At 33.2% G+C, this 141,090-nt stretch overlaps 19 protein-coding genes, 1 long non-coding RNA gene, 3 other non-coding genes and 4 pseudogenes across 32 annotated transcripts in view; 16 read left to right on the top strand and 11 right to left on the bottom strand.

Moving 5' to 3' along the window:
* The window catches only part of LOC147921543 (uncharacterized), a 3,384-nt gene extending 2,076 nt beyond the window's left edge, over positions 1 to 1,308 (bottom strand). Inside the window, exon 1 of the mRNA XM_087497448.1 lies at positions 1 to 1,308. This exon is cut by the window's left edge and continues 764 nt beyond it. The gene's annotated coding sequence lies outside the window, so the exon portion shown is untranslated.
* A 2,135-nt stretch (positions 1,309 to 3,443) lies between these two features.
* On the top strand, positions 3,444 to 5,641 carry LOC104760616 (putative inorganic phosphate transporter 1-3). Its single transcript, XM_010483567.2, has 3 exons — positions 3,444 to 3,554; positions 3,764 to 4,184; positions 4,304 to 5,641. The coding sequence occupies exons 2-3, from the start codon at positions 3,784 to 3,786 to the stop codon at positions 5,454 to 5,456; spliced, it is 1,554 nt and encodes a 517-aa protein (XP_010481869.1). The 5' UTR covers positions 3,444 to 3,554; positions 3,764 to 3,783; the 3' UTR covers positions 5,457 to 5,641.
* Positions 5,642 to 7,496: 1,855 nt separating this feature from the next.
* On the top strand, positions 7,497 to 9,677 carry LOC104763153 (uncharacterized). Its single transcript, XM_010486561.2, has 9 exons — positions 7,497 to 7,676; positions 7,905 to 8,028; positions 8,098 to 8,209; positions 8,297 to 8,421; positions 8,515 to 8,596; positions 8,691 to 8,811; positions 8,900 to 9,057; positions 9,158 to 9,278; positions 9,372 to 9,677. Exons 1-9 carry the CDS (start codon positions 7,497 to 7,499, stop codon positions 9,675 to 9,677), a joined length of 1,329 nt encoding a protein of 442 aa, XP_010484863.2.
* A 1,423-nt stretch (positions 9,678 to 11,100) lies between these two features.
* Positions 11,101 to 12,640, top strand: LOC147921542 (uncharacterized; annotated as a pseudogene).
* Positions 12,641 to 18,187: 5,547 nt separating this feature from the next.
* On the bottom strand, positions 18,188 to 20,135 carry LOC104760615 (putative inorganic phosphate transporter 1-3; annotated as a pseudogene).
* Positions 20,136 to 23,941: 3,806 nt separating this feature from the next.
* On the bottom strand, positions 23,942 to 25,913 carry LOC104760613 (serine/threonine-protein phosphatase PP1 isozyme 7). Of its 3 annotated transcripts, none has more exons than XR_762975.2 (5): positions 25,577 to 25,913; positions 24,931 to 25,490; positions 24,629 to 24,850; positions 24,311 to 24,401; positions 23,942 to 24,217 (listed from the first exon to the last, which is right to left on the bottom strand). XR_762975.2 is itself a non-coding variant. In XM_010483564.3 (5 exons), the coding sequence occupies exons 1-4, from the start codon at positions 25,749 to 25,751 to the stop codon at positions 24,347 to 24,349; spliced, it is 1,026 nt and encodes a 341-aa protein (XP_010481866.2). In that variant the 5' UTR covers positions 25,752 to 25,913; the 3' UTR covers positions 23,942 to 24,217; positions 24,311 to 24,346. The 3 variants fall into 3 exon arrangements, 2 of the variants coding, with proteins under 2 accessions (XP_010481866.2, XP_010481867.2); XM_010483564.3 differs by having other exon boundaries at positions 24,311 to 24,415; XM_010483565.2 differs by lacking the exon at positions 24,311 to 24,401.
* Positions 25,914 to 26,219: 306 nt separating this feature from the next.
* LOC104760612 (uncharacterized) lies at positions 26,220 to 28,693 on the bottom strand. Its single transcript, XM_010483563.3, has one exon. The coding sequence runs from the start codon at positions 28,483 to 28,485 to the stop codon at positions 26,587 to 26,589; it is 1,899 nt and encodes a 632-aa protein (XP_010481865.2). The 5' UTR covers positions 28,486 to 28,693; the 3' UTR covers positions 26,220 to 26,586.
* A 10,590-nt stretch (positions 28,694 to 39,283) lies between these two features.
* LOC104760610 (uncharacterized) lies at positions 39,284 to 41,574 on the top strand. The gene has a single exon (XM_010483562.3). The coding sequence runs from the start codon at positions 39,443 to 39,445 to the stop codon at positions 41,414 to 41,416; it is 1,974 nt and encodes a 657-aa protein (XP_010481864.2). The 5' UTR covers positions 39,284 to 39,442; the 3' UTR covers positions 41,417 to 41,574.
* Positions 41,575 to 46,712: 5,138 nt separating this feature from the next.
* LOC104760609 (ethylene-responsive transcription factor ERF096 pseudogene) lies at positions 46,713 to 47,313 on the bottom strand (annotated as a pseudogene).
* Positions 47,314 to 61,699: 14,386 nt separating this feature from the next.
* On the top strand, positions 61,700 to 63,137 carry LOC104760608 (RING-H2 finger protein ATL16). Its single transcript, XM_010483560.3, has one exon. The coding sequence runs from the start codon at positions 61,929 to 61,931 to the stop codon at positions 63,039 to 63,041; it is 1,113 nt and encodes a 370-aa protein (XP_010481862.2). The 5' UTR covers positions 61,700 to 61,928; the 3' UTR covers positions 63,042 to 63,137.
* Positions 63,138 to 77,274: 14,137 nt separating this feature from the next.
* Positions 77,275 to 79,272, top strand: LOC104760607 (electron transfer flavoprotein subunit beta, mitochondrial-like). 2 transcript variants are annotated; one of them, XM_010483558.2, is made up of 5 exons: positions 77,275 to 77,731; positions 77,812 to 78,096; positions 78,322 to 78,402; positions 78,500 to 78,594; positions 78,854 to 79,272. In XM_010483558.2, exons 1-5 carry the CDS (start codon positions 77,549 to 77,551, stop codon positions 79,077 to 79,079), a joined length of 870 nt encoding a protein of 289 aa, XP_010481860.1. In that variant the 5' UTR covers positions 77,275 to 77,548; the 3' UTR covers positions 79,080 to 79,272. The 2 variants fall into 2 exon arrangements, 1 of the variants encoding a protein (XP_010481860.1); XR_015588864.1 differs by having other exon boundaries at positions 77,305 to 77,731; positions 78,497 to 78,594.
* Positions 79,273 to 79,716: 444 nt separating this feature from the next.
* Positions 79,717 to 81,504, bottom strand: LOC104760606 (1-aminocyclopropane-1-carboxylate oxidase homolog 10). The gene is made up of 3 exons (XM_087499214.1): positions 80,747 to 81,504; positions 80,177 to 80,498; positions 79,717 to 80,098 (listed from the first exon to the last, which is right to left on the bottom strand). The coding sequence occupies exons 1-3, from the start codon at positions 81,259 to 81,261 to the stop codon at positions 79,847 to 79,849; spliced, it is 1,089 nt and encodes a 362-aa protein (XP_087355340.1). The 5' UTR covers positions 81,262 to 81,504; the 3' UTR covers positions 79,717 to 79,846.
* A 219-nt stretch (positions 81,505 to 81,723) lies between these two features.
* Positions 81,724 to 81,796, bottom strand: TRNAA-AGC (transfer RNA alanine (anticodon AGC)). Its single transcript has one exon. It is a non-coding gene; the product is annotated as a tRNA-Ala (tRNA).
* A 1,489-nt stretch (positions 81,797 to 83,285) lies between these two features.
* Positions 83,286 to 83,706, top strand: LOC147921541 (uncharacterized). The gene is made up of 3 exons (XR_015589072.1): positions 83,286 to 83,416; positions 83,489 to 83,535; positions 83,622 to 83,706. It is a non-coding gene; the product is annotated as an uncharacterized LOC147921541 (long non-coding RNA).
* Positions 83,707 to 87,827: 4,121 nt separating this feature from the next.
* On the top strand, positions 87,828 to 89,813 carry LOC104760604 (uncharacterized). Its single transcript, XM_010483555.3, has 5 exons — positions 87,828 to 88,154; positions 88,823 to 88,937; positions 89,027 to 89,116; positions 89,216 to 89,314; positions 89,518 to 89,813. Exons 1-5 carry the CDS (start codon positions 88,087 to 88,089, stop codon positions 89,617 to 89,619), a joined length of 474 nt encoding a protein of 157 aa, XP_010481857.1. The 5' UTR covers positions 87,828 to 88,086; the 3' UTR covers positions 89,620 to 89,813.
* Positions 89,814 to 98,616: 8,803 nt separating this feature from the next.
* Positions 98,617 to 102,578, top strand: LOC104760603 (actin-related protein 9). 5 transcript variants are annotated; one of them, XM_010483553.3, is made up of 18 exons: positions 98,617 to 98,873; positions 99,013 to 99,138; positions 99,234 to 99,337; positions 99,436 to 99,495; positions 99,576 to 99,638; positions 99,787 to 99,892; positions 100,097 to 100,305; positions 100,388 to 100,508; positions 100,612 to 100,766; positions 100,850 to 100,900; positions 100,988 to 101,119; positions 101,196 to 101,285; positions 101,363 to 101,433; positions 101,518 to 101,687; positions 101,777 to 101,820; positions 101,940 to 101,989; positions 102,122 to 102,218; positions 102,294 to 102,578. In XM_010483553.3, the coding sequence occupies exons 2-18, from the start codon at positions 99,027 to 99,029 to the stop codon at positions 102,435 to 102,437; spliced, it is 1,779 nt and encodes a 592-aa protein (XP_010481855.2). In that variant the 5' UTR covers positions 98,617 to 98,873; positions 99,013 to 99,026; the 3' UTR covers positions 102,438 to 102,578. The 5 variants fall into 5 exon arrangements, with proteins under 5 accessions (XP_010481855.2, XP_087355406.1, XP_010481854.2 ...); XM_087499280.1 differs by having other exon boundaries at positions 98,641 to 98,983; positions 99,066 to 99,138; XM_010483552.3 differs by having other exon boundaries at positions 98,745 to 98,873; positions 99,778 to 99,892.
* A 309-nt stretch (positions 102,579 to 102,887) lies between these two features.
* On the top strand, positions 102,888 to 103,023 carry LOC147921540 (U11 spliceosomal RNA). The gene has a single exon (XR_015589953.1). It is a non-coding gene; the product is annotated as a U11 spliceosomal RNA (small nuclear RNA).
* Positions 103,024 to 104,960: 1,937 nt separating this feature from the next.
* On the bottom strand, positions 104,961 to 105,978 carry LOC104760602 (protein VACUOLELESS GAMETOPHYTES pseudogene; annotated as a pseudogene). Its single transcript, XR_015589379.1, has one exon. The product of XR_015589379.1 is annotated as a protein VACUOLELESS GAMETOPHYTES pseudogene (transcript).
* Positions 105,979 to 108,994: 3,016 nt separating this feature from the next.
* LOC147921539 (uncharacterized) lies at positions 108,995 to 109,399 on the bottom strand. Its single transcript, XM_087497731.1, has one exon. The coding sequence runs from the start codon at positions 109,397 to 109,399 to the stop codon at positions 108,995 to 108,997; it is 405 nt and encodes a 134-aa protein (XP_087353857.1).
* Positions 109,400 to 110,234: 835 nt separating this feature from the next.
* Positions 110,235 to 115,968, top strand: LOC104760601 (DNA repair protein RAD5B). Of its 2 annotated transcripts, XM_087498144.1 has the most exons (18): positions 110,235 to 111,585; positions 111,847 to 111,980; positions 112,066 to 112,201; positions 112,298 to 112,351; positions 112,475 to 112,625; positions 112,707 to 112,858; positions 112,947 to 113,031; positions 113,141 to 113,359; positions 113,440 to 113,583; positions 113,670 to 113,822; positions 113,902 to 113,969; positions 114,066 to 114,188; positions 114,291 to 114,390; positions 114,512 to 114,624; positions 114,702 to 115,272; positions 115,365 to 115,436; positions 115,527 to 115,625; positions 115,712 to 115,968. In XM_087498144.1, exons 5-18 carry the CDS (start codon positions 112,584 to 112,586, stop codon positions 115,832 to 115,834), a joined length of 2,064 nt encoding a protein of 687 aa, XP_087354270.1. In that variant the 5' UTR covers positions 110,235 to 111,585; positions 111,847 to 111,980; positions 112,066 to 112,201; positions 112,298 to 112,351; positions 112,475 to 112,583; the 3' UTR covers positions 115,835 to 115,968. The 2 variants fall into 2 exon arrangements, with proteins under 2 accessions (XP_087354270.1, XP_087354269.1); XM_087498143.1 differs by lacking the exons at positions 110,235 to 111,585; positions 111,847 to 111,980; positions 112,066 to 112,201; positions 112,298 to 112,351; positions 112,475 to 112,625.
* Positions 110,316 to 112,561, top strand: LOC147921538 (DNA repair protein RAD5B-like). The gene is made up of 6 exons (XM_087497729.1): positions 110,316 to 110,742; positions 110,813 to 111,585; positions 111,847 to 111,980; positions 112,066 to 112,201; positions 112,298 to 112,351; positions 112,475 to 112,561. Exons 1-6 carry the CDS (start codon positions 110,316 to 110,318, stop codon positions 112,559 to 112,561), a joined length of 1,611 nt encoding a protein of 536 aa, XP_087353855.1.
* Positions 115,969 to 116,374: 406 nt separating the features above from the next.
* Positions 116,375 to 116,445, bottom strand: TRNAG-GCC (transfer RNA glycine (anticodon GCC)). Its single transcript has one exon. It is a non-coding gene; the product is annotated as a tRNA-Gly (tRNA).
* Positions 116,446 to 118,305: 1,860 nt separating this feature from the next.
* Positions 118,306 to 119,051, top strand: LOC104760600 (zinc finger protein JAGGED-like). Its single transcript, XM_010483549.2, has one exon. The coding sequence runs from the start codon at positions 118,427 to 118,429 to the stop codon at positions 118,838 to 118,840; it is 414 nt and encodes a 137-aa protein (XP_010481851.1). The 5' UTR covers positions 118,306 to 118,426; the 3' UTR covers positions 118,841 to 119,051.
* A 1,353-nt stretch (positions 119,052 to 120,404) lies between these two features.
* LOC147921537 (uncharacterized) lies at positions 120,405 to 121,794 on the top strand. The gene is made up of 2 exons (XM_087497728.1): positions 120,405 to 121,425; positions 121,505 to 121,794. Exons 1-2 carry the CDS (start codon positions 120,405 to 120,407, stop codon positions 121,792 to 121,794), a joined length of 1,311 nt encoding a protein of 436 aa, XP_087353854.1.
* A 749-nt stretch (positions 121,795 to 122,543) lies between these two features.
* On the top strand, positions 122,544 to 124,782 carry LOC147921536 (uncharacterized). Its single transcript, XM_087497727.1, has 5 exons — positions 122,544 to 122,654; positions 122,733 to 122,909; positions 122,975 to 123,574; positions 123,686 to 124,249; positions 124,303 to 124,782. Exons 1-5 carry the CDS (start codon positions 122,544 to 122,546, stop codon positions 124,780 to 124,782), a joined length of 1,932 nt encoding a protein of 643 aa, XP_087353853.1.
* Positions 124,783 to 134,497: 9,715 nt separating this feature from the next.
* Positions 134,498 to 135,103, bottom strand: LOC147921535 (inhibitor of trypsin and hageman factor-like). The gene is made up of 2 exons (XM_087498155.1): positions 134,969 to 135,103; positions 134,498 to 134,873 (listed from the first exon to the last, which is right to left on the bottom strand). The coding sequence occupies exons 1-2, from the start codon at positions 134,985 to 134,987 to the stop codon at positions 134,674 to 134,676; spliced, it is 219 nt and encodes a 72-aa protein (XP_087354281.1). The 5' UTR covers positions 134,988 to 135,103; the 3' UTR covers positions 134,498 to 134,673.
* Positions 135,104 to 139,883: 4,780 nt separating this feature from the next.
* On the top strand, positions 139,884 to 140,712 carry LOC104760597 (proteinase inhibitor-like). Its single transcript, XM_010483548.3, has 2 exons — positions 139,884 to 139,980; positions 140,353 to 140,712. Exons 1-2 carry the CDS (start codon positions 139,962 to 139,964, stop codon positions 140,562 to 140,564), a joined length of 231 nt encoding a protein of 76 aa, XP_010481850.2. The 5' UTR covers positions 139,884 to 139,961; the 3' UTR covers positions 140,565 to 140,712.
* Positions 140,713 to 141,090: the final 378 nt, after the last annotated feature.

Here is a 141,090-nt window from a genome sequence, read left to right as displayed (position 1 = left end):
CTGACTATTCTTCATGTCAAAGGGATTAAACTCATCTGTGGATTAAACCCATTTGTGGATTAAACCCATCTGTGGATACTGACTATTCTTCATGTCAAAAGACCTAAAAACTTCTTTACATCATACAATGATGTATGCAACACATTGCCATCTGGTAACATCTCTGACAGTGTCCCAAGTAGATCATTGAAGCTCTTATCAGAACAGCCATTATTTGTCTTGAGTCGAAATAATGAAACAATAGATGATAACTTGCTATAGTTTGCACAGTTTGGATACAAAGGGGTTTCGGCATCTGCTAACTTTTTCATGAAAGCATCTTCTCTACTGTCTTCTACCTCTTCAGTTTCATAAAAGTCATCTCCATTATCAAACTCGTCATCTTCGTACCCAACAGCTCTATATAACCCAACAATCTCTTCATTAAACTGAGTTACTTTCCTTGCAGCTTCTAAAACTGAGTTGCATTCTCCATGATGGTACCAGTCATTACGCAGTTTGTAAACCTCATCCATACCTCGTGTTACAAGATGAGCAACTACCTCGCCGCATGAATGACGAGCTAAATTGCGACAATCTATACAAGGGCATATTATCAACTGATTGTCTACTTGATTTGCAGAGACATTCTGAACAAATTTCCATGCACCTATCGCATGATCAGGATCAAGCCTGCAAAGATGTACCCATGCTTTGTCCAACATTTATGATCTTACCTTCATTAAAAGGTAAGATCAACAATGCATATTAACTAATCATCAAATCACTAGTACTAAGCATAAACAGACTATAAAAGCCACATCAAGAGCAATGCCCAACGACACAATGAAACACAATGAACTGAGATTGTTAAAGAAAAAAGCTAAAAACAGCAATTTTTACAAAACACTGAAACAACACCAAAGAAACACAATTAAATGAGATTACAATTACTTATACACGAAAATCAAATGACCAAATGTAAACAATTTAAGCTTCTTTCAAATTCACATGTAAATGCTCAATAACTCCAAAATCCGACGTAATAACAGCTCAATAAACTACAAATCTAACTTTTAACTCATGAAATTTCAATTTCTATGAACTCACCTGAGGAAATCTCAGATTGAAATCAGGAGAGCTGTGAGAGATTGAATGGAGATGGCGAGCACTGAGATTCGGCGGAGATAGCAAGAGATGGCAAGCAGAAATCAACGTCGGCGGATATGGCAATAGAGATCTCGTCGGCGTAGATAGCAAGAGATTTGGGTTTTTTTTTTCTTCTTTATTTTTGTCTTTTTTTCCCTACACTGCTATTGTTTTAATCATAAACCGCGAAAATCCTTTTTTCTAAGTCTTGGCACTTCTCGTAAAATTAAGGCGGACTCTTGTGTTTTTAGTTGCCGCTTATTGATTTTTTGGGCATAGCATTAATTTAACGCTATGAGTGTTTTCTAAAAACTCTAATTTCACATTAATAGCAGTTACAGAACTAGTGCTATCTTAATGTGCTATCAATGACCATATTTGTTGTAGTGTGTATTTGGGCTTTGTCCCTTCACTATATATATGTATGATTATCGAACATAATGAATAAGAATAAGAAGAGAAAACCTCATTAGAATTTCTCTAGTTTACAATAAAGTATATATATATATATATATATATAAGTATTTACTTGAATTTACATACAAAAAAATAAAAGTCTCTTCTTTTCGGTCAATTGCATCAAGTCAATTATCTAATTCACTTCTATTTGTTTGTACACTTGAGTTATAGCATTTAAAAGTACTGCTGGATGTTGTTGAAATCTGATTTGGATTTATAATCTTGAAGGAATTGTTTTCGATTAAAAACAAAAAAAAATAAAAGCTCTTGCAAAAATATTGTGATGAGTTTTACAAGACCTTAGTTTTTATGTATTCCAAAAAGAATAATTCTTGGGTTCACTCCTAATATGAACTCTTTGGTTCACTTCTCCTTATTTTAACCAATGAAAATATGACATCTCATAATACATTTAAGAACCTATTTATTCACCTCTTTATAAAATAAGAAAACAAAATCTGTATACATTATTATAAAATTAAAAACTTAAACCTCTTATTTATAAACCCAAACCAATATATAATTTCATTCTAATTGTAAAATCTAAACCCTAATCATCTCATTTGTAAACCCAAACCGACATATATAATGTCCTTCTAATTGTAAAATCTAAACCCTAACCATCTCATTTGTAAACCCAAACCGATATATTTGTTCTAATTGTAAAATCTAAACCCTAACCATCTCATTTGTAAACCCAAACCGACATATAATTTTGTTTTAATTGTAATATCTAAACCCTAACCACTTCATTTGTAAACCCATACCGACATATAATTTTGTTTTAATTGTAAAATCTAAACCCTAACCACTACATTTGTAAACCCAAACCGACATATAATTTTGTTTGAATTGTAAAATATAAACCTTAATCACCTTATTTGTAAACCTAAACCGATACATCATTTCATTCTAATTGTAAAATCTAAACCAAGCCAATATTTAACTTTCCTTAAAAAAATTATACAAAATTTGTTTCCTTAATATGTATTGCTTTTTAATTTATTTTTTTAAACAAAATAACATATAAAAGATTCTGAAATAACTATTTCAAGTATCATCAAGTAACAAGGCTCCAACGAACAACGGAACAATAGTCTTAGGCCCTGCTCGTTTTCAAGTCTCTGAATGAGCGACTGCAACAGAAAAATAGGCAAAAACAGCTCAAACTAATGAGAAGAGGAGTCGCTGCTGGTGTGAAGAAGAGTCGCTGCACTGTTCAGATTAGCTGCCGCAAGGGTCGCTAGAAAATCCGGCGACTTCTCTCTCCCCCCTGCGACACTTTGTCTCACTCTAATAGACACGTCCGCATCTTTCTCTTACCTCATTCAGCGACTTGAAAACAAACATGGCCAAAGGCACTACTATCTAGTGGTAATTTCAAATTCTAACGACACATGGACAAGGAGAATTTATTAATTACCGTTGAACACCTGTAAAATATTGCCGGTTAAGTAAAATTTTGAAAGATATTTTTATTTAAAAAAAAAATCGAAAAAAGTAACATTACTAATCGATGTATATATTGAGTTTTAATAATAATTCTAACTCATATATACTTTTACGGGTACGTACGTACTTATTACCTGAACTTATCCCCTTCAGAGAACAGCTAATTGCCTATTAGTCAAAAGCAAGAATTGATTAAATAAGTCATCTACACTAATAATAGATTATTAAAAAGAAGATACACTATGTGCAGACCATACAATAACGCAGAAGAGCAAGACAGATAAGTGACGAAGGTGCTGGCAAAACAAACATTAAATTGAATTAAAATGTGGATATACCCTTAAGATACCAGAGACTATGCTTCACCGATCTTCTCTATAAATGTCGACCGTCTCAGCCACCACAATGTCACAACCCTCACCATCTCTCTCTCTCTCTCTCTCTCTCTCTCTCTTTCGATCTCGATAGCTCTCTCTCTTGCCTCGTCCTTCAACACCAATTAACACAACGTGAGGGTAAGAATGCGTACAAGTTTATAATATGATTTCAAATATATAGTAGTACTTGCTTAAATAATTTGATTATTATATGTATATTAATTAGCTTAACTTCAAAAGTTCTTCTCTTAATTGGATAAGTATTTAGTCTGAAAAAAAAACTTGTAGTACAAATTTACAAAAAGAAATTTAATACGAAATTTTTTATTTTTACTGCATGAAAACAGGAGAGACAAAAGAGACTCAGATGGCCGACCAGCAACTAGGAGTGCTAAAAGCACTCGATGTTGCGAAGACGCAACTTTATCATTTCACGGCGATTGTCATTGCCGGTATGGGTTTCTTTACGGATGCCTATGATCTTTTTTGTGTGTCCTTGGTGACGAAGCTCCTAGGACGCCTCTACTACTTCAATCCGGAGTCAGCAAAGCCTGGCTCCCTTCCCCCTCATGTTGCGGCAGCAGTCAATGGTGTTGCCCTCTGTGGGACTCTTGCTGGTCAGCTCTTCTTCGGATGGCTTGGTGACAAGCTAGGAAGGAAAAAAGTCTACGGTCTGACTTTGATCATGATGATCGTGTGTTCTATTGCTTCGGGTCTCTCCTTTGGAAACCAAGCCAAGGGTGTCATGACCACTCTTTGCTTTTTCAGGTACAATTATCACGGTCAAAACTGTTTTATCTATGAACATGAGATCATCCACATGATAGTTACAACCTCCAAAAACAAATGAAACAAAAAAATATTAATATTTGAACGGTTATGTATAGGTTTTGGCTCGGGTTTGGCATTGGAGGTGACTACCCTCTTTCAGCCACCATCATGTCTGAATATGCTAACAAGAAGACTCGTGGGGCTTTCATCGCTGCCGTCTTTGCTATGCAAGGTGTCGGTATCTTGGCTGGTGGTTTTGTGGCTCTTGCAGTCTCTTCCATTTTCGACAAACAGTTTCCATCGCCGACCTATGACCAAGACAGGGTTCTCTCAACGCCTCCGGAAGCTGATTACATTTGGCGTATCATTGTCATGTTTGGCGCTATACCTGCGGCCATGACCTTCTATTGGCGTATGAAGATGCCTGAAACCGCTCGTTACACGGCTTTAGTTGCCAAGGACATTAAACAAGCAACAAAAGACATGTCCAAAGTCTTACAAGTAGAGCTTGAAGTTGAAGAAAGGGCGGAGGACCCAAAACTGAACTATGGATTGTTCTCCAAGGAATTCCTTAGGCGCCACGGGCTTCCACTCCTTGGGTGTACCTCAACTTGGTTCTTGCTTGACATTGCTTTCTACAGCCAAAATTTGTTCCAAAAGGATATTTTTTCGGCCATTGGATGGATTCCAAAGGCAGGCACCATGAATGCTGTTCATGAGGTTTTCAAGATCGCTAGGGCTCAGACTCTCATCGCGCTTTGCAGTACTGTCCCAGGGTACTGGTTCACCGTGGCTTTTATTGATATCATGGGAAGGTTTGCAATCCAGCTAATGGGATTCTTCTTCATGACGGTATTTATGTTTGCCATTGCCTTCCCTTACAACCACTGGATCAAACCAGACAACCGTATTGGATTCGTGATTATGTACTCCCTCACCTTTTTCTTCGCTAACTTTGGACCAAATGCAACCACTTTCATTGTCCCTGCTGAGATCTTCCCAGCTAGATTAAGGTCCACATGCCACGGAATATCAGCTGCGACAGGTAAGGCTGGAGCCATTGTTGGAGCCTTCGGGTTCCTATATGCGGCTCAATCACAGGATCCAGCCAAGACAGACGCAGGATACCCACCGGGTATTGGAGTCAAGAACTCATTGATCATGCTTGGTGTTATCAACTTTATTGGTATGCTCTTCACATTCCTTGTCCCTGAGCCAAAGGGCAAGTCCCTTGAAGAACTCTCCGGTGAAGCTGAGGTTGAGAAATGATAAATGTAACGTTCCTTTGTGGTTTGTTTGATTTTTTTTCTTTTCAATACTTTGTATTTCCCTTCGCGTGATGCACTAAGGAAGAAAGTTTTTGATGTGGAATACTTCAATCTTACTGCCTGAGTGCAAATCTTGTAATTCATGCTTTGTACTCTAATCTTTATAAAGTTTCATTTTTTGTACCATTTATATGTTTCATTAAAGCTAATTAATTTAACCTAATTTTGTAAAAGAGGGTAAAAATAAAAATATTCAAAAAGAGGTATTTTTGAAAAAGATATCCAAAAAAGATATTTCTAACAAACTCTCAATTTGTTTTAGTGATTAATTTCATCTGCATTAATTACTTATTTTATTTTATTTACAACTCAGTTTCTTGATTAATATTTCGTTAATATGCTAAAGTCGGGAAAAAAAACCAATTTAATGTCAAGTGAACATAAGAATATTACTCTATTGATTAAGTCCACGGTTGTGACCCACTGGTTCGTAATCATTCGATATTAAAACCTCCATAAATTAATAAAGTTAGGAAAATGAAATTCTATTAATTTATAAAAATTTTAATTTCTCGATAAATTAATAAAATATTAATTTATGAAGAGATTTTTTGTTTTTATAGTTTTAATAATTTGCCTTAAAAAAAATATTGAAAAAGATTAGAATCAAGTTGAGCTCCAATAATAAAATTTCTTTGTATTAATATAAAGAGTAATTTATGGAAAATTTGATGTATTTCTACTCTCGTGTTTTCAAATATGTAAAATGATTTTAAAAGAAAAATAAAAGCTATAACCTTCTTAAGGCATCCACCTAAGCTTTAAAACAACCAATAGGGATTAGCCATATCATTAATTAACACCTTTAAAACAACCAATAGAGATTCGGGAATTAAAACCACCAATAGGAATTAGCCATCTCACTAATTAACATTTTTAAAAATTTCCAAAATTTTCTAGGATTTAAAACCACCAATACGAATTAGCCATTTCAATAATTAACATTTTTAATTTTCAGAATCTATTAGTCATCTCACTAATTAACATTTTTAATTTTCAGAATCTACTAATTAACATTTTTCTATATTATTAAGTTTTGGTCGAGATTTCCAGAAAGTTTTTTTCCATATATTATTAATCTATGGAAATAAAATCTATATAATAAAATATTTGTAAAAGATATGATATAAAATTAAGCAAAATTAAAACATTAGAAATTTCAAATTATTTTAAAATGTTAAATTAGTAAACGAAATTATACTAAAAACATCAAGGCCCTGGGTTTCTTAAAATTTAAGCCACTTTCAAATGGGCTTCAAGAAGGCCCAATACAAAAATTAAGTCTCCTCTCTCTCTCCGATCTGAATAGATCGCTCGACTTGATGAGCTTCGGGACCTCCTCCTGTGTTCTTCTTTTTAATGTTAAAAAGATCTGGGATCGAAAGTGTAGCTGTGTTTTTTATTTCTGACAACTGGATTTAAACACCACTTAGTTTCCGGAGTTCAGGACTAAAATGATGTCGCCGAAGCAAATCTCCGACAATCGAGAATCTCCACATTTCAAGTATCTTCATACCCAAAATTTCGATAATAACTTTCTAAATAAATGATATAAAACTAATCAAAAATAGAGATTAAATTTAATTTGATTAAAAATGTTAAATTGATAAATGAAAATAAAATAAAATATTTGTAAATTTAAGATTTTGTAAATTTAAGTTTGAAAAACGTTTAATCTATGGAAATAAAATAAATATAAGAAAATATTTACAAAATTTAAGTTTTTCTTAGTTTAATCTATGGAAATGAAAATTTCCAAATTTATAAAAACTCTTCTTAGCTTAAAACAAAAATGGAAAAAATCTACTTAGCAGCAAAAAGAAAGAAAGGAAAGCTTACAAATTCTAAATTAGGTGTATTTGTATAAATAGGCATATAAAACAGATCATAGAACAAGCTCAATATAATTGAAAACTTATTCCATCGTCGAGCATAAGAAAAAATAATCAATCATCGTCCTCTTCAAGCTCATTGCATTACAATGGCATCTGCAACTTCTCCTCCTTCAGCTCCATTACTTCCTTCCTTGGTTCTTGATGAGTTATCAAAAGGTTACACTAACAAAGAAATTGTTGTTAGGATCATCCACATCTGGGAAGCACGCAATCCAAAAAAAGATGGCTTACTTATGGGACTCGAACTGCTGCTCATAGACCAGAAGGTACTTGAATTACTTTTTAAAAATAGTTTCATTATTCTCATAAGTAAACACTCTCAAATTTGAAAATTTATTATACAGTAAACTTTGATCCAAGCATTCATTATGGCAAACCGAATATCCTACTACGAGGGAAATCTCAAACCTGGAGTTGTCTACACAATTAAAAATTTCTTGGTCGCTAACAACAAAACAAGCTACAGGGTGTGTCCACACAAGTTTCTGATCCAGTTTACCCAACATACAAGTTTGAATGAGGTTGTTGATGCTGCCGAACTGATTGAAAGACAAAAGTTTAGGATTCGTTCTTTTGCAGAATTTGAAGAAGCTGTTGACATGAACAAAGACCTATTTGGTAAATATATGTTGCTTATATATTTGTAATAATATCACCATGTTTTTACTCTAAATTTGATCCACCTAGATGCTATTGGAAAACTGGTCCTCATCAATGATCACAGCTTCAGCAACATAACTGATGAGCAACCAAGCGGTGTGATTAAAGGCAAAATAGAAGTTCACCTACAACTAAGGGAGTAAGCAGATTCTTCCCTAAACTCTAGCAACTGAAAATCTTTCTCTGTTACTCTAACTACCCTATATCTTTCTATGATTTTAAACAGTGGACCAGTAGTTCGTCTCACCCTTTGGGACAATGTCGCCTTGAATTTCCGGAAAAGATTGACAAAACATGTCAGTAAACCTGTGGTGCTCATTGCTACTACTGTGAACCCAAGGAAAATTAAAGGTTTGTAATCTCAGTCCTATAACTACCATTGCTTATTCTGCTATCTATTTGTCCAAGTTCATTCTTGCTTTATGAACATATTATATGATGCAGATATGTTTTGTCTCTCCTCCACCTCTTCCACAAGGATTTTTCTCGACAATGATGTTGATCCAACTACTGAATACTTGACATGGTATGTACGCTCACTCACATACTTATAATGTGTTCAAGTTGTATAATATACAATATACATATCTTTATTAAGAAGCATGTATTTATTTTCCTAGGTTGGGGGAGGATACAAAAAACGCATCTATTGTCGTCAACAACTTCACCTCAGAGGTTGTAAAGCCTGAACCAGTCACCATTAGCGGACTCTACCAATTTCTGAAAAACGACACTCCACAGGTATTTCCATTCTTAATTTTACTGATTAGTTTAATGTTTTCTTCTTAATTTTGAAGAATTAGTCTCTTACATATATACCATATAGCAGAAAGCCCTTTTTTCCTGCATTGCTACGATTGTATCAATATCACCTCAATATGGCTGGTTCTACATTGCATGTACTAAATGTGCATGTAAACTTGAGCGAGGAGACACGACCTTGGAATGTAAGACGTGCAACAACAAAAACGCTGTTGGTGTTGTCAGGTTTGCAAATTTCTTTATGCTATGCTTTTTATTAATGCACAAAAATAAGCAAATAAAAATAAATAACACCTAACATAAACAATAAATGGTTTAACAACAGGTATCGAGTCGAGCTATCTGTCTATGACAATGACAATGTTGCAACTTTTGTGCTTTTCGACCGTGAAGCATATAAACTAACTGGTATGAGAGCTGCAGATATATTGGAAGCCTTTATGCAGGTAGCCTTTACTCATCAAATATTTATCTTTCTCCACCAAATAATTTCCAACTACATTCCTTTATACAATATTTAATCATTGTTTTCTTTGTAGGGTGATGATAATGGTGTCATAGGCAATCATACTTCAATACCACAATGTCTATTAGATGTTGTAGGCCACACTTATAAATTTCAAGTAACACTTACGCCCTATAACTACATTGCTACCCGCCAAACTATCACAGTTTCACGCATCTTTGAGAAAGTTACTGGTGGTGACGAGAAAACTCCTCAAGACAAAACAGCCGATGATGATGATGATAATGATGACGATGACGACACGGTTGGCAGCAAGCACAAAAAGAAACGTATGCGTCAGGCAGGACTTAGATTCACAACAACATCCTCAATATATTAATTAGCATTGCTTTCTAAATTTTCTTGCATCGAAAACTTTAATAGTTAGTTTTAATCTTGGTTTTTCCGATTCTTTAATTGTTCTTGGGATTTCAATATAATAAGCTTCTACTTCTGCATTTTTAATTAATGCCGAATTCTATTCCTGAATATTTATTTGCTCTTGCGATTTCAAAATAATAGTATCCAACTTTTTTTTTACATCCATGTTTTAGTATCCATCCTTTGTTTTTAATCAAAATTGTCTAATTAAAAATATGCATGAACCATGTTTTAGCTTCAACGTTGTCCAAAGCTCATGACATGCAGTTCACCACAATTGGTGTATGTAAGCTAAGAATAAAGAATTATTAATGCCTTATAAAGCTAAAAAATAATTAGAATCAAAATTGTCTAATTAAAAATATGCACGAACCATATTGATTGAAACAAAGAGAGTGTTTTTATGTTTTAATCAGTAAATATTCTATATTTATCAGAAATAGAAATATTTGTTAATTTCCATAACCAAAAATCTAAAATGCTTTAACCTCTCTAATGGAAACATTCTATATTTATCAAAAATAGAAATATTTGTAAATTTCCAAAACTAAACCGACAGACACCCACGCCACATCTATATATTCGAAAAACCATCTCCACTAAATCACAGAAACATTGTTTCAGAATTACATCTAGAAAGAAAAGCTTTTAAAATAAACTACACCATACGATGATGGTATCTCAACAACATGGGAGGAAGAAACGAACTGATGCGGCTGCCTGGGTCAAAATCATCTATTATAACTGTGAGTTGCCAATAACTTATGTTTGTCTTTAAAAACTCAAACACTCCATATGAGAAAAATTCAAAAAGTTAAAAGTTGTTTTTCCCCCTTTTGTCAAATAGGTGGATGTGATGTTTGCTTCAAATATGGTAAAAGGAATTCCCAATGAAGGAAGAAAAAAAATATTTCCATCAAAATAACATATTTTCTAAATAGTTTATGCAATACATCTTTACCTTATTTTTTCCTAATCAAAGTTGGCCAAAAAAACACTCGAGCAATGCGAAGAGCCATTCTGAAAACCAAAAGAGCGTTTAGTAAAAACAATGGTACGCTCAAACTCATAATCACTAGCAATTATGTCTTCACCATATTAATATTACACAGAGAACTCAATACAATAAATATAATTTGAAACAGGGATTCAACCTTGAATTGTGTCAACATCGCAGCCCCCTGGAAGAAGAAGAACACAACAAAGTAAGTAAATAAGCAAATTGCATATTGTAAACAACTTAATTTCATCAATCAATAGATGTATGATGTATCTAACTGAAATTGACATTCTTGCTTGCACACAACTTTGGCTCCCCTGAAGAACCGGGTGATATTCTCCGTTGCCCCTACTGCAATGCTTTAGTCTGGCATTCAGAAAAAATGGGGGTAGATCCAGATAGTGGGAACCCGTTATACACAATTTGTTGTCAACAAGGCCGTGTAAAACTGCCACCAGTAAGACCACCACCGCATGTGCTTGACGAACTTCTAGAAAAGAACACCACTTTCCGGAATAATATAAGAGTATACAATGCTATCTTGGCGTTCACATCAATCGGAGCAAATATAGATCACACAGTTTCATCTGGAAATGGTCCCCATACGTTTAGAATACAAGGGCAAAATTATCATCGCATTGGTTCTCTTCTTCCTATGCCAGACAATCCGGCTAGGTTTCTCCAGTTGTACATTGTCGACACAGCAAACGAAGTTTCAAACCGCATCAAGTCTTTACCGCGAACTCCCTCAGGTGTCGAAGAAAACGTTGTCAAGCAATTGATTGACATGTTAGATTCAAACAACCATCTTTGCCAAATTTTTCGCAGAGCTCGAGATCGATACGAGTCAAACAGTGCAGAAGAGTTTAAAATAAGACTAATAGCACATCAAGGGAAAGAGAGACAATATGATTTGCCAGACACCAACGAGGTTGCTGGTTTAATAGTCGGTGATATGTCAACAACTACCGGTCACAGAGATGTGATATTACAATTTCAGTCTAACCATTTGCAACAAATAAATGACGAACATCCTTTGTACATGTCCTTGCAGTATCCATTGCTTTTCCCTTACGGCGAGATTGGTTTCCACACTGAGATACCTTATGTTGTAGCTGAAGCTAGACAACGGAAAAAGTCATTCATAAGCATAAGAGAGTTTTACACTTATTAGATCCAAACCCGGCTAACAGAAGGGAAGACGATTATAAAAGCAGGTCGTTTATTACATCAATACGTTGTAGATGCATACACAGCTATTGAGGCAGAAAGGTTGAGGTGGAACAGAAACAACCAAGAGACTCTAAGAGCAGATTTGTACAACAACGTATACGACGCAGTTGGTAAAAGAGATACTGATGCGAGAATACATGGAAAAAGAGTGATCTTACCTTCAAGCTTTACTGGAGGCCCGCGATATATGATAGAAAAATATCATGATGCCATGGCTATATGTCGAACATATGGAAATCCAGATTTGTTCATAACTATGACTGCCAATCCAAACTGGCAAGAGATAAACGAGCATTTAGAAGCATGTGGTGGTGGTTCAGGAAATGATAGACCTGATATTGAATGTCTGAGTTTTCAAAATGAAATTAGAGCAACTGCTAGCAGATTTCAAGAAAGGAACATTCTTCAAACCGAACATTGCAGGTATGTATGAGTAATCTTGCCTTTTTGTTAGCATAAGAATTCATAAATTTGTCATTCTTCATATCTTTATAATAGTCTCACGTTTAAGATGTAGGAATAATCTCAATTTTATCTTACATTGACTCATAACATATTTTTAATCTACAGTGATCCACACAATAGAATTCCAAAAGCGCGGGTTGCCACATGCACACATACTTCTTTGGCTGGATGGAGCAACAAGAATCCCAACAATCAATGAAGTTGGATGCAATAATCTCCGCTGAATTGCCACAAAAAAATAACGACCCAGAAGGGTTTGAGCTTGTGGAAAGACAAATGATGCACGGTCCTTGTGGATTGGATAGACCAAAATCACCCTGCATGAAGAACAAGGAATGTTCAAAAAAATATCCAAGAAAATTTACAGAGCATACATCGATTGACAAATCTGGTTACATAATATATCGTCGGCGTCAGGATGAAAATAAATTTGTTATCAAGGGAGGAACAAGATTGGATAATCGCTTTGTTATTCCACACAACGTGGCTATTCTCAAAAAATACCAAGCTCATATAAATGTGGAGTGGTGCAACAGAAGAAATGTTGTTAAATATCTTTTCAAATACATTACAAAGGGTGTTGATAAAGCAACTATTGTGATAGAAAAAGGTCCCAATGCCTCAGGAAACACTCAAGATAATGGACCAACAAAGAGACCAAGAGACGAGATAAAAGAATACCTTGACTGTCGATACTTATCTGCTTGTGAAGCAATGTGGTGAACGTTTGGATACCACATACACCAACGGAAACCTGCAGTTCAGAAACTTATAATCCATCTACCTGGACAACAAAGCCTAACTTTTAAAGCTACAGCTGATCTCAGTCAAGTCCTGTCTAGAGAAAATATTGGGAGAACAATGTTTACAGCGTGGATGGAAAAAAGCGAAGAATGTGAAGAGGCTCGGGAGTTAACTTATTTGGAATTTCCTACAAGATTTACTTGGGACGACGACAAAAAAGTCTGGATGGAACGACAACGGATAGGGATTTCAACAATAGGAAGAATAGTCAACATTCACCCAGCATCTGGGCAATTATACTATCTAAGGATACTAATCAATAACATAAGAGGACCAAGAAGTTTTGACGAAATACTAACAGTCGATGGCCAAAGATATGAAGATTTTAAATCAGCATGCTATGCTCGCGGTTTACTAGACTTTGACTCTGAATGGCATGATGCAATGGATGAAGCTATACAATGGGCTACACCTTATCAACTACGACAACTATTTGTTTTATTATTGATATATTGCGAAGTGGGCAGTCCACTAAAATTATGGGAACGCTGTTGGAAATCACTCGGTGAAGACATGCCTTACAAACAACGCAAGATTTTCAACTTTCAAAGGCTACACCTAGAAGAGTCTGATATTCAAAAGTATACTTTGATTGAGATAGAGAAGATAATGCACCAGTATGAGCACTCACTAACTGAGTTCGAAGATATGCCACAACTAGAAGTCGACGTTTTAAAGGATCTAGGTAACAGCTTGTTAAATGAAGAATCAAGATACAATGTACAAAAGGAGAAAAAAGATCACAACAAACTTCTAAGCAGTCTAAATGTTCAGCAAAAGCAGGTTTATGATGCAGTTATGGAGTCAGTTGAAAATGGTTTGGGAAAATTATTCTTCTTATATGGTCCTGGTGGAACAGGGAAAACGTACCTTTATTCAACCATCATTTCTGAGTTGAGATCAGAAAGAAAAAATTTTCTCCCTGTTGCTTCATCAGGCATCGCAGCATTGCTTCTACCTGCAGGAAGAACGGCACATTCACGCTTTAAAATTCCGATGGATCTCAATGAAGATTCATTATGTCATATAAAGCCAGGAACGATATTAGCAGAACTAATAGAGAAAACTGATCTTATCATATGGGATGAGGCGCCCATGGCACATCGGTACGCATTTGAGGCGGTTGACAGAACATTACGAGACTTGATGTCCATGAAAAAATCAAAAGCTAAAGACCAACCTTTTGGAGGCAAGACTGTAATACTAGGTGGGGACTTCAGACAAACACTACTAGTTATTCCACAAGGTTCTCGAGCTGATACAGTATTAGCATCAATTAAACAATCATACTTGTGGGACTCTTGCAAAGTTTTCTCCCTAAAAAAGAACATGAGACTTCAAGAATCACAAGAAAACTTCGCTGCATGGCTACTAAGTGTTGGAGATGGAACTGCACCTACAAATGAGCCAAAAGATGTCAACGAAGATGATGGTCAGATGGTAGTCGTTGATCCTAAATTCATAATGCAATCAACTGGAGATCATTTACAAGATATTTTTAAAGCCACAAATGCAGAGAACAAGTTATCAAAAAGCACATATGCAAGCGTTACAGAGAGAGCAATCCTAACTCCACGAAATGAGACAGTTGATGAGATTAATACATACATGTTAGAACATCTACCAGGAACATCGAAGGAGTATCTCAGCTTAGACAGTATGGGCAAGGGTGACACAGTAAATACTGCCTATGAGTCTCTATATATTGTTGAGTATTTCAACTCACTAGAGTTCCCAGGACTACCAAAACATCAGTTGGCTTTGAAAGTAGGAGCTCCAATAATGCTGATTCGCAACATTAACCAAAAAGAAGGTCTATGCAATGGCACAAGATTAATTGTAACACGTTTGGGAAAAAGACTGATTGAGGGCGAAAGAGTCACGGGCACACACGCTGGTCAAAAAGTGATTTTGCCACGGATAATCTTATCGCCACCTGACTCAAAGCATCCTTTCACACTTCGAAGACGTCAATTCCCAGTCAGAGTATGCTATGCAATGACAGTTAACAAAACCCAAGGACAAAGCTTAAAATCAGTTCTTCTCTTTTGCCTCAACCAGTTTTCAGTCATGGTCAGTTGTATGTGGCGCTCTCACGTGTAACATCTCATACAGGTTTAAGCATTCTAAAACCCCATAATGATGCAGAGAACACAGTAAAAAATATTGTCTACAAGGAAATATACAACGGGCTACCTAGAAATTAAGGCCAAATTCGATATTCCATTCTATATGTTTTTAGAGAAATCAACTTCAGTTTTGGTTTGGATTAATGTATTTCTTTCTATAAAGAGTTATGGACTAATTCCTCATAAAAACAAGTAATAAAAACCAAAGACACAGAACCTCTGAACCAATCTTAAGTCAAAAGGAAGAGCAAATATATATGACAAATGATGGCTAGATTTTGTGTCGGTGGTTGAACGTAAAGCAAGATTCGGGCGTTAATAAGAAAGAAGCATAGATGGATGAACAACTAACTTAACCAAAAGACATAACCAATACTATCAAATTCTCCAACAGACAGTAATCAGATTAATCTCTAATTCATTTAATTAAAAGGGAAGAAGAAGACGAAGATTGAATAAGAAGCTTATAGTGCTGTCAAACGAATTCCCAATTCCCAATTGATATGATGATTTATCTAATCCTCGCCCTTCTTGGTAGTCTCGGCAGCCAACCTCATCCATTTCCATAATGTGTCCTTAATCGAACCAATCGTATTTGCCACCAAAACAATATTAATAATAGGATTAGGATGCGAATATCAGATAGAGAATAAAAGAAGAAGACAGGGGCAGGAGAAACGTAAGGATTCAACTCAGTCAATTTCGATTTTGAAATCTAATAACCAAAAAAAACAAAGGAATCATTACCGGAGATGTTTTTTCACCGGATCTGATATGAATAGATGCTTCGGCGGAAACCTTAGGGTTCTTGAAGTTTCGTACATCAGGTGGGAGGGTACAGGGAAGGAGATGCGATTGGAGGCGATCCTCCAGCTTCGACATGAGACCAACCATAAGCTGCCTGCGCGTGGGTGACACGTACGGGAAATCCATGAATTTCCGGTGGAGATTATCGTCCATTGACTGGGATTGAGCTCGAACTCTGAGTTTGTTTGAGAACCGCGATGTGTTTGTTCGAGTTGGAGTTAACGGCGAGAGAGAAGAAGAGTAGAGAGTGTTGCAAAATATTCTCGACATCGTTTATATGTGGCTATATGATTAAATCACATGACTTCTTCTTTTATACTACTACACTAAAGTTTCTTTAAAAATTTACATTTAACACACGTGTACTTCTATTGGTAGTTTTGTATTTTTTTTTTTTTGGTATAAACTATAGTACTTATTTCTAATGTTTTGTAAACATATTTTTATAACTGCTTTACTAATAGGCCAATAAGAAAATGTAACATTTTTAAATTTGATATTTCTAATAGTTAGCAAGAGAAATTGACAAATCATATTTCTATAAAAAAATTTCTATACTTCTACTATTAATAAATTTTATATTCATATTAAATTTTTAAATAAAAATTAGAAATTTTTTTCTATACTTCTATATCTATATTTTAAAATATTATAAATATTTAAACTCTATTAAAATTTTAAATATTATAAAATATTATATATTTGATTTTTTTAATATCTTGAAAATATCTTATTTATCTCTCTTTGTGTTTTATATATTTTATGAGCTGTAAAACATGTTTTTGTGTATGATTTTATAAGTAATTTAATAGTATTTCAGTAAAAAAAAATCTTTTTGGGTCTAAGAAAAAATGATTGACGTCGCAAGACCTTGGTTTGATGTTGTTTGAGTTAATTTTTGAGCTTTAAAGAAAAAAGATCAACGACAAGCAAACATGTTTTATTAGCTATACATGTGTTCATATTACTTTCTCCGCAAGTAATTTGCAATTTTGTAGTATTAAAGATTTTGGTTTGGAAGTTTCATATGTGTGGATCTAAAACGGAGTAAGTATACGAGTGAAAGTATCAATAAATTAAGTGTATGTGGTGACTATGTTGATCCATGAATTGCACAAAATTTACGAGAAAATAGGAAATGATTTTGGTTTTGGAGTTTGATGGGTTAACAAGTTGTGTGATAGTCTAAAAATATGTTTTAAATGATTATTCAGTAAAATAATGTGAGAAAGCTGAGGAGAAAGAAGAAGAAGAGTATAACGAAGAACCGGACAGTAAAAGTAATGATGATAATTATCATGAAAATTTAACGATGAAAATGACGAGAAATAATATGAATAGTAAGAAAACAGTGGAAAAAACATGAAGACATAGATAGTGGCGGTCAAATAAATATGAGAAAACGAGATTAAGTCATGATTTTAAAAAATGTTTCATTTGTATGCTGGTCAAAGAAATTGTTTAGTATATGCAAGGTACCAGTTTGATCTACCTCACCTGGACGTCCAGTTAAATTTATGGTTCTTTAGATCAAATTTGATTTTTTAACACAACTGATTTTTATATATTTTGTTTTAATTGTGTATCTGAAATAATTTTTTTACTTTAATAGTAATTTAAATTTTTCTCTAAAATAATATTTTATAACTATTATCAATTATATATAATTTTCACTAAAATATATAAATTAAACTCACGCGTATCGTAAATTCAAAACCTAGTAAATATAAAATTGTTAGGCCCTGTGAACAATTGGCTTAACGATATCCCCAGTTTATGTATATAATTTATTGATTGATTGATTCTTGTTAAACTCAAATTTAGTATTTTCTTAAAATATAAGAGCACCAACTTGAGAAATTATTTCACGTGAGAATTTGAATTTTTATTTCCAAAAACGCAATAGAGAGGAAAATAAACCAACATTTTAATACATTATATGGTTTGTCCACAGCTGAATATAAACAACAATTATTACAAAATATTGGATGGACGATATAACTACATATAATCTATAGAGTTCTGGTAAAGGCAAAAGTTTAGTTTCTTCCAGATGTAGCGATCGCGGACGGGGCCGTATCATCACACACATTCTCGCCTGAAAGCTCCTCAAGTGACTTCCCTTTAGATTCAGGCACTAAAAACGTCATGATCATACCAACAAAGTTGATAACACCAAGCATGATCAACGAGTTCTTGACACCAATACCCGGTGGATATCCTGCGTCAGTCTTGGTTTTATCCTTTGACTGAGCTGCGTATAAGAATCCAAACGCACCCACGATGGCACCCGCCTTTCCTGCCGCGGCTGATATTCCATGACAAGTGGATCTTAGCCTGGCCGGGAAGATCTCGGCAGGAACCACAAATGTAGTTGCATTTGGACCAAAGTTTGCAAAGAAGAAAGTTAGGGAATATATAATGACGAAACCGATACGGTTGTCTGGTTTAATCCAGTGATCGTAAGGGAAGGCTATAGCAAACATAAAGACTGTCATGAAGAAGAATCCCATTAGCTGGATTGCAAATCTTCCCATAGTATCAATAAAGGCAACTGTGAACCAGTAACCTGGAACCGTACTGCAGAGCGCGATGAGAGTCTGAGCCCTACCAATCTTGTAAACCTCATGGATGGCATTCATTGTAGCCGCACGTGGGATCCATCCGATTGCGGAAAAGATATCTTTTTGAAATAAGTTTTGGCTGTAAAACGCGATGTCAAGCAAAAACCAAGTAGAGGTAGTTCCGAGGAGAGGGAAGTCCATGGCGTTTAAGGAACTCCCTCGAGAACAATCCGTAGTTGAGTTTAGGATCTCTTACAATTTTTTCAGCACTTTCTTCCTCAGCTTCAAGATCCACTTGCAAGACTTTAGACATGTCTTGCGTGGCTTGTTTAAGGTTTTTGGCGACTAAAGCTGTGTAACGAGCCGTTCCGGGCATTTTCATACGCCAATAATATGTCATAGCGGCTGGGAGAGCACCCACCATAAGGATGATACGCCACAAGTAATCAGCTTGAGGTACAGTCGAGGCAACGGGGTCTACAGTATAGATCGGTGATGGAAATTGGTGATCGAAAATACTTGAAAATATGAGCGCAACAATACCCCCAGCCATGATCCCAAACCCTTGCATAGCGAACACAGCTGCGATGAAGGCACCACGTGTTTTCTTGTTTGCATACTCCGACATGATCGTCGCTGACAGTGGGTAGTCACCACCAAAAATATATAATTGAAATCGATTAACAAATGACTTATATATATATATATATATTTAAATAACTAAATATTCCTTTTCGTATTAGAGTCGCTAATCTTCTTTATTTACAACTATAAATATATTTTTCTATATAATTTGTACGTCTTAATAAATTATGATAATAATTAATATATCCATTTATTCATTCAATATCATTCAGTATTATTAATATATTTATTTTATAAAAGTAATATCAATATTTATTCGTGTATCAAAATAAAATCCAAAAAACTCGGCTGTGTGTGATATATAATTGTAAAAATAAAGTGGATTCTTTGGTTATAAAAACAAAGTTTATGTGATAAAAGTACCTGAAGAAACAAAGAGTGGTCATGACTCCTTTTGGACTGTTCCCAAAGGAGAGACCGGAGGCCACGGAACAGAGAACCATCATGATCAAAGTGATCCCATACAACTTTTTCCGGCCTAGTTTGTCTCCAAGCCACCCAAAGAAGAGCTGACCGGCAAGTGTCCCACAAAGAGCGACACCATTGACTGCGGCCGCTACTTCTGGAGGGAGTGTTCCGGGCTTTTCTGCACCAGCCTTGTGGTAGTAGATGCGGCCTAGGAGCTTTGTGACCAATGAGATACAAAAAAGATCGTAGGCATCAGTGAAGAAACCCATTCCGGCGATAACAATCGCTGTGAAATGGTAAAGTTGTGTTTTGGCCACATCTAATGCTTTGAGCAGTACTCCTAACTGTTGACCTTCCGCCATTGCTACAAAGACAATAACCAATAAATTAGGACTGGATTTTTTTTGCTATTTACTACAATTCTATTTTCATCATTTCATTATTTCATGTTTCTTTAGAAGACAAAGGATTAAGCATTCTTTGCATAAGAATCCACAGTAATTTAGATGGATTGTCGTAGTTAGAAACGTAAACTAAATATTAACGTAGATTCAAAAAAGACCAACAATGAACTCAACTAAGTTAACTAACCTTTAAGCTTATACTGAAGCTTTTTGATTGTTGGAATCCAAGATATAAATAAAGTTAAACGACTGAAGAAAGTTATGTGTTAAACTTTGATATTTATGACTGAAGATATCTCAAAAGTTAGAAATGTATGTGCTACTTATAGACCAAAGTTATAATTCAATGTCAACGTAAGTAACTCTATAAATCGGAATCTAAAAGAGCATATGCTCTCATCTTGGTTGTGTTTTATAAATTGTATTATAAGAAGAACCTCAATAATACGTAATGATAATGAAACTACATAGTATGATGCATATAAATTCAATTTATTCGCGCTTCAGTCGTTTACTACGACCAGTGAATACATAATCTTTTTATTATATGTTTAAAATACATACTCTTAATATATAGAAATATATAAAATTTGTTTTGCTTGCTTTAATTGTATATTTGTAAGTTGGGTGATACAATCTTCTTGAAGTTCTGTTTGAACAAAAACAAAATAATTACAAAAACATAAATGTTATATACATAACGAAATGGATACGATTCGTCTCCAAGCCACTTGCAAATGTTAGAATGTCTAAACTAAACATAATTTCATGAAACGTATTTTTTTATATGATCATTTATAAGACTTACCTAAACAATTCAATCTTCTACAGGAAAATTGTGAAAATAAATTAATGTTCTTAATTATTACTACTAGCTTCGATTGAGATAAGAAATTAAAACTCTCTATCTCCCAATAGATAAATCCACGTTTTCTGTTGAACAAACATATTTATATGTTTAATTTGTTAAACAAGACGGTCACAAATTTCAACTCTGTATGTTCATATTACTATTTAATATGTTTATTTTTCAATGGATGTATTTTATGGATTTTGCATAAATTAAGACAATAATATACTACTAACTAAAAATACATTATGTCCACCAACAGCTAACTCCAGCAGTTAAACATCCCCAAACTGCAAGCAAGAGGAATGTGACAATAATGAATTAATGATCCACTAATTAAAATTATTTTCTCCTAGAAAAAGGAGAAAACAGCTAACACCAACCAATTTATCTCGTTCTGGTTGCGTTCGCGGTTAAATATAATATTGTGGTTATATATGCGATTGCGGTTAAATATAATATTGTTTTAGATTGTTTGATATAACAGTGGGTTGTTATAACCGGTTAAGATTCGGTTTAGATTATTCATGTATATAAACACAAATTGTATACTTTTACTAATTAATGAGAATAATACTTTTATTTTGTTATCGCTAACCTAATCTTGATATGGTATTAGTGCACAAAAACGAAGAAAACTTCTGCCATGGATTCTTATTCTTTTGTCTACGACCAAGTCTGCGTCCACGACCATGTCCACGTCCTGCAACAGCACCACCTCTAACCATCTGCACTACCATAAACATAAGGCTAAGCAAACAATCTAAACCATACACAAAACACAACTTACCGTGGAATCACATTGAAGCTCGAAAAGGATGTTTTAGGACTTCCATGCCACACACAATTGACTAACTCACATAATCAGTCAAAGCTTGTAATCTCAAACATCAACAACAGAAACCTAGTGAACCGGTACCTAGAACCATAAGGGCTCTCGTACCAAATTGAAACAATCCGACCCCTTTTTTAAAATATATTATTAAACTAGTGATCCCATACTCACTAACATCCTAACTTCAATCAACATACAGCCATAAAATATGAAACAAAGGAATCTCAGGCTTAGATCAGCCATGGTCATGCACTCACCTTTCTAACAGAAGATTATGACCAAAACTTGACGAAAGCACACTCCTAGCAAGCTCCTAAGATCATCTTCATCGGGAGGGTCTGCATAAATATCTAAATAATAAACAAAGCAAACAATCTAAACCATACACAAAGCACAACTTACTGTGGAATCACATTGAAGGCTCGAAGAGGATATTTTAAGACACCATGCCACACACAATTGACTAACTCACATAATCAATCAAACCTTGTAATCATAAACATCAACAACAAAAACCTAGTGAACTCGTACCTAGAACCTTAAGGGCTCTGATACCAAATTGAAACGACCCGACCTATTTTTTTAATATATTATTATACTAGTGATCCCATTCTCACTAACATCCTAACCCCAATCAACATACAACCATAAAATAGGATAACAAAGGAATCTCAGGCTTAGATCACCCATGGTCATGCACTCACCTTTCTAACGGAAAATTCTGACCAAAACTTGACGAAAGCACAATCCTAGCAAGCAAGCTCCTAAGACCATCTCCATCGGGAGGGTCTGCATAAATATCTAAATCAAACAAAATTAATAAACAACGAAAAATTAGGAAGGAAACAAAAAAGTGGGTCTACTCTAAGACAGACACGGGATGAGAAAAAAAATTAACACATGTCCTTCTATTAGTGGTTCAACTGTATTAAAAAATTTACTATGTCTGCCAATTGTGTGGGTTCAATGGCCAGTGCGGTTGTGGCCATGATTGACGTCTGCGTCCCCTACCCAAACCGCCACGTCCGCATCTGCGGCCCCTATTGTTGTTGTTGTCACGGTAGCCAGAGTTGTCGCGGTAGCCAGAGTAGTCTCAAAAAACTAGAGTTGTTGCGGTTGCGGTGGTTGTTGTCGCGAGACCCGGAGTGTTGATGACGATGGGAGGATAGATAGAGAATGCTTGGAGAGTGGTTGAGCCATTGTAAAGATGTCAAAGAAGAGGGAGAAAAACAGATGAGTGAATGGAAGAGAGAGGAACGAGAGAGAAAGAAGAAGAGGAACAAGAGAGAGATCGGGAATAAGACTTTGGAGAAGAGGCGGCTCTTTTGTGTTTTTAGGGTGTTTTTTATTTAGAATAATGGCTATGATACTATGTTACTCAATAATGTGAATTACCTTTGTATTTATTGGTTGTACGATATATATACAAGTATAGGAGAGTGTTCTCCAAGTATTAGCTTTACATAGATCGGAAGTGAATATTACATATTCCCTTATCTATCAATTAGAATATAATTAAACAATTAAAAAGAAAATTTTGTTTTAAAGACATTTTAATGGATGCCACCGATAATGATACTCTAACACGTAGACATTTTAATGGATGCCACAACTTCAGATCTCCACCCACAGAGGCAAATCACACCAAGAACAGGTAGAAATCTCAAGAACACTCAAACAAACTTCTCTTTTTCTCTGTTTTCTCTTTGGAACGGCAAACAACACTAAACCCCATGACCTAGGTCGACTTTCCGCTTAAATAAACCGGTTATAAGGTTTCACTTAAACCAAACCGAACTAAATCGGCGATTTAAGACAATTCGGTCAAACCGAAAATTAGTGGTGTCGATCGACACTCCCTCAAAATCACATAACTTGGTTTGCGAATGTTACATTAACTACATTGTTATACACTAAAATTACTAAATGTTTTACTATATTCTCGATACATATTCTCGATACATATTTTTAATATTGTATAATTTGTTATATGTCTCCAAAATAGATTTTTAGTGAGTTTTTACTAACTTAATAAAATTAATAAACTCTATATGAATAGAATGATACTTGTCAAAAAAATTATGAAAAACATACTTTATTATATAAAGATTTCATAAACCAACGCTTGAAGTTACAATCCAAATTTACAAACAATAGAGAAAAAAAACACACACACACGTAGCCACACAACGGTAAAAAAAAAAAAAAAAACAGCTTCAAAAAAAATTACGAAATTCAAAATCCGCTTGCTCCCTTATCATTGAATAACGTTGGCATAGTTGCTAAACAGTTATTATGCGGACTGTTATGGAGTCATTAGTTGTAGCCTTTCGAACTCTGTGAACTCAGAATCGACTGCACAAACACATGTTTGGATCAAACGGTTAGAGATTTCGAGCTTGTTTTGTAAACAATGATAATAACAGCTAATGTATGACTATAACTTACTAGTAAGTGAGCGCAACAAAAGGTGTTCAAACCGATCTAAAGTTTTTTTCTTTTTTTTCTATTGGGTTGAAAGCAGATCCAAAACTTAGACCTGTTTAAATCATCCTAAACATATTTTAATAGAAATATAACATTTTTAAACAAAATAAAAATAAAAACTCCAAGTTACGCAACCAAAAAACCTCTAAATTAATATTGACTTGGCCGAATAAAGTTAACACCCACCATACCATAGTGTTACGTTTCGCTTAAGTTAGGTTTAATTCGGCGAAGACAACACACTAATCCAATGTTTTGATTAATGTGATAAATGTATACCTTGACTTTAGGATAAGGGAAGCTAGTTTTAACACCACCTCTGCTTCCAAAACTGAACTTTGATTTTTTGTCATTAGGTTTTAAGATCTGAAATGAGCAGGTCAAATCATCATCCACACTCATCATCGCACCTGCATTGTCGAACTCCCCACAGTAATTCGGCGCAGAGAATATCGTCACAAGCTGCTTATTCGCAAAGAACTCGAATCCGTCTTCAACAACCTGTCACAAAATCCTTACTTGAGTCAAAAGGAAACACATAGAGAGAGTGTTTCTTTGGGCACAAGGAACTCTAAACAAACCTGGTGAGCTCTACAAATTAGGTCAAGGTCGAGTCTTTTCAGAAACCCCGAAACTGTATCCGATCCAAAAGTGTAAGAGACTCCGCGATCATTAGGCCCCCAACCTCTGACATCTTTGTCAGGATCAGACCACAACAGATCACAAAGTAAACCGCGATCAGGAATGTCCGTGGGACGACGAAGATCCCTAATCTGTCTCAAGCTAAGAAGCTCCGGGGAGAGCCCGCCGTGCATACAGAGAATCCGGTCATCGATGATTGCAGCGACCGGAAGACAGTTGAAGCAATCGGTGAAGATTCGCCAAATCTTGACACTGAATCTGCGTTTACACTCGTCGTAAAAGCCGTAAATGCGATTGATTGAGGCACTTTCATGGTTTCCTCTAAGAAGGAAGAAGTTTTCAGGGAATTTGATCTTGTAAGCGAGTAAAAGACAAATCGTTTCCAGGCTTTGCTTGCCGCGGTCTACGTAATCTCCAAGAAACAAGTAGTTTGAACGAGGAGGGTATCCTCCGTATTCGAATAGTCTCAAGAGATCCGGATATTGTCCATGAATGTCCCCTGTTTTGTTTTTGTTTAACCAAAAGATAACATAAGAACAGAGCAATCTCAGAGAAGAAACCCGAGAGAAACAAAGAGAAGCCTACCGCAGATTTTGACAGGAGCTTCGAGTTCCAAGAGATTTGGCTGTCTCATAAAGATATCTCTAGAGACAAAACAGAGCTGTTTAATCTCTGTTTCAGACAACTGAACAGTCTTTCCTGGTTTCTCTCTAGCTTCAAGCAATCTATTGATCACCGAGTTTAAAGTACCAGCATCCATTGATAAACCCTCAAGAAACAGATTAACAATGAGAGGAAACAACAACGACGAGAGAGTCTCTGTAAGGTTTATATTAAACTGAAGCTATTAACAATATGAAATAAATTAAAATAAGTTTGGAGCTTTTTATGTTCTTTTATGCTCTTTGAGAAAAAGAACGGTGATTGTCAAATTGAAGAAGGGGCTTTATAAATCCGCGTTCAAGAATATATTCTTCATACCTTTTTAGCAACAGACATGTGTTCAGACTTACCTACATTGTCCTAACTTCAACTACATCATGTAATAATCAGATGCTAACTAATTTAGAAACATTTTTTTCATGTCTTTTGTTAACCTTTACATGCTTTTAATCCATTCAACTACGTTATGGTTTGAAGTCAAGATCTTTCGACGGGTAACTCAGAGTGCGGAAAACGATTCTTTCTTCGTCAGAGTATCAATGTTTTTGGATTTGCTCGCATAATATCATCAAAGCAACTTGACTAATGTACAAGAACATATTCGTTATGAAACCACAGGATGTGAGAGGACACCACAAGGAATAACGAGGAAAGAGAAAGATTGGAGAATATTAGTTTTGCTTTTGCCCATTACTTCTATTAGAAACCAAAAAAGGAGAAAAGAAAGATTCCAAAGTTAGGAAGAAACAAAGAGTGATGCTTCCTCTAACTACTTCTAGATCGTTTCGTTTTCTTAGCTGTATTTTAGACATAGTAATTCGAAAATAAAAGTAGAACAAGATTCATTCATGGACTCACATGACTCCATAAAAAATTAAGAAAAAAAAAAAATCTTCTTAGTTATAAGCATTTAAAACTTGTGCATGTTTATCTCAGTCATAAACAGCAAGCTTCTTATACTCTTCACCTTTAATGGCTAACCACATGACATCTTCAGGATTCATGATCCCACCTTCTTCAAGAAACAGAGTCAGTAGATTTTTCGAAAACCCGCTAACCATAGCCACTCCTTTCTGCTTAGCCACCACATGTGTAGCCGACGAGTCTCTTAAGTTCCAAAATACAATTTCCGGAACATTCTGAAAACCGTTCTCCTTATACTTCCTCTGAACCACCTCATAATCTGTCTCCCATTTCTCCTTGGACTGTTTCTTCAAATGTCTGTTTCCTGTTGCTTCATCAAACTCCATGTCACTGAACACAAACAACCGCTTAATCATCTGATCATCAGTTATGTTATTCTTGACTGCAACCTTAAGAATCTGATCAAACACCTTTTGGAAATCTGTGTTTACTCCCCAATCCATTTCTCTAACAAACTCACTCTTTTCCATCAGACTCGAACCCGTTATAATATGAAGCTGCGGCTTTTTGCTAAAGGTAATAACTTTCCCTTTCCAGGGCTCTTCATTAAGTTCCGAAACCAATAGCCCGAGCGCCACACAAACCTCCATAGGTGTACCAGTCATGCTTCCCGAGACATCGCAAACCGCTAGTGAACTCTTCAGCTTCCCTTTCTTGGCAAGATCATCCACCATCCTCTTCCATTGAAGCTCTGCAACTTCTGCGCCAACTTCACTATCCTCCAGCTGCTTTATTATCTGATGAGGAAGCAACGCACCAGCCGCAATCTTCTCCTTCCCGGATTTCACATCCTCCAGAAACTTACTAAACCTCTCACTATCATGTTCCACAGAGAGCCTCTTGTAATTCTTCATAGCCACAGAAGCAACTCTCTTATACTTCAACAAATCCCATCCGTTTGCACTCATAGACAACTCAGGCAACTCGAGCGCTTTATGCAATGGCACAAGAACCTCTTTCCTCAACCGATCCCTAATCCTATAAGCATAATGTGCTTCTTCGATTCCTTCATACTCATCTCTAGAAAACAACCTTCTAGCAATTGCCTCACATATTAAAGTAGTCTTATCATACGAAGAATCAACCGAAGGACACCACTTCGAAGCTAAACCAATCTTATTCAGCTCATTCGAATTCAAATACTTCAAATCCGATTTTAACAAATCCGCAAACAAATCAGCAATTCCATCAAAGAGTAATCTGTAGTTAGCATCAGAGTTATACCTCTCTAAAGCTTTCTTTGCCTTCTCAAACTCTCTCTGTTTCTTTAAAGCCCTAGCCTTGACAGGACCACTAATCTCCTCTGCAGTTTCCAAAACACGATCTTCCAGTTCACTGCAAATCTCTGAGCGTATCTTGTTCCGCTTGAATGGCTTCTGGACCGTCTTCCTCCAAATCCGACTGTGTCCTCTGTCTATCTGCTGACCTTCCAAGATCGGATACAGAATCTCAGGCAAATCTTTGAAATACCCAAAACCAACAAGAGCAGGGAGATTCAAAGCTAGGGTTTTGGGGTGATTCTTGTAAAGCCAAAACGCAGCTGTGTAAAAACCTTCTTTATCTGATTTCCCAGTTCCTCTAACTCCTCTGAGATTGCAGACGAGCTTCAACGTAGTCAAAGGATCGTGAGACCAAGAAACTGCAAGCCTTTGGACTAGATCTTCTGGAGAAGTGTTGGGAACTACGTGGAAGAAGAAATCGAGACATGGGTTCCCGGAGGAGAGAAACGTGGGCGAGAAGTTTTCTGTTAAACCCTTTGGTGGTTCTTCGAGGTTTAGAGTAGCGGTCAAGTCGTAGTCATCGGAAACAGGGTTTTTTGGTGAATTGATTGTAGCTGGTTTGTGGGTTGGTGTCTCGACGTTGGCGACGGAAGGTGGGCCAAGAAGGGTCGCAGTGGAAGAAGTCATTGAAAGAGAGAGAGAATTGGTTATTGTTTCGGACGCTTTCACAAGGGTTTCTCAAGGGATTTGTGTCGCTTTCACTAGGGTTTCTCAATGGTAAATGTATTTATAGGTAGAAGAGAAACCCTAAAACTGAAAAATTGTTCAGCTTGGAGAACAAGTAACTTCGAAAATTTGGATGCACCTTAATATTTAATATTTGGGAAAATTACAGATTAAACTTTCAAAGTGTCACTGAGTAGCACTCTAAACCTTGAGATATTTTCACTAACACTATAAACATTTAAAATGATTTCACTAACACTTTAAACCTTAAAACTAAATTTCATGTTTGTACCGCCACCAAAAATAACGGAACAGTAATATCCGTCAACGTGAAATAGTTAAACTATGTTGGTTCGATTTAAATACTTATTTATTTATTTAATTTAATTTAATTATTTATGACGATTGATAAAAAAAAATTAAATACATCAAAGCAAAACAAAAATGAAGAATCATAGGTAAGGTTAAAACATTTGACAAATGTAAAATTGATGACGACAATATATTTAGAAGATTCATTGGTTTCCAATGAGAAATCAATCGATTTGAATCAAAATCCAGTGGACATGTATTTATTAAAAGGATTAGTAATGTGAAGAATAACATCGTAATTTTTTTTGTTTACAATGAAGATAAACACTAATCTATTTTTTTATATTTTTATTTATTTTAAAAAAATAAAACTAATTATAATTTAAATTAAGCCAACAAAGTTAAACTATTTTGCGTTGACGGATATTATTATTCTATTATTTTTTATGGCGGTACGAAAATCATTTTAAAGGTTTATAGTGTTAGTAGAATCATTTTAAAGGTTTAAAGTTTTAATAGATACATGAAAAAGTTTTAATATTTTAATAAATACATGAAAAAGAAAACTCGGAAAATTATAAGTATGTATATCAATCATAACTTCGAAGCTTAGGCATGAAAAAGAAAACTCGGAAAATTATAAGTATGTATATCAATCATAACTTCGAAGCTTAGGCATGTCGTTTTTACAACTAAATAGATTTTTTTTTTAATATACAGTAATATCATTTGAAGGGTGATAAGATCTCGATGGTAACTTTTCTTTAGTTTTGGCCCTTTTGGGGGAAAAGAGAAATATTAATAATTTGAAAATTATATTTTTAAATTAAAAAAAATACAATGGTAATGAAAATGAAATATTCATCATATATATATATATATATATTCAGTCAAACTAAAATTAATGCCACATCACTTATAAACTAATAATTAATAGAAATGAGTTAGGGTAGAATTAGAATTTTAATGTTCTTAAGAAACCGTGAGTATGAAAATAACAATTTTTAATTCTTAGATATTAAATTACATATTTTTATTACTTAGTATATTATTCTTCCAACCAAAAATAACCGGAGTATAATTTTTCCAAATAAAAAATAGATAGATTATTTTTTGAAATTGTTTTTTTTTTTCTTTTTTTATTAGATATTCAAAGTTCTACATTATTAATTTATATGATAACTATAACTATATTAATAATATTCCTCATAAAGATATTAAATGCCCAACTAAAATAGTAGCTAATAATTTTGATGATGTATGCTTTACGTTGGTCTAAAACCGCATGAACCGAAGGATTGTTCCATCTAGGAAACAGATGTTTCTGGTGAAATGGTGGGTGATTGGTTTGACGAGCGGAGTGTTTCCGGCTACGGAAGGTGGACCCAAAAGGGTCGGAGTCGAAGAAGCCATTGAATCCATACACCATTTGAATTGCTTCTTATGATGCCAACTTGTTGCCAACAACTCCAATTTTGCAATCATTATGTGTAGTACATTCTCCAAACCGATTTTTCTTTCGATATTCCATACAAAATCAATTGAAACTTGAAGAAATCCCGATTTTCTGAAATCTACCAAGTTCGGGGTGCTATTAGAACCATTATTAGTCTTGCTGCTTAAAACCAATACTGGCTCACCAAATAATTTAAAATTTGACCATTCTCAAGAAAGTAGGTTGATGAGAAGTATGAGTATAAGGGGTTGAGATTACACAATCTGTAATGGCATTATGAGTGAAATGACATACATTCTTGGGATTTATTGTTTATCCGTTTTTTGATACATCTGATTTCTCGCAATATGTAACGCTAATTGATTATCACAATATAAATTACTCCACGTATTTGAGTAAGACAAAAGGAAATGAGAATATGTTTACTAATTATACCGAAAAATTTATGTTGATAATTTTATTTATCAAAAACAACCAAATGATACAGAATGCCTAAGAAGACTATATTACTACTAATAAAAGGGACAATTTGAGCTCTTTTAGAGTGTCCACCTTATCAAAATTAAAAACTCTTAGGATAAGCCACATCAGCTAAACTAAAATTTAATAGGAAAATATTTGTCATTACTACAATTTTTTTAAGAAAAATAATAATAATATTATTATTACAAATCTTCAAAAACAAAATTTACCGAATCGACAAAGTTTCAAATCTTAAAAAAAAATATGAATCGACAAACTTAAGTTTCAACCTTAAATACCCATCTACTCCCACAATGCCATGATCTCTCCGTTTTAAAGCTTCATCACATAATTTATAAATTCACTTACAATTCAGTTCCATCACCTATGATTTCAAGCTGTTCTCATCTTATTGTTTCACAAATCCATGAGAAGTTCGGCTTTAATAAGTATACAATTCCAAAATCCATGATGCCTACTTCACAAAAAAACCGACGACTCTAGGTAAGATTTCACCCTTCTTTTCTCTTTTTATTATAGATGGGTTTCAAAATTAGCGTCTGATCAATATATTGATATCAAGTGGTTTCGCTTATGTAGAGATAGTGAATTTTCAAACTTGGGTTCTGATCCACATATCGAATTCATGTGGTTTTGTTCATATAGATGCATACCGAGAAACATGAATGAGATAACTGGTCGTATGTTTAGAAACGAGTATTTAGTCTATCTTCATCCTTGATTTTCCCCTTTTCCACGAAAGGCCCCAACGGCGATGGGTACAAATGTCCTCCAAGATCACAAAGGTAGAGTCAGTCCAAACTGGGATAAAATAAGCATCCAAACCATTATAAATCTGACTCTTGCTTTCAATTATACTCAGGCCCTTTAACTTCTTAACAACGTTCTTTAATTATTCAAACCTGTGGTTAATACAAAAGAAAGAAGAAGATAGAGACATGGTTAATCAACTTAGCAGCGCTCCAATTGTTCTCTTTAGCATTTGCATATACTGTATCATTTCAAGTATCACTTAGGTTAATATGATTTTTTGTATATTTTTCAAGCCATATAGTAACTCACTGCAAAGCCAATGTTTTCAGCATCAAATTTATGTGGAAGCTTCAACACGCGCCATGGAATTGGTCAGTTTACGTACTCACGAACAAGTGCCTAATATATTTCTAACCGCCACTTCTAACCACATACAGTAGCAAAGGCGGGAAAAACTACTCCTTAATGTTTTGGTCTCTCATAAATCCAAATTCGTGCAGCCATGAGTCCTGGAATTTTCAGGAGATGATCCAGCTCCCTTATTCTTTTCACTTAGGTACATGTATTCTCTTCTTTAGTCTTACACTTCAAGAGACCATATGGTGTTTAAGTTCGTTATTAGTTTGTAATTTAATTTGGAATCACAAGCTTACAACTTTGCAAGTTTAATTGAACAGGTTTTTAGGTTCATACACAAACGCCCAGGAAGAAGTGAATACTTTATCAAAGTTTTGTGTAATGTCAATAGGTAACATTCTTCCAGTAAATATGTTTTAGTGTTTTACCAAGACAATAAAAAAATCACTTTAGAAAGAGACTGTCATGTACGTACGGCAGGCTCAGATCCTCGGCGCCAGTCACAACTAAGCTACTAAAGGCTGCTACCCACTCGGGGGTTTACTCCTTGCTCTCTGCATCTGTACATCTCCCCCAAAATACTTTATTTGGCCACGAAAGACTGCATTGCTTGACATTTCAGGTAACTCTCACAGTTTAAACTTTAGTAAAAAATTATCATGTCAACTAAGCTTCATAACCTTTTTGAATGATCTGTCATTTTGTTTGATTCATGTGTTAGCCGATCAATAATATACAAGTAGATGAGTAAAGAAAATATATGGCCATACAAAGAGAGTTACTGATCGTTTCTTACTTTTGGTTTAGTTCCATAAATGTCGTTCACGGGAAACTATGGGATGTCGGATAACAAAGATTGGTATATATGAAGTATCTCAGGAGAAAGATTGATAAATAAATGAAGTAAGAGATACAAAAGAGAGCAGTGTATTTGGTCAATAAGCACTGCCAGTGTTTTGGTTCACATAGAATGGTAGTAGAGACATAACTAAGATGGTAAACAAACAAATAAGCTAAGTGATGAGGATGTTTTACAGTACTTTTGCCTTCGTCTTTAATTTTGAATGACTCACTAATGAATGAAGTAAGAAAGGTACAGAACATTCTAAAAAAAATTTGATATCTAACAATTTGTTAATAAATAAAAATGTTTATTAAAATGTTATCACTCATTGTTACCAAAACATCCCAAGTCCTAAACATTCAAATTTTACATTATGGAATTATATACTTCAGCAGTAATATTAAATCGGAGGTATATATATCAGGACTTCATATACATCAAAAGCCGGATTATGACTTCATTTCATTGTATTTTTCGTTTTTACCATTTCTACCACATAACTTCCGATTTTCCGGAAAGAAGCAATAAAACAAGGTGTTTTCTTTCGAGAAATAAAGAAAATATTTTACAAACTAATATATTTTGATGAGTATATATAACATGCAAAAAATTATATTCAGAATATGAAAAATATATGGTGATACATTAGCTAAATGATAACTAAAAAAAATGCCGTGAAAAATTATAATATATATTTATGTTAAATATATAGTCACGTGAAAAAATTGTTTCTAAAACTAAAACAAACAAGGATATTAAGTTAAAAAGATCTTCTTTTCTGAAGTCAAATATTAAGTTAAAAACATCAGTTTATCATTTGTCAATTTTAAAATTTCATGATTGTGTGTGTGCTTTTGGATCTACAAAAATACAAACAATTTTGTGATAGTATATACCTTCTTCATATCAAAATAGTGAATAAATCTAATATACTCGCCATCCCGGACGTAGCCCGGTATAATCCACTAGTATAAATAAAAGCTTAAAACCGTAAAACCTTACACTCTACAATATTATTAATTAATTAAATAAAACAAAATAATAATGATATTTGAAAATATTCCAAATATTTAGCTTCATCAATTTCTAATAGAATATAAGAAAAACATAATAGTACAATTAAAGAATAAGTTATATTTTAGCATAGAAAGCATATATAGACAAATCTGTTAAAAAAGCATTTTCTATTTTGTCATTTGAAATAAAATCATCTCAAATTTCATAAAGAGATTATTAATTCAAATCTAAAACAGAAGATTTTGAAATCCTCACAATAATACAGAATGCCTAAGAAGACTATATATAATAAAAGCTTAAAACCCTAAAACCTTATACTCTACAATATTATTAATTAATTAAATAAAACATAATAGTAATGATATTTGTGTAACGCCCGCGAACTAAAACTCTGCGTTTTGGGGTTGGTGTCGATCGACACCCATGTTGGTGTCGGTCGACACCACTTATTTCTGGTTCGACCAGATTGTTTTAATTATTGATTTGGACCGGTTTGGTTTAAGGAAACTATTGGACCAAGGTTTAAAAAGGAGAAAACGACCTAGGGTTGTGTTTTTGTTGTCTCATGCCGCTTTGAGAGAAAAGAAAAGAGAGAACATTTTTCTTGAGGTTCTAGAGGGAGATTGTGAGATTTAAAGGCTTTGTGGGTGAGATCTTGTTGTGGGAGTGAGGATTCAAGGCTAGGAACGTGTGGGAAGCTTGCTGAGAGTGTGGATTCGTTCATTGTTAGTCAGAAACTTCCTGCAAAGAGGTGAGTGCATGACCATGGCTAATATAAGCCTTTGATTTCCTTGTTCTTGCTTGTTTGTTGTTGTTTTGTGTGTTTTCTTGCTGGGGATTGGATTATACAGGTTCCTAATAATGTTTCCGGCATGGGTTTTGAGTATTGGATGATTTGGAGGAGATTGGGAAGCGAGATCCGACTCTCGGCTTCGTGCGGGTCGTAGTTGCAGGTGGGTGTCGATCGACACCACTTAGTGTCGTTCGACACCAGCAAGAATGGGCATCGATCGACACTGTGGGGTAGTGTCGGTCGACACCAATGCCAGTGTCGGTCGACACTAGGCTGGTGTCGGTCGACACCTCCCTTCCAGCGAGACGATGTTCGTTTCCTGGTTTGTATGTTTTGTTTGTTGTTTGTTTGGAACATTGGAATCGCTGTTGCTTGTGTGTATAGCCCAGTAGATGGGAGGATTGCCTCACTGAATGTTTATCAAATACTCATGCATCTCAATTTGTGTTTGTGGTGCAGGTAAAGGCAAAGTGTGATCGTGGAATCAAGGCAATGAAGAGGAGGATGTTCTAGAGACTCGATTGGTTGTTGTCTGACATTGTTAGGTTGCTAGAGTTGGGTCTTTAGAACTTGCTAGGTTGCCGGTTCCTTGTCCCTTGTTGTTTGATATTAGAATGGTTATGTCTGGATATTGGTTATTCATTAATATTGGATATTTATTGGATATTGATTTTTGTTATTCCGCTATTGGTTGTGATTGTGGTTAGGTGGCTAGTGTGTATGGGACCACTAGCTGTAGTTTATTATTATTTATTATTATTCTTATTATTTATTATTTATTATTTATTAAAAAAAAACTGGTCAGGTCATTTCAATTTGAAAATATTCCAAATATCTAGCTGCATCAATTTCTAAATAGAATATAAAAACATAAGAGTACAGTTAAAGAATAAATTTTATTTTAGCATAGAAAGCATATATAGACAAATCTGTTTGAAAAACACTTTCTATTTCCAATTTTCTATTTTTTTCATTTGAAATAAAATCATCTAAAATTTCATAAATAGGTTATTAATTCAAACCTAAAACAATTTTTTAAAACTTAAAAATTAAAATAAATGTCTATCTATTTATTAAATAACTAAATCAAAATCTAAAATATACAGTAAAGAATTTGAAATCCACAAAAATGTTTTAAAAACAATAATAATAAATTTAAGTTCAATATAATTAAGTATTAATTACTCACTCTGTTTCATAATATAGGATGTTTTAGAGGAGATTTTTTGTTTTATAATATAGAATATTTTCAAGTTTATATGCAACTTTTAGATTAATTGAATATTTTATAATATTATGTATTATCTCCTATATATTAATAGAGAAGCATTCTCAAGAAAATGCTGATGTGTCGTCGCTAGAGAGCTCGAGACACCAATGAATTTATTACTCTTATTCTTATGGATATTTACACATAATTGCTATTGAATGATAAGGAATATTCCTTTTCAATTAATTAAATAAATCAATTAAGATCTATTCAACATTATTAGATCTATAACATTTTCAAAACCCGAATTTTTTCACCTATTAAAAAAAACTGATTACTATTCACATACTTAAAATTTTCAAAATAAAATTATCACAATAATCATTATTATAGGCAATTGACTTATTTAATACTCAAGGGTGAATATATTCTTACACAAAAAAAAATTAAACAAAATAAAAAATCTTGCATAGATTGAAGAAAGAGCAGATTATATATTTAGTTGATACATAGTAGTTTGATCTAAACATATTCTCACAGGTTATATATTTGGTTTTTACACAAACAAATTTTAAAGAGAAATTCATTTAAATACCACTAAAAAAGTTTTTTTTTTCAAAAAAACCACATGTTAGTTTTTTATCCAGAAATACCACAAACAATTTTTTTCCAAAATTACCACAAACACAAAAGATAGATTTTTAAGGATGTAGAATTTTTTTTTAGGTTTGAGTTGACACATTTAGTTTTAGGGTATAGTTTTTAGGGGTAGGGTTTAGTATTTAGAATTTAGGAATTAATTTTTATTATTAGAACTTTAGTTCAATTATATAGTATTTTTGGAAAAAGTACATTTTAGTGGTATTTTTGGGAAAAAAAATCTAAATTGTGGTATTTTTTGGAATAAAAACTTATTTTAGTGGTATTTATGACAATTGCCCAATTTTAAATCCTCAAAAATAACTTTACTCATAACACTAATTTTATCTTCATATATTTATTTCGCATATAGTGCGTGTTGTTACCTAGTTATTTCTTATTTGTTGAACTTTTTAAAAGTAAACACTTCTTTTAATTAAAACATCTTGTATTTTGAAATGTATGGAGTATATATATTAACATTTTTGGAAGTATAGTTTGTGTTCTATCCTTAAGTTATACTTATTTACACATTTATTTACAAAGTTGATCAATAAAAAATTGCACAACTAATAACTAAAATATGGCAATTCAAAATCGAGTACTCAATTAATATGTCTATAAAATTGCTAAACCAATCTGATTCCTAAAATATCTCTTCTAACTTAATTTCTACTTTCCTAATTCAACTTTTGTTTTTTTTTTGGTGTGAATTCAAGTTTTGTTTATAATTATACAATCTTTACATATAACATCATATTCTTATATTGATATCTTGAATCGGGTATTATCCTTATAATATCTCCATTTCATTTATATTTTCCTTTATCAATTAAAATTTGACAATCATACTTATAAATAGTTTCAATTACTATATAATGTGAATTATATGACGGGATGGGTTATAGACTTGGCGGGTTTGAATTAACATTAGTATAAATTTAAAATATTATTAACTCAATGTTCAAATTTGAGTTAAATCCTCATTTAACTATTTGGTCAATACTAAAATATTGGGGGATTTTCAAAAATACCTTTTTTCTACGTCACTTTTTTAAAATACCATTTCATGTTGTCAAATTTTTTAAGATAGTCATTTTCTATGTATAAAACAACTAAATTCTAAACTCTAAACTCCAAATACTATACCCTAACCCCTCATAACTATATCATCAGTGTAAAATAGAGAATCCAAACCTAAAACAAAATTTTCAAAATTAATTAAACATATTATAATTATATAAAAGAGGGAAAAATGAAAATGCTCCAAAAAGAAAGTATTTTTTAAAAATGATATCCCTAAAGGAGTATTTCTAACAAATTCTCAAAAATATTAGACATATTAAATCAAAGTAATTTAACAAAATTCTGTAAAACAATTAAATCATTAGTAAAATTGTGTCTTAATCAAATAATATGTAATAAATTACTTATTATATGTATTTTATTATTTATAATAATAATGAACAATCCAAATACTACTTAATTAATTAAAATTATCATGCTGTGTACCACAAATTCAAATCTAGGCCATGAATGTTTAGAAGATTTTAAGAGGGTTTTAGATTATAGATTATAGCTTTTTGTTTTTGGTTTTTAGATTTTGTAAAATAAAAAAAATAAAGGAAAATTGAAAAAAAAAGTTTTCGTAGAGGAAATTCTCAAAAACCCATCAAAATAAGATTTTGAATTTTGTGAAGAAATTAGTAAAAACTCTTAGAATCAGGATTCTCTATTTTTTAGGGAATCAACTTTTTTTCAAAATCTTGAATGGTTAAAAAATGGATTTTTGGAAAAACTCAAGCCAAAAACTAGTTGAAAAACCATAACCATTCAATGCCCTAGTTAAATACAGGTTTTGATTTTGTTTATCTCCATATTTCCCCTTTACCTTTTGACATAATTGAATGGTAATCTCTGTAATTATAAACAACATTTAGGACATTTTTACAAAACATACTCTTCTTTTTATTCCGAGAAAAAAGTTACAACAAAGAGAGAAGTCGCGCGCGTGGATCACACTCGCGGCGATTTCTCTCTCAAAAAAAACTCTCTCTTCTGATTACAACCTCGTGCTCCGTTGGAGGGGTTTTCCGTTGATTCTGGCGACGAAGAGCACCCTGTGGCTCATGGTGCTTCATCCGTAAACCGCTGCATCAGCTACGCAAAGATATCAGATCAAAGTCAAGGGAGAAGTGGAGGGGAGAAGTCTCTGCGAGACACTGACGGTGAAAGCTCCATTGCCGGTGTAGCGACGCAGAACAGAAGAAGGAGATTCACGGCGAGGAACGAGTGAAGATGGTGGTTAGATCTGAAGACTGAAGATTCTGGAGGTTTCGTTGCGCCGTTGTTCGATGGGGGAGGTCGTCTGCGGCAAGGCGGAGCTAAGCCACTGTTGAAGGTTTGCAGATCTACTCCCTACCGCTATTCCTCTCTCACGACTAAGCTTGGATCTCCTCGACAAAGGTAAGCTCAGTTATCTTCTTCCTTCTCAACCACGGCTCTACGGTGGCGGGATGGCAACGGATCCTGAATCACCATCTCCGTTCGATTCACTGCGTTCAGGCACATTGGAGGTCCTGTTCCGGTGTGTATCCGCAATTCTTGAACGGCGGCTGCGAATGAGTTTTTCCTTTACAGATTAGGGTTTTCTGAACCGGTTAAAGAAACCGAATCGGTTTTGTTTTTGTGATTTTGTTTGGTTTGTTGTATTCGGTTTAGACACTAAAAGGATTGTAATTGGCCTAAATTCATAAATAGTCCATTGAACTCTATTATTTATATAAATTGAATATCCTCTAACAAAAGAAAAAACATACTATTCTTTTAATTATACAGAGAACTTTAAATCCATTACTATTAAATATCAATTATTAAATAACACTCCATGATCACACAGAACTGGAGAAATCACATGGGCACATTAATTAGAAGAGGCCACGTTTCTTCCATGCTTTGAAGACAAATCCTTATTATAAGTCAAAAAAAGTCAAAAACAATTCGATAAGGACTTGAAAAAAAAGTCCGAGATCATCACAAGTTACAACAGATTCAATGGCTTCTTGGACTCCGACCCTTTTGGGTCCACCTTCCGTCGCCGGAAACACCCCGCTCGTCAAACCACTCACCACCATTTCACCAGAAACCTCTGTTTCCGATGATCAAACTTTGATCTCCCAAACCGCCACACTAACCCTCCAAGAACCTCCACCAATGGGTCTAACCGAGAACTTCTCGCCGACGTTTCTCTCCTCCGGGAACCCATTTCTAGATTTCTTCTTCCACATCGTCCCCGACACGCGTCCCGATGATCTGATCCAAAGGCTTGCGATTTCTTGGTCTCATGATCCTTTGACTACGTTGAAGCTCGTCTGCAATCTCAGAGGAGTTAGAGGAACTGGGAAATCAGATAGAGAAGGGTTTTACACAGCTGCGTTTTGGCTTTACAAGAATCACCCAAAGACCCTAGCTTTGAATCTCCCTGCTCTTGTTGATTTTGGGTATTTCAAAGACTTGCCTGAGATTCTGTTTCGGATCTTAGAAGGTCAGCAGATTGAGAGAGGGAAGAGTCGGGTTTGGAGGAAGAAGATTCAGAGGAAGTTCAAAGGGAAGAGTGAGAAAAGGTCTGAGCTTTCCGGTGAAATGGAAGATCGGATACTGGAGAACGCGGAGGAGATTAGTGGTCCTGTTGATAAGATAAAGGCTAGGGCTTTACGGAAACAGAGAGAGTTCGAAAAGGCGAAGAAAGCTTTAGAGAGGTATAACTCTGATGCTAATTACAAATTACTCTTTGATAGAATTGCTGATTTGTTTGCTGGTTTGTTGAAATCGGATTTGAAGTGTTTGAGTTCGAATGACCTGAATAAGATTAGTTTAGCTTCGAAATGGTGTCCTTCCGTTGATTCTTCGTATGATAAGACTACTTTGATATGTGAGGCAATTGCTAGAAGGTTGTTTTCTAGAGATGAGTATGAAGGAATCGAAGAAGCACATTATGCTTATAGGATTAGGGATCGGTTGAGGAAAGAGGTTCTTGTGCCATTGCATAAAGCGCTTGAATTGCCTGAGTTGTCTATGAGTGCAAAGGAATGGGATTTGTTGAAGTACAATCGAGTTGCTTCTGTGGCTATGAAGAATTACAAGAAGCTCTTTGCGGAACATGATGGTGAGAGGTTTAGTAAGTTTTTGGAGGATGTGAAATCAGGGAAGAAGAAGATTGCTGCTGGTGCGTTGCTTCCTCACGAGATAATAAACCAGCTGGAGTGTAATGATGAGAGTGATGTTGGCTCTGAAGTTGCAGAGCTTCAGTGGGCGAGAATGGTGGATGATCTTGCCAAGAAAGGGAAGATGAAGAGTTCACTGGCGGTTTGCGATGTCTCGGGAAGCATGTCAGGTACACCTATGGAGGTTTGTGTAGCGCTTGGGCTACTGGTTTCAGAACTTAATGAAGAGCCTTGGAAAGGGAAAGTTATTACCTTTAGCGAAAACCCGCAGCTTCATATTATTAAGGGTTCGAGTCTGATGGAAAAGACTGAGTTTGTTAGACAAATGGATTGGGGAATGAACACGGATTTCCAGAAGGTGTTTGATCGGATTCTGGAGGTTGCAGTCGAGAATAAACTAACCAATGACCAGATGGTCAAGCGGTTGTTTGTGTTCAGTGACATGGAGTTCGATGATGCAATGGCAGACAGACATTCAGAGGTGAATTACTCGTTGAGTGTGGAGGAACGGTTGAAGATATCAAAGCAACAGTCCAAGGAGAAATGGGAGACAGATTATGAGGTGGTTCAGAGGAAGTATAAGGAGAACGGTTTTCAGAATGTTCCGGAAATGGTATTTTGGAACTTGAGAGACTCGTCGGCTACACCCGTGGTGGCTAACCAGAAAGGAGTAGCTATGGTTAGCGGGTTTTCGAAGAATCTACTAACTCTGTTTCTTGAAGAAGGTGGGATCGTGAATCCTGAAGATGTCATGTGGTTAGCCATCAAAGGTGAGGAGTATAAGAAGCTGACTGTTTATGACTGAGAAACACATACATAAGCTTTAATGCGTAAACCCTAGCACCATCATTTCTATCAATTTCTTTTGAGTTTTATATATACCGCAAAAACTAAGAATGTTATTTTCGTTTGTTTTGGATTTGTGGAGTTATGTGAGGGTATGAATGAATCTTGTTTTGACTTTTTGTTTTAACTATACGAAATCCTGTGAGGCATCGCTCTTTACTAAACGAAGTAAGAAAAGAGCAAAAGCCTTGGAAAGATCTTGAATGTTGAATGTTGAACGTAAAACACGATAATATGATGTACGGGATTTGACACGTTACAGACAAATTAATAAAAAAAATTAAACTCTACTACATGTATGTCCATATTTAGAAAGTGATTTAATTTCAATAAACAGTAGTAGCATTGAAAATGTATTATAACACCTTTTGTAAAACAAATACTGTATAAAACTTTAAACAGTAGCAATGGACAGATTTGCTAATGTAACACTCAAAAAAATTATTCAATGAACGTTTTCTACAATGGATAGAACAAATAGTTTATCAAGTTCACCATGTAACGCCTGAAAATATGAGAAATATCGGTGCGTCGATCCTTATTAACGTTGTTGGAGCTGGGAGTTATGTTAGTACCGGAAGTATCTCAGTCGTTTACACAATAGATGGTCAAAATAATCATATAATCTATCCAAACTAACATATTAAAATGAAAACTAATTTCTTGCTAAGAAGCTAAACAGAGGCTAAAATTGAAGTCTTTAGTTTGACTAAGCTTAAACTACGGATTTGGAGAACTTAACTAAGTTTGTAAGACACTCAACCAACTCAAAACGCAACAGAACCAAGAAAATAGAACAAAATAGAGCATACCAAACAAATGTTTACCCAGTTCACTTCCATTAACGACGAAACTACGTCTGGGCCGGGATTTGTCTCCTAGAATCCACTAATCACATAGTTTTAACACAAAGAAATCTCTCACCGACTGAACCCCTTACAAGCTCACTCGATTCAATCTCTCTTGTCTCTCTCTGTTTCCCGAAGAACACAAAACACAAGTTACTCTTTGTTTTTGTTCTCACTACTTAACTTTATTCTCTCTCTGATACATACACTTCCTTTAAATAGTTGCTTGCTCAATAACTCTAGTTCACCTTCTAGCCGCTTCTACAACATTGCCTCTCCTCAGCGTTATTGTAGTGACATCACTAGGTCTTTTTGCAGGGGGCAAATAAGATGAATTCCCCTTTTGCTTTTGCGTTTATTGCTCGACGACAAAAACGGATTTCTACAGCTTGTGGTCCTGAATTTGATTCATCACCTGAGCTGGCACTACTTGTCCTCCACGCTTCTTTTGAATTTTGTCTCATTCTTTGTTCACTAATTCCTAACACTTGTATAGTGATTATAAAATTACAGACAAAACTTATAAATAACTAAATCTATTGTTAGAAATATATAACTTTGGATGGTTTCGAGTATTTACTCGGATGTTCAGATATACCTAATTGGGTTCGGATACCCAATTCATTTACTAAAAGTATCCAATCGGATATTTTTAAGTTTGGGTTTGGATCAACTATTTTAAATCGAATTCGGATTAGATTTCGGGTTCAGATATTTTGCCCAACTCTATTATCAGAGATGTTGCTGGCTTTCCCGTCGGTGCGTATTCATCAATCTTCCGGGGAACAACCTTGGAAAGGCAGATACATAACCCAATCTTACCTCCGCATACATCAACTCCACATCAAACTGCACTCTTGCGGCTCTTATTTTTGTCATAGCCGCCACCTTTTTGACCTCCTTGCGGAATAAGAGGATTCTGAGCTTTTTGCGCCTTCTTAGCCAGGTCCACTCTGGCTATGACCAATGGAAGGATACTAGCTCTCCTCTCCATAGCTTTTTTTGTTTTTTGGATTGTATGAATAAAGGATTACAATCATTTTAGTCATTATTCGATGTTCCCCTTATTGACATATTTTTGACAATAAGAGTAGGTTGGTGTAAATGAGTTTTTTATTATTATTATAAGAGTACGGTAGTTTGGTAACAATGCCACAATATGTATTAAGCATGCACAACACATTAATTTGATAACTACGCTCATAGTTTTTATACCATTATGAAAAAAAATATTGCTAGCTACATGAAGTATGAGAGAAAGGATGGTCACACATATCAAATATAATATCATATCTTTAACTACACGAAATATATGTATTATATTATTACATGTATGAACTATATGACGTCATTTGGTTAACACCATAAACATACAATTCTAGTATACTGGTCGACTGACTCGAGCATTGACCAAAATTTTTTTAAAAGTTTTTTTATGTATACTATTAAAAACCAAAAATAATAAATTGCTACATGAAATAGTTTATAGTTGTTGAAATTAAGACATGTTTAATATTATATAACTGAATTTTGTATACATCTTTTGAATACATATATATATATATATTATTTTTGCTACAGTTAAATATATTGTTTTGCAAAATCAATTTTTTGGATCTTCTATCTTCTATATATTAAAAATAAATATTGTGTGCTTTTGTTTTTGACATTCAAATATATTGCTTTTATTAAATAACAAAAAAAAAGTTTTATTTAAATAAATCAAATAATAAATTGATGTTTTTAATTGTTAATGTAAACATAAGCAATTCCCTTACTAATTGATTATAATTTCCAGTTTTAATTTCAATTTTTATATCTTGAAAATAATAATTATTGATTTTAATTTTACTATTAGTTTTGCTTTAAATTGAAAATAACTAATTATTATAAGAATGAATACATTACAAAACCATAAACGATTTATTATTATTATCTTTTTTAGTAGTATGAATAAAAATAGAAAAAAAATAAAAATAATAATTTGAAATATATTTTTGGTCAACACCAGTCTTTGCCAGATTCAGTCAACCAGTGTATCAAAATTATATGTATATGGTGTTGAGCATTTGATATCATATAGTTCATGCATGTGGCCATGTAATACATATATTTTGTGCAGTTGAGTGTACAATAGTATATTTGGCATGTGTGGCTATGCATTCTCCCATTATTCATATAGCTAGCAATCTTTTTTCCTACCATTAACTAGCTACGAAGGGATATCATAATTTTTGAAACAATTTTATAATACAATAATAGTTTAATAAAAAACTTTTATGGAAATAAAACTATAATTATAACCCATATACCTTTGAGAAATACTCTCAAATAACACATATATAAGTTTTTCTTCGCACAAACTAATATATTCGAAAAGTAGCATTATTGAATTAATATAATTATAATATACAAAAACAAAATTAATTATAATATTTTAGATAATCTCCCAATTCTCGTCAACACTACGTATCTGTCTCCAAAGGAACAACAAAGTGCAGCAATTACAGGTGGTTTGAGAAGCTTTTGATCTCCGGCAAAGTTCTTCAAGTTCTATAGTCCGATCCATTTGAACTGGCGGTGAAGCTTCCGGCGAAGCTTGTTCTTCTTTGTTTATACCAATTCCATTCAATCTCAGATTTTGAGATTCTCAACGAAATTGTGATTTTGATGGCTTTTAATTGAAAAATTAGGTGAATTTATAATATCATGACTTATAAATACAACTAATTGTTTCATCACCAACCGAATTATGTGTTGTTTTCTTATCAGATGTCATCGGATGAGATTCTATGGTATAGATTTATGGATGGATAAAGGAGGTGGATTAGTAATCAGTACAATATCAATGGTTCCAAATGCTACTTAGGTTCAGCTAATGAATTCTGGGAAACTTATACTACAAGATGATGGAAACAATGGTGGGATTATGTGGGAGTGTTTTAAGCATTCTTATGATTCTTTTGAGAAAATGCGTAAGCTGTTTAGGAGTGGGTGATTCTGGTAAAGTAGCTCACGTGAGTACAACTACTAGTCATGATGATCTTCTCAACTGGGTCAAAAATGAGAAAAGAAGAATGCTTCTTGTTTTGTATCTTGTTCAATTGGAGAAAATGAATCGAACATGGAGACTACTTGGGTTTCACAACCTCTAGTTGTAACTGAAGTTTTGAGTTAAGTCTTTGATGAATCACATGCTCAAATTGTGGATGTATGTTGTGTGAAGTCCGCATATGTCATCACCAAAGGTGTTGCATAATAAATGTTCGATATAATGACATTGAGAACAAATGAGTTGGTAGAGTAAGAAATTTCGTCACTGTCGTTGATTTCATTGTCTTTGACTTGTAGTTTGTCGGTTATGGAGTAGGGTAATAGTGTTGATGACTCTGAGAGAGTGGGGAGAATTTTTGGTACTATTTTTGGGATTTCTGAATATTTAGGAAAACGTTCATAAATTTCATAGATGTTTTCCTAACATTATGAAATCCTTCCTAAACCTACTGAAATGTGTTTTTGAATCTTTTAATTATTGTTTTGCAGTGTATCATAAATTATTCTATTTAGTAGGGATATTTGATTTTATCATAATATTTTGCTGACCATTTGTTGACCATTTGTTTATCCTGACCATTTGTTTTTTTTTTTTTCATTTTCTCATCTGTTTTCTATTAAATTATCCATATTATTCTTTATGGAGCGTTACATGAAGGAACATTAACAAAGAAATAGAACTTAAAATTTCAATCGAAAGGAAGAGGTTATTTAGCTAATCTATCTACACCGTAATTGTTGTTATGTAAAAAATTTCATAACGAATACAATTCATCATCTCGACATTTATCAATTCATATCGACGTATTATCGTCTTCAAAAGTTATGAAACTTCAGTCGGTGGATGATCATATCAAAAATAACAAAAATAATATGTGTATCATATGATCATATCAAATCTCTATATTATATCAAATTAAAACATATTTTTTTTTAAAAGTAACAAAACATAATTAGTACCAAATAATTCATATTTTTTTTGAAAACCAACATTGTTTTAAATAAATAAATTTATGTTTCGTACTCATAAGTAATTATTTTACCTAATTTCAAACTATTTATAAATTATTTAAAATAGTTAATAATTTTAAATAATAAAAAATGATTGGTCATATTCTCTCGGAACAAGTAAGAAATTTAAATAATAAATTCTATTTTCTTATTGATCATCACGATCTGAAACGTATCAGATCATATAAGGTGCATATTAGAGGATGCTCTTATATAATGACTATAATCTCATTTTTTTTGCTAAAGACTATATAATCTCATTACTTTCAAATATATTCTCAATAAATAATATTACGACCATCAAACGATGGATTTCATTCCAAAATATAGATTGTTGCTCGAATCATGATCATAATAAGATCATTGCACTAACTATTTTGTAATCTTAATTTGTTACTTTCATTAGAAATGATAATGAATTATATCTCACTCACTTCTTCTTTGCCTTGTTAGTATTCTCTCCCTGCTCAAGAAGCTCCTCCAAAACACTATCGTCCAAATACTCAAATTCAAAAACTTGCCTAGAAGAAGAAGAAGAAGAAGCGCCCGAGGCGGAAGAAGAGGAAGATCCAGCCATGGCAGAGGAAGAAGAGCCGCCACTTCCCATGTTATACTCATGAGGGAAGTTCAGAATCGCGGCTTGGCCTCTCATTGAGTAGGCGGCTTGGTCATATGCTCTAGCCGCTTCCTCTGCAGTATCGAAAGTACCAAGCCATATACGTTCACCGTGCTTTCTTGAATCTCGTATCTCAGCCGCGTATTTTCCCCAAGGCCGTCTCCGAACTCCCCGAAACTTTCCATGCTCAGCTCCTCGGCGACCACGACCTCCTTGATCCATATGTTAGAAGGATACAAAGATTGTTCTATTTTAACCCGAGAAAGAAAAAAACAAGAAAAGAAAGAAAAAGATTGTTCTTGCGGTTTGGGTTCTCTCGTAGACGTGTTTATGTTTTTTCTGTTGCATGTGTTTGACGGGATTTGAATCTGTAAATTAATAGGCCGGGGGGAAAGGAAATATGTGGGTCCTAATTCCTAATATTCGGCCCTCGACATATACATAACGAAAGAATATATATAACTCCGTTGAGATTAACTATTTTCTTACGCAGTTGAAAATTCATCATTTTTAAATAGTATTCTAATTTTTTTTTATAAATCTATTTAAATATGTATATCTAAGATGTCTACAGAAAAACCAAATTTGGTTTACTTTGTTGGTAATTATTTGACAATTATATATATATATATATATATATATATATTTATTGGATTCGAACCAGGCAAGTTTAATTAAGAGAATAACATAAGCTCGGGTTGGAATCACGGGAAAGTCAGAAGCAAGAGATCTAGAAATAGTATCTCTCGTTCTTTATTTGGTAAATGAATGAAAAAGAATTGTATAAACCCAAATGGAACTGATAACCCATTATTTTGAAGTTACAGATCAGTAAATTTGGAAAAAAAATAATGAAAATAAAGAGAAGTTCTTCTAACAAAATATTGATGTGTTTTGTTAAAACGTTTTTTTTGTTGTTTAGTTAAGAACGTTTCTAGGGGAAAAAATTATAACCTATCCTCAACTTATACATATGAAATAGAAATATCTTTATTAAATTTCTAAATCATGTATTTATACTTTTCTACAAATTTTCATTTTTTTATTATGAAACCACTTTTTTAATTAGTCTTTTTTTTTTTTGTGCACACATCTTGAAACAATAGTCAATCTATAAACATTTTTTTTACTTGTAAATTAGATAAGTTTTTTTTTCTTTTTTTATTTCACTAAAATGAAAATTTCCTACCGGCTAAAATTTATGTTTCAGGTGAAAGAGAAAACTACACAGGTGGTGGGCTCACAGCCACAGGCAAGGCAATGTTGGCGAATATACATATTTGACTTGATTGTACGCACGTGTGTTGACCAAAATATGGACTTTCATGTTTTTTCCCTTGGACCAGAATAATAATTTTCCTATAAACGTGTTCCCCAATCCCCAAATCGAACTTTATAAACTCTGGTTGTGTATAACAAGTAAAACACATAATTAAACTTTAAAAGTAAACAAACACTAACATGTATGCACCTAATAAAAGAAAGAAAAAAATGGACCCATAACGTGTAAGACTCATTGTCTCATACTTTCAGAAAATGAAATTAAATTTTGCCTTTTATTGGCTGCTACGGCGTCCGAGTCGTGGAGGAGGATGTCTTGTCCCGTACTCATGCAACATGCTTATTTCCTTTTGTTTGGTCCATATTGCAGAGAAAAACAAATCTCTGTGTTCCTTTCAGTTTTGTTACAACTTGTTGATACTCCGTGCTACAACATCGGATGACACATATTATAATTAAGTTATATCTATTTTGAATGCATAAAATGTTTTGGTTTATATGTTTTTTATAATTTTAAAATTTTAAATAATGTTGAACAGTATATTTGGTTTACTTGCATGATAAATGTTAAAACATATTTAGATAAATATGTTGTTTAGACATCGTTAATCATTTGTACAGTAACAAATATACAATGATTGTTTTACTCTTTTTAAGTGATAACTGTATGGTTTTAGATTTAACTCAGATTTTAATTTGGTTTTAATTTGCACTATTACACGTATATAACCTACACGCAACTATGTTGTAATGACAAATACATCTCGTCCTATCCCGTCATGTTTCTGTTTTAATAGTATATATAAAACTTTTAAATATAACTTTAACAGTAACTTCTGCTTTAACTTTTAAATAAAACTTTGCTGTTACTATTTGGATAGTATATATACAAAATTAACTTTTAAATAAAACTTTTCTGTTACTGCTTGGCTTAGTATAAATTTTAGTTAAAACAGTCTTATATTATCAAAAAAAAAAGGAGGCTTTTTTCTCTTTTACTCACCGTATCGAATTCTTAAGTCATTGTACATGTAAACTTGCTCATATTGTTTGGCTCGAGATTTGCTATCGAATTGTTGGGTCTTTGAAAATGTCGGCTACGATATTGGCTGATCAACAATATTAAGAACCATTAAGCTGCTTTTCACCGTGAAGCAAAGAAAGGCTAATATGGTGTTAGTACACAAATAATATTTTGAGTTGATTTTTGCCTTTTTTCCTACACAAATATAATTATATAGAGTTTTTTACATTGATACTTTAATTTAACCCAAAAATAAATTATCATTTAAAACTTTTTTCTTATCAAAAGAAAATTAATAGCAAGGTAATCCAATGATGTGTCTGTATTTTATAGGTTTTAACCATAGTTTTTAGGTTTGTTTTGAGTCTTTTATTGAGTTAATGTGTGCTTTTAGAGTCTTTTTAGTCTTTTATGAGTTTGTACAGGTTCTAGGTTGCTTTTGAAAGAAACTGAATGTTTTGGGGATGAAAACAAGCATCTGGTGAAGACTGATCGGACTAGCAAGCAGATGGAGCAAACACAGGAAAAAAGGCATCCTGGATTGGCTGATCCACATTCGGATCGACCAGTCCCGAACCCGAAACAACTTTTCCTTTTTCGTTTTAAACCGAATTTTAGGGTTTTTTTTACTATTTAAGCACGAGGCTCGACCTTTAGAAAGATACCCTTTATTCTACGCAGCTTTTGAGTACTTGTAAGCTTGGGAGAAGATCTCTAATCCTTTTTACTTTTTTTGTAGAAGATTTCTGAACCTTTTATACTTCTCTTTGCAATTCAATTATGTTTTCTTCATCTTTGATTTGTGGTTCTTTTACTTCCATGTCTAAGTATTTTACTATTGAGTTTCGGGTTTCAAAAAGGGGTTTATGATTCTCTAAACTTAGGTTGTTAGATTTGGGATCGATTTTATTGTTCTTCATCTATTGTTGTTCTTAGTGCTTAAGCTAGACTGATCCCCTAGATTAAGATCTTAGGTTCAATTCATCGTGGCACCGAAAGTGTTGTTGAGTTACTTGAAAGAAACATAGGTGAGCAAGGTGGACCTTAGCCAACGGAAGTTGAAGTTGAGGCACCTTGTTAACAAAATCAAACTTGAACTTTAATGCTTGCTTGTTTAGCTAGATTCAAACGGAAGTTTAGGTTCTAGTTATTTCTTTGCATAGTTAGCTATCATTGCGGAAGTATGTTAGCTTTATAATTGTGATTTGAGATTAAGAACGATGTTTAATGCTTTCCCAATCTATCATCTAAATTTGTGGTTGTATCCCCTAACTATAACTCCTTAAAACTATATCTTAAATATAAAATAAAGAACCCGAACCTAAAAAAAATTTTAAAAGTTAATTTAGCATACTGTAATTCTGTAAAAAAAGGTAAAAATAAAAATATAAAAAAGTTATTTTAAAAAGGGATATCTCAAAAGATTATTTTTAACTTATTCTCTTAATTTTTAGATATTGAAAAGATAAACGAAAAAGATGGAAGATGGCCTTTGAAAATTTATGTTTTTATTTTTGTTTACATAAAAATTACAAAAATAGACAAGAAAAGTTCTTAAGAAACATTTAATAAAAATAAATCGAAGTGGATGTAACTGACGTTATTATTATTTTGACATCACTTAACGTTAGTACTAGTAGTTGTTATTTGATTATTTGATTACCAAATTATTTGATTATTCTAGGTATATAGTGAAATGACAGAATGCCGCTTCTCATGCATCATAAGGGGAGATGTATCTATAAAGCCAAAAGAACCAAAAAACAAAAAAACATACATTTGTTAGGAAACTAATAATAAAAACATTATGTGGATGAGATTGAACAAGAATCAGAATCTGTTTTGGTGAGTGTGTGTGACTGCGAGTGCTATCTTGAGATTTGGGGTCACCAACATACACTGCAACTCTTACATTCACGAACCAAACGAGAATCTAGCAAATGCATAGCCGACGTGGGCCATCATCGCATAGGACGCTAATGATGAAGTTTGAACTAAAATCAACTAACTAAACCTTTCAATTTTTTTTTTTTCGTTTTTTTAACTAAAACGTTCATACATGGTTGCCGCCTAAATACTTTAGAAAATTCTTCCACTATAGTAGAACTTCTTAATTTATCTAAAGTATATTAAATGGCATGTAATGGTAAAGAGAAATACACGATTTGAAGAACTTTCTTTAGCGCATTTCAATCTACAGTAAAACTTCTATAAATTAATAACATTGTGACCATGAAAATCTATTAATTTATATAAATGTTTTAATTTTTCGATAAATCAATAATTATTTTCCTAATTTGGTAAAAAAAATTAAAAAATAAAATTTCATTGTTATAACTTATATTTTTATAAAATCAATTACAAAGAAAAAAAAATTATCATGTTTTAAATATATATAACACTCAAAAAAATTTATATAGTAAATATATTAAAAATGAACTCTAATAAAAAGTGATGTATATATATATACATATATTTAGATTATTTTATATAATTATTAATTTATATTATTGATGGGACCATATATTTACAAAGGATTTTCAAAAAAAATATTATCTTATTATATTATCGAATTGTGTCCAAAATTACTCTAGTCCCATCTTGGCACCGAAATTTTTTATTAATTTACAGAGATTATTAATTTACCGAGTATTAATTTATAGAGGTTCTACTGTATTATTTATCTCATTATAAGATTGTTAGGACTAGCATCAATTATCCAGAGCCTTACTTTCTAATTATATTTTATCTTCTTTTTCACAAAAAAAAAAAAAAATCAAAGGTGAATTTATGTTCTCTCTTTCATTAGTGTTCTAATGATTGTTTTTGTTCACCTTATAGATCCTCTTCTCACAGGAATTTTGTGCTCCCAACTTCCCTTTTCAAGACCTCGGCGTTCGGATATCAGATGGTATTCGGTTAGGATTTTTTGGATATTGACTCTAACATCCATTCGAGTATTTAAAATTTTTGAATCAGTTTCGCACGGTTCGTATAATTCGGATTTCGGATCAGTTCAGATATGATTGTCGGTAATCAAAATTAATCAAATATTATTGGATAAGTTTTTATTTGAATACTTTTAATCTTATTGTATCCAAATAACCAAACTAACAAAGTATTTTTTTAAAAAGATAGAAATAAAACAAATGACAAACTTCTCATAGAACCATACAAATACATATAAGATATGCGGCATATCTATTAGAATATCAAAATATTTCTTATATGTTCGGTTATATTCAGATATCTATTAGATATTGGTTCGGATTGGATAATATCCTATATCCAAAATAATGGAAACCAAAAACCGATTGTTTATTTTCTTAATTTCGATTTGATTTTAATCTCCTTATTTCGGTTTGGATATTATTCGGATTTTCGGATTCGGATTTTATGTCCAAGCGGAGCCTATCAAAGAATAACAAATTTTACTATTGCATGAGAAAAATATCAACTGATATGTTCATATATTATTATTTCTATGTATATTCAACAAAATTATACATTTTCCAAAAATGTATCGAAGTTGTGTCCAACAATATCTTCCCAAATCTTCCAAAAGCGAGACATACAATATCAACATCATGTGTAGTCATGTTTTCATCCAAAACTGTTTTTTATTGTTTTCTTTTCCTATTCTGTTAAAAAAAAAAAAAATCGTCTTTAACTTAAGCCCATCAGTCTACCATTATATGGTCAACATTTTGTAGAATTTGACTAGATCGAATCCATAATTTTTTTTTTATTATTCAACTTTCCATTTTTTTTTTTGTTAAAGCTTTTTTAATTTGCGGCAAGAGGTACTTTCCATTATATATAATAGAAAATTTATAATCTTTATGCGAAAATTAGAACAACTAAATTTACAAATGCCTTTATATATAATTTTTTTTCTTTTTATAATGGATAAGCAACTTCTTTTTAATGCCATACTTAAAAATATTTTTCTGATTTCAGGGTTATTGCATTTGTCCTAAGTTTTGCATAACAATATGAAAAAAAAAATACGAGTATCGCATTCAAAAGAAGTTGCTTATCCATGGAAAGGGAAGTTGTTTTTTTTTTTTTTTTTGTAACTTCCTTTTTAGTGTAATGTAATGTTGCGTTGATTAAAAAGTGATAAGCCTTTCGGCCCAAATTATTAAACATAAGTAAGTTAAGCTCTACTGTTAATGTTAGTATGTTACCCCTCGGACCGTAACGTTCAATACAGATTCTGGAACGCTTACCTTTGTTGTTAATGGTTATGAAGAAAAACTAAACTTTCGGCCCATAACGCATGTGGGTCTGATGACTACAAGTCTACAAACAGTACATACGGAAAAGCCTTTTACAATTGATTACTTAAAAATGTTATTAGAACGCAATTATCCCGTTTACAGAATTTTTACTTTTTGGTATAAACTAGGTTACTTTATGGCATTTGTACCCAGAATTTTTATGTGTGTCTATTTCCTTATTAACAACAATAAAATTTGAATATCATACAAAACTATATAAATTCGGTTTAAAACCACAAATCAATAAACAGTGTTACTGTTCTATTAACATATCCTGACTAGGATGCGTTGTTTATATAGATTAAGCCGCCTGATGACTGGGAATCAGTTTTTTTGTTCTATCAATAATGTATACTGATTTTTTTGCAGTCGACAGGCGATGAATTGCACTCCTTTGAACACAAGCACATTGTCCGTGTGCATGTGGCTTCTTAGAGGTATGCCTAGTTTCTTATACAACAAAGAGTTTGTTAATCACTTTTGCCAAATTTTCTAAATTACCCTATGTAAGATATGGGACATAAGAAGTGATAAGATTGTTCAAACATTAGAAACAAAGTTCCCAGTTACTAGTGCTGAAGTAAGTCAGGATAAGCGATATTTAACTACTGATGATTGATCTAGTGTTAAATATTGGGATGTTAATAAGTAAGTTTTCGATGTATATAATGCACCCTTTGTTACGGTTTTATTGTTTTTTCATTGTCTCCTTGATGCTAGAGGCTTTTCTCCTGCTCTCCTAGTTTTGGATTGCTAAAGAGTTATGACATTCCTTGCAACGTTGAATCGGCATCCTTGGAACCAAAACACGGCAACACTTTCATTGCTGGAGGAGAAGATATGTGGGTGCATAGGTTTGATTTCCAGACTGGAGTAAAGATTGGTAAGTTTTTAGAGTGATTAATTGAGATTTATTTTTAGGAATCCGTTTGTATCATTTAAAACCAATGCGGTGAATGCAGAGTGTAACAAGGGTTACCATGGACTAGTCCACTGCATGAGGTATACGTTAGAACGGTAGTCACACGGATCAGTGCAATGCATGAGATATGAACTTTTAAATTAAATTTAAAAAAAAAAAAAAAAAAAAAATAAAGATTCTAATTAGAGTTGTACCATTAGAGGGGATAATTTTAATTAATCTTTTATAAAAGTTCTTATTTTTTAAAAAATACACAATATATTGTTAAAAAAGTATAAGAGTCAAAATTATATACTCTCGTTGGAATTGCTCTAAGATATATTTCTACAAAATCCTTGACTAGTGTGAAACGAACAAATGGATGCCAAATTTATCTTACAAGACAAAGATTAAAACTTTTCTTTCTGTAATAATTTATTTAAAAGTAGTGGTAGGCCTTTTTTTTATGTGTGTTTAAAAAGAGATTTAATAATATAAATACACAAACGCGACACTATTGTGTGCCAAACTCGTCAACATACACACACACGATAGGCTACGGAAGCAGTGTCGGTCCATTATATTCACTTTGTTATTATTATTACGTTTCTAGTGAATTTAATAAAAATGAATATCGGATTCGTGCGTGGGATTTTGACTTTTCTTCGGGATTTTTCCCTTAAGAATTAGGCAATTTTTTTGTCTTTCCTTTTTCTACCCCACCATGAAAGTTACTTGAATGTTTTCATCCATAGTTTTTCATATGTTTGATTCTTTAAATTCAATAGCATCCAATGTTTAGGTTATTTGTTCTAATATGATATTTACAAAACTGACTTCTAACTTTTAAACCCCAAAGATAATAATTTTGTACCTCAATTACTAATAACATCTACATGCAGAAAGATGTTGTTATCAACCAATTCACATACATCTTTTTTGCTAAAAACTGTTCACCTACCTAATCTATACTAATAAAAAGTATGAGCTATAAGTTTCTAAAGACGTCCACATAGGATTTTAAACCTCTAATTGTGATTAAACACTTCACTAATTAACATTTTTTAAAATCTTCATAATTTTCTATATTAAGTATTATTTTAAATGTCATCCATTAACATTTTTTAAATTTCCAGAATGTTTAAGAAAAAGAAAAATTTTAAATTGATGAAAATAAAAGAACTATGCACAAAATCCCACATCGGCTATAAAATTTTTAGACAATGGTTCAGAACCAATATAAATAAGATTAATATGCTTCCAACAACGAATGATCAGGAAAGCTTGATTTATCAGGCGTCTAAGTTTAAAAGTATATTCGGTTTGATCCGGTTTTTTATCTGATCAAATTAAAACTTTAAAAAATTTGAAAAAAATAAATTATAATATTTAAAATTTTTAAAAGTTTTAATAGTATAAATATTGAAACTTTTAAAAGTTCTTAGCTTTTAAAATTGTTTTAAATATTATAATTTTAAAAGTTTAAAATATTATAAATATTGAAGCTTTTAAAAGTTCTTAGCTTTTAAAAAGTTTTTAAATATTATAATTTTTAAATTTTAAAAGTTTAAAATATTATAAATATTGAAACTTTTTAAAAGGTTCAAAATTTATATTTCGAAACTTTTTAAAAGTTTAAAATATTATAAATATTTATGTAAAACATAAATTATCTTATTTATCTACGTTTGTGCTTTTTATTTCTTATGAGCTGTAAAACATATTTTTGTGTATGATTTTATAGATAAGTTGATATTTTTTCATTAAATTTTTATTTTTTATTTTTATGAGAAAAGAAATGATTTTGTTCTTAGAGTTTGATGGATTAACAAGTTGTGTGGTAGTCTTAGAAAAATGTTTTTTAGTGGAAGAAAGTGAAGAAGTTGATGAGGATGAAGAAGAAAAAGAGTATAACGAAGAACCACACGGTAAAAGTAATGATGACGATTACCAAAAAATTTGACAATAAAAATGACAAGAAAGAATATGAATAAAAAGAAAACATTGAATAAAAACACGAAAACATAGGTGGTAGCGATCAATTAAATATGAAAACGAGTTAAATTCATGATGATAATTTTTTTTTGTTTTTCTGGTGGTTAAAGAAATGGTTTAGGATATGTGAGGTCATCCGTTTAATTCGCCTCGCCTGGATGTCGAGTTAAATTCATGATTTTTTTTATTAGATTTGATTTTATAACACAACTGATTTTTCTATTTCAAAAAATTGTGTATCTGAAATTTAACTTTTTCCTTAATACTAATTTAAATTTTTTATAAGATAATATTTTACTACCGTCATCAATCATATATAGTTTTCATCAAAAAATATCAAATATACCCACGCGTAACGTGGGTTCAAAACCTAGTAATATTATTAAAAAAAGAGACAATTTTCATAAATATCACTAAAATGATTTTTTCCCAAAAAATACCATTTTTACTTTTATTTTTTAAAACTAAACTTTCAGGATTCGAACAATAAACCTTAAATACTAAACACTACATCGTAAAAACTAAACCTTAATCTAAAATAATCAACCTAAATAATAAAAAAAAAAATTCTACATCCCTTAAAATCATTTTTTATATTTGTGGTATTTTTGAGAAAAACAAATTTGTGGTATTTTTGGACAAGAAACTTTAAAATGTAGTATTTGAAGGTATTTCTTTTAATAAAATTACATTCAAATTATAACATTGTAATTGCACTAGTGCAAAGCAATAATAACAATATACCATCATCAAGATTCGGTTATTCGGCTAGATACGTATAGATTAATTACGAAACAAATGTCAGTTCTAATTCTAATTAATGGTCTAGGACTTATATGGACAATGGAAAGTTAATTTTAAAACATTGGCTTTCAAGATTGTCATCTCTAAGGTAAAGAGAGGTGTGTTGGATACATCAAGATTTCAATCAAGTTGAGATATCAACCATATAATAGAGTTCTTTGGTTGAAAGATATCTCAAATATTAGAGTCTGGCCTTTGGTTGTAGGACATCTCAACTCAAACCATGATGTAGATGTCAAGAATTGCTAATTCATGATTGCTGATTCATTAGCTAAAGTTTCCTTTGGTGCTTGAGTAGTATATCATTATGTGTGTATACCAAATGGTCATGTACCAGGATTTGAACGGATAAGCCGCCTGAAAAATTCGGTGATCAATGTTGACTTTTTAAATGTGCCATCTCATTTGATATATATATATATATATATATATATATGTGCTACTACGTGAATATACATATACGTATGGTGGAATGCATGTGCGCCAGTTTACTTTTTGTATTTTCTTCTTTTATTGAATTTGTAAATTAGCAATGATGATTCAGTGTTGACTAGAAAATAGAAATAGACGTGTTGTAAAAGTCATACTACCCTTTTTTTATTTTAAACGTTTCCAATCATTAATCTATACCTTAAATCCGTTTATATTATTAAATTTTTAAAATCCTAGTGTTACTCTACTAAATCTCCTCAAGCTATCTTTATCACATTAACCTTTTTATTCGTCCTGTTATAAAACATAACGCAAATATATATAATATTATCTATTATTAAATATATGTATATGTGTATATGTATGTATGACTGTATACACTTAATTAATAAAAGGAGAGAGATATCGAGAGTAGAGGGAGAGTAGAAGGAGAGATATCAACAATGAGACTCCTTTATTACTCTTCACTCTTTCTTACTTCTCTTACTTCTTCTCACTTACAACAACATATATATAGGGGAAAGCTGGAAATGGATAAGCATTGGTTTACTTGGGGAGAAAGATTCTTAGGGATGAAGTAAATTGATGATAACCATCACAAATAGATAATCATTAACATTGGATCATTATCCAATTCAAAACACATCGTACCACTATTTACAGTTTTTATTAATAAAATTTCACTGAATAAATAACCATTTTTGATATATCATGGTTTTTATAGTTTTTAACTATGATATAAATATGTTTTTTTTGAGTTTTTTTCATTTGTTTTTTAGATTATTTTAGAGTCTTTATAGGTTTTCTAGGATTTTGGCACAGATAGAGCGAAATGGAGCAATTTGGATCGTTTTGGAGCATTTAACCGAAGGAAATCAACTTGAAATCATACCAGAGTGATGGTGTCGATCGACACCTCTGTAGCATCGATCGACACCCCTATTTATCCGACGAGAGAACAAGTTTTGGAAGTTTTACAATTTTGCCCGAAGTTTTCTACAATTGCAACATAAGTCTCTGACGTGTTTTAGGACATATACAATAAAAGCTTTATAAATTAATAAAGTCGGGACCATAAAATTTTATTAATTTATAGAGGTTTTAATTAAGCTACTACTATCTTGCATGGTAATGATGAAGTCGAATAAGATATTGCGATACCTTTAGAACCAGTTACTAAAAAAACAATTATCGCATCTAGGACTCTCCACAATTTTTGGATGCGATTTGAGAAGATAACAAGGAAAAAGATTGAAGATGAGTTCCAACAAGAATGCAAATTCAAAAATATGAAAACAACAATAGAGTTATATTTCACTAGATTTTCCTAGGTATAGGTAAACAACAATAGAGTCATATCTCACTAGGTTTTCTTAGATATATATGTATATATATATATATATATTTAGTTTATTTGATTATTAATTTATGATATTGATGGGACCATATTTTTACATAAGATTTCTAAAAAATTATTATCTTACTATTTTATCGAAATGTGTCATTTTTTACACCGGCCCAACTCGGGACCGGAAAAATTTATTAATTTATAGCGAGTATTAATTTAAAGAGTATTAATTTATAGAGGTTCTAGTGTATATAGTTTTTAGGTTTTAGAAACCCTGAAGTTTTGATTCTAGCAAATTTTATTTTTCCCTGCAACTTTTGAGAGAGAAACCGTGAGAGATTTTTAGAGAGATTTTGGAGAGAAGAATCAAGACTCCTTCAGAGAAGATTCAGAACTCATTTTCTTCTTCTTTAATCTCTTAATACTATCTATTTTATTCATGATTTGTGTTCTTACAATTACGTATGAGTAGATCTGCTTGTTAGGTTTAGGGTTTCTCATTAGGGATTTCGTAGATTATTAGATTAATTGATTGTTTAGATTCATTATCTTTCTGGTTCTTCACCATAGGTTGTTCTTAACGCTAGATCTTTGATTAGTCATCTGGATTTAGATCTTAAGATTATTAATTGATATGAGAATATAATTGATTTTCCTGACAAAAACCTTTGGTGAGCAAAATTACTTTTTGCAAAGAGATTTGAATTAATGATTTTGTGAACTTATCTAAACTTGATTTTATTGCTGGTTTTTAACTTGAGTTTTGCAAAGAGATTTGAAATTTCGGGTTTCAAAACTTAGATAATATTTGGAGTGAGAACTGATTTATTTTACAATTGTGTTTAGAGTTCAAAAATGGTGCTTAACTGTTGAATCCTGCTTGCTTAATTAATTGATCTGATTTTCCATGATTTCCTGAGAATTTCTCTAGGCCTAGCGTTTAATCCTTCTGAATTTTACGACTCTTTCATTTTCTGTTTTATTTTGCAATTGATTACAATATTTCTGTTTAGAATAATTAAATAATTATTAAATCTATTGTGTGAATCTAGAGTCTTTGTGGATTTGATCCTAAGTACTACAATGATCTCTTAATTTGAGAGAATAGCTCTAGGGTAAATTTGAGCATATCAATTCTCTTACGTTGTCAGAAATAAGAAAAAAACTAACCATTCTCGCCATTTAAGTTTTCATTTTTCAAAATTTTAATATTCTTGATAATATTCTTGAATCCTATATGGGATGAGAAGTGAAAACCAGTTAATAAAGGAAAAGTTATATTGTACTATTATAAGTTCCGTATTTCAATGAATGGTAATCACTTAGGGCATTCCCATCGGTCATAGGGTATATGAGTATCTAAAAACAATAATTTTATAATTTTATAATAAATAAATTATTTGTTTAAATTTCATGGTAATGACATCTGGTCCATTACCATAGTATCCTAAATTATCTGGGCAAAGACCCAATCTAACTTTTTATTATTTTTTATTTTTTTAATATACTGATACTCAATCAAAGATATGGGATGAAAATGCTCTTATATATTAAAAGAGAAGCATTCTCACACAAAATGCTGATATGTCGCATTCACAGAGCTCCGGACACTATTTCCTTTATTTGTCATCAATTTTTTATAATATTTACATTTATATCCCATTGTATTTTTCCAAAAATACAATTAACACCTAAAATTAAATTTTAATATTCTCTTTCTAACTTAATTATATCCTTTAATTATATTACATAAAATCTTTCAAATAAATTTTAAAAACTCTTTGTTCATGATAATACAAGATTGATATTACAATAATTCTCACGGGTCAAATTTTAACTATTATACAAAAATTATATATAATTTTAATATATACTACACAATTGAATTTTAGATTTCAATTATCAATAAATATAATAGATTTTGTGAATAAAAATTACATAAAAACATTTAATAATTATTCTATACTGTACTATATGCGGGTTGTTACATAGTATAAATTTATAATCCTTAACATATTTTCAAAGTTACGTGTTTAGTCAAAGCTCACATTATCATATAACAAGATATCATATGCAGTAGAAAAACAATTTGAAATGAATCATTTATATATAATGGGTTTGATTGATGAGAAAAGCATAATAGCATATAGAATAATTCTATAAATATTTTTTTTAAACAGGAAAAAAAAAATATTACAACAAAGTGTACGCAGGATTCGTCTGAAACTTGAAAGATTCTATATAATTAAGAACCTCACTAGTCAGTAGTCACTACTACAAAAAAGTCTACAACTAGTTATTAAAAAGCTACCGACAATCATGGTTAGATCATAAATCATATCCATAAAGAATATAACATCATTACATCGCGTAAATTAAAGATTAACAATACTCAGACGAACTTTCACTATCAGAATATCAATTCAATACAAACAATAAATAATTAACAAAAGCAACATCACTCCAATACCAAAAGGTCCAAAAGGTAGATAAAATTATATAATCATAACAGTTAATGCAAACAAAATTATAAAATCATAGTTAATGCGAATATATGTCAGGTTTTTTTTTTCCTCTTAAATAAAAAAAGTCCCCACCACTAGTACATAAAAAACAAACAAACTTTCAATTTTCCGACCAATCAAAATTAACTGTTATATTAAATAACAGTTAATTTTTATATTTTTTATAATACTAATCTTAGAGTAAACGAGTCACACCGATCAAGAAACATATTAATATAATCATATAAAGACCCCAAGAAATCTCACCGAACTTTCATTTTACTCCAATCTCTCTCTCTCTCTTCAAGATCTTTCAAAGTTTACTCTTTTATTCTCCATTAGAGGATGAGCTTGTTCGTATAGTAAGTTAATGGATCTATCAAACCGTAGCAACCTCCTCCGGGATCTGAGCTTCTCACCTCCGCCGCCGCCGCCTGTCTTCCACCGTGCGAGCTCGACAGGGACGAGTTTCCCTATCTTAGCCGTTGCGGTGATCGGAATCTTAGCCACAGCATTCTTACTGGTAAGCTATTATGTTTTCGTTATCAAATGTTGTCTCAACTGGCACCAAATCGACATTCTTCGTCGGTTCTCCTTATCTCGAAGGCGACACAACAACCAAGATCCTTTAATGGTTTACTCTCCAGAGTTCAGAACCCGTGGTCTTGATGAATCTGTCATTAGAGCAATCCCAATCTTTAAATTCAAGAAGAGAGACGATCAAAACGACGGCGTTTTTACAGGAGAAGAAGAGAAGAGTTTTCAAGAATGCTCTGTTTGTTTGAATGAGTTTGAAGATGAGGAGAAGTTGAGGATTATCCCAAATTGTTGTCATTTGTTTCATATTGACTGTATCGATGTATGGCTTCAGAACAATGCCAATTGCCCTTTGTGTAGAGCTAGGGTTTCTTCTGACACAAGTTACCCTCCGGATCGGGTTTCTGCTCCGAGCACTTCTCCCGAGAATCAGGTCGTGTTAAGAGGTGAGAACGAGTATGTGATCATTGAGCTAGGGCATAGCATTGGTAGTAACAGAGATAGTCCGAGAAACGGAAGGTTACTTATGGAACAAGAAAGGTCAAACTCAGGTCACCTAATGAGCGAAGACACTCTCAATTCGATCAGTCCATCTCCAAAGAAGCTTGACCGTGGAGGGCTTCCAAGGAAATGGAGAAAGCTTCAGAAGGTCACGAGTATGGGGGACGAATGCATCGACATAAGAAGAGGTGAAGACGAGCAATTTAGCAGTATTCAGCCCATTAGAAGATCAATCTCAATGGATTCATCGGCGGATCGACAGCTTTACCTGGCGGTTCAAGAAGCGATTCGGAAGAACCGAGAAGCTCAGGTGGTCGGAGACGGAGGAGGATGTAGCAGTAGTGGCAATGTTAGTAATTACAAAGTGAGGAGATCTTTCTTCTCTTTTGGGAGCAATCGTCGTTCTAGAAGTTCCTCCATATTGCCTCTTTATTTTGAACCCTAATGGGCCGCTCTGCTTACCTGTCTAGTTTTCTTGTTTCTTTCTACATTTGTTTTTGTTATTTCATTTTCAATATTTTTGAGATAGATTTTATTATTATTTGGTCGGTGAGAGGTAGGCGAGAAAGGTATGTTTAGATTTTGATGTCAAAATGTTGTTCAAAAAAAAATATATATATATATTTAGATGTCAAAAAAAGGTCGATGAGTTTTATGTGAGAGAGAAGATATTATTTGACTATCTAAGTTTGAAAAACTCAAAAACTTGCTTTACACAAACAAACAAAAAAACTCATGGAGGGATTCACACTTCTACATCAAAATCTGATATCCCAACAGTAAATGCATAACATACCATTCGTCGTGATGTTCACCATCGTGCAGCACAATACCATTCGTCGTGATGTTCACCATCGTGCAGTACACACTTTGTTAAACATACTTTAACATGAACCCCAAGATCTTAAACATCTATATTAATCACATAATAGAATCATAAAGAGGATTAAAGTAATACCTCCACTCATTGTAGAAATGATGCTTTTTTGAATTATTTCTTCTTCTTCAATGGCTTGAAGGCTTGAAAAGAAACTCTTAGATGATCTTTAGGTGGAAGATAAGATTTTTCTCCCTTTTCCTATAAACTCTTTTATTTATGTGTTGTTTTGTTCTTGTGATGATTTGTGATGGAGCAAACCATCTATTTATAGGAGGGAAGATGACCTTACTCCTCATAAGGGTTCTTTAATATGAACCCCAAGATCTTAAACATCTATATTAATCACATAATAGAATCATAAAGAGGATTAAAGTAATACCTCCACTCATTGTAGAAATGATGCTTCCTTGAATGGTTTCTTCTTCTTCAATGACTTGAAGGCTTGAAAAGAAACTCTTAGATGATCTTTAGGTGGAAGATAAGGTTTCTCTCCCCTTTCCTATAAACTCTTTTCTTTATGTGTTGTTTTGTTCTTGTGATGATTTGTGATGGACCAAACCATCTATTTATAGGAGGGAAGAGGACTTTACTCCTCATAAGAGTTTTGTCTTCTAATTTAATCTCAACCATCCATCATAGTAGAGATGAAGACAATTGTGACAAGTGTGAGAACAAGTGTCTAACATTGCTTCAAACACAACATGCAACTTCACACTTTTTCTCTTATAAGCTTTAGCATGACATGTAGCTTAGCACTTGTCCTTATAAGTATAAACATGACACTTAGCTTAACACCTGTCATTTTGGTTCCCCAATGATGAAAAACAAAATATAACAAACTCAATTAAATAACCTACTAACTATAAGACCACATACATGGGTAAAGAAAATAATTATTTTCTTACATTCTCCCACTTGGTCGTTAGTATAATGGTTTTATTCGGGAATCATAAGGCCGACATAATATGTTATATTTTTCATTTGGTCTTTCATAAGTGTCTTAGCTAATTTTGTAACCAGTAAGAGTCATGGCGGTCACACATCATTTTGCAACATGATTCCTTCCATATAATACTACATTGACTACTTTTCATAGCTAGACCATAAACATTATTCCATAAGTAGGAGTTATCTTTAATGGTCTCTTTGATGTCTTTTAAGACGTATTCTGTTATCAATAATTCCAACAAAAAATAATGTGTGCGCACGTTGGAAACAAAATAGAAGATGTAAAAGTCATATGAGAGCTCTTATAAATGTCAAACATAGGCTAAAACATTATCAGACAACATAATTAAGTGCTATCCTCCAGACCCATACTTTCTGCATGCTTCATAAATGTCTTTGGAGGTAATGCTTTCGTAAATATGTATGCAACCATTAGCTCAGTGCCTATGTGTTCAATGACAAACTTTTCTCTTTTAACATCTAGCTTTAATGATAGATATTTGAGTTCCATATGCTTGGCTCCTTTAGATATCCTATCATGCTTAGAGAAGAAGATTGCGGCTTGATTGTCACAGTAAAGAGTTAGAGGTTTGTCAACAAAATTCAAAACCCCAAACTCTGACATGAAATTCCGCAACCATGTTCCTTGAATAGAAGCCTCATAACATGCTACATATTCAGCCTCCATGGTGGATGTATAAATCAATTATGACTTCTAGCTTTTCCATGAAATGGCACCTCCACCAAGGAGATACACATAGCCGAGAGTACAATGCCTTGAATCTTCACATCCACCAAAGTCTGAGTCTGAAAATCCAACCATCTGTGGATGTGTTGATTTTCGATATGTCAACATGTAGTTTCTTGTTCCCTTTAGATATCTCAAAACTTTCTTCGCAGCTTTCCAATGAGCAAGTCCTGGGTTACTCTGAAAGCTACCCAACATTCCGACTGCATGACTAATATCAGGTCGAGTGCAGACGTGTGCGTACATCAAACTTCCCACAAGAGATGCATAAGGGTACTTTTTCATTTCATTATGTTCCATTTCGTTCTGTGGACATTGCTTAAGGTTAAGCTTGTCACCCTTTTGCATAGGAACATTATTAGAAGAACACATCATCATGCCAAATCTCTAAAGAACTTTATCAATATATGCTTTCTGAGACAATCCTAAAATTTCTAGTGATCTATCACGGAATATTTCAATTCCTATCACATAGGATGCCTCACCCATATCTTTCATATCAAAGTTCTTAGAGAGATAACTCTTAGTCTCATGTAGTAGACCAAGATCATTACTGGCTAATAAGATGTCATCAACATACAAAACCAAAAAGATGAACTTACTCCCACTGATCTTCAGGTATATACATGGATCCACAACGTTTTCTTTGAAACCGAATTTCATGATGGTTTCATCAAACTTTAGATACCATTTCCTCGAAGCTTGTTTCAGTCCATATATTGATTTCTTCAATTTGCAAACCATATATTCCTGACCTTCGATTATGAAGCCTTCAGGTTGGCGCATATAGACTTCTTCTTGCAATTCTCCATTAAGAAAGACAGTTTTCACATCCATTTGATGTAATTCGAGATCATACTGAGCTACTAATGCCATGATAATATACAGGTGAAAAAGTCTCACTATAATTGATGCCTTCCTTTTAACTAACCCTTTGGCTATCAGTCTGGCTTTATATCGTTCTACATTGCCATTACAGTCGAGTTTGGTCTTAACGATCCACTTACACCCGACTACTTTGTGTCCATCAGGCAATGGAATGATGTCCCAAACTTCATTCTTAACCATGGAGTCTATTTCATCTCTATTGGCATCAATCCATTTATCAGAATTAACATCCTTCATGGCATGTGAATAAGAAACCGGATCTTTAATGTTTTCTTCTCCAGATTCTATTTGATAAATCACAAAGTCATCGGAAATAGCAGATCTCCTCTTACGAGTTGATCTTCTTAATGTTGGTTCCTCTTGTGCTTCATGATCATTATTGGCAAGATTTTCATCATGGAGTGTGTGATCACTTAATGGGGTTTCCTCATTGTTTAAAGGTTCAACAATGCTAGGAACCCCAACATTCAGAACTAAGGGTAAATGAATATCATCCCTAGTTTCCTGAATAGTTATATCACGAACTTTATTACTCCCACTAATCTCACAATTATCAAAAAATATGGCATTATTGGTTTCTACTATTCTCGTACTATGGGATGGACAATAAAATCTATATCCTTTAGACTTCTCACGGTAACCTATAAAGAAACCACTGATCGTTCTGAAGTCTAATTTCTTTTCATGTGGATTGTATATTCTTACTTCAGCTGGACACCCCCAAACTTGGAGGTGTGACAGACTAGGTTTCTAGCCTTTCCACAGTTCAAAAGGGGTCTTTGAAACTGCTTTGCTTAGTACCCTATTCAAAATATAGACCGCAGTACGTAATGCGTCCATCCACAAGGATATAGGTAGGTTAGCATGACTCATCATAGATTTAACCATTTCCATATAAGTATGATTACGCCTTTCAGCTACACCATTCTGCCATGGAGAACCAGGCGTTGTGTACTGCGCAACAATTCCTAATTTTTGAAGGAGTATGGCAAATGGTCCAGGATGTTGTCCTGTTTCATTATATCTGCCATAAAATTCACCACCTCTATATGACCTTATGATTTTCACCTTTCTATCTAATTGCCTCTAAACTTCATTAATGAATGCTTGTACAACATCCACAAACTGAGATTTTTCATGCAACAAATAGAGATAACAATAACATGAATAATCATCGATAAAAGTGATGAAGTACTTTTCACCTCCAAAAGATGGAACGTCAAATGGTCCACAAATATTTGTATGTATGATTTCAAGAAGCTGTGTACTTCTTGTGGCTCCTTTCTTAGTGTGTTTAGTTTGCTTACCTTTAATGCAATCTATACACATTTTCTTATTGGTAAAATCAAGATTCAGAATGACTCCATCTTTTACCAATCTTTTAATTCTTTCAGAAGAAATATGTCCTAATCTTTTATGCCACAAGAAATATGAGTCATTAGTACATTTTTTATTTTTAAGTCTACTTTCATAATACAAGGAGAGATGTGTCTCATAAGGTTGATCAGCCAGTTTTAACATATAAAGACCATCAACTAATATTCCAGAACCAATTCGTTTCGAGTTCAGAAATATATGAAAACAACCATCTCCTTGAGTAGATTTAAAACCAGCCAAATCAAGTTTGCTTACAGAAACTAAATTACGGGAAATAGATGGAACATAAAGAGTCTGATATAAATCTAGACAAAATCCACCATCTAAAATGAGACGATAGGTCCCAACAGCTTCAACTGGTGCCTTGTCTCGATTTCCCATCAGTAAGTAGTTTTCACTTGAATTTATGGTCTGGATCGTAAGGAATCCATGTACGGAATTTGTTACATGTACATTAGCACCGCTAGCAATCCACCAAGTTTTGGAAGAAACATAAGTAAGATTAGATTCGAAAAAGCTTACGGAACCCATAGGATTACCTTTCTTTTCGAACCATTCTATTCGTTTAGGGCAATCTTTCTGAAAGTGTCCAACCTTTTTACAAAAGTTGCACATGTAATCTTTCTTTTCCTTTTTCTTCGGATTAATTTGAGCATAATCGTTCATTGTGGGTTGTGCTCTTTGATGGCTCTTTTTATGCCTAAACCCAACTTTAGGTCTAGCTCATTGAACATGACGGAAAACTTTAATTCCTTCACGACCAAGTCTAGCCTTCTCTTGGACTAGTTTATTAGCCAATTCATTAGATGTCCACCTTTCATCAATTGCATTATAATTGATCTGAAAGGGTCCATATTGAGGAGGTAGTGAATTTATGATAAATTGGACAAGAAATGAGTCGTCCACACTCATTCCTAAATTCTTTAGTTTAGCCGCAAGGTTGGTCATTTCAATGCAATGTTCATGCATAGACTTTGTCCCATCATAATTAATGGTTGTAAGATCTGCCATAAGTTTTCCTGCAAGGGATTTGTCTGCAGTCTTAAACCGTTCTTCTATAGATGCTAGATAATCTATAACTTTATCTGCATCTGGAAGGGAAGTTTTGATATTGCTATTACTACAAGAAAACAATCAATTTGCTAGGAATATTTGCGAGGGAAATTATCCCTCGCAAATTTGCCTTGGAATTGCGAGACATTTGCTACAAATGTCAAAATCCATAGCAAATTCCTCGCAAATTTGCGATGGGATGTGTTCTCGCAAATCTGCTACAAATTTGAGAGGGATATACGAGAGATTTGTAAGGATATTAATATTCCTCGCATACCCATCGCAATATTGCGACAACTTTGCGAAGATAAAATCTATAGCAAATTTGCGAGGGATATACGATGGAATTATGAGTGCCATCGCAAATCCATAGCAAATTGAGAAAAAAAAAATTATAAAAAATTATAAAATATAACTAAAATAATTATAGAACCATTTGCGAGGAATTTGCTACTGTCTCTCGCAATTCTCTTGCAAAATTTCTGTAAAACATTCAAAATTTTTATTATTTACTTTCAAAATATGTTATATAATAAACATTGGCAGTATTCTTTTTTATGTAAATCTAAGGATTTTTAAATTTGTTAGCAAAAAGTATAATAATTATTAGTTTTTTTTCTTTAAAAAAAAACAAAATTAAGTGTTAATAATGTTTAAAAAGAGTTATATGGGTTTTATTAACTTAAGAAAATGAAAATTTCTCATTGGCTAATCCATAAAGACAAGGATTGCACTTTAATAACATCATCCACCGTAGATAAGCTTAGATCCAACGGACCAAATCTACTCTTTCTTTTTCACTTCTTCTTCTTCTTCTAGTTGATCTCCTTCCCGAGATCTCATTAATTAGGACACAAAAAACTCAAACCAGTTAATCCATTCACCATTATCCCTTCTCATTCTACAATTCTCGAAGCTCCATCTGCAACCTTCCGCCATTTAACACCTCCACATCTTGAAGTTCCCATCGTCATTCATTGCAACAAATATTGAACGCTGTTCACCACCATTACAGCTCGAAGTTCTCGCCGTCGTTCACCACCACCACAAATCAAAAGTTCACCACCGTCGCATCTCATCCTCCGTCATCGCGTCTCATATTATCAAATATCGCATCTCATATCCACTGCTGCTGCCTCTTCTCTCTGCCACCATATTCTCGATCTCCCTTTGCCATCATATCTTCCGGTGCTATTTACCCTCGCCTCCGCCGCAAACCACAATCGTTGACAATACATAATATATGTCTATACAAATCTGTATTTTTTTGTTTTTTGAAATTAATTTTTAATAAAAGAAATCATTATTTTTTTTATTTTGGTAAAATTATCAAATTTTAAATAAATTAACATAATTTCTTAAAGAATATTAATTATAATTTTTTTATATAATTATTTATGATCCCTCGCAAATCCATAGCAGAAATATAATTTTTTTTGGAACAATAAATATATAATTATTTTAAAAAATGTCGCAAATCTATAGCAATTCTTGCGAGGGATTTACTAGACATATTTTGCGAGGTATATGTTACGGAAGATTTTCCTCGCAAAATTTGCGAGGATTTTACGAGATTTTTAATTTGCGTGAAGCAAATTGCGAGGGATTGTCTTTTCTCGCAAATCCCGTGCTATAGGCTATTTGCGAGGGAATTGCTAGGAAATCTTCCCTCGCAAATAGTTTGTTTTCTTGTAGTGTAGCTATGGTCATTTTTAAAAACATCATGCTTAATCAGTTCGCTTTCTCCCAAGATTTATGGAGGGCATTTTCTTCCGAGTCAAAATCTCAAAAGTCCCTAAAAAATTTCTCACAATCTCAAAACTCCCTTCTTTAAAACTCTTTTCTTTTTTTAATTATTTTTAATTCAAGAAACTGGTATTTTACTATGATACCCTAAAAAAAACAAAACAATTACGTTGAAAACCTGGGTTTAATCCACCCACCCAAGTTCTATTGGATTTAATCCAATATATATATAAAAATATACTTAAAACAAAAAAAATTTAAAATTAAACTAGATAAATTTTTTAATTTCATCGTCTTCTTCCTTTTCTCAAACTCTTTTCACTTTCTTTGATTTCAACGGTAGCGACGATAAACAACGACGGCGAGGATGAGCGATCTTTGGAACCAACCTAGAAAGAAGAAACGATGGCTCCATTCTTTCTCTTTCAGAACTCGATCCAATCCCTAAAATCTGAGAAATTTTTGAAATTAAAACTGCAATATCAAAATTGATTTTGTGAAACTTGAGAAAATAGGTATTTTGCTATGGTGTTCAATTAATAAGGAAGATGGGTCTAAAATACAAGCTTTGGAATTATAATTGGTGAATTCTGGGTTTATGTTCGTATTTGAATTTCTGGATATAACTAGTATAACTAAGTAAAACTAGTATAACTAAGTAAAACTAGTATAACTAATTAAAACTAGTGTGATCTTGAAATATTAGTAAAACTAGATAAAAATAGTAAGATAAAATGGTTTCAGTAGCGTTCACACCGAATGACTCAACAACGACGAACAACTCAACAACGATATATAAAAACAACGGCGGCGATGACAGACTCAACGACGATGAACAACTCAACTACGAGCGATCTCTGTAACCAATTCAGGAAGAAGAAACGGTGGTGATTAACGACTCAACGACGATGAACAAATCAGCAACGAGCAATCTCTGTAACCAATTTCGGGAAGAAGAAACGGTGGTGATGAACGACTCAACGACGATGAACAAATCAACGGCGAGCGATCTCTGTAACCAATTTCGGGAAGAAGAAATGGCGGTGATGAACGACTCAACAATAAGAATAAAATCCGGAATGACAGCGGCGATGAACCAAATCGTGAAGAAGTACAAGCCAACCGTGAGTGACTCCATCGACTCAATGATAAGTAGTTGGATTTGGTTGAACAAGTAGAACTAAAACTCATTCGTTTTGGTTACGAAGAGATTCATGATTTTTTTGTTCTGCATCTTATTCAGAATTGAATTTTTGGGTTTTAAGTAATACTAGTATATATAGGTACAACTAGTATGTTTTTGTAATGCTGATAAAACTAGATAAAACTAGTCGTATTTTATTTGTAATTAACCGTTTGTTGCAGATAAAAAAAAATAAAACCACACGTGCAGCTGAAAAAAAAGAGTTAAAAAAAATCTGAGAAATGTTACTGCCACGTGTGCAATATGTGTGTTCACACTTAGTGTTCATATTTAGTGTACACACATAGTTATACCAAGTATACTAATTTTACCAAAATTGCAAATAGTTCTACTTTTGGGGTTTTTCCATCTAATTAGTTTTACTCACTCTTAAAATTATATTTTTTAGTTTTACACTTGATTAAAGTCTGTTAATATATAATTATGAACTTTTTATGCATTTATATGTTTAAAATCTACAATTATATAAATTTGTCATCCTAACTTGGTTGTTATTTACAAATTGACATTAAAAGTATAAGGAAACACTTGTTTAGGTTCTTACATAACAACCCAAAATTCATATATTTTAAATGTTATTAAACATTTAAACATTACTTTTGACATTTACTAGTACACATATTATTATATTATCTTTAAAATCATTTTATGGATGTTATATTCCGTTTTACCAGTTTTACCAGTTTATCAGTTTTATTTTTGTTATAGTTGTTTTACTCTGTTATGACAGAGCAAATATACACATCAAGGGAAAAGAAAATCAAACATTACTAGATTTTAAAAATAATTTTTACGATAGTTGTGACATAACCAAGAAAATAGTAGTACAAACCAAAAGATCAAACATGAATCAAACAATGATGTTAGGTGCAATTTCATCATCCATTGAATGTTGCTCAACTGTGACTTTCAACAAACTTAAGCTTCTTGTAAATCTTTGCTTTTAACATCAGCAAAGTTATATTAGTCACATGTGTTTTGAACATTATACTATATATGTGACATTCACACTTAAAATGTATGTTGACGTTCTCTCCCACTGTATCCTGCCAAAAAAATTCTAAAAAAACTCAATTAGTAATACTACTAATTTTACTGGTTGTACTATATTAATCAGTATTACCAGTTTTACTAGTTATACTACATTTACTAATATTACCAGTTTTACCAATTTTACCCAGTCGAGATAGCTGAAAATTGAATGGTTTGAGGTTCTAATCTCTACAATTCACAACGATTCAACAGAAAAATTTATTTCTTATCAACTAAATAGCTCAATCGACCCATAACCCACGGTAAAACACCCAATTTGCTAAATATCTCAAGCAAAATCTAAACTAAATTTCCAAAATTCAAAACCTAGCCCTATTCATCAAAAATTTTATTTTTATGTGGAAGAACGCACTTGTATTTTGAAGGAAAGATTGATACAACTCGAAACAGTTGAAAAATGGTGGCAATGAAAAGTATTGATGAAAAATCGCCGGCGGTGGAGAGCTCCGGCTAAGAACGACAGCGACTGAGGAAGAGAAGAGATTGGTAATGATTTTTTTTTGTTTTTATTTTTGTTTTATAAATAAAAATAAAAATAAAATAAAAGAATTGAAAAAGAAAAGAAGGGTATTTTAGTCTCAACAAATTTCATTAAATGAGAAAGGGGTATGGAGAATAGAGAGGGAGATAAGAGATTTGTAATAAATTTATAGGGACTTTTGAGATGAATTCTCTTTTCTTCCTCAGTACTAATTATAGTTAAGGGATCTGACTCTTCTTCACGAAGTGCCAAATCCATATCTAGTACTCCTAATGTGAAGTCAACTTTCTCTTTCCATTCTGAGAAGTTGGTTCCAGTGAGGATAGGAACAGTAGAGACCATAGATGGCAAATTAGCAGGAAATGATGCTGCGATTTAGAGATATAACAAGCTTTAATTGAGGTTCAAAATTTAAACAACACATTAACAAAAATTATTGAATGCATATGACTTCAAATTATAATGATCATGTGGGTAGTCATTATAATATATCCTAATGTCATAGCTTTCATAAACTTTTTTTTCTTGAATGATGTATCATAATAATTAAGCTATCTGTGGATATACTTAATTAACTCATATACAAACATTCTAATAAATTATTGATCATGTTTTATGTCAATAGCCTACCTGTGGGTAGCTAATTAATACACAAACATATCAAAATTTAAATATTTTGGTTTTCTATGTGCAAATCATTATAAGATAAAACCATTATGGTGTTATCAATTTCTTAATTATGCACAATAAGAGAAACCAATCTTTTATCACTTAATTATTTTTTTTTAAAACAAATAATGTAACTTTGAAACTTAAATCAAACAAAATTCAAGTGTACAAACATCATAACTTAAAGCTTTAATTTTCATTTCTTTAAACCATAAATCTATTATTCTTAATGGATTAATTAGATGTTCATAACCATAAGCTCTGATACCACATGTTAAACATACTTTAACATGAACCCCAAGATCTTAAACATCTATATTAATCACATAATAGAATCATAAAAAGGATTAAAGTAATACCTCCACTCATTGTATAAATGATGCTTTCTTGAATGGTTTCTTTTTCTTCAATGGCTTGAAAGCTTGAAAAGAAACTCTTAGATGATCTTTATGTGGAAAATAAGGTTTCTTTCCCCTTTCCTTTAAACTCTTTTTTTTATGTGTTGTTTTGTTCTTGTGATGATTTGTGATGGAGGAAACCATCTATTTATAGGAGGGAAGAGGACCATTCGTCGTGATGTTCACCATCGTGCAGCACAATACCATTCGTCGTGATGTTCACCATCGTGCAGTACACACTTTGTTAAACATACTTTAACATGAACCCCAAGATCTTAAACATCTATATTAATCACATAATAGAATCATAAAGAGGATTAAAGTAATACCTCCACTCATTGTAGAAATGATGCTTTTTTGAATTATTTCTTCTTCTTCAATGGCTTGAAGGCTTGAAAAGAAACTCTTAGATGATCTTTAGGTGGAAGATAAGATTTCTCTCCCTTTTCCTATAAACTCTTTTATTTATGTGTTGTTTTGTTCTTGTGATGATTTGTGATGGAGCAAACCATCTATTTATAGGAGGGAAGATGACCTTACTCCTCATAAGGGTTCTTTAATATGAACCCCAAGATCTTAAACATCTATATTAATCACATAATAGAATCATAAAGAGGATTAAAGTAATACCTCCACTCATTGTAGAAATGATGCTTCCTTGAATGGTTTCTTCTTCTTCAATGGCTTGAAGGCTTGAAAAGAAACTCTTAGATGATCTTTAGGTGGAAGATAAGGTTTCTCTCCCCTTTCCTATAAACTCTTTTCTTTATGTGTTGTTTTGTTCTTGTGATGATTTGTGATAGACCAAACCATCTATTTATAGGAGGGAAGAGGACCATACTTCTCATAAGGGTTTTGTCTTCTAATTTAATCTCAACCATCCATAATAGTAGAGATGAAGACAGTGGTGACAAGTGTCAGAACAAGTGTCTAGCATTGCTTCAAACACAACATGCAACTTCACACTTGTTCTCTTATAAGCTTTAGCATGACATGTAGCTTAGCACTTGTCCTTATAAGTATAAACATGACACTTAGCTTAACACCGTCATTTTGATTCCCAAATGATGAAAAACAAAATATAACAAACCCAATTAAATAATCTACTAATTATAAGACCACATACATGGGTAAAGAAAATAATTATTTTCTTACACATCTTGCCAACTGTAATGCTTCTCATCACTATCATTTTTCTTCCGTCGCCGTTCCTTGTTCCAATCCACCACTACTTCTGAAATACCAAGAAACTAGATTAGGACCCGCGGTACACCGCGAGACAAATTATTTATAACTAAAACATTTAAATTATAAGTTGTATTCATAAGTTTAAAGCATATAATACTGAAATATAATTTATTTTTTTTACATAATATTTATTAATCAATTTAATTAGATATGTCTATTCTCGGATATCGATAGTGTTAACAAAATACTGAAATGATGTTTTACTCGTTTAACACCAAATTAATGATATTTTAAATTTCTATAAATATCAACAAAACTCGTCCCGCTATATAACTCTGTCCCGAGATATTTTAACTCGCACTATATAATCTTAATTTTAAATATTTATTGTTTTGTATTGTAAAAATTAGATTGAGTTGATATGTTATTTATTAAGGTTGCAACCATTTACATTTTATAAGATTGGTGCTTCTTATAAAGTTCAAATATTTATAATACTTAGAATTCTTAAAACGGTTGAGTATTTCTCATATTTGAAGTTTCGTAAAAGTTTAAATATATTATTAATATTTTAAAGGTCTTCTAACTTTTCATATATTTATAATATTTGAAACTTCCTAAACATTTAAATATTATAAATATTTTTAACATTTTATAAAATATAAATATTTGTAAAATTTTAATTTTTGTAAAATATAAATATTTATAATATTTTACTTTTTAAAATATTTAAAATATTTAACTTTTAAAAAAACTTTAAAATAAAGAACCGCAATAAACCAAAGAAAAGTTTTTTAAGTTTGAATACCTGATAAATCAAGCTTTCTACTCATTTGTATTATGAATCATTTTGGTTTCTTTTATAGTATGACTTTAAATTGGTGGCGATGTGGGATATTATACCCGTATTTTTTATTCATCGATTGAGTAATATATGACCGTTTTTAAAAATTTGTATTACATCATATGCAGGAAAAAAATCACAATTTTTATTAACTAAATATATTATAGAATAATTCAAAATAATTTAAATATAAATTCAAATAAAAAATGAAAGGGAATCATATATTTATGTTTGAATGAAGTACAAAGATTTCCTTATTTTTTAAAATCTTACCTATAATTAACTTTGAAATTTTTGGTAACTAATATTAAAGTCATTGCATTAAATGTAAAAACTTTCCAAAAAGTAATTTTGAGCAAAAACTGCTGCAAAAATACTAGTATAGATAAGCAATAATTTCCATTCAAATGTATGTATTTACCTGATTTGTATTTCTATGGCAAGTCTGAATAATTGGAATGAAGAAATAGTAGCTGTATGGGATGGTTACTTTCTCTCTCGCCGCTTCCTTAGTTCAAAAGTTTCACCTCCTTTAGTTTCTTGCTTAGTTTTCAATTCTTGTCTTTGTATCCTGCGGTTGTGGAAGCGTAGAGGTTTTTAGCGAAGTGGATCTGTAGGTGTGGAGTTTCAGATCTAGCAAGATTGTTTTTCTGGTCCCAGATTCATAGGATCTGATGGTTGCTGGTTTATTCGGGTTGCCGTTTGGGGTCGCGATTCACGGAGGAGAGTATTGGCTAGGCTCAGTTATGACGGTTGATTCTCTTTGTTGAGTATACGTGAATTTGGAGGCTCTCATTTTCTTCTCGCGACGACTCTTCCCTCTTCCTTCCTCAACAAATCTTTGCATCATTGGATCTCGAATCTTCATTATCTCGGTATCTTGTTCGTCTCTACTGTCTTCCTTCTTGGGTCCCCTATTTGCTCTGATCAGATTGTAACCGTTTAAGATCTGGTATCATCAGTTGCTCAAGTTTAGTAGCTTCCCTGTTATGGGCTGTAGTCTCCCTTTTTTTGGTTAAGCTTCTCATCCTTGACTATATCTTTTTGTTAGTTTGGGATTGAGGTTTGGTTGTGTTTGGAATAGATCATTTAGAATTAAGCTTTGTTTAGCTTAATTACTTGTTTTATGTGGCGTTGAAAGGTTCAAGTGGGTCTATTTTATTTTACGGTTACATCCCAGGAGACCCTTGACAAAGTATTTATAGAGAAAGATCCATCTTATACGGAGAAAGCCAAGTTCCATTCTCTTGGCCAGTTGTGTTGAAGCCCGTTATCATCTTTTAGTATGCGGGAAGTCCTTATGGTTTTTCAAGAGCTAATTCAGTCTTGAGATAAGATGTTTTAGTTGTGTCTATGCAATTTCATTCTTCTATTTTATCTTGTGATTTGTAATCTTTCGGAAACTTATCAATATAATCCGTTCAGTGAAAAAAAAAATAAAAAAAAATATATTTCTATTGGCTAATTAAAATGGGATGAATACCCCATCATTATTTATTTCCGGCGGCCTAAACTTGCCTCCACCAGAAATTAAAATTTGCTTCTGCTCCCTTTTTTTTTACTTTTTTTCTTTTTGCTGTTACCGGGCAATGAAGATCCTCGTCGCCGTTAAGCGTGTCGTCGACTACGCCGTCAAGATCCGTGTCAAACCCGATAAGGTACACACAAAACCCATCTCTAGATCTCTCCGTAATCGTTGAATCACCGCTAAAGTTGATTCCTTTATCGTTGAAATCAGACTGGTGTAGATACTCAAAACGTGAAGATGTCGATGAATCCGTTCTGTGAGATCGCGCTTGAGGAAGCGCTTCGAATCAGAGAAGCGGGTTTTGCCAAAGAGGTTGTTGCAGTGAGTATTGGACCTTCACAGTGCGTGGACACGCTTCGTACTGGTTTAGCTATGGGTGCGGATCGTGGAATCCATGTGGAGACCAATTCTAGTTTCCTTCCTTTGACGATAGCTAAGATCTTGAAGAGTCTTGCTGAAGTTGAGAATCCTGGATTGATTTTTCTAGGGAAACAGGTTCGTTTGGCTCTGATTTGATTGGCAAGTTTTGAACTTTGGCTAAAGTTGAGATTTTTCAGGGTTTAGAAGGCAAAAAGATTAGTGTATGAGTCGTAGATTGGTTAAGATGATGAACACTGATCTTTGTTATAGCTTTCAAAGTTGTTGGATCTGCATTATGTTTGGATGAAGTTTGATGTAAAGTGTATTGCTATTGTAAACGTTTTTTTTGTTTACGTGCAGGCGATAGATGATGACTGTAATCAAACAGGACAAATGGTTGCAGCTTTGCTTGGGTGGCCACAAGCAACCTTTGCATCGAAGGTAACGAAGGAGTAGTTCCTTTGAAAGCTTTCTGATCATATGTTATCTTTTATAAGATTTGTTTGTTTATTGTGCTCTACTCGTTGGTGTTTAGTAGGTTGTGTTGGATAAGGATAAGCATGTTGCAACTGTGGATAGAGAAGTAGATGGAGGTCTTGAAACTCTTTGTGTTGAGTTACCTGCTGTGATTACGTAAGTTCTAGATTCTTACATGATTGTGTGACGTCATGACCTCTCTTGAGTTGAGGTTTATATATGTATAATGTATCATGCATCAACTAACCTGTGTATGTTTCAGTTAATCGGATCGGTTCATCATTCTGTTAATTGCATTCTTTGTGGAACTCGTTGTGTGGTTTCACAAATTATTAACCAAACTAGCATATAGCTTTAGTAGAAAGGTGTAACAACTCTCGTTGTGTTTATAACAGCTTTTGATTTTACAATGCAGAACTGATTTGAGGCTGAACCAACCAAGATATGCATCACTTCCTAACATAATGAAGGCGAAATCAAAGCCTATAAAGAAAATGACGGTGCAAGATCTGAAAGTTGACGTTAAATCTGACATAGAGATCTTGGAAGTCACGGAGCCTCCAAAGAGGAAATCTGGGGTTATGGTTTCTTCAGTGGATGAGTTGATTGACAAGCTCAGAAATGAAGCTCATGTATTTTGAAAGAAGAACCTTCTATATGTCTTTATCCCAACAGTCTAATAGACTTGATCATCTTTGTTCTTAGCCACATTGCTTATTAAAGGAATCAAGTGGAACTGTGGAAGTAAATAAATAAATCAAATGTGAATCGTTTTGTTCAGTAAGTTACCTTGGATGTAAAAGTACACACATTTATCTGATTATCTTTTCTTAAGCCATGTGTCTGATGAGGTCATCATATCGAAGGTCAGCTATGGTTATACGATGTGGAAGTATCGTTGATAAAGTGAAGCCTCTAGCTAGACCATATAAAAAGCATCTAAGATGAGTTCAGAAGATAACAAAAGGAGGAAGAAATAATGACCTTAAAGAACATTTCCTTATGTAGACTCCATCAAAGACCAAATGTGACCTGGAGATCTTGTTTCTCTAGACCTTACAAATCCAAAATTGATCATCAAACTCATGTTACCATCTCCGAGTTCGATGATTGGGACAGTAAGGAATATTTTTCCCAGCCCTAATCACTATTTCACTATAGCTCATGGTTCAAAAACGAAGCTCCTTAGAGCATCTCCAGTGGAGTCTCTTTTTATCACTTTTATAGACATGAAGCGGACGTCCAAATATCTGGTAGTAGGTTACTTAAAGCGTCTTGTGTGTATAACATTTTTTCTTATTGGTACAGTGGTTCCGGAACTCCAGAGCGAGAACATATAAAGTAGCTTAACATATGCAAAAGAACACAAATATATAGCAATCATTCACTAAGTCGGACAAGACTTTTCTCATATCCTGAAATTAGACAAATATGACTTTCCATCAAAGATGTTTGCAAGGTATCCTGCAGTGTACTCTGGTATGGTGATATCTTTGTACTTTGCAGGGTTTTCATCAGACAAGAGCTCTTTAATCGGTCCATAAACCGTGGAATTTGGAGACAGACTTGAGCTAAAGAAGCAAGCAATGGAAATCCGCGGTCCATCTCTGTTCGCTCGTACCCTATGCTCCACACTCAAAAACTTGTCGTTCGTTATCAGCTGCAAAGCAGAATGTCTCAAATATATATGGAAAGACTGTTTTTTTTTTAGTTGAAAGAATGCAACAATTGGACTTGCCTGCATGAAATCACCAATGTTGACGACAAGAGCTCCAGAAACAGGAGGGACATCGACCCAATAATCTTGATGGAGAACTTGAAGACCGCCGATTTGGTCTTGAAGAAGTAGCGTGAAGAAAGAGTTATCGGTGTGTTTACTTATCCCCAAAGTTAGGTCTGGCTGAGGGCAAGGTGGATAGTAATGGCAAACCATGAACAAACCCTTAAGACAATCCATCCTCTTCAGTATCTCAGAGTCTAAACCTAAAGCTTCTGATAGAAGTTGGAAGAGCAAATCTCCCAATTCCATTACATGCTTCGTGTATTCGATCACAGCACCCCTAAAATCATCATATATTAAGAATTAAAAGAAAATTATCTTCGTTACTCTTACTCGAAATAATCACCAAATGCTAAAAACTATTCTAGTGTATCCGAATCAAAGTGAACCAATTACCAAGTAAACAAAATACATCGAACCTAAACGAAGGTAATATCAGATTGTCTACTTTTAAATTATGTATTGTGGATGGTAAGAAATAGAATAATTAATCACAACAAATATACTATTAATCACTATAAAAGTTACCTGCACGCTACTGGAATATCCTCTGGATTTGGAGGATCTGGAGCAATGTAACAAGTGAAGGAGTCTCTCCAATTCATAGGAGAAGAATGATAGAGATCGAAATTATTGTTATAAAGAAATCTCTTGTTTAAATCGCTAGACATGTATTGTTTCTTCACCTCTGGATCTTCTTCGTGAAACTTTCGAACTCCTTGTTTCATCTCTTCAAGAACAGTTAAAGGAACACCATGATTGATCACCTGAAAAAATCCCCACTTCTCAGCTGCGTCTTTGATCTTTGAAACGACGCTGTTTCTTGCAGATGTAACATCATTACTGATTTCTCCGAGGTCGATGATTGGGACGGTGAGGTCATCCTCGGAGATATCCGAAGGTCTGTTGTTTGATAAGGTTGAAGAAGGAACATGGAAGATTCGAGGAACTTCGGTTATTTCGGCATCGACGAGTCCTTTAACTCCGGTGTTCGTCGAGATAAAAGTCGTGAGATCGTTCATACGATCGGTTTTGTCTGCCATGTCTCTTTTTTCTTCTTTTTATTTCTTTTGTCGATAGGAAGATTCAATGATTTAAGACAGAACACGGGAGTAAAAAAGATAAGTGTTGAAGTGTGTGGTGTCTTTAAGTCTTTGTTTGTTGACTGGTGAATTGAGATTGTTAGAGACGTGTTGTGTAATTGTGCAAAGAATTCAAAGGATCAAACTGACTGTTGGAGATTCCGACAGAGGAACTTTTTTTTTTTTTTTTTTTCTTTGAACACTGAGTTTTATTGAAAAATCAAAACAGAGTTTACAAGCCCAATTACAGCCCAAAAGATGAAGATACGTAATCTCAATATCACACGTGGCTAACACACATACAACGTTGCCGTCAACACTCCGATTCCGGTGAATTCAATCCCATCCGAAGCCAAATCACCTCTAGAGAAAATATTTTAAAGTTAAATATTTAAAGGCAAAAAACGAGTAAAAATTTAAAATTGGAGATGCGGGGTATCGATCCCCGTACCTCTCGCATGCTAAGCGAGCGCTCTACCATCTGAGCTACATCCCCATTCATTATCGTTTTCATGAATAAATTATATATATAAAAACGCAACGTTTTCTAACCCACTAGAATTTTTGACCTTATGAAGTAGATCAAGGTATGTTTCTAATTCAATACCGCCTTATTATTGGTTGTACACGAAGTACCAACATTTGTAGTGTATGGATCTTAAATTATTGAATGAAGTGTTTGACCATTAAAAATACTGAAGAAGCTTTTTTTTTTGTTCAAAAATATATTAGAGATTTCCTTAATAGTTTAAATAATTAACATTATATAATTAACATTATTTTAAATGATATTATATTAATAAATTATATTAATGTTAATGCAAACTATAGTAATGTTAATGTTAGTGTAAATTATTATAATGTTAATGTAAACTATGTTAATGTTAATGTAAACTATATTAACAATAAATTATATAATTTATTAATGTTAATGTTTATGTAAACTATATTAACAATAAATTATATAATTTATTAATGTTAATGTTTATGTAAACTATATTAACATTATATAATTTATTGTTAATATAGTTTACATTAACATTAACATTAATATTAATATAGTTTACATTAACATTATAACTTCATTAAAGAACAAGATCATATGTGTGACTGAGACACAATGGCGTATATATGATGTGGAGACTAAAATCTGGAGGAAGAGAAGGGCCCTCATACTGGATTTGTGCTGTTAATATTAATGTTTATATTAACACTATATAATTTATATTAACATTAATATAATTAATAACTATAGATTAATGTTAATTTTTATAATGTTAATGTAAACTATAGTAATGTTAATGTTAATATAATTTATTATAATGTTAATGTAAACTATGTTAATTACATTAACATTATATAATTAACATTATAGTAACATTATATAGTTTGTCAATCTCTAATATAATTAACATTATTTTCAATGATTTGTCAAATTAAATTTAAACTATTAGAGCTTTTTAACATTATATAATTAACATCATTTCTTTTCCCACACTTCCGATTCCTAAACTTTTCTTTCCAAACCAACTGAAATTTTAAAGTTAATTCTCTTCGGAAAAGGCAACATTTCAAAAATAAAATCCAGTTTCTACTTCGAAATTAGCAATATTGATAGCTAATAACTGGAAAAAATTATACGGTCAAAAAAGGAAACAAAGATGATATTTTCACACATATATTATACCTTTCCATTTTCTATTAGAAATGAAATTTGTTAACAATGCAACTGAAAAGAATAAAATCATACGATTAGAAAAAATAAATGATAAAAATCTCTAATAATAAATTCTCAATTAAAATTTAAAATTGTGACGTGCAATTGTTTATTTCTTTTCTTTCGCTATTTTTGTGTGTGGCCTAAGCTATGATAGATCACATATAGTTTAGTCAACATAGTTTAGGTATGTCATAGTTTTGTATCTAAATTATTAAGAAGCCAACTTACACGCAATATGTACCTAAACTATGCTCATTAAGTACATATTCATAGTTTAGGCCTACTTTTGTTTGTGGTCTAAACTATAATAACATCAACATTTTCTCATGTGGAAGCTCCATATTCCGTATTCCGCCACGGTCTGCCATCAATTCAACCGTTTACACCCCTCTTCTGGTATCCCATAACTTTTGGCTACTATATCTATGTTTAGTTACTTATGATGTAGACTTTTTTTGTTATTATTAGATCTTGTCTTAGGCGACTCCACTGGCTCCCTTGTCAATCCTCCTACGGTAACCATCTCATTTATTCTTGATAATTAAAGATTATGAATCTAGCATCTAGATTAGTCACTGAATAGCTAAGATTCTGTAACAAGTCATGACGGACTGATGTCACAAGCACTGCTAATAAGCAAAAGAAGCATGACACTTAGAAGATCTCGAGAACAAGTAAAACAAAAGGTACTCTTTGTTCATCCAAAAACTTTTATCCGTATCATCCATCAAACTCTCATTGGATGTTATTATAATTTCATGATTACACGTACGAGAAAGACAACACACCAAATAAATAAATAAACAAGACAAGTCCATGAGATATATGCATTAATCAAATGTATTTCTATAGGTTTGCTTTTCTGCATATACCAAAGAACCAATCAATCCCTCGTTTTAAAATTTTTGGTTATGCAAGCTTCAAACCAATGAATGCTTAATCTAACCAATGGTCCCTTACGAAGTCCACATTTATAGGTTTACCAGACTGATATTGATATCTGCTATGTAGAATTCCACACCCAATGGTTTAGACCAACCAGATGATATCATTTGCTGTTTAGAAACCCCATTGTGTAGATAAGATTTAAGACTTGTTTTAATTGAAACTATTTTCGGTTTTCTAATTATGAGATAGTTATATAAATAAAAAGTTATTGACAAATTCTACTATTTCAAAAATATTATTTTATTATTTTGTAAACAAATATAAACTTTTCTTTTGTTAGTTATTTGATTAATTAAAATGCAATATCATTTTTCGTAATATATCAAATCAAAACTGGTTAAAGTTTAAAAAAATAAGTATATTTGTAAACAAATATAAACTTTTCTTTTGTTAGTTATTTGATTAATTAAAATGCAATATCATTTTCGTAACATATCAAATCAAAACTGGTTAAAGTTTTAACATTGCTAAAATAAGTATATAGAGATATTTCTAAAATATAAGCAATGTTGTATCTTAATTTTAAAATATAACTATCATTATTAAACGATTTAGATATACAAATATTTATTCTTAGTTTTATAAAAAAATTTAGTTTTATTCTTGTTCTAAATAGTTTGTTATTGTTTCGTAAGATTTCTGAAACAATAAATAGAATTTGTTAAATAATTGCGAAAATATTGTTTATTATTTTATAAACCAATATAAGTTTTTCTTTTATTAGTTATTAAATTAATTACAATGTAATGGCATTTTTGTAATATACCACATAATAGTAGGATTAAACTTTAACAACATTGCTTAAATAAGTTTATAGAGATATTGAAACCAAATCTTGTAAGAATAAAATTTATTATGTCATTAAAGTGCTATCTTATTATATAAATTTAGGTTTTAAAAGTTAGCCATAAACATGATTTTAACACGTGTCAAGTTATTAATCTGAGATTTTGACAAGTGTAAAAGTTATTATTTAATAGGAGAAATTTGAGATTATGACAAAAAATAAAAAATTGTTTAAAACAACATTAAATATATAATTATAAAAAGTTACAAAATTAAACAGTTTTTTTAAAAATAATTATAATGAGATTATATATTTCATGAAATTTGAAATTATAACACCATTTACTTATTTTTAGTTTTAAGTTATTAATTCAACAAAAAATAGAAAAGGGATTAAGGAAAATGTACAGTTAATTCTTAATTCTAAAAAATGTAAATACTCACTTCTATATAAATATAGACCATCTCACATTTTTTATCTACAAAATAATTTATTCAAAAACAATGCTTTAAACTTTGTTCCATTGGTAAAAAAGTTTTAATGGGAAGATAAATTTTCCTTATTTTTAAACCAAAACTTTCTCCTACTTTTTTTTTTCCAGTTTGGAATAGGTAAGGTTAATACGTTGACCAAAAAAAAATGTAAGATTAATATATGCGTCTTCTTTTTCTAATAATATAAACAACAAATTTATATGCAAATTTTTTTTTATAAATAACGTACAACAAATTTTGATATATTTTTCTTAAGTTTAATTTTATTTACAAAACTTTAAAACCCGCTTATCGGGCAGGTCCTTGTCTAGTATGAATTAATTTCTGACATAATATATATTTACTAGATTAGGACCCGCCCGATGTGCGGGTTTAGAGTTTTTAAATTAAAATTAAATTTAACTAAGAATATAAAGTAAATATTTTTAGTAAATAAAAATATCTATAAAAGTAAAGAGATACACCGAGGTGTCGAATGTGATATTTGTTGTAAACGGTGTGACTCTCTGGTTGTGAGTATTAATCATGTTTTCTTTGAATGCCCTCGCTCGTGTGAAATTTGAGATTTATCTCCGACTCCAGTCTCGTCAGAGAGTTTTCTATATGAGTCGGTGTACTCGAATTTGTTTTCTGGAGGGATGCCTCTAAACAAGGTGATCCTGATTAGCTTCTTCAATTATCATGGGTTTTATGGGCAATCTGGAAGACCATAAATAAATAAAAATTTCAAGGTTTAGAGATCGAGCCGAATGATATAATTGCTCAGGATTTAGGCGATAAGTTAGACTGGAAAGAGGCTCTCTTTTACGGCGATCATATAAGTTCCATCTCCGTCTTCGGATGTCCAGGTTTCTTCACCTCGTTGTCAGATTGATGGTTCTTAGAAAGCAACCAATGTGCATTCAGGATTGGGATGGTGGTGTTGCATAGGTGAGGAGCAAACCTTGTTGGTTGGGGGCAAGTGTTAAGACGGAGCCCTTCCCCCTGAATACTAAGTTAGAAGCGTTTTTGTGGGACATGTAGCAGATACGTGCTGTAGGGATCGATTGTCAACATTTCGAGAATGATTTTGCTGAGTTACTCACTATGTTGCAGTCTCCTCCAACCTGCTCGATGAGTTTAACTCTCTGCAGTCATTTCCACTATTCTCCATCTCTTGGATCCCGCGTGCATCAAATACAAAGACGGATTGTCTTGCCTGTGTTTCGTGTGCTCTCATCTCTGAAGTTTCTTTTGTAAACACCTTCCTCCGGCTTGGACAATTAACCGAACAATTTCTTTTTAATTTATTGTTTGGTTGAAAAAGATTAAATAATTAGATACACTTTTAGTTTAAAAAATAGTTGTAGATGATTTCAAAGTTATTAAAATAAAATAAAATTTAACTAATAATATATTTAATTTTTTTCGTAAGTAAAAAAAATATATAAAAGTAAAGAGATTAACTTTTATTCTAGAAAATAGTTGTTTTTTTTTTGCTATAATACACTAATGTATATCCATTTACAAATCTACTATCTACATTACCACTAAAAATGTATTTGTACACACAAATACTCCCTCTATTTAACAAAGAGTGTCATTTTGACAAATTGCACACAAATTAAGAAAAACTTGAATTATACATATATGTCATTATTTAATAACTAATTTATCATTTAAATATAATATAAAAAAACTTTGGGTTAAGGGTAAATTAGAAAATTTGAAGTAAAAAATCACATTGGAAATATAAAGTGACAGTCTTTGTGAAACAAAGAAAAAATTCTGTAATTACTTTTTAGTCTTTACTACTACCAAAAAATTGTCTTTATTATATATTTTTTCACTTTAACATTTTTATAGTTACAAAAATGCATACATTAATATTACATACTCCTATCTTATATATTACAATAGCTGTCTTTTTGAATAAATTATTTGATTGGTGAAAAAAATATGAGACGATCTATTTTTATTTTATTTTATTTTTACTTCAACAATATTTTTCTTTATGTAAAGGTGAGTATTTACATTTTTTAGAAACAGTAATTAATTGCATAATTTTCACAATCATTTTTTATCTTATATAAAAAGTAATCATTTTCTTGTAAAATTTCTAAATTTTAAAGCATTTAAAATTTTATAATTTTATTGTAGTTGCCTTTTATTATTTTTAAAACTGTTAAAAAAACTTTTGTTTTATATTTGGAAGTTTACTTTTTTAATATTTTAAAGAAAATAAAGTTTTCTTTTCTCTATTTTACTTTTATATAAAACTTTTTTATGATAGGTTTTGAATTTTTACATTTTTTGATAATAAATTTAGAATTGACATGTGTCAACATCTGAATAATACAATTGACATATGTCGTCACGATCTTGTTGATGAGTAACTTTGACATCAAAATTTATATAATAAATTTATTAATATTTAATAATAATAATAATAATAATAATAATAAAAATAACAATTATAGTTTTAAAAGTTGTTGGTAAACAATTAATTTTTAACAGATGAAATTTTTGTATTCAAAATATCTACGACCAAATTTTGTGCCGCTAAAATTTTAAATCCAAAATATTTACGGCCAAAAATAACATAGCCATAGTTTCCAAGTTAAAATATGGAGAGACGCATCGAATAATGAGATCGTGGAGTACAGTTTTTCGTTGGGAGTTAAAAATAATAATAATAAGTTCCATAATGTTTTTATTTATTTATTGATAAATAAATGTTAAAATAAATAATCCAAAACCAGAAGAACCGAACTCTCTCGTCCTCCTCCTCCTCCTCAGCCGAACAAGAAGACTCTCTCTGTCTCCGTCAGACAAATCTCGCTAGCAAATTCAGAGAGATGGGTTTCTTCTCTTTCCTTGGAAGAGTTCTCTTCGCTTCTCTTTTCATCCTCTCCGCTTGGCAAATGTGATCTCTCACGTCCTCCTTCTCGATCTGTTTCTCGTGTTCCTTGATTATGTGATTTGGGTTTTTTTTTTTTTTTTTTTTTTCTTACAATGAAATTGCTTCCTGCTAGATCTAATCTAGGAATTGAGAAGCTTTGTAGACTCCTTCTTTGTAATCTAGGGTTTTGTGAAAATCGAATTCTCAGCTGAATGAATCTATCAACTTTTGATTTTTGGATACTTGTTCAGATCTGGATCTCTTACTATAATATCGCAGACTTTTTGTTTTATGTTTTTTCGTGATCTCTAAATACTGCATATTATTAATCAAAGTTTGCATATTTATTGTATTAGTTTGGTCATTGTTGATCTGCATTAGGTCACATAGAACTGTTCTCTCTTAATTCTGACATAGAAAGAGATTGGATTCGTTTATAGAGAGGTCTCCACAATCCAATGTGATTGCTGCTCATCTTCCAGATGCTGTGTCGGTTTGGTTATTCTAGTGTATACTGATCTAGAGAGAAGCATCATTAGCTCTAAATGGAACACGATCGTAGCTTTAATCTAAGATTGTTTTCGTTACTATTCCGTTACTATTGTTCTTAGAAGAAGCTACTCAAAATATCCTCTACCTCTTTTGACCATATTACTAAATTTTAACTATGCTTATTTGGGGGATTTTTTTAGGTTCAACGACTTTGGAGTTGATGGTGGTCCTGCAGCGAAAGAATTGGCTCCAAAGCTTAATTTGGCTAAGGCACATCTATCTTCTAGATTAGGGGTTACTTTGCCCAAGATAGAGGTAAAGGATCTAGTCCTTATGATGTTCTTTTGTCATGCGGTCACTGTCTTTATGTCTTTATATAACCTAGAGAATTATTTTTTTTGTAGGTGAGACAAGTCGTTGTTACTATTATTGCCCTGAAAGGAGCCGGAGGCTTACTCTTTGTTATTGGAAACATCGTTGGTGCTTATCTTCTGGTTAGGCTTCTTCTTGTTCATACCATGTTTACAAATAATGGGATCCAAGGCTTTACTCATTATCTGACCTTAAGATCTCATTTATCTGTTTGTGTTTAGGCTTTCTACTTGGTGGTTGTCAGTCCCATCCTGTATGATTTCTACAACTATGGACCTCAGGAACGTCATTTCTCTCTTCTGTTGACTGAGTTCTTGCAGGTTTGTTCAGAACTTCTGTTTAATTTTCGTAATCTCCAGAAACTGGGACTGTGTTTGCATTAGGGTGCAAGTCTCTATCTGTTGAATCGAAAAGAATTTAGCTTAACAACTTAAACATTTTAGTCTTATAAAGCCAAGATCATCCCATCTATTACAATTATCAATATATCTCGATTAAAATCTCATTCCGTTTGTTATTGCAGAGCGTTGCACTCTTTGGAGCATTGCTCTTCTTTATTGGAATGAAGAACTCGACACCGAAGAGGATGTTGAAGAAGAGGACACCTAAGCCAAAAGCTGCTTAGTATCAATATTATTTTTCTTCTGGCTTTTGCCATCAGCAATACCTTTGGCTTTTCCTTTTTTCCCGATGAAATATTTTCTTAGAACTTTGGTTTTCTTTCTCTCTAGGATTCTTAGGATAGCTCAGTCATCATGATATACTTCATCTTTTACTTTGATTTGATATTGGGAATTTTGAAGTTTTGATTTGTTGAAATTTGAACCATGGATGATGCAAATGTTGAACACCGATTTAGCAACTTGATCGATGAAAAGAACTTTCAGATTAGGAGAACTTTCAAAATCGAAGGGACAAACCTGATCGATGAAAGGAACCTTCAGATTTAGAGAATTTTAAAGGAAACAAATTAGGAGACATCACCCGAAAAGTCCCTCTCACCAAAATTATAATCTCCTATTTAAGCTAAGAGAATTCATCTCAAAACATCCTATAAAATTTTTACAAATCTCCTATCTCCCTCTCTATTCTGCATACCCCTTTCTCATTTAATGAAATATGTTTAGACTAAAATACTCCTTTTTTTTGTCAACTATTGAATCACAACTAGCCGGCCCATTAGCCAAACTCCTACATTCGTAGGAGCCGGGACTCGATCCCGGGTGTGATGGTGCCTTCTACAAATGGACTTACCTTCTGCCACTGCAATAAGGTCACTTCACTAAAATACCCTTCTTTCATTTCTCAATTTTTATTTTTTATTTTTATTTTTAAAACAAAAATAAAACCAAAAAAAAAAATCATTACTGATCTCTTCTCTTCCTCAGTCGCCGTCGTTCTTCACCGGAGCTCTCCACCGCCGGTGATTTTTCATCGGAACTCTCCAATTGCCACCGTTTCTTCACATTTTTCGAGTTGTATCAAGCTTTCCTTCAAAATACAAGTGTGTTCTTCAACATAAGAATAATTTTTTTAATGAATAGGGTTAGGTTTTGGATGTTGGAAATTTAGATTAGATTTTGCTTGAGATGCTTAGCAAATTGAGTGTTTTACCATGGGTTATGGGTCGATTGAGCTATTTAGTTGATAAGAAATGAATTTTACTGTTGAATCGTAGTGAATTGTAGAGATTAGAATGCCAAACTATTCAATTTTCAGTTATCCCAACTGGGTAAAATTGGTAAAACTGATAATATTAGTAAATGTAGTATAACTAGTAAAACTAGTAATACTGATTAATGTAGTACAACCAGTAAAACTAGTAGTATTACTAATTGAGTTTTTTTAGAATTTTTTTGGCAGGATAAAATGGGAGAGAACGTTAGCATATATTTTAAGCAAGAATGTCGTATATATAGTATAATGTTCAAGACACATGTGAAGAATATAACTTTGTTGATGTTAAAAACAAGGATATAAAAGAAGCTTGAGTTTGTTGAAAGTCACGTTAAATTACAGTTGAGCAACATTCAAAAGATGATGAAATTGCACCTAACACCATTGTTTGATTCATGTTTGATCTTTTGGTTTGTACTACTACTTTCTTGGTTATGTCTCAACTATTGTAAAACTTATTTTAAAATTTAGTAATGTTTGATTTTCCTTTCTCTTGATGTGTATATTTGCTCTGTCATAACAGAGTAAAACATCTATAACAAAGATAAAACTGGTAAAACTGGTAAAACTGAATTGAAAATCCATAAAATGATTTTATAGATAACATAATAATGTGTGTACTAGTAAACGTCAAAAGTAATGTTTAAATGTTTACTAAGAATGAAATTTTTAAAAAATATATGAATTTTGGGTTGTTATGTAAGAACCTAAACAAGTGTTTCCTTATACTTTAAGGTCACTTTGTAAATAATAATCAAGTTAGAATGACAAAGTTATACAATTGTAGGTTTTAAACATATGAATGCATAAAAAACTCATAATTATATGTTAAGAGACTTTAATCAACTGTAAAACTAAAAAATATTATTTTAAGAGTGGGTAAAACTAATTAAATGAAAAAACCCCAAAAGTAGAACTATTTGCAATTTTGGTACAACTATTATACTTGGTATAACTATGTGTGAACACTAAGTGTGAACACACATATTGCATATGTGGCAATACAATTCATGAATCTCTTCTTAACCAAACCGAATGAGTTTTGTCTAGTTCTACTTGTTCAATCAAATCCAACTACTTATTCATGGAGTCGATGCAGTCACTCACGGTTGGCTTGTACTTCTTCCTAAGTTGGTTTATCGCCGCCGTCATTCCGGATTTTCTTATTATTGTTGAGTCGTTCATCTCCGCTGTTTCTTCTTCCTTATTTGGTTACAGAGATCGCTCGCCATTGATTTTGCTCATCATCGTTGAGTCGTTCATCACCGTTGTTTCTTCTTCCTGAATTGGTTACAGAGGTCGCTCGCAGTTGAGTTGTTCATCGTCGTTGAGTCGTTCATCGTCGCCATTGTTTCTACATATTATTGTTGAGTTGTTCGTCGTTGTTGAGTCATTCACTGTGAATGCTGCTGAAACTATTTCATCTCTACACTACTGAATGATCCAAATTCTCTAATTTACCGGATAGTTTTACATACTAGTATTAAATAGAAAATCTTACTAGTTTTATCTAGTTCTACTAATATTTCAAAATTACACTAGTTTTACCTAGTTATATCCATAAAATCAAATACAAACATAAACCCAAAAATCACAATTTTCGTTCATCGTCGTTGAGTCATTCTCTGTGAATGCTGCTGAAACCATTTCATCTTACTAGTTTTATCTAGTTGTACTTGTATTTTAAAATCACAATAGTTTTACTTAGTTATACTAGTTATACTCTGAAATTCAAATACGAACATGAACCCAGAATTCCCAAATTATAATCTCAAAGTTTGTATTTTAGACCCATCTTGATTATCAATTGAACACCATAACAGAATATCTAGTTTCTCAAGTTTTACAAAATCGTTTTTGAGATTGCAGTTTTAATTTCAAAACTTTCTCAGCTTTTAGGGATTTGATCTAGTTTTGAAAGAGAAAGAATGGAGCCGTCGTTTCTTCTTTCTGGGTTGGTTCCAGAGATCGTCCCCCTCGCCGTTGTTGTTCATCGCCGACACGAAGAAAATGAAAAGAGTTAGAAAAAGGAAGAAAACGATGAAATTAAAAAATTTGTTTAGTTTTTTTATATATTTTTGTTTTAGTTTTAAGTATATTTTTTATATATTTTGTATTAAATCCAATAGATCTTGGGTGGGTGGATTAAATCCAGGTTTTCAATGTAATTGTTTTGTTTTTTCTAGGGTAACATAGTAAAATACCAGTTTCTGGAATTAAAAATAATTAAAAAGAAAATCTTTTTATAGAAGGGAGTTTTGAGATTGTCAGAAAATTTTTAGGGACGTTTGAGATGATTACTCTTTAAGCTAATATGAAAATCCGATTTTACTCTTCAATTTATTTTACACGATTGAATTGATTTAATTTCTCATTATTTAAATATTGAATTAACTAAAAGAAAAAAAAATTAAAATGCGAAACAGAAAAAAAAACAATCAAGCGAGCTTCCTGCTCGACGTCGTTGATTCTTCGTCGGAGCTCTCCATTACCGCCGTTTCATCACATTGTTGAGTCGAATCAAGCTCTCCTTCATAATGCAAGTGCATTCTTCAACAAACATAAGGATAATTGAATTAGATTATGTTTTGGAATTTTAAAATTTAGATTGGATTTTGCTTGATATGCTTAGCAAATTGGGTTCTTTTACCATGGTTTATGGACCGACTAAGCTATTAGTTGATAAGAAATGGATCTTACGGTTGAATTGCAGTGAATTGTAGAGATTAGAACAAGCTCCTAGATTCGATTTTGAGTTATCACGCTAATAAAAATGGTAAAATTGGTAAAACTAATTAATATAGTACAACCAGTAAAACTAGTAGTATTACTAATTTATTTATTTTTGAATTTGTTTGGCAGGATACAATGTACGAGAGAGTCAACATACATTTTAAGTGTGGAGGTCGCATGTACAATATAATAGACAAGAGTGATATAAAATTGTAAAACTGGCTGGTAGGATTCTAAATACAGATATTTTCTCGATTAGAAGGCACAACAAGATGCACACATGCTCAAGCACTCCAATGGTTGTTATTTAGAGATTCTTTTAATTTTCGTGTTTGATTCATGTAGTACTACTTGCTTATGTCACAATAATCATGAACATTAATTTAAAGTCTAGTACTGTTTGATTTTTCATTCAAAAGATGTGTCTATACTGGGAAAACTGGTTAAATTAAACTAAATGGTAAAACTGGTAATACTAGTAAAACTGGTAAAACTGTATTAAAAAATGAAAGTAATCGAATTAAGAATTGATAAAAAAAAACTAACAATGAATGTTTATATGTTAACTAAGGATGAATAATGTTTAAATGTTTCTATAATGAATAATTATAATTTTGAATTGTTATGAAAGAGGCTAAACAGTTGTTTCCTTATACTTTTAAGATCACTTTGTAAATAATAACCAAGTTAGGATGACAAAGTTATGAAATTGAAGTTTTATAACATATGAATGCATAAGAAACTCATAATTATAGGTTGATAGAGTTTAATGAACTGTAAAACTAAAAAAAATAATTATAAGATTAGGTAAAACTAATTTAATTGAAAAAACCTAAAAGTAGAACTATGGGCAAGATTGGGGATACTGGTAACTTGGTATAACTATAGTGTGAACACACTTTTCTTGCCCACGTGGCTACCCACATGTTTTATTTTTTTCTCTTCTCATCCTCGTCTTTTCCATCCACTCATTATCTTCTCTTTTCTCTTATTATTTTCACTCTCTTCTCTCTCTATTCATTCCAGTCCTTCTCATTCTCGATCAATCTCCAAGTTTGCTCTTTTGTCATTTCTCTTGTCAAAAGATGGAGGCTTTTGAGACGGACTAATACTATGTTGATCATTTGTTTTGTATGAATTCTCTATGTACTCGTCCTTTGTTGTGTATGAATTCTTTAAGTTTTCCAAAATCAAAACAAGACAATTTTTTTATACCAAATTTTACTAAGTTTTCTAAAATCATAACGAGACAACTTACTGTTACCAAGTTTTCCAAAATCAAAACGAGACAACTTACTTTTACAAAGTTTTTCAAAATCAAAACGAGAAAACTTACTTTTACCAAGTTTTACGAAGTTTCCAAAATTAAAATGAGACAACTTACTTTTACCAAGTTTTCCAAAATCAAAACGAGAAAACTTACTTTTACCAAGTTCTCCAAAATCAAAATAATATATCTTTTACAATGAATCAAAATCAAAATGAGTCAACTACAAATACACCATTTACAAAAAACTTCTTTAATGTGACACCTTAATCTTCTTGTTATACTCCACCGGCAGAAAGTACATTCTCAGAGGTTGTAGTGCTATCAATTCATCATCAAATTCATGTAACACACAGTTTTATCAAATATTACCAACTTATACCCAGAGATATAGTTCTACCTATATATATACCAGTTTTTCGACAAATATGGTTCTACCTAGTTATACCAGTTTTCCAATAAACATAGTTCTACCTAGTTATACCTTTTTATCCCTTCTTTCGACTTCCTCACCATCTCCATTAACAACCGGAGTGAGAGACACCCTCTCATCTTCGAGCTCCTCATCTTCTTCATTCATTCGGAGTTCCTCCAATTCAACATGTGTGGAGGTGGCCGCCCAATCCAAACCTTCTTCGTTTTGAGTATTTAGAACAAATTTTCTTTTCTTATGTCTCGTCCATTTTGTCTTTGCTATAATTTTGAGAAATCCTTATTTTTGAGGAGAGATCGATAACGGAACCCTAATTTTTCAAGAACATAGGGGAATAGAGTTGAGAAGTTCTCGAGGGAAATAATCCTGAGAAAAGAAGATTGGATTGCCAAAAAAAAACTAAGGAAAATAGAAATCGGGTTGTAGACCTCAAGTATTTCTGGGTGGAGGAAAACACTTAGGTATTTTATGTAATTTTTGATTTATTCTTAGGATAAAACTGTAATTTTGTTTGTTTTCGATTTAAAAATAATTCAAAAAGAAAATGATTTTATAAGGGGGAGTTTTGAGATTTTCATATCAGTTTTAGGGACTTCTCAGACGATTTTTCAACAAATTAGTGGTTTCCATCCACTCTAACTGGTATTGGTATATAAGAGCTATCTTGCATTGCATAAGCTTATATAAGTTCATAGTGCACCACACAAGCTACAATGAACAGAAAACGCATAAATTGAAAACCCATTTCAAATAGAAGAAAAACAAAAAAATGTCTTGAAAGTATCAACCCCAACGGTCCCGGGTCCTCATCTTAGTTCTTTTGTTATTGCGGTTTTGTGGGTCAACATCCAATCTTCTTAAAACATAAGCTAAAGACATTATAAATTTCAGTTTATACATAAAATTATGCCTGTGTGAATAATATAGTTACTTTTAAAGAAAATTTAATAAACTTAGTTATATAACATTGATGTTTGTTATTAATTCAAAATCATTATAATGGTGTTTTGCCAATTTGAAATGGACATATCATAGGCTAACTCGCGACTTATGTTTCTTTTTGGACTTCTTGAGTTACTTCATAGAGTGGGACAAAAATTATATGAATGATAACTAAAATTCGTTCCAAACTGAAACCTAAAATGACTCTATTTTAATTGTTCAATTTCCTAACTGCACTTTTAAAATCATGAATAATTAAAGGTAATGTACAAAGATTGATATCCACACAAACACTAAATCATTATTGTTGTTTTGAGATCTTTATAGAAAAAAATCTTGAATCTAACTCTTATCTTAATAGTTTCCACCGCATTTTGTAAAACCGCAAATTCTCAACCACGAATATAAAGATTCTAATGAATAAAGTAAAAGTTTTGGAAGCTTTACAACAACAAGATTTTGACCTCATATAAGAAGCGGAAAGCAGACTTCTGACAAAATTTCCAAGACTACGACGAATCAGCCCACAAATTTTGCTAGAGTTATAACTTTGAATAGGACTAAAAGATTATGAAACCAAAATTCATCAGTTCAAACTGAAACCTAATTTAGTAATTTTTACTATAAAACAAAGTATAACTCTATCTTATCCTTATGAGTTTATTTTCTCCCTGCACCTTTTAATTCAAGAATTAGTAAAGAGAAAATATGAAGATTAGTATCCACACAAACACTAAATCACTATGTTAGCTTTAAGGTTCTTATGGAAAATTTTTCAAATATAACTCTTCTCTTATTTGTTCATTTTTTCACCGCACACTTTTACTTTATGAAAGCTTAAACGTTTTCGAAACATAAACATAAAATTTCAACAAATTATAAAAGTAAAATTTCTGGAAGCGCCACACCGACGAAATTTTAAAAGCTTTTAAGAATTTTTGATATTATTTAAAGAAGCAGAAGGCGAACCTCGGACGAACTTTTCAAAGCTACGACGAAACGGCCCACGGATTGCGGATTTTCTTAATTTTAAAAAGGAACTAGTGTTACCCTCTCACTTCTTGTATCATCTTTTTAGACCACACAATCTCAATTCAACTTCTTAAAAGTAAAATATCTGCAAGCGTCGGAATAACGAGATTTTGACCTCATTTAAGAAGCGAAAAAAATACATATAACAAAATTTCCAAGACTACGATGAAACTGCCACAAATTTTGGGCTTTCTAGAATTATAAATTCAAATAAGACTAAAAGATTATGAAACCAAAATTCATCAATTCAAACTAAAACCTAATTTAGTAATCTTATTATGAAAGAAAGTATAACTTTATCTTATCTTTATTAGTTTATTTTCTCATCGCACATTTTTATTCAAGAATTAGTAAAGATAAAATACAAAGATTATTATTCACACAAATACTAAATTACTATGTTAGCTTTAAGGTTCTTATGGAATTTTTTTTTGAATCTAACTCTTATCACCGCATACTTTTACACTATAAAAACATAAATACTTTTGGAACATAAACATAAGATTTCAACAATTTTTAAAAGTCAAATTATTGGAAATGTCACACCGACAAACTTTCAAGAGCTTTTACGAATTTTCTATCTTATTTAAAGAAACAAAAAGGAGACATCCGCTTTAAAAGGTAAACTAAAGACATATTTATAAATTTCTGTTTATACATCAACAAATTATGTATGTGTGAATAATACAATTATTTTTAAAGAAAATTCAATAAACCTAGTTATATAATATTGTTGTTTGTTTTTAATTCAAAAATCACTTTTATGGTGTTTTGCCCGTTTGAAATTTGACATATAATAGGCTAACTCGCGACTTATGTTTCTTTTTGGGCTAATTAAGTTACTTCATAGAGTGGAGAAAAAAATTATATGAATGGTAACTAATATTCATTAATCCAAACTGAAACCTAACTATAAACCAAAATAGTTTTGAGATTTTAGTTAAGGTCTTATAGAAAAAAATCTTTAATCTAACTCTTACTTTAATAGTTTCTACCGCACTTTGTAAAAATGCAAATTTCCAACCACAAATATAAGATTCCAATGAGTTTTAAAAGTAAAATTTCTAGAAGTGTCATAACAACAAGATTTCAACCTCATTTAAGAAGTGGAAAACAGATCTCTGACAAAATTTCCAACTTCCAAGACTACGATGAAGTGACCCACAAATTGTTGACAAAACGGCCCACAACGTGTGGGCTTTTTAGACTTATAACTTTCAATAAAACTAAAAGATTATGAAACCAAAATTCATCAATTCAAACTGAAATCTAGTTTCATAATTTTATTATGAAATATAGTATACCTCTATCTTATCTTTATCAGTTTATTTTCTCACCGCATCTTTTAATTCAAGAATCAGTAAAGATAAAATACGAAGATTAGTATCCACACAAATATTATCTTAGCCTCACAAATACGAAGATAAAATCACTATGTTAGCTTTAGGAAAAAAATCTTCGAACCTAACTCTCTTATTTTTCATATTTTCTATCACACACTTTTACTTTATAAAATCGTAAATAGCTTTTGAACATAAACAAAAGATTTTTCAACAAAGTTTAAAAGTAAAATTTCCGGAAGTGCCACACCGACGAACTTTCAAAACTTTTTGATCTTATTTATTGAAAGAAGCCGAAAGCGGACCTCCGACAAAATTTCCAACGCTACGGCGAAGCGGGCCCGCGGATTGCGGATTTTCTTAATTTTAAAAAGGAACTAAGTGTTACCCGCTCACTTCTTTGCTTCATCTTTCTAGACCACACAATCCCAAATCAACTTCTTTGACTATTTAAGGTTTGCTATTCTCTGAATCTGATTGAAGCTCTTGTCATCTGTATCACAAAACCCTAATTCTACAGTTGCTGTAGCGAAGAACCTTAGCAAACGAAATTGCGCTTCCAATGGTATTTTTTTTTTTTTTCCCCTTTTCCAGGTACACCATTTCTCATGGCAACCCGAAAATCAAAATCTCAACTCTCGTTGCAGGATTACTTGAAATCTGTTGTCCCGACTCAGATTTTATCCGAACGAGGATCAAATCTCGTTGTCATCAACCCAGGTTCTCTTCGAATTTAGGGTTTTTGAGCTATATCTAGGGTTTATCGAAATTGTGTTATGGTAGCCCAAATTCTGATTGGTGCTGGTTTTGATTAGGCTCTGCGTATGTAAGAATTGGATTAGCTATGGATGGGAAGCCTTTCAATGTCCCTAATTGTATTGCTAGATACCACACAGGGAAACCAAATGTTGTTGATCAGGTTTTTGTGAATTTTTGGTTTTTAACTTTTACTTTTTCTGTTCCTTTTGTTTTCTCTTTCGATTAATTTTGAATGGTGTCTTCTTTGTAAAACCCCAGATGCTTAACACTCAGGTTACTACGAATCAACATGTTGACCGTGAGAGAGCTTACAATACTGTAAGAAAACTATTTGGTTTTTGATCTTTGCTGCTTCTGTCACTTTGTTGATTGATTTCTTTTGGTTTTTTTACTGAAAGGCGGCATCGCTGTTGAAGATACCGTATCTGGATGAAAGTTCTTCTGGCTCTGCATCACGCAAGGTAAGTTGAATAGTTTGGTGATGGTAAGTGTTTTTGCTTGATTGTTTGTTAGAAATTGTTCACTTGAGGGAGGTTTTGATTTTGGAATTTTGAGTAATGTGTGAAAAACTGATTGTTCTTGCTTATAAACATTTGAAAGTTTATGCAGATGGGAAGGATCGATGGGTACAATAAACCGAGCACTACAAAGAAAGATACAGTCTTTACTTGGACTGATGTGTATGAGGACGAGCAGATTTCTCCTGTCGCATCAGGTGTCATTCTAGTTTATTATTCTTGTGCTTCAGTTTCCGTCCCTGTCTTACTCGCTTGGTACGCTATGATATTTTCTTTGGTAGACATTATCAGGCTTTGTATCTGCTACATACAGTTGAGCAAATTGTAAGGAATGGTATTCTTCTGAATACACAGAAGCTAGGTGTCTATGTTTAGATTACTTATATACACCAAATTTGCAGAAACTTCTGCTGATAAAGGTGCGGCCAGCGCAACTAAAGCTGCTCCTGATGTTACTGATACTAAAGATGCTAGTGAGAGTAAGCGTAAGTACAAGAAGACGATTTTTGGTGAAGAAGCTATGAAAATATGGCCAAACGAGCCATATTGCATACGCCATCCTATTCGGAGAGGTCACTTCAATGTTTCGCCACATTATTCAGCACAACAGGTGCGTTAGTTCGAATATATCTTCCATCTGTCTTTGTAGAAGGGATTTTTTGGCGTCTTATTGGTACTTCTATTTTTTTCAGGTTTGCGAGGACTTAACCGCTATCTTGGACTGGGTTCTATTAGAAAAACTACATATTTCTAACAGTGAGAGATTCTCTTTTCATGCTGTTCTTGTTGTCCCGGAAACATTTGACAGCCGCGGTAAACTTGTTATGCCTACTGCAGTCTTATTTTCTCAGTTCCATCTAAATATGATTTGATCGATGTGAACTAGTATTCTGATTTGGCTTCATGGTATTATCAGAAATTAAGGAAATGTTAACTATTGTGTTGGGAGGGCTACGCTTTAACTCAGCAGTTGTCCACCAAGAAGGTCTATCCGCTGTTTTTGGGAATGGTTTGTCAACAGCTTGTATTGTGAATATTGGAGCCCAGACTAGTACAGTTGTTTGTATCGAGGTATTATAAGAAAACGAGAAAACATCTTTCTGTTATTATAACTGTTTGAGATTCTCTGTATGTTCATGCTATTTGGTTTGTAGGATGGAGTCTCATTGCCAAATACTGAAAAGATTTTACCTTTTGGAGGAGAGGTAAGAAAATATGTATCATTTCTTTTTTTATTTTCTCTTGAACTACATTGCATACTAAAAGTTCTTCATCTAAATATAAATTTTCAGGATATATGTAGATGCCTTCTATGGATTCAGCGGCATTACCAAAAGTGGCCACAAATACGAACAGATGTTTTGGCAAAGCCAATCGATATGCTGATGCTTAATCAACTTAAGGAGTCATATTGTGATATTATAGTTAGTTGGATTTATCTTCGTGGTTTTATTCTTTTGATAAGGAATATTGAAACTAAGATACTTTTTCCATTCACAGGAAGGAGAAGTGGAAGCTGCTGCAACAGTTCATTCTTATGAGGACGGCATGCCAGCTATGCCTCACAAAACAACTCTCACCTCACTTAATGTAAACAAAAAACAAGATCAAGTCACTATTTTGTTAATGCTTCTTAGTCTTGAAAAGCTTTCCTTTGTTCCTTTCAGGTTCCGCCAATGGGTCTGTTTTATCCTAACCTTTTGGTCCCTGAAGTGTTTCCTCAGCCACCACGTGAATGGTCAGAGTTGATCTTCTAGTGTCCTTTACTTCGATTTAGTTTGGGAGCAAGAGAACTCATGTTATACATTTGCTTATTGTTTAGGTTCCAAGACTACGAGAATATGTTGGAGGACACGTGGAACATGGACTTTGGAGGTGGTGGTAATATGGGATTACCAATGTGGGATAGTTTTGCAGTTTCCCCTTCGAAACCAAAGAAAGAAGAGAAGATTGGTCTCGCTGAAGCCATTACAAGCAGCATCCTCTCTGCTGGTATATGTTGTGTGATGCACTCTCCTGCTATACATAATAAATCAACACCTAACAGAAACCTTTTCCCTTTTTTTTTTGCTGGCTTGTAGGACGCATAGACCTTAGGCGAAAGCTTTTCTCCAGCATTCAATTGGTAGATCCTGCAAACCTTTTTCTTTACACACTCAAGTTTTAGCCATGTAACCTTGTGCTACCTGTAACTGTTCATACCTGAATGTGTTTCTTGGTTACCTTTCTCGTTTGGCTTCTCAGATTGGTGGTGTTGGTTCGACTAAAGGTCTTGTACCAGCTGTGGAAGAAAGGTTTGTTCGTTTCTTAACCAAAAATTCTGTTTTCTAAACATCCAGAAGAAGGCACAACGTTCTTCTATGCACACACCGAACCGTACCTTTTGAAGTAATGTTTGTGTCCCTCTCTCCATTTATACACTGCAGAGTTCTTCGCACAATACCTCCAACTGAAGCTATCAACACTGTGGTGGTTCTGCCGTCAAGAACGGACCCAGCTTTCGTAACTTGGAAAGGCGGAGCGGTACGTAGTGCTTTTCTTTGCAACTTAACTATTCTTGACTTTGGGCATGGCACTGAAACGAATTTTGGAAAACAGATATTGGGAATTCTGGACTTTGGAAGAGAAGCTTGGATTGAGAGACAGGAATGGATGGAAAATGGGATTCATAAAGGCAGTACAAAGAAGTACAAAGACTCTTTTTACATTGAAGGTCAAGCAATGTACTTCATCAACCCCTAGAGTGTGTATATAGGCTTAAGCTTTCTCTGCTTTCTTAGCTCAGAATAAATTTTGTGGAGTATTTTTGATATTGTTTAGTTTTTAATTGTCCTAATTCAGACCAGAAAATTTTATATCATAGTCAAATTTAATTTGCTACAATATTTTGTTTATGATGTATTAAAATTACAAATTATTTATGAATCAACTTTTTCTCACATTCTGTCACATGTTTCTATGATTAATATATATAACACATAAAATTATCAATAAATTAATATATTTAAATTGAACAAAAAAAAGTGTAAAAAATTGAATAAGAACTTAGGAATCTCATTCTGATGAACGAAAACAAGGTTTGTCCAAAAAAAAAAAAACTTAGTAAATATTTTGTCCCACATCGGGAACACGAGAGGGAGGGAGGGAAGAGAAGGAGATATATAAACAAGATGGGCCTTGAAGTTAAAAATTAAAAAGGGTCGGATGGCTATTTATGCCACGCTCAGCCTGAGTTAAAAGGGTGAGTGCTGTATGGCAAAATCAAGACATATGGCCGACATTATTTCTGGAACAACCCATAGGGTTGGCTCGCTCGGCCGACCCTCCGATTCTTAATATATAAAACATTATTATTCTTTGATATATCCTACTTTATAATTGTGTGTGGTGGAATGGAGAGATTAATTAAGAGTTTGCATAATTTATCCGAGGTCCGTTTCAGAATTAGAATGAAAATTGTAAATTCTTAGAAAAAGATTCGTTTTTGAAATTTATTGGAAGCTTGTGTTTCCATTTTAATATTCGGCCTGTCACATATTCTAAGATTTTTGAATTAAAACACAAAAAAATTAATAAATAACATATTTTATCATTTATGAAAATTTAACCAATAAAAAAGAATACTGTAGAAAAATATTATAAACTATTTTTTTTAGATAATGCATACAAACAGAAAAACCTAAAATATTCTATAAAGAGTTAATTAGCTGAATAACCAAATTTACAAATTTAATTAAGAATATAGCATATTAATTGGAAAAATTGAAAGAATAGGATTAGGGATAGATAAAATTACCATTTTGGTGTGCTGGTTATTTGAGATGTGGTGGCCAGTGGTCGGTGGTGGCTGGAGGTCGGAGATCGCCGGAGTTCTCTGAAAGTTGGAGATGGCCGGAGGTCACCGAAGATCGGAGGTGGCCGGAATTTGCCGGAGGTCGAAGATGGCCGGAGTTCACCGGTGGTTGGCCGGAGGTGGTTATCGGCGGTGACCGGTGGTGACCGGTGGTGGTGGTAGTTAGGGAAAAACTAAACCCTAAGGATAATACTTTGTGAACTCTAGAGTATAGAGATAAAGAGGTGGAGATGGTGGTAAAATGGTGGTGGTGGGAAAGGGGTAAAGATGGTGGTGATGTGAAGGTTAAAATTGTATATATTATAGTTTATACACTTTATATCACCTTTTACTGGTTAGAGTAGTTACTCTTTGAATTATATTTTTTTTGTTGATTATACAATGCAATTCCCCTTCTATAAATTGGGACGAAGTGAGTATTTGATACTACAAATGATTAAAAAATGTGAATATTTTTGATAAATTTTTATATAAAAATCACCCAAACTAACTTTGTGATTTATATATTTTTACATTCTAATAATTTGTTATTTTAAATATGTTTAGAAAAGCAGCAACAACATGAATTCTATAAATTTGAAATTATGTATGTGATTAATTGAATTAAATTAATTTCCAAATACTTTCTGATGATCTCTACGGACAAAACAATTTTTGTTTCTTCATATTTTGTGATTAAGGATAAAAGACAAATTCCAGTCACAAAATAAATCAAAGGTTCTTTAATCAAATTATATATATAGAGAAATATAATGAACATATTTTTCTAGATTTTCATCACAGTCTCATTGCTTTTTTGTTACAATTTCTCTAGGGTTGAGGCGCATAAATTAAATAGGCCTCAAGCATAACCTACAAATTAATAGAAAATTCAAAAAATGCAAAAACGTGATAGGGAGATTCAAACTCTTTATATCAAAAACCATACTTACACATATTACCAACTGAGGTGAAATTGTTTGACCTCAACACCGGCTACTAGTGTTCAAGAAAGCATTAGACGGTTTGTAGGCGGTAACCTAGCGTCTAGAACGCCTAATCAGGGCCTAGATGATTTTTAGGTGGTTTATACATTTACAACATAAAACATTATATATAAAATTATGTAAAAATATATGTTAAAAGTAAAAAATAAGAAATCATAAACAAAATTTAGAAAAATACATTTATTCAAGTTACATTAACAACATATGAACATTTATAATTACATATACAGATATAAAACTTAATAATTTAAATGTATGTAGTTAAAAATCAAAAATAAATATTTAAATAAAATCTATGTGATTTTAGGCAGTCTAGTGAGTTATCTAGGCGTTGATGAGCGCTTAGGGCCTATAGCGCGCCTAGGCAGCCGCCGAGACCGCTTTATTGAACACTGCCGGTTATTAATTTTTTTTTATAAACAAGTGTAAATGAAACCAGCTTACTATTTTTTTTCATATTGCAACTTAATAAAATACACACAAAAATTTATAACATATCCACACAAATAGAAAGAGTATATATTTTTTTTTGGACAAACAATAGAAAGAGTATAACTATTGTTTGTTTATTCCAGAAACCAGATTTAACAAAGAAAGAAACAATCACACATCTTCATAAAATATATTCATCCGTACGTGATCACCAATAATACCTGCGTTTTGGGTCATCCCAAAGATCAAGCGCAGCATTCCTTGCATCATTGTCAATACGTGCCTCTAGCTGCATAGCTGCCATCTCGTCTCGCGCCTTCATCAACGACTTTATCCTAGAAGCTGGAGAACTCGCTTCTCCTTCTTCGTCTTCGTCTTGATCTTCTTCTTCTTCCTCTTCATCAGATTCTTGATCTTCGTATGTGGCACATGAATGTACATGTGTTCCATAGTCACATTCCTTGCAGTAATACATCCATAGATCTTCTGAAATAGTTTCTTCACAAACACTGCAAGTGAAGATCGTGTCTTCATGACCTTTACATGGTGTGCAATACAGTAGAGTGAGTGGATGTTCATGGTCTTCACGATCTATGGTCTCAGGGATGAAGGTACATCCCACATGAAGATTGTAGTTGCAGTTTGAGCAATGGTAAGTGAATCCAGATCCGTATTGGTCACACGCGTCACATGTGTAGACGGACCGTTCATCTGGTGGGGAATGGAGCAAGGTCAGAGGGTGGTCCTGGTGGGACTTGTGATGAGTCTCACTAGGAAGGTCGAAACATGACTTGTGTAAGAAGTAATCGCAGTCTGACTTTATACACTTGAAAGCTTGCCCGATCAGCTCGAGCTCGCAGCCAGAGCATGCGGTCTCATCCTCTTCTTTGGCTTTAAAGACACGCAACGGATGGTTGTGGCTAGGGTGCCTCACAGATTGGCGATTAGCCGGTTTGGCCTTTGGTTTTCTTGAAGCCATATAAAAATTTATTGATAAGTGTTTGGTTTTGGTTGATCTGAGGGAGAAGGTTGTGTAGCTATGTATATATACCAAAAAGTTGTGATTTTTACTGCAAGTTTAATAATTGTGCGTTTGTTTTTTTTTAATAATCAATATTAATCAAGTTGTTGTATCATGCTGTTTTGCTAATTTATAATGTTTGGCATATATATATAAGAGACATTTGACATTTGACATTCAAAGCTAAGAGATGAAAATATTTTTAGAAGTTTTTAATATTTTAAGACAAAGATGACTTGTAGAAATAAAAGATTCTAATAAACATCAGATTTCAATTATAGCAGCAACTTGGGCATCTATATGTAGGGAGGATAGGGTTTAAATTAGGTCAATCCCTCTAAGTCAATGCCTACTATCTTGTGCAACTTTCATTTAACAAGATTAAACATAATTTTAAGTACTAAATCATGAAATATTCTTGATATATATACATATTCTTTTTGAATGCCCACCAACAACAATGCAAGTGAGCAAGTTTCAGGGTTATCGTTATCGTTATCGTTATCCCTTTTTGTAAGTCACAGTAAAACATCTATAAATTAATACTATATAAATTAATAAACACTGTAAATTAATAAATTTTGCTAGTTCCAAGTCGGGACAATGTAAAAAATAACAAAATTCGATAAGATAATAAGATAATAATTTTTTTGAAATCTTCATGTAAAATATGGTCCCAATAATATCATAAATTAATAATCATGTAAATTTATATATATGTTGATATAGTAAAGTATGTTTCTCTTAAACCTCATATCTATAAAACAATTTGTTATATTGCATCTTCAAAGTTCAAACTATAATGATATAAAATATTCTATAACATTTCATAAAACAGCTAAAACTTTTTAAAGTTTTCAATTTCTAAATATGCATCATTTATATTTTGATAGTTTGATAGACTATTAAAATATGATAATTGATATTTTTATTCATAAATTTGAATATTTATGTCATGTGTATAAGTGAATTTGTCTATAATATTTGTAATTTATTTTCAATAATATTTTTTAATTATTTCAAATTCAATTCCAATACCATAAAATTTACAGTATTATTTAATTTATAATATTTGTAGTTTATTGTTAAAATTTGTCTATAATATTTGTAATTTTATAATCTTATTTTGCAAAAAATATCTCAATTCAAAATTTTTAAAAATTAAACAATTAAAAATACACCTATGAATTAATAATTATTAATTTACACTATAAAATAATAATTATTAATTTACACTATAAAATAATAATTATTAATTTATAGATAAATTAATATCACTATAAATTAATAAAATATTTTGGTCCCAACATTATTAATTTATAGAGGTTTAACTGTATTTGTATGAAATGATTTTTATTTTTATTTTTTAGCCTTTTGTATGAAACATCGTTATCATTTATCGTTATAGACTCTTTTTTTTTTTCAACCAAACATTAATCAAATTAAAAGATAACTCCAATGTTTGTTGCCCAAATCGGAGGAAAAGAGTTTACAAATGAATTTTCAGAAAATAAAGTTCTTGACGAACGGGCAAGACAATCTGCCCTAACGTTGAACTCTCATGAGATCATGGTCAGGGAGAAGGAAGAGAAAGAAGTTCTGAGCAAAAATAACTCTTCCAACAGATTCGAGAAAGCGGGCCAATCATCAGGCGTCTGCACCATCGCTACTACTTCTGCACAATCCGTCTCGAAGTTCTGAAAGACAACTCCAGCCGCCAACAGTGACTCCATGGCCCAGATCAAAGCTTGTAACTCTGCGTGTAAGGATGTAGGACCGCGTCTATGATTCCGTGCGCCGAGAAGACGCGTCGAATCTTCACCACTACAACACCACCAGCCGAGGCCCTGAAAAGGGTCTTAACCTTTTCATGAACAATCAATCTGACACCAGGGAAATGACCCCTTGTCCTCCAACAACGGCGGGGGATGCAGATAGCTCCCCGAATAAGATTTGGCCTCCTCCCACAACAATTTATCATTATTCGCTTAATTTAAGATATCCATCGGCTCGGCCGCTAAACCCTGGAATACTTTTTTATTCCGATCTTTCCATAGTGACCAAAGAATCCAGGGAAGACTAGAAACTATATCAGTATCTCCCGATTGGGGAGCCGCCCGCCAGAAAATAAAATCTAAATTTGCATAGATTGAACCATAAGGGAAACCATCCGGAACTAACAATACCGGGGACAACGCCCAAACATCTCGCGAACGAGGGCACTCAAAAAGAGCGTGATTTATAGTTTTTGTTGCAGACGCACACCGTTTGCACAGAGGATCACACCGGACACCCCTGTGCACAAGCCGTTTTAACACTGGAAGAGAACCCGAGGCAACCTGCCAGAAGAAATGTTGAACCTTCGGGAGAACATTAAGTTTCCACGATTGGGTCCTAAGGGCCATACATGTCGACCCGTATTCAACTTCCGCCATTAAATCTCGGGCTAGCCGATATCCGGATTTAACCGTATACTTTCCTGACTTAGTAAAGTGCCATACTAACCTATCCGGTTTCATTACTTTGCTGACCGCCATACTCCGAATGATCGCTATATCCCTTGGGTCCATAAACTCCTCCAGGGTAGGCAGATGCCAATCCTTCGTAACAAGATTAATTAAGTGGTTAACCATCAAACTTGGTAGCCAGAGTCTTCCCCTACCGTTTGCTGGGCGTGGTTGAATATCTGGTATCCATGGGTCTCGCCAAACTGAGATAGAACAACCCGAACCTACCGCCCACCGCGCTCCCTGCTCTACTAGTTCCTTAGTTGAATAAATACTCCGCCATGCGAAGGAGGGGTTATATGGTTTTGTGGCCAAAAGAGGATGTTTATTCCTAAAATAACGCCCTTTCAGCACCCGAGCCATTAATGACGTGGATAGTGAATTAACCGCCAATACTGTTTTGCTAGCATGGCATCGTTAAATTGTTCCAGAACTCTGAAACCTAGACCCCCTTCACACTTATCTTTGCATAATTTATCCCAAGCCACCCAATGTAGACCTCATGCCCTATCATTGGACTTCCACCAAAAGGTGGAAATAGCACTCGTTAGTTTAGACGTCAATTCCTGCGGCAATTTATAGCATGACATCACATGAGTAGGAAGTGCCAACACCACTGATTTAATCATAATCTTCTTACCATCTTTCGATAAGTACTTTCCATTCCAACCATTAACACGGTCATCTAACCTATCCTTGACATAACCAAAAACCTTCGTTTTTGAACCTTGGAGGCCTTCAGGAATGCCCAAATAAGAACCCATACCGTCCTCTCTAGTTATACCAATCACTGATTTCAATTGATCCCTTGTCTTAGAAGGGACCTTCCTACCAAACATTATAGAAGATTTCTCTAGATTAACCTCCTGCCCTGAAGCTTTACCATAATTGCTGATAATTTCCATGACCGTCTTGCATTCAGTCGCCTTTGCTTTACAAAAAAATAGACTATCATCAGTAAACAACAGGTGCGAGACGGTAGGACTATCGCGAGTGATTGTGGTACCCGTTAATTTTTTCTCCCGTTCCGCCTTTTTAATATTCGCGATCAAGACCTCAGTACAAATAACCAGACGGTCATGTAACAAATAGTGGTAGATAGATGTAACAGCTAGTAGCAACTTGTGACATATTAATTTGTATCTAATTTGTGACAATTTGCGACAATTTGTTATAAAGAGATTTTGTGACGGCAAAGTAGTTACAAAATTTTTTTGTTTCAAAATTGTAACAAATTTTGTTTAGCTAGGCAAAACGTGTTATACCTACACAATTTTTCGTAACTATACAATGCATTTTTACCAGTGTTATAAGTCGTCCTACGGCTTCTCAAATGTTAGAGTCAGTCAGACAAAGCAAAATTGTTATCTCTGGTTTGTTTAAAAAGGGCTTGTCTACGCATATACAACGAGTCGATGACGAGTCAATTTGATGGCTCTCGAACCGATATCGATTTTGATTATTACAATAAACCGAACTTAAAACCTGTTGAAGTTTCTAATAAGTTCCGGTCGAGGCACAAAAATTAGAAATAAATTATGTATCCCGAATTCCCGATCAATATCTTTGTTTATGGTAAATTTGATAAATTAACGGCGAGATTTGCAGTAAATTTTGGCTCCAGAAAAACACCCCGCGCAATTTTTTTATTACCGACCAAAACCACTTCGCGCCAAAATCAGAATCCCAAAAGCCCCCCATTCCTTTATATATAAAAACCCTAAACCCCCCTCTCTCCCCCACACTCTCTCATCCTCCATTTTCGCCTCTCTCTCTCTCTCTCTCTCTCTCTCTAACTCTCTTCTTCATCTCCTTTCCCAAATGGCCATTGTTACTGACGACGAAGCGGAGATCCGTATAACCGAATCCCAAGCTGTTTCGAGTTCCGATGAGTGTAAAATCGTTGCTGATACTCCCGATTTTATTGACGGTTCCTCTCTTGCCGTCAGAACAACCACCGGAGTCCGAATCTCATCTCTATCGTCGGAGGAGCAAAGCCTTGGCGAGACTGATGTTGGTTGCTCAAATAATGAATCGACGGCGATTGCTTTACCGACGGCGAAAGAAGAGGTAACTGTTGCTTGTGTGAATAAAGAGATCTTAGAATCTGATTCATTTAGGGCGACCGGTTTAGAGATCCGTGTTGTGAAAGAGGAGGAACCTGATTTTTATGTTGAGAATAGAGTTAGTGATAATAAAGTAGATGAGATGATTAGTGATTCTATAGAACAGTCTGTGGTTGATAATTGTGATGTTATTAAGGTAGAGGTAATGGAACCTGAACTTTGTGTTGCGAATCTGGTGGTTGTTAAAAGAAGACGTAGAAGAAATGATCGTTGATTCAAAAACGAAATCTGTGGCTGAAACGGTTTCGGATAAAGAGTGTGTTAGTGTCAAGGTTAAGGAAGAGCCTGATTTAGGTACACTAGAGGAGAAACACGATTCTGTCTGTCCGAGTGTGCTCAGAAAGAAGGATGAGGTGGTTGGAGTTCAGGAAGGCGAGCCAAGAGAGGTTAATGGATTGTTGCAGGAAAATAAAAAGTTAGAGCAAGAGAATGGTCTGTTATCGGCTGGATATTTGGATGGTGCTTCAGCTAAAAGAAGGAAAATGGAGGTGGAACCATCTGTTCCAGTTGGTTTCAAAAACTTTATCCTGGCGCCGACGCCCCTTCGAGTTGTGAAACCAGAGAATTTGGATACCCCTGAAGTTATTGATCTGGAATCAAAGAATCTGAATCGCATAGTTAAACAAGAGAGCAGTTCTACTCATGTGAAGATGGAAACGGTTGAGGAAATGAAGGTGGGAACTGTGATGTTGAGTCCCCAGGTGAAAGACATGAAATATAGCCGTGAGCAGAAACCGCTGTATGTGAAGAAGGAACCGGTTGAAGCGAGAAAGGTGAAAGTGGAAGATGGAGATTTTCCGGTGGAGAAAGATTGGTTTTTGGTTGGGAGGTCACTTGTCACCGCTACTTCTACAAGCAAAGGACGGAAATTAGAAGATAATGAGATTGTGAATTTCACATTTTCCTCTGTTCTCAACTTGAAAGTCCCAAATATTGTTCGTTTCTCTACTAAAAGATGTGGAGAGGTTGGTCGTTTTTTTTTTTTTTAATCTTTTCTTACCTGCACTATTTTCCTTTGATTTGCGCATGAGTGTACTTGATAGTTAGCAAGTCTTTGATACTTAAAAGTTTTTGTTGATTTTGATATCTTTCATGTTTTGAAATGCTGAAAAATTTGTCTAGATTTACAGAACATTTGAAATTGAACTTTCCTATTTTGTTTCTCGTGAGAATCTTCAGATGAGGGATTATTAATTGTTTGCATTTCTTGGCATATATGATCTTAGATTGGTAGGCTTCCGATGGAGTGGTCTAATTGGGCTGTGTGCCTTTTGAGATCTGGTAAGGTCAAAATGCTTGGAAGATGTGTAGCGGCACCAGCGATGCTTACAATGATGCAAGAAATTATGTTATATGTCAGGTAAATATTGTTTTTGGTTGTGTTAGTTGATCGTCTTGCTTGACTGATAGATTTGTTGGAAACTTATATGGCTTTTCGATTGCAGTTTTTACATTCACAGCTCGATATTCACTGATGTTAGCAAATCCACTTGGCGGATTGGTTCTTCCCCAAACGTCGATTCTACGCTTCATCCTCTTCTCCAGCTTTTCAAGCACTTGACAATCAAACCTTACCAAAAGGTCTGTACCACATTTCTCTGTTTCAATACCTTTGTGAGCTTAGAGTCATGTTTCCAGTCCATTACTTTTCTGTTTCTCATTTATATCTTCAAACAGGCGGAGTTTACTCCTGAGGAACTTAACTCTCGTAAACGTTCGCTGAATTTGGAGGTATGTGTTCCACATCAGTCCCTCCTTGAAACTCTTCTGATGTATGTAGGGTAATTATGCTAGTATGAAATTTAGTTCTTTGTTCATTAAGTGGAAAACTAAGCTATGCATTTCATTGGTTAGAATGACTTTGACGAAAGAGCAGCATTGCTAGCCATAGCGAAAAGAAGAAAAAGGTTGTCCACAGTCTCTGGAGCAGAACAAAGATGAAGAAGATGCTCCTGAGTCATATATGAATCGGATTGTCGGCTCTGTATATTCATATAACCTAGAGGTGTGAAATATGCACCAGAAATTTTTTCTTGTCCTCGTAAAAACTCTAATTTTAATATCATCTTATCTTTTCATCGTTTAGGAAATGGAAGCTCCAAGTACACTCACGTGTAACCTGAGACCGTACCAGAAACAAGCTCTCTACTGGATGTCAGAATCTGAAAAAGGAATTGATGTTGAAAAGGCAGCTGAAACTCTACATCCTTGCTGGGAGGCTTATCGAATATGTGACGAGTATGTACTATCTCAAATATTGAAAATGAACAACGAAACATATATGTTCTCTGGTCTGATAACATTGATTTGTATGCATTTTATTCAGGAGGGCACCTTCGATATATGTGAACATCTTCAGCGGTGAAGCAACAATCCAGTTTCCAACAGCAACACAGATGGCGAGAGGCGGAGTATGTTTCTTGATCATGCTGAATCTTCATTCTAAGACTTGTATTCCTCTCTAGTGGCAATATTCTTTGCTTGTGGTTTTGATAAAAGTTTAAAACGTTTTGTTCGCAGATATTGGCAGATGCCATGGGACTTGGAAAGACTGTGATGACAATAGCACTAATACTTGCACGGCCTGGCCGAGGTAACCCAGAAAATGAAGACAATATGGCGGCAGATGTTAATGCAGATAAACGCAAGAGGAAGGAAAGCCATACCACACTAACATCTGTGAAGGCAAAAGGAGGCACTCTTATTATTTGTCCTATGGCATTGTTAAGCCAATGGAAGGTGATTGCCTTGATAGCTGTTTCTTCTTAACCCTTTGATAGTTTTTTAAAACATTCTCATGGAGTTTCACTTTATTTCAGGACGAGCTTGAGACTCATTCAAAGCCTGACACCGTGTCTGTATTAGTTTACTATGGAGGGGACAGGACACATGACGCGAAAGCAATAGTGAGTCATGATGTTGTCTTGACAACTTATGGTGTCTTAACATCGGCTTACAAGCAGGTTAGGATAGTATTTTGTGTCAATTTTAACAATTTTTCTTTTCTCTGTTTAGTTGAACTTAAAATTCTGAGATTCATGACATGCAGGATATGACGAACAGTATCTTCCACAGGATTGATTGGTACAGAATTGTTCTTGATGAAGCTCACACAATCAAATCTTGGAAAACTCAAGCTGCTAAAGCTACGTTTGAGTTGTCCTCACATTGCAGATGGTGTCTCACTGGAACTCCCTTACAAGTAAGAGACTAAAAGAATTCGTGAATAGATAAGCTCATACTCTTTTGGCACTAACTGACTCTATACCTCTTCAATGCAGAACAAACTCGAAGATCTGTACAGTCTTCTATGCTTCCTTCATGTCGAACCATGGTGCAATTGGGCTTGGTATGACTAGATATCACCTAAACCATGTAATTCGTTGCTATATAATGCTTTTTTTATTTAACTTTATTATTTATGTATGTGTGCGTATCTGTATAGGTGGAGTAAGTTGATTCAGAAGCCTTACGAAAATGGTGATCCACGAGGACTGAAGCTGATCAAGGCGATTCTGAGGCCGTTAATGCTGAGAAGAACAAAGGAAACGAGGGACAAAGAAGGAAGGTAGATGATTTTAGCTGTTTCAGTCTTTTTTCTTTTCTTTTTTTCTGTTCTTTTGCTTGTCTTTATGCTTAACGTTCCTCCACTTTTTCTGCAAACTTTCAGTCTAATCCTTGAACGTCCTCCAACCGATGTCCAAGTCATTGAATGTGAACAATCTGAAGCAGAACGGGACTTCTATACTGCCCTTTTCAAGAGATCCAAAGTAAGTGTTATAGTTTAAGGCTTTAAGCACAATACAGTCTGTCAAAAGCTTAATCATAATCTGTTTTAAGGATTTATGATGTCTTGGTAAATGCATAACATTCTTCTTTGTTTGGAAACAGGTCCAATTTGATCAGTTTGTGGCACAAGGAAAAGTTCTTCACAACTATGCAAACATCCTCGAGCTCCTCCTCCGTCTACGGCAATGTTGTAACCACCCTTTTCTAGTTATGAGGTACAAAGCAAAAATACATTCAATATACTCTTTTATTTCCTTGGAAATGGATTCTAATACTTAAAGATAAATTGCAGCCGAGCAGATTCACAACAGTACGCTGACTTAGATAGCCTTGCAAGGAGGTTTCTTGATAACAACCCTGACTCTGTCTCCCAAAACGCTCCTTCTCGGGCATATATTGAAGAAGTAATCCAAGATTTACGTGCTGGCAATAGCCAAGAATGTCCAATCTGTTTGGAGTCTGCAGATGATCCCATTCTCACACCTTGTGCACATAGAATGTGCCGAGAATGTCTCCTTTCTAGCTGGCGGTCTTCGTCATGTGGTCAATGCCCTATCTGCAGGACGATCCTGAAGAGAACCGAGCTGATCTCATGCCCGACGGATAGTATATTCCGTGTTGATGTGGTAAAGAACTGGAAGGAGTCTTCGAAGGTTTCAGAGCTGCTCAAATGCTTAGAAAAGATCCAGAAATCTGGTTCGGGGGAGAAGTGCATTGTCTTTAGCCAATGGACTTCATTTTTGGATCTTTTGGAGATTCCACTGCGAAGAAGAGGATTCGAGTTTCTTAGATTTGACGGGAAGCTGGCTCAGAAGGGAAGAGAAAAGGTTTTGAAAGAGTTCAATGAAACCAAACAGAAAACAGTAAGTGATTGGATAGTTTTATAACAAACTCTTAAACTCTTGTCTAAAACCGAACAGAGAGCTTAGGATATTATGCTTCTGTGATGTATCAGATTCTGCTTATGTCTCTGAAAGCTGGAGGAGTTGGTCTGAATCTAACTGCAGCTTCAAGTGTCTTCTTAATGGTACTATCTCTCTCAAGCTTTGTTTTGAAGTCTTCTTAATATATATATGATGAATTGATCTTTTTTGGTTTTGTTTCTTAAATCACTTAGGATCCATGGTGGAATCCAGCGGTGGAAGAGCAAGCGATCATGAGAATTCATCGAATCGGGCAGAAACGAACAGTTTGCGTCAGAAGATTCATTGTCAAGGTAACAACACTGTAAGCTGCATTTGTTTTCGAACATGGTTAAGCAAGATCTCTTAAATAAGTAAGATTTGGGATGATTGTGTGCAGGGTACAGTGGAGGAACGGATGCAGCAAGTTCAAGCGAGGAAGCAGCGGATGATCGCTGGAGCTTTGACAGATGAAGAAGTCCGGTCGGCTAGACTTGAGGAGCTGAAAATGTTGTTCCGATGAGAGACGCATTCGTTGTTAGTTAGTTAGTCTTTTGAGTTTAGGAGAAAGGCTTTTGTTTTGCTTTCTTGTAAATTATTGGTACAAGTTATATTTATCTTTATCTACTAGCCAGTTACAAATCTGCTTTCTGGAAATGAGTGAAGTGAGCATCTTTCATTGAACAAAGTAACTTTTGCCAGTTAGAAGTTATCTTTTGTCAATTGGTCGAATCATATATCGTTTCTATGAACAATGTTTCAGCACAAGAGGAAACAAAACAGTCGATGTACATTTGAATCGAATGCACACCGTGTATGGGGTTCTGAAACATCAGTAAACAAGTCGGGTTAAGTTTTTCCCTCACCATTCATCTGCTTTCTGCAAATGAGTGAACAGAGAGAATCATTGAACAAAGTAACTGTTGCAGATTCTAATGATTTTGTTTTAAACATTCTTTAGATTGGTCCGTGTCAATCTCTGTAAAACACGGAATTGCATAAGCCAAGTCATATAGACTAAGATTGGGTATAAAACACGAAAATATATAAAAGAATTAATAATTGCACCAGCCGGGAATCGAACCCGGGTCTGTACCGTGGCAGGGTACTATTATTCCACTAAACCACTGGTGCTTTTTGTTAGATGAATCGAATTGTTAAATAAATATTTTAGTATTGTGTAAAGAGAAAAGAAGACCCACACCGGATTAGGTGTGCATTTAACGTAATCAATCAATGATGTGGCAGAAATTAAGCGAATCAAAGTTACTCGAGTTGCTATCAAATGACACCTTGGTTTTGCAGAGCTGTCCAATAGATAAAAGATTGTTTATGATGAAAAAAAACTTAATATATTTCTTTCACACGTAACTATATATATATATAATTTAGTTTTTTTTTCTTCTTTTTAAGAAATTAACTGTTTAGGTTTTAGAGAAGCAAAAAGATCAAAAAGACATGGAAAAATACAAGTCCAAACTTCTTCAGTCCATCGAGTATATATAGATTAGATACGTAATCTATTATTTCTTTTTTTATTTTATTTTATAATGTTTATATTTTTGATATACTTTGAAATAAGAAATATTTCTCAAAATACCACACTTTTAAGTTTTGTTGTCAAAAATACTACTTTTCATAATGTTTATATCTTTGGTATATTTTCAAAAATAAAAATTTCCTCAAAATACCATATTTTTAAGTTTTATTATAAATATACCATATGTTCTCAAAATACCACCAAATTTTTTAGTGTTCTAAAAATATTACTAAAAAAAATTATTTTTAAGAATTTAGATTTTTCTTTTCCGGTTATGGGTTAATTATATTATATTTAGAATGTAGCTTTTAAAAAGTAGGGTGTAGTATTTAGAGTTTAGCTTTTAGTTTTTAGAGTTTAAGATTTAGTTTAAAAATAAAAGATTAATTTTACTTTTTGTGAAATTTTTAATAAATCTAAATTTTTGATGATATTTTGGTAACAATACTTAAAAATATACTTAAATAGTTTAGAGTTTTTTTTTTTTTTTTGGATATTTTGAGTATAATGCCGTTCATCAACATATATATTGTGACTTTCTCCGGGTAAAAATCGATCGTAGTAGACAAAGCAGTCAGTGGAGACTAAACTATTAAATTCATAAATTTGGTTATGTGCCGATCAAATTGCGATAAAATGATGGACTATTACAAGACAAACACAAAATGAATGTTTCGCAATAAAACAAACACGATTGATTTTAAACCACTCCCTTGCCTTTTAATTGTCATCATTCTTGTAATTTCATGGACTAATGGAAGAGTTTAGTTGAGGTTTATTTGGATTTCAGTTTATTGGATTACTGTGAGGATTGACTTAATTATATTTTATGTGATTTCTAATCAAAACTTTCGTTATGTCTCTTTCATTACTTTTAATGTTCTTGTTTTGAATACGAGTATTGTAAGCAAAACTACATGAAACGATAAATATATACTCGTTTGCTGACAAAGAGAAAGAATTTAATTCTACATGTGTATTGTTGGAAACAAAAAAAAAAAAAACTTAAGATAATTGTGAAATCACATGTCAAAAAGTTAAATTTTCTATTTTCTGATTTAGTAGAGTGGGAGTTGCATAGTTAAAAATGAACAAGTTCAAATGTTAATCATTCCGAGCATACTTTTAAACTGATGATAAAATACTAATTACATAATTAATGGCATGATATTGCTTTGCTTCCTAGAATTAGCTATATAAACTTGCTATTATTGGTAAGTTAATAATTAAATCATAGGCTACATTATAACCTAGCTACGTACTAGCTAAATAATACATGACAAAAACAAAATCCACAATTTATACGGTGATAATTAAAAACAAAAATATACCTTTAAAGAAAAAGCCAAATCATGTCTTCCAAACATGTAAACACACAAAAACAAAAATGTAAACAGTCGTATGAATAAATTTGATTTCTTTATCATAAAAACCACCTTATATGCACCCGTAAACATTTGACTGCTCTTTCATCTTTCATCTTTCATCTTCCCTCAAAGTCCTATTTTGGGTTTTCAAGTTTGAACATTTCTTCAAAAATATCTCCCTGTCGATCGAAGCAACTTATATATAAATATGGAGTGTGAGAGATCATCGTCGTCTACGTCATCAGAAACCAGAGCCGTTCGGCACCGTCACATGGCGTCGTCGTCGGTCTCCAACGTGACGAGACGAATGTACGAGTGCAGTTTCTGCAAAAGAGGTTTCACGAACGCACAAGCTTTAGGTGGTCACATGAACATCCATCGACGTGACCGTCTCAACAAGGCCAAGGTGACAAACGATGCTGACCTGGCACTCTCACAAACTCATAGATGTTTCAACGTGGCGTCTGATCGCGGTGGCTACGAGCATGTAGATTCCGTCGTGATGAGGACGACCACCTCGAACTACATGCAACACTTACGAATCGGCTCGATGGCTGCAAGGAGAGAACACGTCGTCGTTGAAGGAGATGAAATCGATTTGGAGCTGCGTCTTGGCTTATGATCATCAGCTTCTTACATATTTATAGATGTATTAATACGTTTTCGGTGTATATTATATGGCTTTCCAGGTTGATATATTTAATCTAGGAAAGCATATATATGAGGCGCGTTTATTATAATATGTCAAGGGTAAGATATTTTTGGGTGGTTTATTTATTTTTGCATGTTTTGTGATCTTTCTACGAGATATATATATATATATATATTTACTATAGGGTTTTTTTCTTGTATGAATGTATAATTATATCCACAAAAAAAAAAAAACTGTTTTACAACAAGTGTACAAAAGGCAAACGTTTAGAGATTTTTGTTCTGTTCATGAAATTAGAAGTCAGATTTATCCCATGATTTGTCTACATCTTCGAAATTTAATTCAAAAGTGACAACATTTTGAAAGATTTAGAATACACCAATCATAATAAAAATTAAATTAAGGGAATATGCACTAGATACCACAAAAATCAAAAAGAATTAAGTAACTACTATTGATGTGACAGTGTGTTCTCTCTCTTCATATATAATTACTCTTATATCTATTACATATATTACATATTATTTGTTTAAATATCATGTCATTTTCTTTAGAACGAAATTATATGTCGGTTTGGGTTCACAAATGAAATGTTTAGGATTTATATTTTACAATTAGAACGAAATTATATGTCAGTTTGGATTCACAAATGAGATAGTTAGGGTTTAGATTTTACAATTAGAACGAATTTATATGTCGGTTTGCGTTCACAAATGAGATGGTTAGGATTTAGATTTTACAATTAGAACGAATTTATATGTCGGTTTGGATTCACAAATGAGATGGCTAGAGTTTAGATTTTACAATTAGAACGAAATGATATGTCGGTTTGGGTTCACATATTATATGTCGGTTTGTGTTCACATATGAGATGGTTAGAGTTTAGATTTTACAATTAAAACGAGATTATTTATCGGTTTGGGTTTACAATTAAACGCTATTTAGTTCAATATAACATGTAAAATATAAATATTACATGCTATTTTAAATAATCACACCAAATCTTTCACTCTTTCTATCTAACACTAAAACAAAAAGGGTGATTGTATCTTTTTACTCCAAAAAAAACGTGGGCCCTATGGTACTTTCCAATAAAAAAATGTTGTTGTGGTATTTTCTTTATTTTACTCCATATTTGTGTTATCTACTAATATTACCCTTAAATTAATTGGTCTTCGACCACCACATCCGCATGTAAAATAAATGCAAATATGTGGCTTACATCGAAATCCAACAGCAAAAGAATAAACAATAAATTAATCACTTTTTTTTAGGGGAATCCCACGAGTTGGGCTTAGGACTCTCTTTCTCAACTAGAAGATTTTAGTTCTAGTGAGAAAGCTACGGAAACCGGGAATATTTGGTTGTTTCGCCGGATTTGATAGGATTTTTTCTGTTTGTGAAAATAATATTTGAAGATTTTGTTGGAGTTTAACCTAGTTCATCCTGGAGTCTGCCGTCAATAACCAAATCTTCTGAGTTTCAACCTATTCGTGATTTGGTATTGTCATAGTCGACTTGTTAACAACGAAGAATGGAGTACGCATTGGACAAAGCTGTAAAAGAGATGTCACTTGAGGAAGATAGACCGATTGTGCTGCAAGATCATGCTAAGTTCAACTCGTGTGAACGGAACGCGTGCAATCTCATTGGTCGGCTTCTTTGCCCGGAGAATCAAAAGATGTCAAGCATGATTCATGAGATGCCAAGGGCGTGGCGTGTCTATAACAGAGCACGGGGAATCGTATTGTTGAATAATAGATTTCAGTTTATTTTTGATTCCAAAGCGGAATTATCAAGGATTTTAGAGGCTGGAGCGTGCACCTTTAACGGCTGGAGTACAACTCTGGAACGACAGGTTGAGAATCCTCCAAGTAACTATTTGAAGGTTCGCCCAATCTGGATCCGACACATTGCAGGTCATATTGGACATGTGAACTACAACACAACAGAAAAGATCAGGGAGATTGCAGGTCATATTGGACATGTCACACATGTGGCATTCGACCCTCTGAAGCCACAAAGTCGTGGGTATGTGAGAGTCAGAGTTCTGTTTGATGTCAATATACCTCTGAGGAACACGAAGACATTACAGATACCATCAGGAGAAACATTAAGCATTGGAATTGAGTATGAACGTATTCGAAGGAGATTCTATCAGTGTCAACGTCTTACACATGACAAGACTTGGTGCCCCCTTAATCCCTCCAACAGTCAAGGGCTAGTCAAGGGAGGTACTAAAACATCAGGTGTACCGCCAGTCCCTATTCCAAGTCGTCTTCTTCCAAGAATCAGCAAGGATGATCCCTTGTATGGTGTGTTGACGGATGCTGATGTGGGAATTGATGCAACCTCTGGCAAACCAAAGATAGCTAAAGAGGTGTTGGATGAGATGCGGCAGTACTTATCAGTTGCAGATCAGGCAGAGAAACAGATACGTAGAGAGAGAGTGTGTAAGTCAGTCTGGGATTTGGAGGGGGATGCACATGTTCAAAGCACTTTGCTAAGACTAGAAGCTCCACCTACTTTCACAACAGATGTTGATAAAGGAAAAGGTTTTTTTTTTTGACTTTGAGGCTGCAGACTCTTCACAAGGTATTGCTGATAAAGAGGTACGGTATGTGGTGAAAAAAGGGATAGCTATGACAAGGGGATCACATGCTCGACAATCCCTGTCTGCTGGTCAGTTTACATTGTCAATTCAAGATGGTAGTCGTACGGATCAGACCAGCTTCTCTGCTGGTTCTGCCGGGACTACATCTAAGAATAAACGTCGTCGACCTAACCAATGGAAAAGGAAGGCTCAGGCAGCTAAGTCATTCCAGGAAGGGTCAACAACTAGTTCCCCGGTGGTAGTTGTTGAAGTAGAGGATGGTGTACCTTCTAAGAGAAAAGCTACAGAGGAGAGGAAGTTCATGTTTTAACAAAAATCGCTAAACGCGTAGAAGAAGAGGTGGTTCCACATGAGGAACCGCCAAAGCAAATATGAGTTTCCTGAGATGGAACTGTCAAGGGTTGGGGGGCACCTTGACAATTCCTTCCTTGAGGGAAATGAGACATAAACATTTCCCTGATTTCTTGTTCCTCCTGGAGACCAAAAACTCCAGTGATTATGTAGTGAAGCTTTAAAAAGGTTTGGGCTATGATCACTCTCATATAGTTGATCCAGTTGGTCTAAGTGGCGGTTTGGCGCTGTTTCGGAAGGGATCCTATGAAGTGGAAGTGCTTAGCTCGAACACAAGAATAATCAATGTAAGGATTACACTAGGATCATTATCCTTCTAAATATCTTGCATATATGGAGATCCAGTGGCTAGCTTACGTCAAGGTGTATGGAATAAATTGATTGACATTTCTGCTTTTTGAGACAAACCGTGGATTGTTCGAGGGGATTTGAATGAAATGGTGGATAATACGGAGAAGGTAGGGGACAAACACGGACGAAATCCTCTTTCTATCCTTTCAGGAACATGATTAGCGATTGCCATCTATGGGAGGTGCCTAATATTGGTAACATGTTATCCTGGGCTGGGGAACGAAATAAAATGTGGATTCAGTGCTGCCTGGATCGTTCTAGGCATGGTTCCCACTGTTTCCACGGTCTCAGACAGAGTATCTCGATCGTATTGCGTCAGACCACTATCTTTTTTTGCTTCGGTTTGTTAATGACAACATGTCACGTACTAGGAGGTTTATATTTAACAGAAGATGGATATCTAAGCCGGATTTCTCTGTTGTGGTAAAAGCTGGATGGGACAAAGGAGAAACTACAGGTCAGATATCCGTAATGAATAGAATTGCTGAATGTAGGAGAGCAATCTCTCGATGGAAATGCTCTAACAATCAGAATTCTAAAGAATAGATTCAACAACTTAGTGCTAAATTTGAGTTGGAGGGAGCTAAGGTTCAGCTAGACTTCACAGTTATGAAGCAGTTACGTTGGGAGCTAGCTGAAGCTAATCGAGCAGAGGAGAAGTACTGGAAAGAAAGAAGTAGAGAACAATGGTTAAGAGAAGGGGATCGCAATTTTTTCATGGAAGTGTGCAAAGGAGGAGGATGCAAAATAAAATTTTCTCTCTGGTGGATCATAATGGCTTGGACCAGTTTTCTGAAGGTTCTAAGGGGGAGATAGCAGTGGAGTACTTTCGTCGAATGTTCTACTGCTCGCATCCGACTCTTATCACTGAAGCTCTCGATGGTATGCTCCCGCGAGTCACACCTACGATAAATGCAGAACTTACACGACCTGTTACTACTAGTGAAATCAAGGATGCAGCTTTCAGTATTAAGGCTAAGAAATCACCATGGGCGGATGGAATGTCTAGTCACTTCTATCAACAATACTGGGACATTGTTGGACCTAGAGTAACTGAGGAGGTCCAACAGTTTTTTCAATCTGGTTCCTTACCTCCGGAATGGAACTTCACACAGATTTGTTTAATCCCAAAAAAGAATAACCCTACCAGGATGACTGATCTTCGACATATCAGCCTATGCACGGTGATTTACATAATTGTGTCGAAGGTTCTATGCAGTCGATTAAAGCGATTGTTGCCTGACATTGTATATGACACTCAAGGAGCATTTGTTTTATGGCGACTTATCTCAGATAACATCTTACTTGCACACGAGATGGTCCATGCACTTAATACAAACGCTACCTGTGATGAGGATTTCATTAGGATTAAAACCGATATGTCAAAGGCATATGACAGGTTAGAGTGGAGTTTTCTGGAGGAACTATTGATTCGTCTAGGCTTTGACATCAAATGGGTCCAATGGATTATGAGTTGTGTGCGAACAGTATCGTATTAGGTGCTCATCAATGGTTCCGCTTATGGGTTTATCAAACCTGAACGTGGCATTCGACAAGGAGATCCACTCTCCCCATTTCTGTTTATTTTATGTGCAGAAGCATTGGTTCACATCATGAATAAGGCAAAAAATGAAGGACGCTTGACTGGTATGCGACTTACACCTCAATGTCCATCTATACAACACCTCCTGTTCGCCGATGATAGCTTATTTCTATGCCAAGCTACCTTAAAGGAATGTACTGCACTTCTTGAGTGCTTTAGTGGATCAAAACGAGTGCTCTTGAGTTACATCATTGAACGTTTGAAATCAAGGTTGAGTGGTTGGTATGAGAAGACTCTATCTCTTGGTGGCAAAGAAGTCTTGCTCAAATCAGTGGCAATGGCACTACTAGTATATGCAATGTCATGTTTTTGTTTACGACACACCAGTGCAAACAGATCACAAGTGCCATGGCTGAGTTCTGGTAGAATGAGTGTGAGGATAAAAGCAAGATGCACTAGGTATCTTGGGAGAAGATGTGTAAAGCTAAATCACAGGGAGGTCTTGGTTTTCGAGACATTGGTAACTTTAATCTAGCTTTGCTGGCTAATTAAGCTTGGCGCCTTATGGAAAAGCCTACCTCCTTGTTGTCTCATGTTTACAAAGCTCGGTATTTTGCGAACACAAATCTCATGGAGGCCTGTGTTGGCTCAATACCATCATATGCATGGCGGAGTATTCTCTTTGGAAGGGAATTGCTTGAAAAGGGTCTTTTGATGTCCATTGGGGATGGGTTGACAACAAGTGTTTGGCTAGACAAATGGGTACTCGATGATGTCCCACGAAGACCTTACAACAAAGAACTAACAATGGACTTAATGCTCTCTGTTTCATCTCTCATTACACCGCATGGGGACTGGAATTTAAAGCTTCTGACCAAGTTGTTCCCACCATGTGATGTGATACGAGTTAGGTCATTTCCTCCAGAAACTGGGTTGCAAGACCGACAGATATGGGCTTATACGCAGGATCGGAGCTACTCTGTTAAGAGTGGGAATTGGCTTTTTGAGAAATCTCGAGATAACTTGGTTCCTGTTACAGCAGACATAAAATGATTGAGTAAGCTTAAGGAGCAAATACGGAGCTTGAGAACAATGCCTAAGATCAAAATGTTCTTTTGGCGGGTTTTGTCTGGTGCTTTAGCAGTCGCTGACTGTTTAAGGAAGCATGGGATTAATGTCAATGAGTTTTGCTAATTATGCCACGGTGACGGCGAAACAATGTCTCATTTCCTGTTTCAGTGTGCTTCGGCGATGCAGGTCTGGTCCATGTGTCAACTTCCTATTCCGGCACAAGGTTTTTCGGATTCTCTTTCTGAAAACATGGAGTATATGTTTCGCTTAATGCAAGATAGTGGTTTGGCTTTGAACACTCGTACTACAATCCTGTGGCTACTATGGGGAATTTGGAAAACACGTATATGTTTCGCTTAATGCAAGATAGTGGTTTGGCTTTGAACACTTGTTCAAGGGATGTGATCCGCAGGTTCTGATTGCTACAACTCTGGAGGAATCTGAGGTCTGGACCAACCAGCAATAATTAAGTGAACAAGATTCTGGGGTCGAGATTCGACGGACCCAGGGATCATTTGGGAGGTGGACTAGACCGGCTTTTGGTTCTGTCAAATGTAATATTCATGCTTTTTAAGTTAATGATTCCTCTTTCTGTGGTGGAGCTTGGATTTTGGGAACCATGTTGGTGATGCATTATTTCACTCGAGGGATGCATTCCGACCAACAGTTAAGCGTATTGTGGCAGAGCTGCAATGTAACTTATGGTGCTTACAGGGTCTTCACGACTTGCACGTTGACTCCTGTGAGCTGTGGACGGATTGTGGTGCAGCGGTAATGGCAATGGGAAGCCCAAGTAAATGGCCAAAATATCGGTCGTTATTAGCCAGGATTTAAAGAGTTGTGCTTAGTATGGAGACAATCACGTTTCATCTATCCACTCCTAAAGCGAATAGAGTGGCCAGGGATATAGCGTGCAGTGTCACTCGGGATGGTAGGTTCACCTCGTATTTAGCTCTGGGAGGGCCGGCATGGCTTCATAATTGCTTAGAGTTAGATCGTCAAGCTTGAACTTTCCTTCGTCTCCATCTTTGTTTATTTACGCGTTTGTTTTGCTAGCTTTTCTCTGTCAAACATCTCTTTATATTTGAAGACGATAAAAAAAAGGATAAACAATAAGCTAAGAAATTAATTTTGTTTGAGTTCACACAGTGGAGAAAATACTATTTTTTCGCGGCTACAATGTCAAGAACAGGCGTTTGGGATGATGGCCACGGCAAATACGAATCTGCCTAAGAGATATAGCCATGAATTGATGTTGTTTTCTAATTCAGTTTTTGGATTTGGTTTTCAGTTTTGCATTTTGGATTTTGTAAAAAACCAAAAACTCTTCCAAAATCTATAAAACATTCAAGGGCTAAAGTTTCACATTGCCTAGTTTGATCTGCATGACTCTTAGTTACTTAGTGCATGTCACTTAATCATGGTCTTATATGAAACAATTGAGTTATCATATCTTTTTTGTATTCTCATGACTTTTGTTGGTTACATTAGTGCACGTCACTTAACAATGATCTTATATTAAACATTAATTTGAGTTATCCTGTATTTTTGTATCAATCTTTGGTAATTTAAATGGACATCTCACTTTTAGGATCGTTCCCCACTTTCACCTTAACATTCATTTAACATGCAAACATGTACAAAATTTTGTAAGAGGGGAAACGACAACTATTGTCTTCTTTAAAGATAGTTTAGTGATCTATCAAGTTAGCAAACTAAAGGCGGTTTTGTGCTTATTAGGTATGTGGTTTTGGTTTTGGAAACATGGTGTCAAAAGGAGAAGAAATGGTTGGACTTAATAAAGAAGAGTGAAGAAAAAATAAGAGAAGAAAAGAAAGACAAAAGTAAGAAGAGTATTTCTCTACCATGTATTTGTAGTGGGATGTTTCCTACTTTTTACATAACTTTTTGAAGAAAATAGGAAGAAAAACAAAAATGCTTCTGTTTTTTACGTGACTAATTAACTTTAAATAAAAAGTGCAATAATTACTTTTTTCTCATTAGTTTTCTTCTATAAAAGTGGAAGGATTATAAAGTGTTTGTTTGTGAAACATTTAACCCTTACGTTGAATCCTTCGTGGTTATAAACAGCCTTCAAACCTCTTTTTTGTTGAACCATCTTTTTTATTTTTGTTTGCGGACAAAGAAAGGTTAATTGGGAGGAATTTATATTAGTAGAAACTAGAGAAAGGGTTTGGGGAAAATTCTTTATGAATATGTTGTTGTCTTAATCAACGATAGAAATTTTATATAACACCCAGCTCATAACGTTTATAACAATATTATGGTTTGTAAAATTATACATCAATACTTTCCCGTACGACAAACATGATGCAGAAAACGCAAGGTTTGCAATCATAAAACAGAATATGTATGTCGTGGATATTTGTCGAGGACAGAAAAATCATGTCAACGAATTCCTCATAGTATAAACTCTAATCTTGAAAAGAAAGAAGGATGGAATTTCAACTCATCTTTGGTCTTGGTAAAAGGGGAATAACAACATCTTGTGGGTGCAAATCCTACAACTCCACAAATAATTGTCCTAGTGTTGGACAGCTCACAAAGCGGACTAAAAACAAATTGACCTAAAAAATATGTGTTCCAAACAACTCCCTCGTAATTGTAAAACTATTACCAAACAAAAAAATCTAAAAAAAAAAGTCATAACTCAAACCCTAAAACCATCATCATTAATTTAAATAAAAGAAAACCCCTCACTAATTATTGCAAAAAAACAAAAACCAAACCTGATTCTATAGAAAAAACGTACGAATCAAACTGAATAATTTAAAATCTTGTAAAAACTAAAACCCATGGGATCAAGAAACAATCAGGTGAACACATCCCTTATTACTTATGTCTTCATCGTCTTCATCTTCACTGTCTCCCATGTCTTCTCCACCAAAGGTCACTGTCTCCAAGATTTTTCTCTTGTTCACAAAGACTCTAATGCGGAAGCGTTAATTTCGATCCATGAAGATCGCCTGTTCTGATACCATGTAGAAACTAGAGAAAGGTTTTCGAGGAAAATCTTTATTATTATGTTGTTGTCTTAACCAATGATACATGAGTTTATATAACACTCAACTCTTAGGGTTTACAACAATATTAGGGTTTACAATAACCAATATGAATACAACCCAACATGGACTTGTCGGCCAATAAACCAATAATATCTCTCATGTTTACGAGATTTTAAAGCATATTTTCTTAGTGTTTTGAAAATTTTACGATATTATGTGTTTTTCTATGTTTTGAGATTTAGATAATGAAGAATTCGCTATTTGAGGATGATGTAGAACAAAATACAAAGCAAGAAACCAAAGGAAAGGAAGAGAAGATCGCAATGATGAAAAAGACCCAGAAGATCAAAAGTGAACCAACAACTATCTATGGGGATCATAGAACAAACCCTTACAACACACCCATATACCTACCAACATCAGGCGTACTGATCTTCAGTTAGGGAGAATGGCACACAGTCTGATGACAAATGAGTTTCCTCACCTTGGTATCACCAACGATCTACTTGAAGATGAACACAGTTCGATGGACAGTAGTGTATACAGTGTACCACAACAGTTCATCAACCAGTACTAATATCATGGTGATGCAGACTCGAGATCTCAGGCAAGGCTAAGAGTTACAATAATAATGGATTTCACCAGTCTTACAATGAATACATGGGAATGGCAAACACAAACATAAACGCAATGGTAGATGGAGAACATGGAGTTGTCTTTACAGGCTATGAGGAACCAGAACGATGCATCAGCATCCACATCAACTATTTACTCTTACTTTGATTTAGATTCATCAAACCCAAATTCGTGAAACAACCCAACCCATTTTTTTATATATAGTAATAAGTAGTGATCTCATACTCGCTAACATCCTAACCCCAATCAAGTACAATCAGCACATAACAATCAATAACATAAACCAATATCAGTAAACGAATGAATTAAATAAACGAATAACCAACAACATTCCATCAATGCCAATAATCATAAAACAAAGTCATAGAACCAGCAACCTAAACATCCGTTCTAGACAATATTGTTACATTCTATCAACCTAACAAAAGCACAGAACAAACAACAAAGCCTCTAGAACATACTTCCTCTTCATCGGCTTAATTCCACGATCACACTTTGCTTTAACCTTCACCGCAACACAAAAGAGATGCATAAGTATTTCCAGAAATATTTAGTGAGACAATCCTCCCATCTATTGGGCTATACACACAAGCAAGAAGATCTCCACATGCCACAATCAACAAAAAACAAAGAAACCAAGCAATACACAAAGGAACAAAGTGTCAGCTGCCTGCTGAGGATGGTGTCGACCGACAGTGATCACCTGGTGTCAACCGACACCCAACTGGTGTCAGACGACATCTGCTCGACATCTCCAAAAACCCTAGCAGTGTTGACCGACACCTCCACATGGTTTCGACCAACACCTCCACAAGGTTTCGACCAACACTTACCAAAGCCCTCGCGCCGTCCTTGCCAAGCACCGATCTCATTCGATCTGCAACTCTGATTTCCGCCTACAAACACCTCACATGCATCCAAGACATTTCCATGAGTGAAACCAAGCCACATGAGTCACTAAAAGCACACAAACACCCAAAGAAATCAATAAAACAACTCACATAATCACAGAAACAAAGAGCTTAGCTTAGATAAGTTATGGTCATGCACTCTCCTTTGCAAAACAAAGAGATTGACACACAAACAATCAGAAAAAATACCCGAACCCTAACCAGGTTGACGGTGTTGAGCGACACCCCTCATGGTGTCGATTGACACCATCAACCAAAACTTGGTTCACGGGCATTACAATTTGTCAGCTAGAGTCAACAACTATAGAGACTTCAAGCCATCAAAGGGACTCTGAGTAGCGTTGGGTTTGGGTTTAAGGAGTGGTATTGCATTGTAAATTTTATTATAGGAAAAGGAAAAATCCCATAAAAAACCACCAAGGCGGCAACGACTTCCAGTTTAAACCTCCACACTATATACTCCCAACTAAAACCACCAAAGTGTCAAATTTATTAAATCAAACCTTCAATATGAAATTCAGGTTCGTGAGTCCACATTTATCACCGGAACAGTTAACTTCGTTAACGGAATAGTTCATCCCGTCAACTAAACAATAACTTAGTTCGTTTAATAACCCACATGTGTCGATTTGGGGGTTAGTGTTAGTAAACAAAATAAAAGACTTACACGATGTCTTTTTTTGTAAAGACTCAAAAGCATTGTATGAACATTGTTTATGTTTTATGGAATGATTTCTTTTTAACTGATTGTTTTATTTTGATTTTTCTTTCTTTTTTTCCTTTGTAATGTTTTTACCTATTTATAATTAATTATCACGTTTAAAAGCCTAATAGAACAAACAGAGTTATTGTTCAATTGACGGGGTGAACTATTCTGTTAACTCCGTTAACTGTTCCGGTGATAAATGGAACACAAATGCCACATTGAAGGTTTGATTTAATAAATTTGACACTTTGGTGGTTTTAGTTGGGAGTATAATAGTTTGGAGGTTTAAACTGGAAGTCGTTGCCACATTGGTAGTTTTTTATGGGATTTTCCCTTTTATTATATATAAAGATGGAAATGAAAAAGAAAAAAATGTCATTTAAACAATGAACTTTCAAATTTTGGTCATTTAAACTATAAAATTTGTTGTAGATCATTTAAAACATCAACTTTTATTGACTAGTTCTTTTAAACATTATATTTCATTGACCAAGAAAAAAAATACATGACGTTAGATTTGATAACTAAGTAACTAACAACATTACTTTGTCGTTAACCACTTCGTTAACGATAAAACAAAGTTTTAATTCAAAAATATATTATTTCCGTCATTTTCGTTTCAAATGAATCATTTTCTCTTTCGGTTTTTTTATTTAATAATAACAATTTCTAATAACATGACCATTAGTAATTCTTTTGAAAATAGATTCTTAAATAATATTTTAATATAATAATATTATTTAATTTAAATTTTGTTTGTTTTTGACAAATCAACCAATAAAATGATGACATATAGTGAAAAGAAAGTCTGAGAGTGTCTTCGGAGATTTGGACAGCGATCTAGCGATCTTGTGTCTCTCTCTTCTCGATTTTTTATTATTTTTTTGTTTTTGTTAATTTTATACCAACTAGTAGATGACCAATGGAGACGGTCTAAGTTAACTAATCATAAAATTAAGTTTCAGAGCCAACCTATCTTAACTTGGAGTATTTGATTAATGTATGAATGTAAATGCAAATGACAGCGAGGCTGTGGACCTGTGGTAAGAACTATTGTATGTTGTTTTCTTTTCCACAAAAAAAAATCATTGATAAGAAAATATATACATAAGATTAGATATATATATATACGCCAGCATACACTTTTTAGATGAAAGACTTTGGTTCCAAATGGTTTGTTGTATCATATGAGAATAGTTGAAGACTCATCTCAAAATTTACCATTTATGATGAAAATGTAAGAAAATATATATTCACTTCATTTATCCCATTTCATGTTAGATTGATGAACATAGAAAATAATTTTGAGAAAATATTTCATCCATTTATAATGAGAGAAACAAATTAAAGAAGAATAAAACATTACTTATTTCAATTTATTCCACTAGAATTTTCCCATTTTATTTATTTTATTAATCATTTGCACATTTTACTACGGAAAATATTATGATTTGTGGTCAAACCAAACGATGTATACAAAAATACAACTAACAGTATATGTTGTGTGGAAGAGAACTCCTAAATATTGAAATAATCTTTACATAAATGATAAAGTGTGGCCATCAATTTCAGAAATGAACGCTTTGGATACATGAGAGCCAACGGTCTACATACCGTATCGAAACCACCCACGACTTCCTCGATAAGCATTACACACACACATGACACATCATTATATTAATTTTATATTCTAAAGCCACCATATTGTTCACACATTTTCATGTGAAAATGTGTCACATACCTTATCTGTCTAATGAGGTATAGGTCAAACTCTTGACAATACGAACCTCTCTTTCTTTCTCAACGTTTTCATGTATAAATAAACATCCTAAAGAAAGTGAATAGCCACCACAAAGTTCTCTATAAATAGCCATTTGGTTTCTTTTACAATCTTCATAAATCAATACCTTGATCCCAAAGAAGAAAGAGACTAAGAGAGAATAAATAAAAAAAAAAAAAAAAAAAAAAAAGAGAGAAGAGAAATGTCAGGTGGATGCTCAGGTATTATATAGATAAACACCATCTTTCAGCATGTGCACGATAGAGTTTCAATTTTATAAAGCACTATAGATTTATTTTGAAATATGTATATTCTGTAATAATTCCTAAAATTTCTGTAAAAAGTTATAAACACATCAAAGATATGTTTGTTAAAAAAGTTGCACATAATTTACATATACTTTGAGAAAATTACGTACGTATATATCCGTGCATGATATATAGTTGATAATCAATCATAAAGTGATCATAGAGTATTATAATTTAGTACAATAAATATATTTGTAATATGACAATGTATATATGTATAGATACTGCAGGTGCAGGGATGAAGAGCAAATGGCCTGAATTGGTGGGGAGAAGAGGAGAAGAAGCAAAAGAGATCATCGATAGAGAGAACTCCAAAGTGACGGCTAGGATTATATCTGAAAATGCGGTTGTTTTGACCGTTGTGGTTTGCGATAGGGTTTATGTTCGTGTCAATGACCACGGCATTGTCACAAAAACCCCGGTCGTTGGGTAATTTAATGATACATGTGTGTAAGAAGAATCAGTGTGGAACTTAATATGTATGTAATGTATGTGTGAAATATATACGATATACTTGTTGCGACTGTTGTAATAAAGAAACTAGGCATATATATAATATATGCCTCGATTTGTATGTTTCTTATAATGGTCAAATAGTTATAGTTGACTTAACTTATCTTCTATTTTATTATTTGTTTTCGAAAGTCAACTTTTTGATTATATATACAAACTCCAAACTCCAAACTAAATAATCAACCACGAATCTCTTGTATATCATAATTATTTGGCTTTCTTAGTCTAATAAATTGGGATAAATTCAAACCCTAAAGGAATCAAATTAAGGACATCGTGAACTAAGTTTTTTTTTTCTGAACATTTGTGAATTTTCATCGAAGAAAAGGATTGTAGGGATACTACAATTTTGATACACATACTAGGTCTTGCCAAAAAAAATTAAAAAAAAACAAGGGCTAACTGAAGATTACAAGATTGGAAGTTTCACTTGTTAAATATGTCGCAGCCAATGTCCCAAAAGGTTTCTGAAGTTTTTCCGATGACCCTTTGCAAGAATGGCATCTCTGACTTGTCTATCGAGCACCTTGAACTGCACATGTGGTGGCGTGAAGTTGTTGTTATGCAGACGATTATTCCTTTCAAGCCATCAGGAGTAAATAACAGCCTGTGAAACAAGTCGCCTAAGCGTTTGAGTAGAGGTAGTGTCCGATAGATCCAGCCACGCCGAAAAAGCTTCCCAAGTTTGAAACACAGAAGGCCTATATCCTAGACATTTTGTTACCTCTGCCCACAATGCCTCACTATATTCAGAATGGAGGAAAAGATGATCTCTGGTTTCAGGGAAGAGACCGCATATGCAGCATGACGTATCAATTTGCATTCCCCAGTTTGCCAATCTTGCTCTCGTTGGAAGTCGGTTTTGGTGAGTGATCCACAGAAGAAACGCATGCCTTGGGATAGCTCCTTTGTACCATATATACTTGCTTTGACCACGACAAGACATTTTGCATGTATCTGAGGACCTCCCAAGTTTTCTTTATATTAAAAGAGCTTGAGCTTTCACCTTCAATTTCCCAGAGGAAGGAGTCCTCTTCATTTGTGGAAGCTGGAAGATGAACTGTTATTAGGTGAATGTGTAGTTGCTCTGCTTGAGGCGAACGTGCTGGTCGTATTCTCCATGACCTTTGAGAACAGGCCATGGCAACAAAGCTGTTTAGAGGGATCCCAGTTTGTGTTGGTCCCGTTGGCCCCAGGAAATTGATGAACGGTCCAAAAGGCGTCCACCAATCATGCCAGAAGCTTACCCGTTCTCCATTACCAACCTCACAACGCAAGAAACGACTTGCAAGGGGACGAAGGTACAGTAGAGCTTTCCACGTCCACGAGTTCTGTTTCTTTGCATGGATCAGCCATATTAACAATAATAAATATATGTAACTAAATAAAATTACAATGGTCGTAATTCATAAATGATCTCTTTCCGTTACATAAAATTATAATTTGATACACTAACACTACACACCAAATTTTGTTTTCCAAAATCTAAATGTCTTTTTTCAATATACCCTTAATCAAATGTCGATTGCGAAACGGAAAAAGTAATAAAAAATAACTAGTGACATGTTTTAAAATTTTGACTTGTTTTTAAACCATTCACGACTTTGCAATGGATTATCAACTTCGTCGCTAGTTTCTCTAATTCTATCATGTCTCTTTCGTGTGTTTGAAAACATTTCGTGAAATAAATAATAGCGATGATATTATCAATCACATTATCACAATCATTACAATATACGATAATTTTAGCCATGGAAAAACTCGTTTTTAGTTTCAAATATATAATAAATAAATAAACCCATTACCGAAAATAAAAGTATCACCACAATCTTCAATTTTATTTACCAATAGCATGATCGCACACAACTAGAGACCATAATAATCTCTTTATTATTACATTGTCATACAAACAAACGATAATTTATACTCGTTATTTTTTTATGGAGTACGTTACGTAACATTTGATATATATACCGTATTATAATAATAATAATCAACCGATTATGGGAATTTGAACAACGACTCCGCAATCGTTGACCCAAACATAAACACGAGAGCAAATAAAGATCTCGGGAACAGCTGTTCCATCCAAAATGATAACTGCCTTCATTTTGGGGTTCTCTCTTTCGATCACTTCTTTTGCATATTCTCCTTTTGTTCCCATCAGCTCTGGCCACGAGCTTTTACCTGGATCTGTTTATGAATTGATTAACACATAAGAATTGGACCTAAACTTTAAGAGTGACATCACATAATGATGGTTAAGTATGTAATATGTATATATTTACCTTCACATATGCTTGTCATCTTTACTTGAGTAAATGTATTGATGTGTAGGTTTACGTGACTTTAGTTATGTCGTATCGTGGGTTGTTCTCCGGATAACAAACATGGTATTTATAGATCGTTGATTCTGAAGATTTCAAGTACATTGGTTGTTCAATATTGACTTCCCAAGCTTTTTGAATTATAATATAAGATAGTTATACCGTCTCGTATTCAAGTCACCCACAACTTACTATATATTAAATTAAACGAATTCTAATTTAGAAAGCAACCGTATCGGGTATATCACAAATAATCGCATATGCATTTGGATGATGTTGATCTATGTGATGTGGCAAGCGGCAAGTGGCTACTGTCAAGTTTGTCTAAGGACTAAATACTCTAATAGATACGAAACTCCCAAAAGGTTCTTCTCAGCTTTTCTAAAGAAGATGACACTTGGCATGTTATTTATCTAACATCTGTCTTCTTTTATTATTTGGACCTAATTAATTAAATTTATTTGTATTTGGATCCTAAGTAAAGGTCCATAAAACAAACAAAAAAACTCTTTAACATTTCCTTTTTCTCTTCTTCAATAAGAACCCGTTGTAGACCCTTATGATCTAAAGCCACCATTTATCAGTTTGTGGTTTCATCTTAGAAAAAAAAATTAATTATAGTTTATTTTGAAATTCTAAATATGGGTTTCAGTCTTATGTATGATTTAGGACAAAGCCAGATTTTAGATTATGTATAAAATTTATTTCTGGGTTTCAATCTTATAAATGATTCATCATGGGCAAGAAAGGATTCTAGATTCTATTAGACTGTAGGATGTTTATGTGTTCTCAAAATTCTGTTATAAATTCATAAATTTTAGATTTTCATTTCTCCTTAGTTTTTGGCCTTTAATCTTATATAATCTAATGGTAGGATGTTTTCTGTAAGTAATATTAAAAATTACAAACTTTTATTCCATAAAAGTAGAATTCATTCCGTTTTCCATGAAATTAGAATTCAATCCTTAAGTACTCTCCTTTTAAAACAAATTTTCAGTTATTATTATTTAATTTCAGTCATTAGGTTCCTATAAAAAATTATATTATTTTTATATATCTTTCCAAATTTCAATAGGTATTCTTGAATAATTTTAAAATTATTTTTGCAGGTTATCGTGTTTGTTGTTCACACTAGTACTACACAGAAAAAAATTTCGTGAGAATGTTTGACAAATATATTTATTCATTAGAGTGTTTATGTATGTCTTTCCTACTCTCCATGAACCGGTCCGGCAATTTTGGATGTCATACGCCAATATTTTTTTAAAACCCATTTTTATTATTGTAAAAAAAATTATAAAATATACTAATATAAAAAATTATTTTCATTATTTTCATATTGTAGTTCGTTGTTTGCTTGCTCACATTTTTCTTTCTCTTTTCAATGTTTTGTTGTTCATTTAAATATTCATATGAAAATAAATATTATATTGCCAAATAACTCATTATTCTTTTAAAACTTTTCGAATAAGGAAACTTTTTAATTAGAGTTAATAACTGAACTTGTAATTTTAATTTTATTTTTTTCTACATAAAAAACATAAAACTTTTGGCCTAAAATATGCCCCAAAAAAACTGATGCCCTACTCTTTAACTTCACTTGCTTGGCCTATGGGTAGAGCCTTGAACCATGTTTTATTTTTACTTTAGGGTTGTCGTGTTTGTTGGTTGTTGTGTTAATATTACTATGTCCTGAGAAAAATCAACTATACCATGATTTAATATGTTGGGCCTGTTAGGTTCTGTTCTTTTCTTATATTTTAGAATTTCAATTTTTATTTTATTTTGGACATTCATGTGGTAAAGCAAGATAAACTTCTTCTTATTGGATGATGCATATGTGTTTCTTAGTAGTCTTCATCTTTAAGCAAAAAAAACGTAATTAAAATTATTATAAAAAAGGAAAATTGTATGTTTACTATCATATGCTTAAAAATCATGTTGTTAAGCTTGTGATGTCTTTTTATATCATGGTACGATATGAGTTGCATTTTTATATATTATATCTGATTAATTTGACTTCTATAGTTTTGAGTAGTATATGCTAATTGTATATTGGTATCATATATTTTTAAGAATCTTAGTATCAAATAGCTTTAGAATTAACCATGTTAGAGATAAAAGAACAAAAAAAATACCTATAACACTTTCCACTTTCACATATAATAGTTTACTTTTTAATAAACTTTATTATTATAACATTTGACATTATAATATTCTTTGGCTTGCCTTCTAAGTAGATACGACAAAATGATTATTCATTTTATTCAATTGCATCTATGATGATGATGAAATAAAACTATTATACTCATCCAAAAATTAGGGTAATTTTTATAACATTATTTACTTGGATTCATTTTCATTATTAAAGTTTCGTAAAACAATTTTAATTTGTATTAGAATGTATAAATAATAAATTATATTATGAGGGAGCAATGTGATTGCATTTTTTACCTCACTAAAAATTAACTGGTAAAAGTATTTATTAAGTTCATTTTTGTTTATCTAAATTTCATATTTAGATTGTATCCATGTAAGTTATATTCCAAAATTACATTTCTCTGTAGATTTCGAACTGTTAATAGAAATGTGCAAGCGCAAGCGACAAAAGAAAAAAGATGGTGAATGCTGAAGACCATGTGCATTGGTAGTTTGTCATAGAGTTTTTAATAATTAAAATAAATGAAAAAAGAATATAATTATTTTAATTGAAAAAGGGAAAATCGATTCTCAAGGTTTAACATCTTAATTAAATAGTTTATTTTGTTATTTTTTAATTTTAAAATTTTTTATAAGTCATAAAATAAAATAAGTTTTCTAACAAGTTCCATTATGCATAATTTTAAACAATATTTACATTATTTAAAATTAATATTAGTTGATACAATAAAAATATTAGTATGATTAAACAAATTATGAGAGTTGTAAAAAAAAATAGTATCGTGAAACTTTTACAAGTTGTATTAGTATATATATAATTTTATTATTGATAATACATATATGATATGAAATATAACTACTTAATAAAATTAAATATAATTAATAAGCAATTTAATATGTTTTAAAATATTATTAATATTATATTAAAAATCAAATGCAAAGAAAAATAACAAAATAAGTATTCAAATCATATTATATTAAAAATATCAAATTACATTATAAATAAAAATATTATATTGACGAGAAACTCACCAAGGGACACACAATATTAGAAAGATGTTTTTAAATTTCTCTATATTAAAAAACTAATATTATATAATAAGAAACTTAATGAGTCTCTCACCAATGCACATGCTCTAATATGTATTGAAAATCTAAAGGGAGAAAAAACCATACATTCTACTATACAATCAAAATTTTCTCCATGTATTGAAATACTATAATACTATATATAAAAGGAAAACTCAAGTAACACCAAACAAATGAACCCAAAAAAAACTTAAATGATCAGTATATTTTTAAAATCACAAAAATAACCATTGCTGAATAAACAAATAAAAACTAATAATTTCTAAATTACTAAAATTGAACAACATTATAAAAACTAATAATTTCTAAATTACTAAAATTGAACAATATCGTAAGCTAAACCCGTGTGTAGCACGGGATGACTTCTAGTCTTATATATATTTTGTTTTATCTGTGTGCTTTCTTTAGATCTATTTTGTACAATGGATAACGTCGTTTTATATTTTGGTTTGCGCCGTAGGAGAGTACGTAGCCATGGGCGCAAATACCTGTTACTTGCCACGTATCTGCTTTACAACAACAAGTACTTCGTTGACAACCAGATAATTAATAAGTACACATTTATGACTTACACGTACAAGGCAAATATCAAGTCTTAAAAACAAATTCACTTATCTGGCTTGTTTGTCCGTTATTTGGTTTAATGTAGGAATTTTTTTAATAATTTATATGAATGTATATATTTTATAGTTTATAACTTACAAAAACCAAAACCAGAAAAATAAAAAAAAATAATTAGAACTTAGAATGTTTTGTAATTTGTATTGTATATGATTTTTTTTTTGTAGTTATGTACTTTGGTTCAAGAAGTAAGTATCCTACAAATTAAATAACAAGCCGGATCAAGACGGGTCTAGTTTACTTGTAAGTAATCAGATTTTGAACAAGTACTTATTACGGAAGAGAAAACGTAAACAAATGTGTAAATTAAAGAGTGAATGTAAATGCAGATGTAGTTGTGGATAGAGCTATATATGACCAATATATAAAAGTCAACTTGAATTCAAATATGAATGGTCTTCTTTTAATTTCTACAAATTTAATTAAACAGAAGGAAAAAGATATATACATATGACATATATCATATACCTACGCGCCAGCATACATTTTTTTTAGATGAAAGACTTCATGACGGTCGGAAACTATTATGTTTTGTGATGTAGATAGAAAAGTACAAATAAAATTGTGTGGAAGAAAAATTCGAAATATGGACAAATATCTTGCATAAAATGGCTACCAGTTTCAGAAATTGGATTCACGAGAGCCTACGGCCGGCCGACATACCATATTTAAACCATCCACGACTTGCTCGATTAAACATTACAAATATGTTCGTACAAGTTACATATTTTAGAGCCTCCATATTGTGTTCAAACATTTGCATATACAAACTATGTCACATGTCCTTATCTATCTCTGACGTGTATCTAAATGGTAGGTGAAACTCTTAGCAATATATAATTGACAAATAGGTACATGTCAAATAATACGTAATTGACAATTTTGAAAACAACATCACGTTGGGTCAAAAGCGTACGAATCTCTCTTTCTTTCTCTATGTTTTCACATATCCTAAAGAAAGTGAATAGCCACCGCAAAGTTCTCTATAAATAGTTATTTAGTTTCTTTTACAATCTTCATAACTTATAACCATCCAAAGAAAAAAGAGAGGAGAAAAAAGATTAAAAAAAAAAAGAGAATAGAAATGTCGGACGTATGCCCAGGTACTAGATATACACCATCTTTTAGCGTGTGCAAGATAGAGTTTCAAATTTTATAAAAGTACTATAGATTTATTTTGAATTTATAAATATAGCTATATATATTTTCCATAAAAAAAAAGTTACTAACACATCAAAATTATGTTTTCTTAAAAAAGTTGCACATAATTTACAAATAGTTTGATTGAGAAGATTATGATACGTAACTATTTAGACGTATATATGAGTGCATGTGCATGCATGATAGTTTTTTTTTTCTTTTTGGAAAGAAGGCATTAGGCATGCATGATAGTTAATAATCAGGATCATATTAGATAACAATTTTAGTAATACATATTATGTAAATATGTAATGTGACAATGTGTATATGTATAGATACTGCAGGAGAAGGGATGAAGAGCTCATGGCCTGAACTGGTAGGGAAAAGAGGAGAAGAAGCAAAAGAGATCATCGATAGAGAGAACACTAAAGTGACGGCTGAGATTATTTCTGAAAATGCAATTGTTTTGGCCGTTGTGGTTTGCGACAGGGTTTATGTTCGTGTCAATGACCACGGCATCGTCACACAAATCCCTTTCGTTGGTTAATTTAATTGTTATCTATGTGTGTGAAGCAATATGGAACTTGATGTGTAATTTATGTGTGAAATAAGATATGCTTGATTATAACTGTTGTAATAAAGAACGAGGCATCTATATGCCTCAATTTGAATGTTTATTTGATTATAATATTAAATAATTGCTATATATATATATATATATATATATATTAAAAAAGAATATATTCATGATAACACCCTCGATATAGTCGATCTCCCAATATCTCAGCTTTCAGTTAAATTTATTTGTTCTTGAGTTTTTATGAACACAAACGAGAACATGGTATTTATGATATTGCGTTTTGTTCTCCTACGTATATCTGTAAGAGTAATTTTATAGCTATACACTAAATATAAAATTAAAAAAAAAAACAAAAACAAAAACTTAACGCATAAAATCAGAAAATTTTATGTAGCCATAGCTTTTCGTCCTTTTCCTCGATCGAAAATCTTTGAAGAAAAAGAAGATGAAGTAGGGAGAGGAGAGACGAGACAACAGGAAAGTAAACGGACAA

The sequence above is a fragment of the Camelina sativa genome, chromosome 18, assembly GCF_030686135.1.
Source record: "Camelina sativa cultivar CO46 ecotype springtype chromosome 18, ASM3068613v1".
Classification (NCBI taxonomy): Eukaryota; Viridiplantae; Streptophyta; class Magnoliopsida; order Brassicales; family Brassicaceae; genus Camelina; species Camelina sativa.
Note: the sequence above shows the minus strand (reverse complement) of the source record. Positions and strands in the feature narration are given on the sequence as shown.

Bases quoted from the DNA above. Each gene is read 5' to 3' on its own strand.
- LOC104760610 (XM_010483562.3), top strand. From the start codon at position 39,443: ATGGCTTCTTGGACTCCGACCCTTTTGGGTCCACCTTCCGTCGCCGGA.
- LOC104760604 (XM_010483555.3), top strand. From the start codon at position 88,087: ATGGGTTTCTTCTCTTTCCTTGGAAGAGTTCTCTTCGCTTCTCTTTTC. The intron at 88,155-88,822 runs GTGATCTCTCAC...GGATTTTTTTAG, and splicing joins ATCCTCTCCGCTTGGCAAAT to GTTCAACGACTTTGGAGTTG. The intron at 89,315-89,517 runs GTTTGTTCAGAA...TTGTTATTGCAG, and splicing joins TGTTGACTGAGTTCTTGCAG to AGCGTTGCACTCTTTGGAGC.
- LOC104760601 (XM_087498144.1), top strand. From the start codon at position 112,584: ATGAATCGGATTGTCGGCTCTGTATATTCATATAACCTAGAG. The intron at 112,859-112,946 runs GTATGTACTATC...CATTTTATTCAG, and splicing joins GCTTATCGAATATGTGACGA to GAGGGCACCTTCGATATATG. The intron at 113,360-113,439 runs GTGATTGCCTTG...ACTTTATTTCAG, and splicing joins CATTGTTAAGCCAATGGAAG to GACGAGCTTGAGACTCATTC.
- LOC147921539 (XM_087497731.1), bottom strand. From the start codon at position 109,399: ATGGAAATTATCAGCAATTATGGTAAAGCTTCAGGGCAGGAGGTTAAT.
- LOC147921536 (XM_087497727.1), top strand. From the start codon at position 122,544: ATGTCACGTACTAGGAGGTTTATATTTAACAGAAGATGGATATCTAAG. The intron at 122,655-122,732 runs GTAATGAATAGA...TCTAAAGAATAG, and splicing joins AAACTACAGGTCAGATATCC to ATTCAACAACTTAGTGCTAA. The intron at 122,910-122,974 runs GTGTGCAAAGGA...GGCTTGGACCAG, and splicing joins ATCGCAATTTTTTCATGGAA to TTTTCTGAAGGTTCTAAGGG.
- LOC104760606 (XM_087499214.1), bottom strand. From the start codon at position 81,261: ATGGCAGACAAAACCGATCGTATGAACGATCTCACGACTTTTATCTCG. The intron at 80,499-80,746 runs GTAACTTTTATA...TGATGATTTTAG, and splicing joins GATATTCCAGTAGCGTGCAG to GGGTGCTGTGATCGAATACA. The intron at 80,099-80,176 runs GCAAGTCCAATT...TCTGCTTTGCAG, and splicing joins ACATTGGTGATTTCATGCAG to CTGATAACGAACGACAAGTT.
- LOC104760612 (XM_010483563.3), bottom strand. From the start codon at position 28,485: ATGACTTCTTCCACTGCGACCCTTCTTGGCCCACCTTCCGTCGCCAAC.
- LOC104760607 (XM_010483558.2), top strand. From the start codon at position 77,549: ATGAATACCCCATCATTATTTATTTCCGGCGGCCTAAACTTGCCTCCA. The intron at 78,097-78,321 runs GTTCGTTTGGCT...GTTTACGTGCAG, and splicing joins TGATTTTTCTAGGGAAACAG to GCGATAGATGATGACTGTAA. The intron at 78,403-78,499 runs GTAACGAAGGAG...GGTGTTTAGTAG, and splicing joins AAGCAACCTTTGCATCGAAG to GTTGTGTTGGATAAGGATAA.
- LOC147921537 (XM_087497728.1), top strand. From the start codon at position 120,405: ATGGAGTACGCATTGGACAAAGCTGTAAAAGAGATGTCACTTGAGGAA. The intron at 121,426-121,504 runs GTTTTTTTTTTT...TGGTGAAAAAAG, and splicing joins AGATGTTGATAAAGGAAAAG to GGATAGCTATGACAAGGGGA.
- LOC104760613 (XM_010483564.3), bottom strand. From the start codon at position 25,751: ATGGATGCTGGTACTTTAAACTCGGTGATCAATAGATTGCTTGAAGCT. The intron at 24,851-24,930 runs GTTTGTTTAGAG...ATTTTGTGACAG, and splicing joins TAATTTGTAGAGCTCACCAG to GTTGTTGAAGACGGATTCGA. The intron at 24,416-24,628 runs GTATACATTTAT...AAATATGTTTAG, and splicing joins TCCCTTATCCTAAAGTCAAG to GATGATTTAAACAGGTCTAA.
- LOC147921538 (XM_087497729.1), top strand. From the start codon at position 110,316: ATGGCCATTGTTACTGACGACGAAGCGGAGATCCGTATAACCGAATCC. The intron at 111,586-111,846 runs GTTGGTCGTTTT...ATATGATCTTAG, and splicing joins CTACTAAAAGATGTGGAGAG to ATTGGTAGGCTTCCGATGGA. The intron at 112,202-112,297 runs GTCTGTACCACA...ATCTTCAAACAG, and splicing joins CAATCAAACCTTACCAAAAG to GCGGAGTTTACTCCTGAGGA.
- LOC104763153 (XM_010486561.2), top strand. From the start codon at position 7,497: ATGGCATCTGCAACTTCTCCTCCTTCAGCTCCATTACTTCCTTCCTTG. The intron at 8,029-8,097 runs GTAAATATATGT...TGATCCACCTAG, and splicing joins CATGAACAAAGACCTATTTG to ATGCTATTGGAAAACTGGTC. The intron at 8,210-8,296 runs GTAAGCAGATTC...GATTTTAAACAG, and splicing joins GTTCACCTACAACTAAGGGA to TGGACCAGTAGTTCGTCTCA.
- LOC104760616 (XM_010483567.2), top strand. From the start codon at position 3,784: ATGGCCGACCAGCAACTAGGAGTGCTAAAAGCACTCGATGTTGCGAAG. The intron at 4,185-4,303 runs GTACAATTATCA...GGTTATGTATAG, and splicing joins ACCACTCTTTGCTTTTTCAG to GTTTTGGCTCGGGTTTGGCA.
- LOC104760600 (XM_010483549.2), top strand. From the start codon at position 118,427: ATGGAGTGTGAGAGATCATCGTCGTCTACGTCATCAGAAACCAGAGCC.
- LOC104760603 (XM_010483552.3), top strand. From the start codon at position 99,027: ATGGCAACCCGAAAATCAAAATCTCAACTCTCGTTGCAGGATTACTTG. The intron at 100,901-100,987 runs GTAAGAAAATAT...ATAAATTTTCAG, and splicing joins TTTTACCTTTTGGAGGAGAG to GATATATGTAGATGCCTTCT. The intron at 101,286-101,362 runs GTAAACAAAAAA...TGTTCCTTTCAG, and splicing joins CAACTCTCACCTCACTTAAT to GTTCCGCCAATGGGTCTGTT.
- LOC104760608 (XM_010483560.3), top strand. From the start codon at position 61,929: ATGGATCTATCAAACCGTAGCAACCTCCTCCGGGATCTGAGCTTCTCA.